The 144,179-nt window shown below is 45.7% G+C and overlaps 1 protein-coding gene and 2 long non-coding RNA genes across 3 annotated transcripts; 1 reads left to right on the top strand and 2 right to left on the bottom strand.

Annotated features, from left to right (window-relative positions):
- Positions 1–27,800: 27,800 nt before the first annotated feature.
- Positions 27,801–34,744, bottom strand: LOC138493331 (uncharacterized). The gene is made up of 4 exons (XR_011276381.1): positions 34,489–34,744; positions 28,777–28,901; positions 28,547–28,686; positions 27,801–28,152 (listed from the first exon to the last, which is right to left on the bottom strand). It is a non-coding gene; the product is annotated as an uncharacterized lncRNA (long non-coding RNA).
- A 76-nt stretch (positions 34,745–34,820) lies between these two features.
- LOC138492343 (uncharacterized) lies at positions 34,821–126,489 on the bottom strand. The gene is made up of 4 exons (XR_011276187.1): positions 126,209–126,489; positions 35,877–35,942; positions 35,647–35,757; positions 34,821–35,473 (listed from the first exon to the last, which is right to left on the bottom strand). It is a non-coding gene; the product is annotated as an uncharacterized lncRNA (long non-coding RNA).
- Positions 126,490–135,444: 8,955 nt separating this feature from the next.
- On the top strand, positions 135,445–139,919 carry LOC138492342 (lysosomal-associated transmembrane protein 5-like). Its single transcript, XM_069619407.1, has one exon. The coding sequence runs from the start codon at positions 135,467–135,469 to the stop codon at positions 136,208–136,210; it is 744 nt and encodes a 247-aa protein (XP_069475508.1). The 5' UTR covers positions 135,445–135,466; the 3' UTR covers positions 136,211–139,919.
- Positions 139,920–144,179: the final 4,260 nt, after the last annotated feature.

The following is a 144,179-nucleotide window of genomic DNA, read 5'->3' as shown; positions in this document are numbered from 1 at the left end:
CGCCCACTGTTCCGCCCACATTGTGCGCTATGTGTGCTTTTGCTGTGCGCGTAGCGCACACTGTGTGTGCCCGCGTGCGCCATGGCAGGATTTGGCGCACGGACAGCGGGAAACACGCGCAGCGTCTTCCTTGAATCGCACGCGTGCACGTGTGCTGGGTTTCTCACGCTTGCGCCACCTTGCGCCTGCTTGCGCTGGGATTTTCGGCACACGTTTGCTCCATGAATCGACCCCTTAACATCTATGTGGGACTACGAGGAGATCGAAGATGGAAAATAAGAACCCTTTCACCTATACCAAAACAATTAAAAAAAATGTCAACAACCTAAGAGACAGAGAAATGTCATTTGTATTTAGGATTCTAATCCATAAATCCTCCTCAAGTATAGATGGACGTAAGGCAGTGTTTTCATTCCACTGCAGACGCAGAGCTGGACAAGATACACACAAATGTTTTAAAGTTTCGTTGTGTAAAGCACTGTGCCTACAAAGCCTTTTGCCCTGCGGGACCTTTCTCTTTTGCCCAGCACATGCATAGTGGGAAAGAGATTTAACTTCAGCCTCAACATTTGGGTACTGAATTCCCAAGACGGATGCTTTCTCAGGTATGGGGCTGGGGTGTTATAATTTCTCAACGGCCAAGTAAAATGATCGTTAAAACGATATTCCAACAACACATCCCTAAGCTGTATCCACACATATCTAAACAGCTTTTGGTTTACTTTGTTAGGGTTCGTGGACAATTTGTGCATTGAAGAATCAATTTTGGAGAGAGTCTCCGTACACCATAGGCCCAAATTCATCAATACCTTACAAGTACCTTTAACCCCCAATTCATTCAGGTGGACAAAGGAGGCATTAGGGGGTCAGATTACACCAGCATACAACTGCAGTTTTCCCACAATCATTCACAGTCTGAATTAGTAATTGCCCCAACTCAAAGAGAATTCCAGCAACTGGGACTGATTCCGGTAGTCGCAACACCCTCTAACCTTTCCCAACATACCCTGTCTTCCCTTGTTTGGGCACCATAAACTAACTTCGGAGCAATTTTCTGTTTGAGCAATTTCAAGACAGGTAAACATGAAAACCTTCCAAACTTGTAATCAAATGGAATCAATTGACTAGTCACTGTCAAAAATGTCGACTCCAGTTCAGCCTCAGGGGCGTTTCTCCCACTTCCATCAAAAATGGACAAGCCGCGATATTTATAGATGTTAACCACCTCTAAAGCATGGCCTCGCAAATCCCAACCACATTTTCTCCATTTACTCTTCACCCTGTTGAGCACCAAAACTTTAGATTTCAAGGTGTTAATTGAGAGGTCAAGCTTACTTAAAAAATCCTCAACCACTTGCAAGCCTATCTGAGTCATATCACAGGTGACTATGTCATTTGCATACGCTAAATATTGTACTGCCAGGTTACCCAATTTAGGCGGGTTTGTCCTAGCATTATTCCAGCAGGCAAGCATGTTGTTTATATAAAAACAAAATAGAAATGGTCCGAGGACACACCCCTGACTGAGTCCTCGATTTGTCTCTATCCAACGGGAGAAGGCACCATGTGAATCCAATCTAATTTTATTTTTTGTTCCTCGATGTAGAGCCTCCAAAATGCTTGGGGGCATCGACTATTAGAAAGACACTTCCAGAGGATGGCCCTATTTACATGGTCTAAAGCTTTACTAATATCCAAGAAAGCCAAGTAAACAGGCCTCCCCTGATCCCTTGCCTGCATAGCCAGAAGCGCCAAAACAAAGCTATTTAGTGGTGTTCCCACCCCCTTCCTGAAACCCGCCTGCTAGGGATACAGGCAATTAGCAGCCGAGCCGACTCTTACAATTCATTTAGGATAATTTTTGGCAAAAATGTTGTTTGAGATATTCAGCAAAGAAATCGGCCTATAATGCATTGGTGACAGTCTGTCACCTGCCATAAAAATTAATACAATCAAGGCCTTACACCAAGTCTCCGAACGTTCCTAGTTACCAAACTATTACCAAAGAGAAATGACAAAAGTTGGACCCAAAGTTTGATTTAAAAGCCGAAATTAGTCAAACCGTCCGGCCCGGGAGGGTTCGATTATTATTTTTGTTAACTAGATTTAATCAACGTTGCAATATCATCCAGGGTCCAGGTAAGGCCCCCCCATCCCCCGCCAGCCAACATGTGCGAATTGAGAACCCTCCAACACCCCCCTTTACATATACTTCTGAGAAATAGGTAACCCATGCATCTTCAGGTATTGTTTGGATTTGGAAATATTGATCTGTCCCCCTTGGCTTAAACAACTGCCAGAATCTCGGGGTATTGTTTCCCAGGATGCAGGCCAACATTTTCTCAGAGTCGTTAATTCCCATAAGAAATGGGTGTCTCTTTAGCCAGTTTTTGTATATTTGTTTAACCCTACGGCCCTCTGTTATCACCCCAGGTGACCCAGTCTTCCTTATGCCCCTAATCTCTAGTCACATCTTCCTTTTCTGCTCCTGGACTAAAGGATCAAAACCATGATTGTGGCCCACCATCCTGGACCCCTTTTCCAGCTGTATGACTGGCAATAAAGCCCCTAAAGCATTAGAGACATAGGGGGCAAACCGTTACGGGAACAGTCTGCATCTGCCTCTAAGCATAAGAAACTCCCAATCTTTCTGTCAAAGGCCAGAGCTATTCTTGGAGACCATTTTACAAGGTCATTCCTTGGGTTAATTTCAACGTTCAGGCCCTTGCCCTCAAACCGTGTTAACTCAAACACTGGAGCTGGCAACACACCATAGCGTGGTCACTCAATCCTGAACTTTGTACGTTCAGGGTACAACCTTTCTGAAACAAATCTGCAGAGAGGAAATAATAGTCAATAGTTGACTTCCATGGACCACTTCGCCAATTAAAGCTTGGTGGGACATCACCCGTGAAGTTTCCATTCACTGGCACCAGGTCCCATGCCAATTTGTGATACCAGCAATCATCCAGACATTCTGCATTTAAGTCACCCAGAACCATAACCGAAGCCCCATCTTCTGGAATTCCCCCCAGCAACAGAAAGGATAGGAAATTCAAAACTTCCTCCAATTTAACAGGCTCAGGATTTAGATATACATGTACCAGCAATTTAGAGCCTGTTAGAGCAGCCCTCGTCTTTTCCCGTTCCTTCAACCAAGATTGCCAACATACACCTTCTTTATAAATCTATTTTTCGAAAATACAAGGCCCAAGGTTCTCTTAATGGCAATCAGTAGTCCTCCAAATGGGTGACCCCTGGTGCCTCGTTCAGCCTCAACATAGACTACATCATAATCCTCTGTAATTGGCACGTCAAACAACATTTCCTGCAAACCAACAATATCAAAAGAGGAAAGGAAATCTGGGTTATTCACAATGTTAACAAAACCCCTAGAGTTTCAGGACACAAAAGACAAATCCTCATTCCAGGCTGCCTGATTGTAATCCAACCATTCTGAATTACTATAATGCAATGCATTTTGCCCAAATTTTACCGAATGCACAAAGACCCGGCCATATCGGGCTGTGTGGCAATTTTACTATCCAATTCCATTTCCCCAACACCGAGTTCATGGGAGACACATTTTGAGATAATAGAAACCCCCACATTTGCAACTTCAAAACCTAGAGAAAGGAAAGATTCATTTTCAACCAAAATAGATTTTCTTACAATTTGTGAACTTAAATGCAATTTGACAATGTCCAAGCAATCACAAACGCAAATTCCACTAGCCCAATATCGCTACTTATAACCAGCCTTAAGTCCCAATTTCAAAAAAAGGGACAGAATGTAATGTCTTTTTAGGGGAATTCTATTAGAACTTTCAAAGAGGCGACTAAGGTATAGACAGAACGCCCTTTCCTCTGACTTTTTCTTTATGATAGGTACCATAGTCTGCCCCTTAACCTGCCTGGCAACTTGAACAGCTGTTGTTTGGAGATGTTTACATTTAGGCATCCCAGACCTCTTTTCTTTGATGGTACGAGGCATGGGCACAGGAATTAAATATAGAGAATCCTCCATATTGCCCATTATTGGTGCCTCCTTTACCACCGTACGCCTTGAGAATATTGAAAACAGTTTCTGGACCCACAATACAGGTCTCAACGCCACCACCCTAGGTTCAGTACTCACCATCGTCCCAGGTTTAACTCCATGGAGGGAGTGAGCAACTGAGTCCCTCATTACACACACCTTACCCCCTCCCAGCCACAATAGTCAGTCAATTTTAGATGGACCAGCATGGTGCACCTCATCTCCTCTACTCACTATGTTCTCATCCTCCACTGGATAGACTGAAATGTTACTTAAATCAAAGGACTGACTACCTTCAACTTGCTCAGCCTCCTTGAAAGCCTTACCCTCTGAGTTTGTTGCCTCTGCCAACCCTGATTCAGGGGCCTCCTCAATCCTGCCCGTTCCCCTCCTACTTTAAAAAAAAGTCCCTTTTCTGATCAAGGTCTTCTTTGACCAGAGCCGTTCCCTTGTCAACCTCCCTCCTTAAATTCCTAAGGAATTTAAGAGATCCTCTATCATTCTGTTTAGGAGGAGGATTACAATGTTTTGATTTGTTTACAACCCCTGGTTTTACTTTGGTTTTAGGACCTCTAGCAGGCGGCGGCTCCTTAAATAAACTACTACATAGGATGGCTTCTGAGTCCTCAGTGCCCATTCCCAAAATTGACACTTGTGGCAAGCGAGCCACTCTGGGGTCTGACACCCGAAATTTCTCACTATCTGGCCCCGGAGGGACCTCCTTTTCCGTGTAGGTCTCAGGCTCATTGTATGACCTCTCAGGAACTGCATAGATCACTGGAGCCTGTGTTGAGGCAATGATATACTGCTAATTCACTTTCCCGACAAGATCTTTTAGGGTTTGCCTTACCTCTCTTAACTCAAAATTCAAGGAGCCATGCCCCCTATACATAGAATCTAATAATCGTGCCAAAATCGGAAATGATAACTCATCAACCACACATGTTGTTTCCCTCCTCACCCATAGGGAAACCACATTGGCAGATCGGCCCTCTTGACGAGGACTTATATTCTCAAGAATCTCCGGTCCAACCACCCCTGAAAACTAACTGCCATGCCCGCACTCCCAGGCAAGAAGTTCCAAGGGCCGGGCAAAGAAGAAGCATCCACTCTATCTATGTTAAATGATTCAGGTTGAAACAACATGATTTCTGTAAGACCCTGGGCTCACGCAGGTGATTCCGGGAGAGCCGACTGGTTGGTTTTAAAGTCCAATCATAGTCTTACTTCCCTAGTTCAAGGGAAATTACAGAGGCCAGCATAGATACTTCTGAAACCAAATCCATCCCTGGTGCGAGGTTCCCCTCGACAATGGAATGAATGTTTTGCTCTATCCTAGATAGAGCTTGGTTCACATTTCCCATAGCCGCAGTCAAGGAATTAGAATATGTGGCTGTTGCTGGATTTTCCAGGCCATTATGTCCCTGCTCCAAATGAACCTGCTGCCCTACACCACCCATGGCAGCAAGATTTACAGGATTCAGAATGGGTGCAAGCGTTGGAGAAGGATGTGCGATCGGTATCACTTTTTCACCTTTTTTCCGTACCCAGTGTAGCAGCCAACTTGTTCCCCTCCAGGATGGGCCCAGGTGCCAACCCTGTACTCCTAAGGGTAGCCACCATTGCCTAAGGAATAGGTATTAGGGTCCTCTTGTCCCAAGCAATCAAATTACAGGGGCAGATACACGCCAGTGGCGGACAAACCACCAATAAGGGGTTCAAAGGCCAATGGCGCGCAGTCATCCCCAAACACACAGTTCCTTCCTCTGACTTTCCGCTCAGCCTTCTTATGAGGGGCTCAAAGGCCAAAGGCCCACAGTCACCCCAAAGCACACAGGTGTAGATGCCACAAAACAATCACCAGAATTTCTTACAGTTTACAAACTCTCAGAGCGTTTAGTATTGTCTGGGGAAGGGTATAAGCACACTTCTGGGACCAGCCCACTTACCTTAAAACACCCCACACTGCCGCTCTCAGGTTTGAACTTTGTGCTATAGCCATGAACTCATGCCAAAGAGAGAACAAGTTAAGCATAAAAACTTCGCATTTATTTAACAATAAGAAGACTAAATAAACAGACAGCAATTTTGGTAAAATGGGAACAATAAAATACAAGTTATAAATCACAGATATTTAGAACACAGTCTCATCTCACGTTCCTTTTATCCAATGTTTTGGACCGCACTCAGTGTAACGACCGGCCTCTCATCGCAGAATATATGATAGTTTATTTGTATAGAGCCTATACACATGTTTCAAAGCACTTCAAGGCAGGGGAGACAGAGGGGGAAAATACAATAACATTCTTACAAGGCCTTGAGAGATACAAAATGGGTAGTAAACTATCGTACTAGGCCTGACGACATTTCTGATAGTGCAAGAGCATTGGCAGTGAATGAGCGAAGGAGGGAGGGGGAGCAAGGAGAGGGAGCATACAATGACTATCATACTAAGCCTGACCACATTTCTGATGGTGCAAGGACATTGACTATAGGTGGGGAAAGGAGGGAGAGTGGGGTTTGGGAGGGGAGCAGGGAGAGGAACAAACAGTGACTATCATACTAGGTCGGACAACATTTCTGATGGTGCACAGACATTGACAATAGGTGGGGGAGGGAGGGAGGTGGGAGCAGGGAGAGGAACAAACAGTGACTATCGTACTAGGCCTGACAACATTTCTGATAGTGCATGGACATAGACAATAGGTGAGGGAAAGGAGGGAGGGGGGGAACAGTGACTGTTACGCTCACCTGGTCTCTGCAGAGTTGTTGGGGCACGGTTGCAGCCCTCCCTGGAGTTAGATCTCCCCCTTCTGGTTTCGTCCCATGCGGATCAGCTATGGGCGGCGACAATTGGTGCCACTGCTCCTGAGTAGATATGGGAAAACGTGAATGCGCTGATAGGTGACTGTGGTATCTCCCAACCCCTTCGACCCAAGGTGTGATTTCTGTTGGCACGTACCGGCCCATAAGGCTCACCTGGTAAATGTGAATGATGAGCTCTCTGTCCTGCTACTTCTGGCAGGGGCGCTTGTTGATGGAATCTAGTTCCTTCACTGATTCCTGAGTAATAGTCCAGTCCGGCTGTAACTAAGTTCCTCTTTCCGCTCTCTCTCAATGTCTTTTGTCTATTCCCCTCTTTCTGCTTTCTTTCAATGTCTCTTGTCTTTTCTCTCTTTCTTTTCCCTCTCAATGTCTTGATGTTATTGCTCTCAATGTTGTTGTTTTTTACTGAATAACGTTCCTCTCTGTTTTCTCCAAAATAGGTAGAAATGCGGCCTAACAACAGCTGTGGAGGTGCGGAACACGGCTGAGTGGAAGATGGATGCAACCTCGATGTCCAGCAGCAGGTGAGTGATGGTTTTAGGGAAGGCGCAAGGTTTTAATGGCAGCGTGCCCTTAACGTAATGTCTGTTAAGTGTCTGACCTTGTCTTGTGCCTTTCTTTTGCAGGTGCTGCGAGTTTGGATGGAGTGCGTCGTGCCTCGGTGCCTAAATGATGCTGTATGCGTTCTGAGATGTTTGCCGGTGAGTCGCGTTGCCAGGAAGAAGATGTCTGCGCTCCGAGATGTTTGCAGGTGAGCCGCGGCGCCGGGAAGAAGATGTCTGCACTCTGAGATGTTTGCAGGTGAGCCGCGGTGCCGGGAAGAAGCGTACAGGTGAGAGCAGGATTCTCCAATGGTAAGTACGGATGAAGATGGCAGGATCTCTCCAGGTAAGATGAATCCCAGGCGACGGTGAGCGTTACACTGCACGGAGGTGCAGAATAACGCAGAGTGTGTGCCTTGGGGTTGGGCTGGCTTTTATAGCTGAGCTCTTAAGGCCACGCCCCCTAGCACAGTCCTGCATGCCACACCCTGACACTCCTAGAAGTTGCACGTGCAGATGCAGACCACACCCGGACTAGTTACACAAATGTGAGTTCTTGAGCATATTCCTGCCCATAATAAAAGAGTTCCTGTTCCATTCCAAGCACTTCTGCCCATAATGAAAATGTCTTGTTCAAGTTCTTCCATGAGCCTGGTGCCAAAGGCACCAGGACTGTGTCCAACCAGGCCCCCCATGCATAAACGTCCCAAAGGGACATGCATGACCCATGATGCCTCCTGCTTCCTCCACTTGATGGTGCGACTCCTGTGATCCTGGGCAAGAGGCCATGACAGCGACAATCGTACTAGGCCTGAAGACATTTCTAATGGTGCATGGACATGGACAGTAGGTGAGGGAAAGGATGGGGGGGGATAAACAGTGACTATCGTACTAGGCCTGACGACATTTCTGATCGTGCAAGGACATTGACAATGGTGGGGAAGGAGTGAGGGGGGGGCAAGGAGAGGAACAAACAGTGATATCGTACTAGGCCTGATGACATTTCTGATAGTACAAGTACATAGATTATGGTGATGGAAGGGGCCAGAGGAGAGAAGGTAAAGGCAAGGAAAGGAAGAAAGACTGAGAGACAGTGAGTAAGGTAAGCAGAAGCAAAGCAGGCAACATTCAGTGTTAAGGACCCATCAAACAGATGGAATGATCACCGCCATGATGCAAGAGCCAAAAACTGAACACATATGATGCAAGAGTCCAGCAGGTGCTTGTCATGATGCAAGTTCGTTGATGGACACAACATGATTCAAAGTCATTGTGATTAAGTGATGATCCAAAATGTCTGGCATGAGAACGACAAGGTTCAGGGTGGGTGAACCAACGTGAGTCAAAAGTCAATTCAAAGTGCTAGCAACAAAACAGAGATTGTACCTCCATAAGTGGCATCAAATTCAGGCTTTGAGCAAGGCGAGTTTAGTTGAGGCAGAAAGGAATTGCAGCTGTGGTATGCAGAGGAAGGGGAATGGACAGAATGATGGCAGTGTTGTTGAGGTGTTAGGACGGACAGAGCCAAAGGGTGGGCTGGTGGGTTAATAAAGCAATTATATATATTTTACGATTGGACAGAAAACAGGCACATTCAGACACGAGAGGGGGGACAGCTAGGTACGATTTTCAAGCAAACAGGCACATTCAGACAGGAGGTGGGCAGCAAGGTACGATTTCCAAGCAAACAGGCACATTCAGACAGGAGAGGGGGGACAGCAAGGTACGATTTTCAAGCAAACAGGCAGAGTCATACAGGAGAGGGGGTCAGCAAGGTACAATTTTCAAGCAATCAGGCAAATTCAGACAGGAGATGGGGGACAGCTAGGATGGCACCCCTCTGGTCAGACACTGCACTCCCTGTACCGTCCTGCTCTGGTCAGCCCTTAAGTGAGAACGTGGCAAGTAAGGAATACTGCTTAGGGCCAAATCAAAGCCCTGGCACCTGCACATGCTTCGTACAAGCCCACATGAGAGTGCCCCTCTATCAACATATGTGCCCATTTTTATAAGGTAGGACTGTCAATCAGAGTGATGCAATCGTCCAGAACCTTCCTTCAGTGCGAAACATGTTTGTGGTGGTGGGAAAACCTGCTCGGTATTGGTCCAAGGCACTCCTACCCCTCCCAACTCGGAACCCAGCTGCAAAATCTCTGGTATGTCTCTTATCAGAAGTGCTCGGGTCAAGCTGTTTTTCTCGTGCGAATGAGTGCGGGTTACAAAGGATGACAGAGCCACTTTTGCAAAAGAAAAATGTTTCAGAGGAAGCTGAAGCATATGCATTACAATTAACCCCTAGTGAGAAAGCTCTACAGGCCCTGCACTCTGCTAGTTAGTATAGTATTACAAGACTGGCCATCTAGGCGCTATAATTGTAGAGTAGAAGAAGGTAGTTTCCTCCTGGTTATCTTGCTTCGGTGCTTCAAGTAATGGTTCTAACAAGGTAGTTATTGCGATACAATTTTCGCTTTTATTTGTGCTGGTTCTAAGTTATTTTTGGCATTCAGTTGGTATGCATGGAGTACATTCACGGGCAATTGTAGGAGCCGCTACGGACCTGCTGAACTATACCCGAACCCCTGAATAGCTCAAAAAGCGCTTTGTTTTTCAGCGCACCGCAAAAAGCTATATATCCGGGTTATAGAGCCCACCCCTGACGCCATCACAACCTTAAGCCGGCCCTTTCAATCAAAATTTATATCAAACATTCTTGAACTTCTTAAAATATATCCATTTTTTTTTTTTTTTTTTTCATTTAGTTTGTACAAACTTTTGAAAAAAGAAAATTCTTACATTATCGTTATCATGCTCTTCCCTAGCAAACTTAGTTTCTAAAATTTTTAGTATGTATTTCTTCTAAACCATTTTACAAGTTCATCGGAGGCGGCTCCCTTTCACTCCACTCCATCAGAGTCTGTCTACGGCCGCTTTGCCCTTTTGGGGATCTCGCCTGCTTCAACCTATTTCTTGTGGCAACATGCGATTTCCTACATTTCTTACTCCATTTCTCGCATCTTGATTTCCATCTGTTGTAGAAACAATGTGAGTGCCAGCGACAATTTTTTATGGGCGCTACAGTGTAAGCGGCACCACCACTTTTCCTCGCTATATGTTGCGACTAAATCTCTTTCAGTAGCCAAATATTTCGTTCTCAGAGCTTTGAGTTCACTGCAATACAAGATCAAGTGTTTCAACGATTCATTCTCTATTTGGCAGAAGCGGCATTTTGAATCCTTGTTCGGCAGTTTCTTTCTGTGCATTTCCACTTCTCTTGTTTCGTACAAATTCAACCTAAATCTTAGGTAAGATCTTCTTAGAATTTTGCATGGAAACATTTCCAGATATTGTAGTGTCTGCACTTTTCCCTTTGCTTCGCCAGGATGATTTGTCATACATTTGTGGGAGTTTCTTTTCTCAATTGTTTTGATCCAGTCGTGTTCCATTACTTTCTTTTTCACAGCGTTTGGATTGGTGGTCAGCTGGTTCTCCTCGGCTCCTAGCTCTTGTAGTATCTTTTTGCATTTCAGTCTCCATTGTTGGAGTATCGGCTTTGGCTGCTCTTTTTGTGCTCTGCCAGTATTTTGAACTGTGGAGCTGAGACCTCAATTGTCTTGCTGTATAGGGTCAGCATGTTCCAAGTGAGTTTTGCATCCAGGGTTGGTAATCCTACTTCATAAAGTACACATGCCGTTGGGTAGCTTGTTGGAATTTGCAAGATCTTTTCCCAAAACGACCCCTCGCACCTTGACCATATTTCGCTTGAGCATCCAAACATGCATTCCGCTCCAAATATAAGGGCTGGAATTACCTTGCTTTTGTAGAAATTTATCACGGGCTTGAAAGAGAATTTCCCATACTTGTTGTGGACTGCCCATGCTTGTGCCGTTAATTGCTTACATTTACTTATCGTTTGAGATACCATTGGATCGTCACGTAAGCTGGAATCAATGTGTACTCCCAGGTATCTACTGCTCTTTACTTTTTGGATTTTTTCTTTCCCCATTGCCCACTGGATTTGATGTTTTCTTGGAGCTGCCCCTTTTAGATTTTCGAAGATCAGGATCTCTAATTTTGTCGTGTTGACTTCTAGGCCCATCTTCGCCGTGTATTCTTTCAGAGCCGATAGCTTGCATTGCAGTCCTATTGGAGTAAGATCTAATATCACAATATCATCTGCGTATAGGAGCCAGCTGACCTTAGTTCCATTCAATGTAGGTGGGGTACTTCTCACTTCTTCAAATGCTTTCCCCACCTCGGATATGTAGAAGTTAAATAATGTTGCGCCTAGGGGGCAGCCTTGCTTTATTCTCCTGGCAGTTAGTATTGCGTTTGAATAGTTGCCTTGTGTGTCTAGCTGAATTTTAACTGTGGTTTCCGAATACAATTCTCTTATTGCCAAGATGAGACTCATGGGGCATCCTCGATCTTTCAGGTTCTGCCAAAGAGTTTCGCGATCTACTCCGTCAAATGCGTGGGCCAGGTCTATAAAGGCTAGGTACACCTTCTGTCCCGATCTGATCGCTTCCATTTTGAGCAAGTTTAGTATTAACAGATTTAGGCTGCACCCTACACCCTTAACAAAGCCTGTCTGTCTGATGTCAATTGAGTTACTTTCCTTCAGCCAGGTGTTCAACTTTTGTAGTAACATGGTAGCAAAGATCTTCCCCACTACGTCCAACAGGGCGATTAGCCGGTAATTCGTTGGTGTTAGCCGACATCCTTTTTTAAAGATCGGTACTATTATACCTTCTTTCCATGTCAGTGGTATTTTAGCTTCTTGCGTGATGTTTCGAAATAGCCTGTCACAGAATGAGGACCATTCCTCAATGTTTTCTTTCAACATCTGGTTTGATAGTCCGTCGGGCCCTGCTGCCCTTGACTCACTGCATTTCTTTATACAGTCGTGTATCTCCTTATGTTCAAAGGTTAAGTCCCATGGTTGGATTTTGGGAAACTCAGGTGATTTGGATGCCATTTTCTTCTCAAATAAGGAGCTGTAATGTGTTTCCCATTGGCTTTCTGTAACCATGTTTTTGGTCATTGCCTTTTGCGGATTGTCCACCTCATTTATTAATGACCAAAAACCTCTGGTATTTTGCTGTCCTAGGGTCTTCAACATGGTTTCAGCATCCTTTTGGTCCAGCACTGCTCTATGGCTTTTCACCCAGTTCCTGTAGTTATTCTTCAGTGATCTCAACTTTCGCTTCTGTTCTTCCTCGTTTACGGTTCCTATCTTTCTACAGTTTTTCCTTAAAGCTCTTTTTTTTCGGGCTATTTCTATATCATACATATGTTTCTTGTAGAACGGTTTCCCCTGGCAATTGACTTTCAGCCTGTAAATTTCCATAAATTCTCTGTATTCAATTAAGTGGTCATTCCGGGCGCTAGGGTGGGGTTTTATGCCATCTGTCAGTGTCTTTATATCTTTGGCTATCATTCTCAGCCGTGTTCTGCCCGGCCCCAATTCAAATGGTTGATTTGGTTGTGCCTGTTTCTTGAGAGTGGGTTGATTCCAGGTGAGAGAGACTAAATTATGATCGCTATGGGTGGTTTTTATCACCTTCATTGATGATATTTCTTCTGCCATTCCCTTGGTTACAAAAAAGTAATCAAGGATTGACTTTTGCTGCCCTCTCTCCCATGTCGCCACTGCTGGAATATCTCCCATTATATTCCCGTTCATCATGTTCAGTGCACGATCCTCCATCTCTTCCAGCCATGTTCTTTTTTTTTTTTACTTCTTTTTTTTTTATTTTTTTATTTTTATATGGTTTATAATAAACCTTTAAAAACAGAAAAGGAAAATAGAACCCATCAGACAAACACAAGCGAGTTACAAAACTTCACACTCGATCAATCCCAACTTCATACATCAAATACGACCACAGGGGCAAGAACTTGGAGCAGTGATTAGACACAAGGCACACTCGTAGTTTCTAAGTTGAATGTTCTTTCATCCTCAAGATGTTCAAGTCGTGATGCCATAGTTTCCAAGAAAAAAGTTAACGCTAAAATTAGTCTTTGATCGGTTGCATCAAACATTAGTTGCCACCAGTCTTTTACACGATAGGTCGCTCTTTCCAACGCGATACTTCCAAATTGTCGAGTTCTATCCTCAGTGAGACCCACACAGAATAGAACAAGATGTTTTAAAGTTTCTTTTGTTTCATTGCACAATCGACAAAGATCAGAATGCAACTCATTTTTTACCCAACAGTTAGTTCTTTCGCGAGTTTTAAAAATATTGAGACGAAACATCATATAAAGTCTTCTTTTCCTTTCATCAGGAAATTGTTTCCAAGGAATGTGTATCTCATTTAACGCTCGTTTTTCACCAGGAGCATCTTGCATAAGGTTATAGGTGCGTCTAAGATCACAGGTCTCACACCAATCACGTCTCCAGAGTTTGTTTTTGACATGATCAGGATTATTATGTAGTGTTTCGAGGTCTGTGTCTAGTTCTGTGAGCACGTTTTTACATCGTTGCACCCATAAATACAGTACAGAGTTTTTATTGGTTTCTCCTGGATTTAACAGAATTTTAAACTGCAAGGTAAGATCTTTAAGAGACATTTTACGAAACAAGGACAATGAATTCCAAATCACTCTTGCATTGATAGATGTTAGACTCAGCTCATATCGTATACATGCAGAGGGAGTGCTTCTAGGTAAACCAAGGACTTTAGTCCAAAAGATGTTTTCGATCGAGTTCCACAAATCGGCTGAACAGCCAAAAGCACATTATGCCCCGTAGATTAAGGCAGGGGTGGCTTTTTGTTTGAAAAAGGATATAACTGGAAGCATGGAATACCGGCCATATTTCTTATGTAACACCATAGCCTGTGTAGCCAGTTGTCGGCTCTTCAGTTTAGTTTGTTCCACCCATGGAGCGTTGTTCAAACTGGAACTAATCCTCATGCCTAGGTATTTGGTATCAGTGATAGAATGAAGTTGTATTTTTCCTATATGCCATTTAAAGGTGGGTTGCGTGGTGATTTTTTGACCACGCAGATCTCTTAATACAAGGATTTCCGATTTTGCAGCATTTATACATAATTTGTTTTTTTCAACATAACGTACCAGTGCTGTTAATTTCCGTTGTAGACCAATTGGAGTTAGGTCTAACAAAATTAAGTCATCTGCATAAAGTAGATGACTCACGTGTGATCCGTTAACTTTTGGTGAAAATGATCCCTCTCCGTTAATTGTTTGGTCAATGTCATGAAGAAAGAAGTTGAAAATGATGGCGGCAAGAGGACATCCTTGTTTTACACCTCTAAAAGTCGGGATTGGTGTTGACAAATTCCCTTGGCAATCAAGACGTATTCTGACATTTGTCTCAGTGTGCAAATCTTTTACTGCAGCAAGAAGGCTAGGAGGACACATTGTTTTTTCAAGTTTTGCCCAAAGTATATCCCTGTCTATACTGTCGAAGGCTTGGGATAGGTCAATTACTGCCAAGTAAATCTTGGTCCCAGTTCTTATTGCCTCCATTTTCAGAGTATTGACAATAAACAGATTCAGGCTGCATCCAACTCCTTTCACAAAGCCACTTTGTCTTTGATCAACAAAATGGTTTTGCTGGGACCATTTTAGAAATTTATTTTTTAACATGGTAGCATAAACCTTACTTAAGACGTCGAGAAGCGCAATCGGGCGATAGTGTGCCGGATTTAGTCTGTCGCCTTTTTTAAACACAGGAACAATTATAGCACTCTTCCATGATGTTGGTGTCTCACGTCTTAACACAATTTTCTATTACAAAAATTCGCCCAAATTTGTGGGTTTTCTTTCAAGGAAAAGTTGGTAAGACCATCAGGCCCAGGGGCACATGAGGTACTTAAGTTGTTAATTGTTTCTAAAATATCTTCTTCTTGAAACTCCAGATCCCAGGGCTCCATTTTTGCCAGTCTAAATTCTGTAGAGAGCCTTTTTTTCCATACAAGTTTTTATAGTAGGTTATCCAGACGCTCTCACTAACCATGTTAGTCTGTACAGCACTCTGAGGGCCAGAAAGATTATTTATTAGACTCCAAAAGTCGCGTGTATTACTACTTCCAAGTTTTTATAACATAAGTTCAGCGTCAGATTGCAGCATGATTTTTTTGTGTTGTTTTATCCAGTTTTTGTAAGCTTGTTTTATGTTTTTGATCTTATTGACAGTTTCATTTGAAGACATTCCACTACACGTGCGTATGTCGCTTCTCATTTTACGCTTACGTTTGGAGATTTCTAAGTCAAAAACGTGCAGGTTCTTAAAACATCTGTTTTTCAGTCCATGTTTTTTTTCCTTATATGTTTCCAATAAATCGGAGTATTCTAGTTTATCTTTGTTTCCTTGATATGCATGGGTTATGCTCCGAGCCTCTTTTTCCGAAAGACGTAACCGAACTCTATTTGATTCCAGTGTTAAATCAAAAGACCATTTATCGGAAAGATTCTGTGAAGAAACCGCAATCGTAATCGTCACAAGGTTATGATCACTTTCTTTCATTTGCTTAACCTGTAGTTCCAAGACATTAATATGCACGCTCTCGGATACAAAAAAATAATCCAAAATGGATTCTTGTGCGTCCCTCATCCACGTGACTTTCGGTGGTATATCCCCGTAGGTATGACCATTCAGCATGTGCATGTTTCTGTTTTCCATTTCTCCTAACCATATTTGGGCCACCTTTTCTAAGACAAAAGTTTTAGGTTTTTTTGATGGCACTGGTAAGCAATTTATGTTTAGGTCGCCACACAGCACTATATTTGCTGCCCCATCTACCTCATAAATATTGTCGATAATATTTGTTATTTGGTCAATGAAAATTGAGGCAGGAGAAACTTTATGTTGCCAATAAAGATTGAGAATATACAGGAAATTCTTATTCTGTTTTCCAGGTTTTCCAAACTGAAGCACAGTTGTCTGAATATAGGTAGTGTGATTACAAGATTCGAATATTCTGTAGCCCGAACTTTTTCAAACCAAGGTCAATAATCCTACAGTTGGTCTGCCAAGTTTTTTCTTAGTTGCAGGATTAAAAGCAATCTCAAAACCTTCTATTACCGGACATGTAGTCAACCAGGTTTCCTGAGCACACATAATATCACTATTTTCTAACCAAATGGATTTTTGCAAGTGCACATGGCCACGAGTATTCCAACTGGCTATCTTAGTTATCGTTTTTTTGCCGATTTGGCATTAGCTTTGTTGTTGAAAATGTATTGCTTTAGAGAGCCAGCTCCAGTCCTTAGAGGAATCAATTGCTCGGGCAATTTTAGGGGCAGTTATAACAGCCGATGTTGGGCTTAAGTTTTGTGCGATGGTAATTTTGATTTGTTCAGTCGGAAACTTCGGTGTTTTGTCGGTTTTTGAGCCACTAGCCTCGAACAATGTTATGTCTTGACTAGATTCAATTTCCTCAATGTAAGCAGATTTAATCACGGCTTGAGTGTTATTGGGAGCAGATCTTGAGTATTCGGTCATTAGCCGTTTACATGGTTCTTTAAAATTCTCATCTCCTTCTTTATTCTGTTGAATTTCATTGATGTCGAAGCCCATAGAAATCAGCACCGAAGCAGCTTCCAATAAGGTGTTGCAGATGATTCGTGAATCAATGTATAGCCGCACAATATCATTCCGCTTCTCATTGAAAAAGTCTACCACTTTTATGTCATTGGTCTCAATCATGCGTAGTGAAGGGACATAATGGAGGAGACGCAAGACGTTCCTACGATTGAGCACAAGGTCGTCATCATTCTCCTCAATTCGTTCGAGAACCAAACAATATTTTGAGTGTGGTTTTTCCTTTACAAATCTCTGATTATGTTTGGGCACATGACTCCCTAAAGATTTTTCTACAGTAGGAGTATGTTCTCGAATCACACAGTCCTTGGTTCCTATTTGCTCATTTGATGTTTTTGCAGAACTAATTACAGACCAATTTGTCTCTTGATCTGGAACCTTTTGTGAACTTTTTCGCGCTTCCGTAAGCTTGGTCCTTCTTTGGCATAAAGTCATGAAGGGCGGAATTGATAAAGCTGGTCGTGAATCTGCAGGTGGCTTCTCAGGTGATATTATAATACAGACCCTTGTATTTTTTTCACAACCAAACGGCATGCGTGCCAAAGCAGGTGCTTTCGGTCCACGCGAGGTTGGTACAATCAGTTCATCCACTATCGCGTCTAGATCTTCATTTGTAACTTCAGTAGCTGCTTCCTCATTATATGTTGATAAGTCGAGCAAATTGACAGAAATGTTAGCAGCCGTCGGCCTAGTACTTCCCTCTATCGGTATTCTCTGCACCATCGGTACTGGTGATTTTTTTTCATCGGTCGCTTGTTGATCAGTAATGATGTCAACTGATAATTGCTCTTTTGGCAATGGGACATTCTGTTCAGCTACAGTTACAGTTTGCACATTCATATAGACAGCTTTAATATTCCGCAGGAATTTTCTTGAGTTAATTGTCATATTTGCAGCTTTGGTTCGTATATTTTTTGGTTTCTTTACTTGTTTTGGTTTTAAGCCCCTTTGAAGGGTGCTCTGCTGTGTAGGACAATTGAAGATGGGAAAGACGACAGGGTTTATAACAGCAGGAATATCATTAACCTTATGAGTTAAGCCATCAGTATTATTTGAGCAAGCTGGAGGTTGCGGATCGATATTGGTTAAGTTGATCGCAGACAAGGAGCTTACAACAGCCTCAGAAAAACTCCTTAGGTCCTTTCCACTCAAAGGCTGCGAGAGACTTTCGTTCCCAGGATTAAGAGCTTCCTTTAGTTGCATCTGAGTTAGGGTTGCCATTGACCCAGATTCCAAGCTTTCTGGAGTACTATGAGTCATACTCTTACTCGAGTTGTTGGTTAGAATTTGCTTTGTATTGGTGTTACATGTTCCACGGGAGTTAGTAGCCTCGACGTCACTAGTACAAATCACGCTTTTACTCAATTCATTACTCAATTCATTAGATAATGTTTGCATTGGTTCTGTCATTACGTGATCCGAGGCTTTTTTAGCGTCAGCATCGATAGTGATGTTTTTGTTGGTTTTCTCTCCGATAATTTGAAGCTGCGTCGCTGAATCGGTAGAAGAATGCCATATGTTGGAATTTTGTGATTTTAAAAGGCCGAGCGCCTGTTTTGCAACTTCTACCAGTAATTTTTTGTCCTCTCTGTTGTTTTATATTTGCTCAGTTAAGACCATTAATGAGTGATCAATTTTATTGTTAGAGTCATAAATCACTTGTTTAAAGAGATTGTTGTCATTTTCAATACTCACCATCTTTGAGTTTAGAAGAGCTACTAAAGTACTCAAATCGTTTATACTATCTTTCAGATGCTCATACATTTTGAGAAAAGGACCAATCGACATAGACACGGTAGAGGTCAATGTAGGTTGTATATCTTGGAGCAGCTTTTTAACAATCGTTTCCGTTAAGGCAGCTGAAGGCGGTCTTTGAATATGAATATTTTTCTGAGAGCGCCTTATTTTAGGAAAATCCCTTTCAATGATTGAAGAATCAGATGAGGAAGCGTCTGATGAGGAGTCGCTACATTGCGACATTTGCGTCTTTGTAAATGGAATGTGAGTACTCTCCTGGGTTTTCTCAGCAGTTTGTTTGTGCGCTGAGATCTGTACAGATCGGTTTTTTTTGGAGCATTTTGCTGCGAACAGGTGGGACCCGGTGAGTCGCTATCTACAAGACGACATTGCTTTGTTTTTGGGCCCGAACTATATGTAGATGCTATTTTGCTGTTACTATCATTTGGCTTCTCCAAATTGATAAACGGATCCGATTCTTGAGTTTTTTTATCCATTCTGGATTGATTTAGTTTGGTGAGGTCTTTTAGTAGTTTATTCACCACATCCAACGAATTTCTCCTAGAAGAGATAACTTCACACGCATTTACATTTGAAGTCTTATGTGTCTCATCAGTCAGATGTTCAGAATGTATTATTTCAGAAGTCACTAAAGCATTTTTTTTTTGTAGTGGGAGCATAATTTGATCTAACACCTGAATAGTAGACTTCTTTGAGGCTTCAAATACATCATCACAACCTGTACTTATTTCTCTACAATCATTGCTTACCACGGGCTCATTTGTGGATTGTGTACTTACAAATAAGGCTAGATCAGACATGGAAAAATCACCCACTGCACATACTCCAAAGGAGCAAGCAGTTTTTAAAGCCAGCTCATTGGAATGCGCTATATACGGGATATTATCAACATTCGAGACAATCGGCAGCAAAGTATTTGTAGTTGTAGAAAAGTCAAACGTGTGTCTCATGTTATCATTCTCCTGAGACACAGGGATTCTACAATGAGATGGAGTTTCTGACACTGAGAAAAAGGGTGAATTTGTCATAACCGGCAGAGTTGTGTCCAGTGAAAACTTGTTTACGATCCGCCAAGCAAGCACCTTTAACATTGCGACCTCGTTACGTGGTACACCACCAAGGAACCCACCATTAACTATGGCGAGTTCGAGAGTACTCGAGCGGTCATCCAAGTTCTTGCCGCCAATACAAGTCAGACTTCGGCTAACAGAACCAAACCCTCCACGTTCCTCAGGGCAGGGCACCAAGCATGAAGCTGACAACGTAGACCGGTGGGTCGAGGGTGAGCCCTGACCCCCTAAGTTTTTACGGGCAGTTTGATTGTTCAAGGGTGAAACAACAGGGTAAGTGCCACAGATGTTAGTACCATCATAGCCAGAGGATTGATGGCACTTAATACAGGAAGCTAGAACATTTGGCCGAGAAATGAAGGGATCTTTCGTGAAAATGCCGGAGGAATCAGTTTGTAAAGTATCAACGTCACTATCATCTCGGACCACACGAGACACACTTACTTGGGAGGGTTGCAGATCTTCAGATTCTTCTCTCGCAGCCCCGGCACAGGCGACCGGCAGAATAGCGAGTCCAGTGGGAACACCAGATCCCTGTCGGCGTTGTGGTCGTAGTCGTGTCGACGGTAGTTTCAAACATCTTGTCTTCGAACGCGTGATAGACTGCAATGTAGAATTTATACAGTCCTCTTTCTCCATAACTCCTAAAGACTCCTAAGACTCTAAGACTCAGCTGACTCCGCGCTCGCTCCGCGAGAGTCAGCGGTCTTTGAAGAGTTCCCACGCAACGCCTCCAGGCAGCACAAACGAGTGTAGAGAGCGGGAGCAGCCTCCAGGCAGCACAGACGAGTACAGAAAGTAAGAGCAGCCTCCAGGCAGCAAACAGGACTCGTTAAACAGAGGTCGATGCAGCCTCTTGCAGCCTCTTGCAGACTCTAAGACTCAGCTGACTCCGCGCTCGCTCCGCGAGTGTCAGCGGTCTTTGAAGAGTTCCCACGCACCGCCTCCAGGCAGCACAAACGAGTGTAGAGAGCGGGAGCAGCCTCCAGGCAGCACAGATGAGTACAGAAAGTAAGAGCAGCCTCCAGGCAGCAAACAGGACTCGTTAAACAGAGGTCGATGCAGCCTCTTGCAGACTCTAAGACTCAGCTGACTCCGCCATTTATTGATGTTTTTGATGTTTTTGTTTCCCAGTTTTTTTTCCGTATAGTTCTAATAATTTTAGATTGAGATCTCCACATATCACCATGTTCAGTTCTCTCTCAGTCGACATCACCTTGTCTACCGCATCCAGCAGGTCGTCCATTAGATTTCCTTGTTTTGGGTCTTGGTGATTCCAGTAGATATTGAATGTGTGTACTATTTTTTTCTGTGTTCCATTTGCTATTTTTGATTCTATTTTTGTATATTGTATGTTGCTTGAATGATTTCTCGTCTCTCGGATTTCAAAACCACTCCTGCGATTCACCAGAATTAACTTGCCTGACATGGGTCTACCCTTTTTCTTGACTATAGCAAGGTTCATGGCCACCTCGAACCCATCAATACACGGGCAAGTCGACAGCCAAGTTTCTTGCAAACACAGGATGTCACATTTTCTTAGCATTTCATTTGAACTGTTTGCAAGATGGGTAAAACCTCTGGTATTCCATGTTGCCCATATTACTTGATTTCGTCCTTCTTGGCGTTAGCTTCTCGATGGATCGTTTAGGGTCTTTGCTAACCATGCCCATTTATATTCTTCTTCCACACTACTTTCACTGTTTCCATTGGAGTCCTGATTGCTTGGGCCTGCTTTTGCTTGTATTTTAGATACTGTGATTTCAATTTTTGCTCCTTTTGTCTCTTCACTTCTCAATGACGAGTCTCTCCATGTTTCTTCAGCCACCAATGGTTTTTCCTCACTCACGTTTTTTTGGGGTGTTTGGATGGGAGGCTGAGGGTTATTAATCTGTAGACTCTCCTTTGTTGCGAGTAGATTGTCTACTTCGTAAATCTGGAAACCCGCTTCCATTATTTGTCTTTCACACCTCATGATCAGTTGAGTTATCTTTATCGATTCTATATGTAGCAATGCGCTTGATCGACCATGTTCGTTTATCAATTCCACGCGACTTAGTTCTGCACTTCTGATTGCCCGAAGAATCGCAATCGATTGAAAAAGATTTAATACAGTGTTTCGGTTTAGCATCTTGTCGCTCTTTTTTGGTTCAATCCTTTCAATCAGTAATCTGAAATGTGTTGTAGACTCCTTCGCACAGTTCTGGCCTTGTCCAGTTTTGTTTTTTGGGCTGTTATCTAGTCTCTTATTCTTTGCACTTGTTTCTTCCATAGTTGTTAAGTTTTTACTCCCTCTTAACATTGGAGATTTACACTCTGATCGATTCAGTCTTGGTTTAGCTTCTCTCTGCATCAGTTTTTTGTTCTTCTCTTGCTCCAATTTATTTTTCATCAGGCTGATTTTCAATTTTTCTTCTATGGTATAGAAGGGTTTAATCTGCACTGTGTCTTCTTCGCTCAGACTTGCTTGGTCATTGTTTTGCTTCTCCGGAGATCTAATTAGGCGGATGACTCTCTTACTTGTCAAATTCTCCTTCTGGCCCTCCTTCTCCGCTACCTTTGGTGTAAGTTCTTATAAGCCCTCAACCCTTTTCGTTGGGGACATCTCTGCGACACTTGCCGTCCCATCTTCATTGTCATCCTGTATGCTGTATACTGACATGTTCATCAGATCATCTTCGTCACACTCTTGGGTCTGTTCATTTGTGGGCTGGTTATTCTTTTGCCCTTTTTCTTTTAAGTTAGTTGTTCCTTGCTTATCACTTATCTCACTGGGTCCTGTTTGTTTTTTAGCTTCCTTGGGCATCTCAGTGTTGTTTATTGTCAGGTTTAAGGCCTTGATGTTTCTGAAAAAATTTGCAGAACTTTGGCCATTTTTGTTCTTTGGTGCGCCCATATTTTTTTTTTTTTTTTTTACATTTCCCTTGTCTGATGTTACAATTTTTTTTGGTATTTTTACTGTTCTTAGGATCAAATATCTCGAACCACTCTTGATCGGGACTCCTGGCTTGGATGTATTCGGCTTCGGTGACGAACCACTTGCCTTGTTGTCCTCACACTCGGCGATGATTATCACGGGGGTTACAGTGTCGGCTGATACGGGGTTCCCCTCTTTTCTTGGTCCCTCGCTCTTGTCTTCAGCTCTAGGGCATCCTTTGGGGGACCCTTGCACTTTGTTCTCTGCGTTATCGGGACTCTTGTCATCTGCCACCAGCTGCGCTTCCTTTGCCTGGATACCAGGCCTTTTTTCTTCTCGCTCTGGCTTCTCAATTTCGGTGTTTTTAGAGATGAGACCTTTGTCGGGTCTTATTTTGTCTGATTTAGCTGTTCTGCTTTTGTTTGATAGCGTTTGTTCCTTTGTTTGCTCTGGCAGGGTTTGGCACTCCTGCTCTACTTGGGCCGCTTTACATGGTTCGGATGATTGTACTTGTGTTTTAGTATACGCATATCTTCTATCTTGTTCTTTATTTAAGGTTATTAGAGCTTGTTTGACAACCTCTGCTAGCAGCCGTTTATCCTCGGCGTTATTTTTAAAGGCATCTTTCAGCAAAGTGGTTGCATGTTCATATCCGCGACATGTCATTTTGTTTTGGAGGGCCATTTCAAGCATGTCGCTTTCCATTTTGATCACTTTTGTATTTAGAAGTGCAATCAATGTGTTCTGATCTTTGCACGTGTCATTAAGTTGCTCATAGAGATTTGTTAGTGGTGTTACAGCTATAGTTGTAGCCGACATCAGAATTGGTCTGAGTTCGTTCACCACTTTTTCAATTGCCGCTTTCGAAGTCAGAATTCCATCTCTTGCTTTCCTCTGAGGTAATTTAATATTTTTGGTTTTTGTCTGGGCCTCGCATCCTGTTTCCGTATCAATCTCCGTGGATCCAGGTGGGGACTCAAGGGTCTCCTGCTCGGGCACTCTAGATTTAATTAGTTCATTGCTACAGCAGGCAGGATCTCTATCTGTCTTTAGCCTTTTATTTTTTAAACGTTTTTGAGAGTGGTAGAATTCAAACTCAGAGCTGGTTGTTTGAGGGATGTTTTTAAGCTGCGCTTCCTTCATTGTCGCTTTCCTCTTCCACGTTTGGTGTCTTGCGTCTTCACAGATTGCTGATGCTGCGTTGTTCTCAGTGCGACCCATTTGGTCTGGCACCCTTCCATCTTGCTGGCTATTTTGCGGTAAGGCCTGGCTGGATACTGCTAATTTGGCATTTAGATGTGCGAGGTCCCTGATTAGCTGATCCGCTATGGCAATTGAGTCTCTTCGCGGATGCTGGTGGAGATTTTTCTCCAATTCAGGGTTAAAGGAGGCTTCAGGGGCTGGGTTCCAGATTTCCTCTTCAGGTTGATCTGGCCCAGGAACTGTAGTTTCCTGTTCATGCATTGTGGAGTCACCCTCTTCAGGTGAGCATGACCCTTCTAGTTCTTCTGTTGGCAATTGTGCTTGATTCCGTCTCCATGCAAACTTGTTTCGTCTCCATGGAGCCCATGCAGTGTTCATGTGGTTTAGCATTTCACCTTTGGACTGTATTTGTGTCCTTGCTGAACAGTCCTCAATTGTTTCCATGTTCTTTTGCGCGTTTGTAAGCGCGTGACAGGGAAGGGCTGTCCCTTTATTAGAATTATCTTGATTGTTTCGAAGCGTGATGTGGCATCTTGACTGGGTGCCTTTTGGTATAATGGATTTTACTTTTCCCATATCTTTTTTAATTAGGTCCTCTACGTTCTTCCATGCTAATATTTTCAGTGTACAAATGTTTCTTTGCTGGCACCCAAGCTTATTGGAGGTTTCTATTACTTCATTGGAATCTAAAGACTCGCCACCTTTCAAGCTGCGGCTTGCCACATCGGTCGGTCTTTGCACGTTTATATTGTCTGGCAGGTCTCCACTACCCCGAGGAGCCTCCTTAGGTCTTAAGTTAGGTCTGAGCCTTTGTTATAACTCCTCGTCCTCAGACTCTTCATCTAACTTATCAGAGACCCCCTCCTCACTACCCTTGGGACCCACCTCCCCATCCACATTACACCACTCCCCTAGCGGCTGCCTCTGTTCAGGCATCAGCACGCTCGGAGTGGGATCATCACCCAGCTTTTTGTTTTTGCCTAGCTTATTCATTGCTCGGATGATCTTTGGGATGGGGTTTGACTCATTGATGGTGGGATTTTGCTCCACAGTTCCTGACTGATTACAGGGGCTGGGCTGCTTTTTTGGGCGCTCAGGGGCTGATAGCCACTCCTCAGCGTCCTCAGCGCCTTGCCCCCTTATCGCTCCACTATTCAGTTCTGTGCGCTCTACTCCACCAGTGAGCGCTCGTTCTCTATGGCTTCCAGGAGGGCTGTCACCCGTGCTCGTCTCACACTCTTGCAGCAGCAGCAACCGCTCCTCCTCCTCAGCATGCTCTATCATATTGAGGGGAGGCGGGGTCTGTGGTATGCTGCTGCTTTTGGGGCTAGAGGCAGTAGAGGAGCAAAGGGATCTGGGGGTAGGCGAGCTTACCGCATTGTCCAAGGATTGTAGCGTTCTTCTCCCAGCCATGATTTCGTCCCGTTCGGCTCGCCTCAGCCGTGCGCGGGTCTGTGGGACACCGGATCTTCTCATCGTAGCGGTGTCACAGCTCCCGCTGCTCCCAGGGGCCCAGGGACCTCGCTCCGCTTTCTGATACAGTGTGTCAGTCTTTGGCTCCAACACCCTGCACCCAGCAAACAGCCAAACAGCCAAACAGCCAAACAGCCAAACAGCCAAACAGCCAAACAGCCAAACAGCCAAACAGCAGAGAAACCGGCGCCCTCTACTCGCGCGGGCTCAACGCCGCAAGGGCGGCTGGGGCGCACTTTTAAGCCTTCACTTCCTGGTGGGCGGGGCGGGCGGATCACCACGGGACGAACTCCGAACTCCATACTCCAAACTCCAAAGAAAGCAGGTGATTCCTGCTACGAATTATCTTTCTGTTGTCGTTAGGTTTATAGTGCACGTTCACTGCACTTACAAAAACGTACTCAGCCAAACAGCAGAGAAACCGGCGCCCTCTACTCGCGCAGGCTCAACGCCGCAAGGGCGGCTGGGGCGCACTTTTAAGCCTTCACTTCCTGGTGGGCGGGGCAGGGCGGATCACCACGGGACGAACTCCGAACTCCATACTCCAAACTCCAAAGAAAGCAGGTGATTCCTGCTACGAATTATCTTTCTGTTGTTGTTAGGTTTATAGTGCACGTTCACTGCACTTACAAAAACGTACTCAGCCAAACAGCAGAGAAACCGGCGCCCTCTACTCGCGCGGGCTCAACGCCGCAAGGGCGGCTGGGGCGCACTTTTAAGCCTTCACTTCCTGGTGGGCGGGGAGGGGCGGATCACCACGGGACAAACTCGAACTCCATACTCCAAACTCCAAACTCCAAAGAAAGCAGGTGATTCCTGCTACGAATTATCTTTCTGTTGTTGTTAGGTTTATAGTGCACTTTCACTGCACTTACAAAAACGTACTCAGCCAAACAGCAGAGAAACCGGCGCCCTCTACTGTAAATGTACTAAAGGTCTTATCAAAATGCACGCCGACTTTACATAAAAATTATATAACATTTATATAAACATTATTCAAGTTCTTATCAAAATGTGTGCCAACTTTATATAAAAGTAGTATAAATATATATAAAGTTTATATACAGTTATTAAGGTTCTTATCAAATGTACTCCAACTTTATATAAAATCTGTTATAAAGTAATTACGTCACCCAATCTGCCTAGCTTTACATTCCATCTCTATTAAATCTATATAAAATCATAATGTCAGCACTATATTTACAAAACCATACCCACTCCTGCGTCATCAACGCGTCACCACCACCTAACACTCGCAGTCTACCTCCTCACAACTCACTCCGACCTCAACAAGACAATAGCGTATATACACACGCTCCTAGCCATATTTTTATATCAACTTTATATTTAAATCATCACTTTACATCAAATCATCTCCACATCCTATCAAAGTACAAAAACGCTTTCTATCACAAAATATACATTTGATATAAAATATATATCAGCTTTGATACCCGTTTTATATTAAATTTATATCAAACCCATATCAAACCATATCAAAAGAGCAGGATTAATACCAGAAGCAGGGGGCTTTCCCACCTGTCAAAATGTAATTGCTTAAAAAAGGGGGCCCCATGTACTACTCTCCCCTGCCCATGAGGTCACTTGGCCTACCATACCTCCACAAAATTGCACACGCCTCCACAAAGTTGCACACGCCACACGCACTGGATGACAGTGGCATTCCAGACCACTTGACCCATATTTCTTGAGAAGCAATATGTGAACTCATACGTGAGACATTATATCAGGCAGAGTCAACCAAATATCAGGTGCAGCATTTGGGCAAGAGAACAAGGAGCTCAGTAAGAAGACTGAGATCCATGCCTCAATCACTGAGCCTTGTGACCATCACACAGCAGGCACTCTTAGCCATTATGGAGCAATCGAGGGAGGACTACAGGTAGTATCGCCAGAATGCCATGCTCGCCTCATCAAACATGGGTGTCACGTGAACCATATATACTGTGGGAATCCTGCAGTGGGTTTGTGTATCGACTTAGTATGGTTCCTGGGGGCCACACACCGTGTGCAGGGCTGAGTGACCACCATGCCAGACCAGCAGTTCTGTTGCAGTAAGTGCAACAGAACTTGCTACAGCAGGCATCATAACCACCATCATATTTGTCTAGGCTGACATTTTGGGCGAGTTCACCACGCCATACAAGGAACCGTGAACACCCACACCACCACCAAGTGACTCATCTGAGACACTGTGTATTTATCTGAAAGACACAGGGAACCCCACACTCTGGGTCAGGGTATTAGTACACTACTAATTGCGGAAAAGAGGAATCCAAAGGATACAATTTTAGAAACAAAAGAATCAAGAAATTTATTTAGACCTGATTCATTATTTAAATATCAGAATTTTAAATCAAGAATTAATCATAGCACTCATAACAATTTTTACATCACAGGAAAGAAATTTAAGAACACATGATTTTACATACAATCCATCTCATTCATACACAGGCATCCAATAGCCATTCGTACATACACAACAATAACACATATAAGTTAAAACTTTATCCTAAAAAAGTCATAACAATCGATTACTTACTGTCTTCATTAAAAAGAAGGAAAATATATAATCAATATATAAGAGACCACAACAAATTGCTCAGGTGGTCATTAGTTTGGGATGGGTCACGTCGGTGTCCAAAATCGACCTCATCACTGGTTTCTCAACCGGTTTCGACGTATTTAACTTTAATTGGGTTACGTCTTCATCAGGAGAACAACAATTACACTCTGAAAAGACAGGGAAACATACATATAAGAGACCCCGTCATAGAGTCACTAAGAGGGGAGCACCCCAATTGTTAACCAATTTTTATTCGTTAAAAATAATTTCAAATGAGAAAAACAAGTTAAAATGAGAAAAACAACCTGCCCCCAACCTTGTGCCGTGGCTCCAAGGGGGGTCTTTTTGCATGCTTGAAAAAGTGCTACCATAATAATTGATGCCCCATAGTGCAAGAGAGAATCCACCAATCATGGCTGACATGCAGACCCATTCAATTCGAAGTTCGAGTTGAAATTACCCGTGCATTAAATTAACGTGACCCAACGCTATAAACCAAAAAATAATTTTTGGAGCAATGTGCTATAACGCAGTTCATAAACCTAGATCTAAAACACTAACCTTCAAAAGTGAAGAGAAAGAGAGGAAAACCAGCTGGAAGTTCCTGCTAGAAAGAACAGGAAAACCTGCTGCACCAATATTCGATGTCCCAAAGCGTCTGGACTGCATCACTGTCATCCGAAATATGGGAAAAGTCCAATCTATAATAATTGAAAGAAATTTATCAGATAGAGTATTTGAATCTCTATCACAATTATCCTAATTAGACCACGGGGCCCAATTACACTTACCCTACAGTAATGAATTGCAGGATAGAGAGAACTTTTTGGAGGGAGAAATCAGTCCTCCAATGTTTCTATTCATGAACCCGATGGCCTTGTGCGTGTCAACCAGGTCACCGCAGCTTTCACGTTCTCTATGTGAGTGAAAGAAATGGAGGAACAGGGGTCACAAAAAATGGTTTTGTAAAGCAACCCTGAGTAACACAAATTACAATAATAATTCAGGTAAGCAGGGTCTAAAAATTTAATCATTGATCACGGGAAAATGCACCCTGATCAAGAGGGCTATAATTGGCCGGGAAAATCAACAATCCATAAAGGCAGCCATGTACAAGTAAAAACTACTACTTGCATCAAGAGCGGCTCGTAAATAAGACCGTACACGCAGATGACTTGCACACGAGAGAATGCTACATACTAGACTAAGAATTAGCGTGTAATGGAAAATCTACTTACTTTTCGGAACGAGCTGTCTTGTTCAGGTATTGCCGTTCGCAGAAAAGCGCCGAGACCGTAACACGGCAGCAACGCTCTGGCAACATGGAAACCATTTCCACGCCATGTTAAATAATAGGCTGCTAAGGTCAGGTGACCGCGATGGGAGGGCCCGCGACCAGGAACCCATCCGCGTAACTATTACTTGTCCGTAAAGCTAAAAAACGAACTATGGATTATGTGCCGGCATACTCGATATGGCGTGCGGCCACTTGCCGAGGAAGCAATCACATGATTATTGTACGTCATGCTGGAAAGCGGGCTGTGGATTTCGTGCCGGCATACTCTGTATGGCACGTGACTGCTTAACATAATGAGCTGACTGCTCATATAAGGTATATGCACACCGAGGTGCGCCGGCGCTTAATCGAAAAGGTCAAAAAAAGCCATCTCTGTAGATTTATTAAACTCTGAAACACCACAACAGTGTCTAAAATGGAAAAATTATAGAGTATGGTGACACTTATACCAACCAAGCATCAACACTCCTTAGAAATATGAGTACCCTGGTTCTAATGTGTTAAGACCATTAGTTAAAGTTTTCAAATTAAAGATCCATAATTTTTCTTTATAAGCCAGTTTTTTTGTCATTTGGGCTATATTGGAAGCAGTGACATTTTCTATGCAGAACCACTCAATTTGTTCTGCAGTGTGGCCCATTTTAACAAAATGGATCACCATAAGGGCATTCAGGTTCCGAGTATTAATTTTAGAGCAATGCTCGTTAATTCGGGTACTTACTTCTCTCGTGGTTTTTCCAATGTACATCATTTTGCAAGGACATTAAAATTGCATAAATGACATTTTTGCTTTAACACGTTGTGAAGGTGCGTAAGTTCCAGGTTTTGTTTTCCATTACAAACAAAGTCATTTTTTCGAAAACTTACAAGCAGTGCATGAAGTGCATGGATGGTGCCCTATCACTGGGTTGAAATTGGTGTCTCGAATCACAGTTGTTTTAGCTGAAGTTCTACTCGCCCGGGGCCATTTTTTGTTTTAAATTTTTGCCTTTCTTAAAAGCAAATAAGGGTTTAGGCAAGATCATGCCTGATACTTTAAGGACCCGTCAATTTCTCAAAATACTGCCTTTGATAGCACTACTGTATTGGCAGTATGTCGAGACACAAACCAATTGTTCTTTTTTGGTGTTATCATTTTTGGGTAGCAGTAACAAATCCCGATTTGCATATCGGGCTCTCTTTCTAGAATGTTTGATAAGCTTTTTTGGATAGCCGCGTTCCAATAATCTATTTTCTAAGATGATAGCATGTTTGGTAAAGTTATCAATATCAGAACAATTCCGGCGTAGCCGTAGGAACATACCAAATGGTAAGTTCCGTAGTAGACTGGAGGGATGTTGGCTCTCAAAACAGAGTGTGGTGTTCCTTTCCGTTATCTTCCTAAATAATTCAGTTCAATCATCTGAGACACTGGCACCACCTGCACAGTGAAATTGGCACCTCTGAGCCCGGGCATAACCATTATGACAATCACTTGTATGCAAGGAACGCAGGTTGCATCATCACATGAGTGTAGCCCCCTTCCCCTGTTGGACAGTCATAGGGCAGCACATGAGGCAACATGCACTGTCCTAGATTGTTTGATGTGCAGCACCTTACACACTCTGGGCTGCATAGGTGGACAGTGCTATGCATAGTACCTTTGGATATGGACTGGATAATGTGGGCGAGTGTTTCATGCGCATTCTAGGCCCTCCTCCCCTCTTTGTCATGCAACCATTTTCAGTGACCCGAATGAGGGCCTGCACGGCTGAGAATAGGCACATGGCAGATGGCCTGAGACCGCATACTGGGAATTGTGGTAATGATGAGAGGGCTATTGCCTGCCCCTCCGTGTGAACGGTTTGCTCTCACAAAGGTCAAAAGTGAGTGACAGGTTGATTGGACAGCCAGGGCACCTTTCCATGCATGTGTTGCTGTTTTGGCCCCCTCATACCCTGAGTCATTGCAACTGTAAATCTGTGCCACCCCACATTCAGAAATAGTTCTGAATTCACCCTTGTCTCATGATAAATTCCTTGGAGGGTGTGGGTTTGCTCTTTGCTTCTGTGTCACCCTGTTCATCCCCAGCATCCTCCAATCATCCCTTCTCATCTGGTGGCAGTGGGCAGCACCTTATGAAGTAATGTCATGTAAGACACAGCCCACCAATATGAGGCTGCCCACCTTGCCAGTTGCGTACATGAGGGTGATAGCTCGGTGGTGCAGGTAATGCCATCTGTGTTTAACATGCCAAAGACATGTTCAAACTCTGCAGAGGGTTTTGCTTTGGCCCAATTGCAACTATGCTGTGCCACAAAGTTAGGGAATATGCACAAGGGGCAGCAGCTAAGGTTTGCATGTGTACACAATACCTGTGGTAGCGAAAGCAATACAACATTTTGGTCATTTTGACAGGCATTCATGATGTGTGACCTGGACATAGTCACCCACCTTTGGTGGTGGAACATTTATCTAGTGGGCATATCCACCTGCTGCTCGTGCTTCACATCAAACATTACAGACTGGTGTTTTGCAAGACCATGGCATCACCATGGGTGGAGCTGGGAAACATGGCACATATGTGCGTGTGAAGCATCTGGACATCCCACACAGTCTGCAGGATGATCCTGTGGGCGTGTTTCCTGATGCAGAACATATGCTTTGGGGGATGAAGCTACATGGGTTCCGACTATGACACAGACCATGTTTGGGATGGATGCCACTATAGACGTTACCCTGTATCCTGTTAAAGGTTGTCATCCGTAGGGAACATGATGTGTTCTAGGCACATGGGAGAAGAAGGCACCCAGCACCTGCGTCAGAATGCCACCGAAAGTGGGTTGACCTATTCCTGTCATGGGCCACCCCATTATCTGCGGATACACTTCCTTCGCGTATGGGCCTACTGGTGGCTCGGTCTTACCGGCGGCGTTCCCCCAGTTTTTTGTCAGTGGTGGATGGATTTGATTTGCAGATTGGCAATCAGACCCACTGTACTTTACATCACTTGGGTTCTGCCCATAATTGGATGAAGGGTGGCAGAATTGTTTCCAGTGTCTTTCCACTTTTCTGGCAGTTTCCGATGGTTTTTGGCCACACTCTAAATAAGGCCCTATATCGGTGTGGTGAGCTGGACAGTGTTTCTTTCATTGCACCCATTCCTTATTCTGATTAAATGGTCGTCGCCCACCCGAGTAACACAGAGTACAGATGCTAGATCTCCAGCACTCCCACTGCCTTGATGAACGAAGATTCTTTCAGAGACACTGTGTACACTCTATAAAAACAAGCATTGAGAAATCCAATATTGTAGGTCTGTTTTTGTAAATGTTAAGGGTAGGCACTGGGATGCCCGCTCATGCCTACCATCTTTGTGGGTATGTATTACCTGAGTCCGGATACAGGAATACTAACTTTTTAGTTTGTCACTTAAGGCGTCTGCTCAAGACTGTGTTAATTTCTTTTATTATAATCATGCCCTATTCATGGCCAGGGGCTATGTCCTATAATCTGCAATGTCAACAAGGAACCACTGGAAGGTTTGGTTAAAAGACAATGGAACACTTTCAGGATGTCTTGTTCACAGACTAGACTGCTGTCGCCTTCAAATTATTCAAGAGTAGAGCATTCAGGGTGAAAGGGCACTTCAAGTAAGCCCCTTCAAATTATACAATCAAAGTACTTGTTTAGCTCAGCATCTTCAGAAGGGCCCTGGACCCCGACTTTATTTTGAAGCAATAATGGAAAAAGCTGCATTTAAAGAGGACATACTTATCTAGAGGTTGTTGGTGTATGCAAGTTACCAGGAGCATACAGAAAAATTATGCATTTCATAGGACAGTGACCAAAACACTCCTCTGTAGCAGTCTTTAGGACTAAACAGGACTCACTTGGGTTTAAACTTCCCCAGAATATACCGTGAAGTTAATCAGGACACACTTTAAGGGCACAAGCCCATAACAAGACAGAACTCTTGGAGGGCATCTCAAAGTTGGTATGGCACCTCCTGACCCCAGATGCCTGTGCAAGTATGATAAACCACATTAAGAAGGTGCTCCCCAATAAATGAAGTGATGGAACTCTGCATACCCGTGCCATTATGTTACTGAGCTTTTATATTTCCCCCATCAACCAATAAATATAGTACAATTAAGGAGTGCATACTAGAACTATTGACAAATGTTTAATTGCAGTAGAAAGAACACACGAATAGAAAAGTATGGAAAATTGTAAAAGCACATAGCTGTCTACTGCACAATGTAACTGAAGGAGGGTAAGCTGCAAGAACTGTCAGAATCAGCAATGATGGTGGGGGATAGCGGGTGGGGGGCGTTGATGGCTGCCAAAGGACCAGCCACCTGTGTCTGGAGGATAGGTGGGTGAGATACAGAGGCAAAGGTTGGTGGCTGCCACTTATCTGGGCGCTAAGATGTGGGTGAGGAGCGGTAGAGAGGGGGAATATGGGGGCATAGCTTATGCCTTTGCAGCTGCAAGAATTAATTTTATTATTAATAAATGTGGTGTGTGTGTTCACCCTCAAACTTTACCTGCACAACTTCAAGGATGGTGATGCTCAGAAGCTCAGGAAGGCCTGCTTTGCTGTCCAATCCATCAAAGTGCACTTGCTTGCACCAATGCTCACACTTCTCCAAAGTAACCAAATGTTTGAACATGATGTGTATCTTATCGCCCAAGCAGTGCTCATAGTTATTAATAATCATTTGCTCATCCTCATCTGAAATGGTTTTCAGTGTGTAATCGGGCAATAGGGTACCTAGACCTTTCCATTTCTCAGCCACAGTGAGGGAGACAGAAAGGTGGGATGGTACCGGGATCAGGGGCTGGGGGGTCAAGGGTGTGGCCAGGTTCAGAAAAAGGCAAGGGCACCAGGGTGGAGGCACCAGGGTGGGGGCAGATGAAACGGTAGCAGTCCAGTGTGGGGCCCGGAGGATAAGGAGGAGAATGTAAGCTTAGGGGCAGGTGAGGAAAAAGCGGGATGCAAGGGTTGTAGAGTGTGACTATAAGGCAGGGGCATAAGGGTGTGGTGGATGGAGAAAATGTAGTACAAGGATTGGGAACACACCTCCAACATCATGCTCCTGCCTGATGCTAGTCAACAAACTGAAGTTCAGAGGTAGGATCAGACACCCACTTGCCCTACACTAGTATGTACAAAGTGTCACTGATTCAATGTACACTACGGAAAGATGTTGCAAACGCCTACTGTCATCTTGAAGAACATCTGTTGCATATTGAGTATGGCAGGTCTTGGGGGTTGGATGGCAAAGGCTCTGGTTTGGTTCCCTCAGGTGCTCTTCTTCCTCTTTCGTAAGCAGGCCAGCACATCCTTCTCGAACTGCTGAGTTTGTTGGGAGGGACTCTGTTAAGAATAATGTTTTACAATAGCATACTATAATATTTTAGCACATTACCCAATAGCAGAACACATCACAGTAAGGTACATATGAAAGGGAGAGAACGAGAGTTGCTTGTAGATCCCTTGGTACCAAAGTGCCCACCCTCCACTCCACCTAGGGTGGTTAGCTCCCCGCCCCTTGCATTTGCTTCCCTTCCCATGTCCTTGGAACAAGAGGGATGGCGTCCTGCCACTTCCTTTAAGTCTCTTCACAAAAATATTTTAGTAAAGGCTAAGTTATTCAGCATGCTAAATATGGCAGAAGCTATTTCATTAAGCTAACTGTCATACGTGTTTCAAAAGATGAGCAATTGAGCCCTTCAAGAATAGAATACACTGTAGATTTTTTATTTGGCCAGTAGTAGTAAGTGCAAATCAAATTTTCTTCATTTAGGGTAAACATGACACTTTTCGTTTTTTAGTGTATATTAGGATCAAATCCTATTCAGCTTATTTCACAAATGCATCAAAGAAAGAATAGCAAATGCACAATCATTAGTGTTTTGCCCCAGTATTCAATGAATGTAAAGGAACAGTGTATTATTTGAACACAAGGCAAATACATATATGGAGTGTGTGGAGTCAAAAACCATGTGTTGGAGAAAAGTCATTATTTCTTTCTGAAACTGGATTAATTTCTTGGCTCCTGGAAAAAAGGGACCTAGTCGTTGGTCAACGTCAAGAAACAGATCGAGTTATGGAGCGGGTTTGTGGGAATGAAGCCCTCAAAAGTAATGTCGTCCCGTGACATTTCGGCGGGAAGCCTTCTTCATGGGCCTCGACTTGGTCTCCCCTGTGTGAGAAACAAAGGAAAAGAAAAAGAGGGGCTCAAATTCTTGTAGAGCTCATCTAAAAAGGAATAGATCTAGTACTAATAATACTAGCATGCAATAAAATATAATTGGAACCATATGGGGGGTACAATGGTGACATTGTCCACTGGCTTGCTGGCACCTTTTTACTGACCTGGACGGAAGTCTGAGATTCGTGTTTTACTTCCAGTCGTAGTTTAACAGGGAACTGGGAGTGATGTATGGCGGACCTCTTAAAGGAGATTCCTGCAGACCGGTAGGTGCACTGAAGTATGGGGCGAAATATAAAAACATATGTATATTTGTAAGTAGAATGGTATAGCCAGAATTGGTAATAATCACAAATGTGATGTTCCTGGCTGGGCAAATGGGCAATAAAAGTACCTGTATGCGAGGTCTTTCCATGTCCTTCACCCTCTTCACTCTGTTGCTTCCCGCTCAATAAATACCCTAATAGTAATAAAAATAATGATGTTAATGTGAGGCACATTGAGATACAATAGAGAATGAGAGCCATAGGCATACAGTAGAGAGAAAGAGAGACGTTGAGACATGCAGTAGAGGGAAAGGGAGAGACGTAGAGACATACAAAAGAGAGAGAGAAATGCACAGAGAGAGAGAAAGAGACATGACCGACACAGAGAGAGGTTGAGATAGAGACCTACACAGCGATACAGTAGAGAGAGAGAGGCATAGGAGTGTAGAGAAGCCCCTCAATGCTCACACCAGAAAGAATACAACCCATTAGGGAAAAAGGCCCAGCACACCTCTTGCAAGGAGAATAAAGTTTTATTTCCACAAACATAGAAATGCATCAGCAAAGGACTCTGTTGCCATGGAACGTTCTGCTGAAATCAGTACGATCAACACTTTATGAAGGCATACAGAGTCCTCAGTGACGTGAATTACATAGTGTGCAAACCCACGTGGCTGGTTGGTCCAGACCCTATACATAAGGGATGCCAGGCCATTGGTCCCAGCCCTGTTGGTCTATCTTCTTCCATGTGGGCTCCTCCTTGCAAGTCATCAGGCATGAAACTGTAGCTAATTGGCAATTATGTGAAACATAGCAATACTGGCTCTATCTCTAACCTGATTTGCACCTGGTACTTCGAGGCCATTGCTTCAAACAAACTATAACCTGATTCCAGACACATGCCCAACCAAGGTTCCCCACCCTTGTTTTAGCTATGTTGTTTTATCCCTCCTGGCACCTCGCAGCACAAATTTCACGACCCATGGTGAAGGCAACTGATCCCTGTTTTCAGGTGTTTTCTGATCGATTGGGGTTTAACAGTATTATCGTTGGTGGTCTGGGGCTGACTGGTATCTTTGAATGCTGGGGGTCCTGGGTTTGAGCCTTTTGGGTGCTATTACTTAGATCTGGGACAGGAAGGGTCAGAGGCTTGTGCCCTCCTTCTCATGGGATCGATGTTCACAGTGAGCTGTCAACCCCCTCATGGCCTTGTAGGGCCCATTCCTTCTGGGATACAAGATGTTGGCCACGTGAGACACTGAGGGGACTGTGAATCTCTGCAGCTCTGGGCTTTCTCACCGCTGCTTGGTCTACAACCTATTCCCACGTGCATACATGTTATTTCTATGTGTGTGGCTTGGGCCTGCGGCATGGCTTCATAACACAACTAGACTTCGATTCCAATATGGCTTCTACTATGTAAGAAGCTGTCTGACCCCAATGTATACATGGGCGAAAGGTGCACCCCTCCTTTCCGCATTATGGCCTTTATCAACACCCCCCTTCCCTGTCCCCTACTGCACATTCACAGGCCTCTGTTTCATCTGAAAGCGCTGGGGGGGAGGGGGACTCTGGAACGATCGTCACTCCTTCCTAACACTAGCATACAGTATAGAGAGAGTGTGAAAAGTGAATACTGTTCTGAAGGAGTAGAGGTATGACTAGTGGTAAAATACCTACTCAGGCACAAATGACTATTTTTTATTTTATTTTTTGGGGGTTTTTACAACGTAACAAAATATACATTACACAAGTGTTTCCTGATGTGCAGTTTTTAACAACGAACTTGATCCCTCTTACACACCCTCCTATAAAACGTATAACCTTTTCACAAAAGCGACTCCCCTCTCCCCCTCCTCCCAACCCCCCAGGAACTTTGCATTATCCACAATAAATCCACTTCAGTCTATGGTTTCTCCTGTGGTCCGCTGGTCATGATCAAATGTAGGTCTCTTACATTACTACGAGTTGCTTAACAATGGCTCTGTCAGGAGTCCTTTCTCATCTTTACCAGGTACACCCTTCTCACCCATGTACCTGGCTCCATCTCGCATGTCTATGTGTGCTATTTATTACATGCCGTACAGTACCCAGCTTTACGTTTGTTCAAGTGCTGGTAATATATTTGTTGACAAAGTCACTCCATAGTGTTTTGTATTGGGTGGATTTCCCATGTAGGGCTGCCGTGATTCTCTCCATTACACAAATGCTGGTGGCCACATTTGTCCATTCCGTCTTACTCTGGCTTTAACTGCTTTCCAGTGCATCACAATGCATGCTCTCGCCGCCAAGAGAAGGGGCACAGCTATCCCCGTCGCTCTAACAAGTTCGTCTTCACTTTTTTCTAAACCAAACAATACAAATAATGGGGTGAGTTCATGATGAATTCCAGCAATATCCCTGATCCACCCAAGGAACTCGTCCCAATACACTCCAATCTGGGGTCATCCCCACCACATATGCCAGTAGTTTGCTCTTTCCCCACATTGTCGCCAGCATAGAGGACTCATTGATTGGGACATTTTAGACAGACTATGGGGATCATATTGCCATCTATGGAGGACCTTGATGGCGTGTAATTTGTACTGACGGGCAATCGATACCAGTGAGGCGCCCTTACACATTTTCGTCCACAGATCAGGTTCTATTTCCATAGTAATATCTTTCTCCCACCTATCCTTGAGTTTGACAGTGGACCCTCTCTCGGCATTTATCAACGTTCTGTACATCATTGAGATCAATACCTTAGTTTCTATGGAAGTGTTAAGGAGTGTTTCAAAGGGAGTGAGGTCTCTCTGTATTTTCTCCTTCCATGGTTCCCTCATTAGTGTACCTTTAAGTTGTAGAAAAGGGAAAACCGGGAGGGGTTCTATGTCCAACGCAGTTTCAAGTTCTGTGATCGTGAGGAAGTTACCCCCCTTCCAGAGTTGTCCCACCCTCTCAAGGCCAGCCTCAAACCAGGATTGGAATCTTCTATGATCAGGGAACTCGTCTCGAATCCATGGTGCCCAGATATGGCTCAATGGCGGTGGCCACGTTGTGATGCCCCGCATGTCTGCGCCCTCCCTCCAGACTTCCCAAATGGTGCCTAGAATAGGATGTTGTCGGATCCTGCGAGTCATTTTGTTCTTGGGTACCCAAAGCCACTTCCGATAAGGTGGCCGGGGCGAAACTATGGTTATCGGGATTCACCCACTGCAGTTGTGTTTGGTTCCTTAAGTGGGGTACTAGGATCCTTAATTGCACATCTATATAGTATTTTTCAAGATCAGGCAGACCCACACCCCCTTTCTCCTTGGGTAGGGTTAGTACCCCATATGCTATTCTCGGTTTCTTCCCTTGCCAAAGGAATTTCAGGATGGCCCTCTTCACTTCTCCGAAAAAGGGTTTTGGTATCTTAATTGGGAGCATCTGGAATGGATATAGAAACCTTGGAAGACACACCATCTTGATTGCGTTTAGCCTCCCCATCCATGAACTCGTATGTTTTTGCCATTTTGTTAGGTCAGCTCTAAACTTGTCAAGCAACGATAGAAAGTTGACTTTGTATAAGGCATCTAATTTTCGTGTGAGATTTATACCTACGTATTACAATGTGGTTTCTCCTATGCGGAGGCCTAGTACTGTGTACCTGTCCATGTCCTGCTGTGAGCGTTCTTTCAAGGGGAACAGGATTGACTTTGATTTGTTAATTTTGAAACTGGAGAGTAATTTGTAATATTCTATCAATTGTATGGTATAGATGTTAATGGGTTTTGTTACGTGTAATAATAGATCGTCGGCATACAAGGCTATTTTATATTCCTTCCCATCAACTTTCATTCCTTCGACTAGTTGGTCAGATCGGATTTCCTGCGCCAGTGGCTCAAGTGATAGGGCGAACAGTATTGCAGACAAAGGGCAACCTTGTCTTGTTCCCCTACCCAGGGCGAACCATCTCAAATAGTCAGAGTTAACTGATACCGATGCATTGGGGAATATATATATTGCCTTCAACCGTCTCCTAAATTTCTCCCCGAATCGTACCTTATTCAAGACCGCTTCCAGAAATCCCCACTCTACCCTGTTGGAGGCTTTTTATGCATCAACCGACATAAGAGAAGGTTCCCCTGCCATTGTCTTTGCTTGATGTATCAGGTGTAATGTTTTGTGTAGCGTGTCTGTCCCCTGCCTACATGGGATAAACCCCACCTGATCTGAATGTATGAGCCAAGGCATATATGTCTCTAATCTGGCCGCCAGGATCCTTGTATATATTTTGGCATCAATATTAAGTAACGATATTGGGCGATACGATCCACAGAGTTTGGCATCTCTCCCTTCCTTGGGGATTACGGTAATCAATGCCTCAGAGAAGGAATCTGGGGCAATTCCCGTCTCCAATATATCGTTGAATAATTCAACTAAGTATGGGAGGAGGGGCGACAGGAAGGTCTTATAGAAGCCTGCCATGTAGCCGTCATTCCCGGGGGTCTTCCCTAATGGCAACCTCTTCACTGCCTTCTCCACCTCTTCAGCTGTAATTGGGGCATCGATCGCGTCTGCTTCTACACGGGTGACTTTCGGCATCTCCACATCGCCCAAGTATCACTCTATCTCAGTGGTATCTCTGGTCGCTTCTGAGTCATATGTGTTCATAAAACCATGCAAATGCTTCTGGGATGCCCTTACCTTGTGTGTCTTGGATAGCCCGTCACCCCTCGTCTATGGCTGTCACTCACCTGTCATCTCTTTGGCCTCGGAGTCTAGCTGCGAGGAGAGCATCTGCTTTATCCCCCTTCTCATAATGCTTTTGTTTAAGGAGTTGGACTTTGCGAACGACTCGTGCCTCCTCAAGGAGATGAAGTTCTTCCCGTTTTTGCCTAACTACTGCGATCTTTTCTGTCCTGTCCTCGGTAGTGGTTCGTGCTGCCCAATCTAGGTGTGTTATCTCCTCCCTTAATTTGTTTTCTATCAGGGCCCTTTCTCTTTTCTTCCTGGCGCCTTAGTATCCCCCGCCATGTAGCTTTCCTTGCGTCCTACACCATTCTCTTCGATGTGTCCCCCGTGTTATTGACCTTAAAATATTCCTTTATCTCGGTTTCCATTTCCATTCGGAAGACAGGGTCTTTCCATAGAGTCTCATTACATCACCACTTTGACCCTTTGCGTGTTAGGGCACTTAAGTTTATTTCAGTAGTGACCATATCGTGGTCTGACCAAGAGATAGGTATGATCATAGAACGGGCCGTTACCTTGACTAATTCTTCTGAGATGTATACATAATCAACTCTAGTGTAAGTGCCGTGGGGTGCAGAGTAGAGGTATAACTTGTTTCATTCAGATGTAATTCCCGCCATATATCTTGTAACCTATATGTCAACATCATCTCCCCTACTGCCATTCGGCCGGCGTCATTTGGTTCGGGGAGTTCAGGGTTAGCTGCCTGTCTATCCATTCTGGTGCTTGCCCAAAGATTGAAGTCTCCCCCGAGTATCACATGCTCCGCGGCTTCCAACATTATTTTGGATACTATTTGCTGCAGGAATCTGGCCTGTCCTGCATCGGGTGTGTACAGTATCAAATAACGTGACCGTTAGGTCACCCATCGTGCCTACTACCATGAGTGCCCTCCCTTTCAGATCCTTCCATACCTTGGAGATCTTCACGTTCAACCGCTTCCTAGTGAGTATTCCTACTCCCGCTTTCTTTAGAGGACCCGACCCCCAATATTCCGTCCCGACCCAAGGTTGTAAGATTCTACGTTCCTCTCCACAGGCGTACTTGGTCTCTTAAAGAAAGAGGACATCTATCCCAGACCTCTGGAATTCCCTGCATACCAGGGACCGTTTTGTGGGGGAGTTTAGCCCCTTGACATTGAGTATAGAGAGACGTTGCATTTCGCTGAAGTAATTGTAACTTCCATTACCTATTCAATATGTGTCGGTCTTGTATGGCAGACCAGAACAGACCTGGTATTCGTGTGTAAGATTCTTGACCACATAGCTTGTACTTACTGAATGCTTTGTTCCTGCCCACCCTCCTACCCTTTCCCACCATACCCCACTGATCCCTTAGCGGCATCCGGTCCAGCTCGGTTGACTACACCTAGCCGGGGTCGGACCACCAGTGAGAACCGGATCTTCACCGGTCTCTTCACAACACATTCAACTAAACATTGAGCCCCCATCATTGCCCCCACTCACCACCCCACCCAGTACCCCTAAGTCATTACATTCCATCATTAACTCAGCTCTAACTTAAACTCCTCACGAATACCTCTTGACACTCATCGGAGTACAGAGCATCATCAGTTCCTTCTGTCCTGCTGTTAACCCACGGTCATGTGAGGTGCTGTTCGCTCCATGGAGTCCCCCTGGAATGTCCATTACCTGCATTTATGATCACCACTTACTTATGTGACCACTGGGCGTTTCCTTCGTAGTTCGAAATCACAGGTGACAGCATGCTTTGTCGATCGCATGGACGATCCAGGCAGAAATTATATGCACAAGTTCATCCGGGGCATTTGTTTTATGAAGCTATCTTCACGAAGGGAATCTGCCTTTGTTACCCATTGTATGGTAGTCAGTTTTCCCTGAAATTGCCCTCTTGTCATTCATGGTGCAAGATGAGTTAAGCAATGTGCTCTTTGTGTGTTCACCAATGTTGATATGAACACTGAGGAGGCACTCATGGCATATGGAATGAGAGAACAAACAAAACGGCTCTCATCAGACTTCACTAATGCCACCCTTCTCATGTGCTGAGACCACACATTGGGCCTCATTAAAAGGCTGGTGCTCCCGTTATGAAGGGGGCCGGTACGGGACCGGCCACCTTCATTCCAGGAGTGCCGATTACGAGCTTCCCATTGCGGCACCCGGATCGCAAGCCTGGTAAAACCAGGCGTGCTTTCCGGGTCCCGCAAGGGGAAGAGGGAGGCAATAACGGGCCAGATGTAATTTGCCCGTTAGTACCTCCCTCCCCATTCCCATTGAGCCCTATGGGGGCTCAAATGGGAATGGGGATGGGTTCCTGCAAGGAGGAATTACCGGGTCCTCCTATGTCGGAGTAACCCGGTAAGTCCCCATTGCAGGAACCCGGTAATGGAGCCCAGAACGGAGGCAACCATAGAGCTAATAGCTCCATGGCTACCTCCATTCTCGTAATGAGGCCCATACTGTATGACTGTGCTGTCAGTTTGTACATTTTCCCAAGTCCACCTGCAGCACCCTATTGAAAACACTGAGGGACTCACAGTACCCCTGTGGGAGGTGACTGTGCTGTGGCCTGATTCTGCGATAGATAAGCGTTGTCAAATATTGTGGGTCTTCATGCAGGGGGATGGGGGAAGAAAGCATTTTTCACACCAATGGGCCTCATCATGAGTTTGGCGGTAGCCCTTAAATGCGGCCTTAACGGTATTAGCGGCTGGAACACCGGTCCACCCAATCATGACCCCGCAAAATTAGCACTGGACCCAAAAGGGACCGACGTTAATACAGCCGGTGTTATCACAGCCAGCGTTATTACAGCCGGTGGTAATACCGCCGTCAACACAGAGCGTTATTACAGACCTATCACAACCCTAATTTCCAGCAGTATTACCGCTTGAAAAGCGGCGATAATACAGCTGGAATTACCCCCAGCCTCCAGCCACAGGTGCATACAATGCACATCAGAGTGCTACATAAGACCCACCCAGGCCCCAAACACACTTTCTAACACAATGCAGCCATTCTCTGCTGGGAGCTTTGACATGCAGTTTCACATGCTGCGCCAGGAGCTACAGATGCTGGACAACCAGGGCAGGGCACAGGGAGCACGCAGAGGGGTGGAATGAGGATGCAGAGGAGGAGAATACCAGCCCCAGCATGGCGTGCACCCATCCCCAGGGTCAGGCTATCACCCTGGGCCCTCAGTGACACCAAGTTAGGAACAGAGTACCGGCTGAATCGGGCGACCATCACTGAGCTGCTGGCCACAATAGAAAATGACATTTGGTACAGGATTGCCATCTGCACAGCCATGCCCCCACTGGTCAAGCTGGTGGCAGTCCTGTAGTTCCTGGGGACGGGCACCTTCCATCACTCTGTGGCTATTCTGCATGACATGGCCTAGTCGACATTCAGTGCAGTCCTGGGCCAAGTGATGGATGCCCTGCTGCGCCATGTCAACCTGCACATACCGCTGCCCACCACCCAGGCCCAGATGACTTACCCAAAGGCACGCTTCTATGCCATTGCACAAGTGCTCAACGTCATTGCAGCCATCGACTACACCCATGTTGCATTGGTTGCGCCCTAGGCCCATGAGGCAGTCTTCTGGAACCGCAAGCACTATTACTCAATGAATGGGCAGATGACCTGTGGGCCTGCCCTAACCATCAGCCACTGCTGTGCCCGCTACCCAGGATCCACCCACGACTCCATGGTGCAATGCAACAGCACACCGCCGGCCTACATGGAGAGACACAGGGGACAACAGACCTGGATAGTCGGTGAGTGCAAACCCTGCTATAAATGCATGTTTAAGCACAAGTAAAAAAGGAGGGTATAGCCACAGGAAGCATTGTATGCCAATAGGAGGCACCGTCAGCACCTCTGCAGCACCTGCATCATTTACGGGGGGCATCCAAGGGCGCATTTACACGAACTCCACACCTGGACCCACTTATGGTGATGGACACGGTTCTACGTGATTTCGCCAAAGTATTTTTCAACGTGGGACTTTTCATCGCCACGTTTTCATCGACCAAAACTCTTTTTTTTTTGTTGTTTTATTTTGGGGGGGGGTCCCCCCCCCCAGACCCCACCCCTTGATTAAATAATCATACCCCAACCCCAACAAAACACCCACCAAAAAATATTTTTTTTAAAACGAGTTTTGGTCGATGAAAATTTTGGCGATGAAATGTCCCATGTTGAAAAATACTTCGACGAAATGCGTGTATACCGATGGACACATACTGCTGCAAACACAACACATCAGACCACAATGACCAGAATGTCAATCTAGAAAAGTGAATGCCCTTCATTTGAATGACAGACGTAACTTGATGGCCGAAGGCCAACCGTCTTATGCACCAAATTATAGAAATACAGACTGCTATGCTTGACCAACAAGCGGCCATTTTAAACGTAGCAAGAATCACCATTTTGCTTGTTAACCATTGCTCATTGCTTTCTGTCTAAACTGCTTTGCAGCTTGCAATTCTTGCGAATTCTGCTTACTCTGCTCAACTGTTAACATTGTTGTCTGAATATGAAAGGGCAAGGTCGCGGGACTAAGGAGTTCGTTGAAACTCCTCATGAGTAGCCCAGAAAGGAATGCCCACGCTCCCTCTCTGTAGCCTTGAGGGAGAGCTGCAGGGCATTTAATCATTTCACAGCTGCCAGCCAGTCTCGTACTGTGTTAGAATAAAGCAGCTAAAGGCTTGAATTATGCTCTTCTTACGGCCCCCCTTCGCAAAACCCTTTAGAGCGTGTCGGCTCCCAGGACACGAATAGTACCTCATAGATAGCAAAGCTTGGAATGTGGCTCTTCCCCCGTGTGCAGCTTGCTTCCAAGAACAGAACCACTGTGTTCTGTTCAACAACTAGAAGATGCCTCCGCACTTTCTAATTGCACATTGTTACTAGAATAGACATCGAAAGTGTCATAATTGTCATACCCGTCGGAAATGTCCATCGTCATCCCGAGTTCAAAGAAACTTAATAAAAGGGGGTGTTAAACATGACATAGCTGATTGTATGATATGCATTTTGTATATATGTAACTGATGTACGTAATCGCTCTCTTGCGTCCCCCGAGGTCTAAAAAATTCACGTCGCAGTGCGTGAGACCACAGTTGGCCAATTGGGACTATTTTTGCTTGCAATAAACCCTAGCATTGGGAATTTGAACCTTGTGTCTGGCACATCTTTTCGTGTATGGTTATTGCCTTGTTTCCATATCGCGAGGGACCCCTAGGGGCCCCTTTCAGGATGGCGCCCGAATAGGGACCCTCCCCCACTTGCCCCATCGTATACGTTGTAACGGAGTAAAGGCGGAAGAACGGCGAGGACAGGACGATCGAGCCGGGATCAAGAGGTGTACGGGGCGCCCTGTAGAAGTGAGGAGAGATTCCTTCGCAGATCTGCACACATCTGATCCCTGATCGACGTACCGGGCCAGAGGGCAAAGGAGGCGAGGGTCCCGAAGCGAGGCAGAGGCCAGAGAAGCGCAGACACGACGTTGGGAGAGGTTGCGTCAGGACAGGCGACTTGTTTTATCAGGTGAGTCATTCCCCGATTCAAACGAAAACCTGATTTTTAGTAGAGTGTTGATTTTGCAAATTCAAACGTCCAGGTAAAGGTTAGCTAACCAAAGGGGAAGGTTAAAAACATGCCTGGAGTACTGTCCACTTTAGCGGGGCTTTTCCGCTGCGGTAGACAGTCCTTGGAAAATGGCCAAAGTGCACTGCCTGGGGGAACGCCGGCTTATGACATGTATGCAAAATATGGTGTGGGTGCGATAATATTTTGTGAAATTTGGCATAGGCAAACTAGAAAGCAACAGGACCATCAGTGGCCAATTAATGGTAGCTTTGAGATTGTGAGGATAGATAACCTAGAAAGGGTGTTGATAAGGAAAAAAGCGCGACCCGCAGCTTTTGAGACTATCAAAGATTGGAGGAGGGAAGCAATGCTCCGAGTAGAGTAGAGAGAAGCATGCGCATAGGCACAAATCGAAGCTTGAGGTAGCAGAAGAAAAGGAGGTGGAGGAGTGGACGGCAAGTCTAAAACGAGAAGGGAGACGTGAGCAAATGAACATAGAAGGAATATACCTGCAGCGGGAACTACACATAGCAGACAAATTAATGGAACATTTGCTAACTAATACGGGTCGAGGCCCAAAACCAGAATCGAAACCAAACACGCCAGTAGTGACTGCGCAGGCCCAACCAGTAGCTCTCATACCCCCCTGCCATAGCCCAAGCACTTCCCCTCACGCAAGCATTAACCCAAGCCCCACCCACAGCTCGAGCCCTCCCACAAGCGCAGACGCACGATTTCCCAGCACCCAGCAAGGCCCTTCACAGATGCCACCTGTGTCACTTGTGCCATCCGCACCTCCCGCTCCAGAGACAGATTCAGCACCATCCGCCCCTCCCGAAGTCGAAATTGAGACCGGGGAGGCGAGAGGCGGGGCTGAAGGAACAGGATTTGGACGGGTAACTCGCAGTGCGATCAGCAAAGAAAGAAAGATTGAATTACAGCGAGAGGCAGAAAGGTACATGGAAGGAAATGATGGGACGGCAGCATTGGCCTCATTGTATGGGTACCGAAGAAGCAACGAGAGACAGCTAGTGTTGGAATGCATGGGGGAAATTTTGGTGGGAGAATGGAAAAAGATACTTGGGAATTTACCGCCACAACGATTGTTAGATGTGAATAAGTTAGCACGCAGGGAGCAAAGAGATGAGGATGTAAGAAAACATGTGTACAAACTCATTGAACTGAAAAATGAAATGGAAGATATATGCTGAAATGTTTGCTACACCTGAATATAGTCAGGAGTGTATTAAGAAAGGTAGGAAGGAGGCGTCGAGGTTGTATATGCAAAAATCGTGGCCGAGAGTTTTTTCAGGTGGTGCAAAGCATTTGCCGGCACCGGGACAAATAGGTGATAAACAAAGATTGCAGGCATGGGTGGGGGAAACAATGCGATGGATGTCGAACAAAAGAACGTCAGTGAAGGAAGTAAGTGAGATATGTAATGGGTACCCATTGGAGATGAGAAAAGAAGCGATGCGAACGATAGTAGGAGTGTTACTGAAGCAGGTCATATCATTGGGATTAAATCAATGTGCGTACTGTAAGGAGGAAGCACACTGGCGAGCGCAATGCCCGCACCTACAGAATAGAGGTGGGTTTGGCCAGAGAAGGCCTCATAGAGGACATCAGGGGTCAAATGACCCAAGCAGAAATAGCATGCAGCAACAACAGAGATATACCAATGGAGGTAATCAAAAGCAATCCTATGGTCAAAACCAAGCGCAACAGAACCAGGCATTGAACCAAAATGTTCCGAACCAAAATCATGGTGGGCAGGGCCAACAGAGAAATGATCAGAGTGGAGGACACCGAGGGGGAAATGGGAATATTTTTGATACACAGCCAAACACATATTATAGCAGCAGCGGTGACTACACGTCGGACGATGTGTTATTTTCGCAATAGGACAGCCCACGGCAGGGGTCGGAACCAGTGTCTATTCCCGTGAATCAGAGAGGACCCTACATAGAAATGAGAGTCGGGAATAAGGAGCACCATTTCCTTGTAGATACAGGGGCACAGAAGTGTTCGATAGACCACCACTTGGTTCCGGAGATCCCACTGTCGGGGCAAAAGAATGTTTCTGTAGGGTTCGCAGGTACGCCAGTAATTAACCCCATGTCCGAAGCTGTCCCAATTACAATAGGACCATTTACGGAACAATGTCCATTTCTTCTGACAGAAAATTGTGGAGAGAACTTGCTAGGATTAAATTTGTTGAGAAACTTGGGGGCAGTTATACATTGTACGGCAGATGGGGTGTTCCTCACGATGTGGCCTCACGATGCACCAGTGACGGAATTTATGTCAAAAGCGTTACCAGAAAAGCTAAGTAGAGTACCAACCTGTCTGTGGGCAATGCATGATAACGATGTAGGATGCTTGAAAATAGAGCCAGCAAAAATAACTTTGAAAGAAGGTGTTACATTCCAACGAATTCCCCAGTATAAAATTTCTGTTGAAGGTGAGAAGGGATTAAAAAGTATTGTTACTGACCTGGTGGGATTGGGGGTGGTTGAAGAAATTGCAGGTAGCACGTGCAACAGCCCGATTCTTCCAGTTTACAAGAAAGGAGGCAATGAAGTACCATATCGTTTCATAATTGATCTGCGTGCATTGAACAAAGTGGTAGACCCACAATTCCCTTTGGTCCCAGACGTCACAACAGTACTGACAATGATACCGGCCACTGCAGAATACTTTAGTGTAGTTGATTTGAAGAACGCGTTCTTTAGCATTCCAGTGGATAAAAGCAGTAGATATCTGTTCGCGTTCACTCTAGGAGGTCGATCATTCACATTCACACGCATTCCACAAGGATACACAGAAAGCCCGAGCATTTACAGCAGAGCGCTAAAAGAGCAGCTAGACATGTTAGAATTATCCGAAGGTTGTGTACTCTTGCAGTACATAGATGACTTATTACTAGCTGCTGACACAAAAGAGATCTGCAAAGAAAGTACTATATTACTATTAACACACCTAGAGACCCATGGTCACAAGGCAAGTTTGAAGAAATTCCAGTATAATCAAAAGAAGGTGTCTCATTTGGGTTACCTACTTTTGAAAGAAGGGAGAAGATTAACACCAGAACGCAAAGAAAGTATTTCTAATATGCCTATTCCAAAAACTCAAAAAGGAGTGAGAGCTGTAATAGGCATGGCCTCTTATTGTCGGCAGTGGATCAGTAATTTTGCGTTGATTGTGAAGCCGATGATAAAGTTAACTAAAAAGGATGCAGTGATGCCTTTACAGTGGTATGAGGAATGTCAGAAAGCGTTTGAGCAATTGAAAGCTGCATTGTGTGCTGTGCCAGTTTTAGGCACTCCTAACTATAAAAAGATCTTTAGACTATTTGTGAGCAAGGGTGAAGGATGTGCATTGGCGGTTTTGACACAGGAACAAGGTGGAAGAAATAGGCTGTGCGGCTATTATTCTTCCGCGCTGGAACCTGCAGCGCGTGCACTACCACGATGCTTGCGATCCGTCGCAGCGGCTGCTGCGTCAGTGAAACAAACGGATGGTAATGGGGCATACTTTAATTCTGATGGTGCCACATGCCATAGACGTTCTATTAAACAGAACACAGACGCAACACCTCACCTCTGCTAGACTAACAAGATCATCTTGTTTGCACCCCACATCCAAATTATGAGGTGTAGCGCATTGAATCCTGCAGAATTAATGCCACTGCCCATAGCAGAAATTGGTGACAACGAATCACCACCCCATGATTGTTTAATGGTCACTGAAGAAGAAACAAAGGGAAGAGTTGACTTGAGCGACATCCCACAGAAAGAGCCAGATGGGGAGTTGTTTTGTGACGGCTCTTGTTTTAAATTACCTGATGGCACATCAACGGCCGCATATGCAATTACTACCCTAGAGAGTGTTGTAGAAAGCAAAAGAATCGGCAACCCTCTGAGAATTTGAACGTGAATATTTATACTGACAGCCAGTACGCCTTTGGCGTGGTTCATAACTTTGTCCGACTCTGGGCTGAGAGGGGTTTCTTGACACCTCATGGGGCCATGATTCAGCATGGGCCTTTGATTGTGCGATTGTTGTCTGCACTCACGTTTCCAAAGCACCTAGCTATAGTGAAATGCGAGGCGCATAAAAAAGTAACATATAAAGTGGGAGAGGGAAACGCATTTTCAGACAGGTTTGCGAAACAAACAGCCACAGATTTGGGAAATAAAATGATGACAGTACAGACTGAGGAAGTACCTTGTATGATAGAGAATGGAGTTGCCACAGTCAAAGAAATGCAGACTGAGGCCACGACCGAAGAGATTCAGGGGTGGGCTGAGGGCTCTGCTGAGTTAGATTTGGAAGGATGTTGGGTGGACAAAGAGACCAAGAACTGGATGTTGCCAAATTGTTATGTAACCGCAGTGGTTACAATGGCGCATAGCCCTACCCACATTTGCGCAAAGAAAATGGTACAGCATTTATCCACAGTATGGAAAAATGAGCACATAAAAAGGAATGGGAATGCAGAAAGGCTAGTGCAGAATTGTATTACGTGCCTGAAACACAATGTAGGGAAGGGAACCGTGACTCCAGTAGGTAGTTTTGGCCCACCCTCTATGCCATTTGAGGTGATCCATTTTGATTTCATAGAAATGGAAAGGTGCCAGAACTACAAATATGTGTTAGTGGTGATTTGTGCATTTAGCAAGTGGGTGGAGGCATATCCTTTAAAAGACTGCACTGCCATGTCAACGGCAAAAGTAATGTTGAAAGAGTATTTCTCCCGTTTCGGGTTGCCCCGTGTGCTGTAGTCAGACAACGGCCCACACTTTGTGGGCGCAGTAGTACTACAGATCTGTGCAGGTCTACAGATAGAGAAACAATTCCACAGTTCCAGGAATCCCAGTTCTGCCGGGCTTGTTGAGAGACATAACGGTATCTTAAAGTCAAAGATAACTAAAATCTGTGCTGGGAGCAAGTTGAGTTGGGTGGATGCATTACCCCTAGCGCTATTGTGCATGTGCACGTCTGTGCAGGCTAAAACTGGGCTCTCCCCCTATGAAATTATAATGGGGAGACCGGCAAATGTATGGTGCGCACCGCAGCCCAAAAGATTATGTGAGGTCGAGCTTCCTGTGTTAAGCACGTACTGTGGCCTTTTAATGTAGAAGTTGCGTTTGATTCACCAGCAGGTGCAGGAGGCGTTACCAGTGCGATACACCGGACCGGGGCACTGCCTGGAGCCTGGAAGCTGGGTCCTGATTAAGAACTTTGAGCGGAAGACAGCATTAGCACCCAGGTGGCGCGGCCCCTACCAAGTACTTTTGGCGACGCAAACGGCCATTCGAGTGGACGGACGGAAGGCATGGATCCATGCGACACATGCCAAAAGATTCCCAGGTCTGCTGACAACTTCAGACGACAAGAGAAAGAAAACGGTCTCGGAAGCAAAAGAAACCCTTGCCAGTCCATTGCCACAGCATCAGCCTGAGCGAGAAGTGAAAGTTGAAACAAAGTCCAAGCGAGAAGTGAAACTCGAAACAGAGCCTGAGGAGGCTGCCAGTAAGGGGAAAGGGCAAAAAGTGCACCAACGTTGCTCAGCAGAAACAACATCACTGCCGAGCGTACCCCTTTGGCGCCCACCAGTTTCTGCAAACGCACCAAAGCCAAAGAAAGAAACTACATCATTGCCATGGCGTTCATCGCTACCCATCATTGTGCCGCAGGCTGACACTGAGCCTGATACTGGAAGTGCAACGGCACTATTCACGGATCATACAATACCAGGAGTGAAACGGTATAATTTGCGGCCTCGACAAGCAAAGTGATCCACAGATCTTTGGTGCTTTTCTTTTGCCTTTGGTTCCACTCACGGACGGAGTAGGAGCCAGGGGCGTAGAGGAGAGAAGTGTGAGAGTTGTACAAGTCGGACAATTCAAGACTCACCGCTCCTGGGTGCGCTAATAAAAAAAAAAGTACATGTGTCAGGAGCCAGAGCAGGACAAGCTGGACGCACATAAGTACTAAGGCCGATAGAGGTCATGTGTCCTAAGCCAGAGCGGGACAAGCTGGATGCACATAGTACTCTATCAATAAAGAACTGTTCAGAAATCGTCTGAGCAGTAGGAGAAAGAACAACTAATCTTGCTCGGAGTGGATAAGTGACCTAGGCTGTGAAAGGGCTGGCAGAATTGAACTGTGACATTTTCGTTGAACTTTTCTGGCATCAAGAACGAGAGACATTTGCGACGAACTTTGCCAGCAAGAAGAAGGACGATGAAGAACAAATCAAGACCAGTTTCAGCCTCCTCCTGCACCCCTGCTGAAAAGATGATAGTTTTAGAGACTGTAAATTTAGGGAAAAAGCATGGTAAAAGGAATAAGGTACTGATTTGGACATTGGTCCTGTGTTTCTTAAGTATGGTAGTACCAACAATAACAGCTATTACACTATAGTTCCTGGAGTCCACGCACCCATTAGAAACACTTTTGCCAAAAGCAGCTACTGAAAGCCCGGTTCATGTAATCACTGGTACTTTATCCCCAATGGAAGAAAGACATAGAGAAGGATATGGCAACAATAGATTGTTGCTCATCATGAACATGACCCATGCGGTTTTAAAGAAAAAAGATTGCTGGGTTTGTGCCCATTTACCACAGCACGGTGGGAAAGGGATAGGCTGGTATGTACAACCGTTACCATTGGTTTATTCATGTGAAGTATCGTTGAGTGCAATGTTCTTTGGGAAATGGAACAAGAGTAATACGGGTCAGCTAGATGAGACCAAGCTCAATGAATTTGAGGAAGTGATCATGAGACCTGTGGGTTGTTCCATATTCCACAAAGCTCGCGTGTTTTCACCAGATCCCATGAGGAAGAATACACGAAGGACAACAAGACTAGATAGAATAGACCGACCCCGCCAGCAGAAGAAACATCAGTAATGACATTTCGAATGAGGGATGAATGGAATAAATAGAACCTGTGTACGTAGGGGACCCTGTTTACATTATATGTGGGGAAAAAGCATATCCATGGTTACCTAGGAACTGGGGAGGTACATGCTACCTAGGTCTACTGTTTCCAGGAGTGTTCCTCTTGGAAACAGCAGAAGTAGCCTGACGAACAAAGGGTAGAACTCAAAGGAGTAGCGAGGTTGGAATGATAGCAATAGATATAGCCAAATCATTTATGCCATTCTTGTCCCAAATAGAAAATTCCTACAATATAAGAAAACTGTCTAGAATATTAAAAAATACAATAGATTCAACAACGGATATTTTATTGAATATGACGTTAGAAGAGAAAGGAATAAGACTAATGGCACTACAAAACAGGATGGCTCTCGATATAATATTAGTTGATCGTGGAGGAGTTTGCAAACTCGTAAAAACTGCATGCTGTGTGTATATGGATGATTAGTCCCCTACGATATTTAAAGCAATCCAGAAATTACATGTCCACACTCTCTACTGAAGAAGGGGGTTGGGGGATAGGATCCTGGTTGTGGGGACTATTGCGGTCCTGGGGATGGAAGTTAATTTCGATACTAATGGTGGTACTTGGTATATTCATAACATGTTGCTGTTGCATACAATGCTTACCAATAGTTTGCACTGAAATAACTGATGGATGTACTAAGGGATGTATGCACATGGTGTCGAGAGGATAACAAACGCATGGCCGAAATAACAGAGACATTGATGAAACAAAAACAGTAAAACAATTCATGGCTATAGACATTAATGATGAAGATGATGCTCATGATAGCATGAAAGGTTCAGATATAGATACCCCAGACTTATCCTCATCGGAGGAGGATACAATGAATGAATGAGACATTTGGCATACGGCCAAAAGGAGGGTTTGTCAATCTGGAAAAGTGAATACCCTTCATTTGAATGACAGACGTAACTTGATGGCCGAAGGCCAACCGTCTTATGCACCGAATTATAGAAATGTAGACTGCTATGCTTGACCAACAAGCGGCCATCTTAAACGTAGCAAGAATCGCCATTTTGCTTGTTAACCATTGCTCATTGCTTTCTGTCTAAACTGCTTTGCAGCTTGCAATTCTTGCGAATTCTGCTTACTCTGCTCAACTGTTAACATTGTTGTCTGAATATGAAAGGGCAAGGTCGCGGGACTGAGGAGTTCATTGAAACTCCTCTTGAGTAGCCCAGAAAGGAATGCCCACGTTCCCTCTCTGTAGCCTTGAGGGAGAGCTGCAGGGCATTTAATCATTTCACAGCTGCCAGCCAGTCTCGTACTGTGGTAGAATATGTTAGAATAAAGCAGCTAAAGGCTTGAATTATGCTCTTCTTATGGCCCCCCTTCGCAAAACCCTTTAGAGCGTGTCGGCTCCCAGGACACGAATAGTACCTCATAGATAGCAAAGCTTGGAATGTGGCTCTTCCCCCGTTTGCAGCTTGCTTCCAAGAACAGAACCACCGTGTTCTGTTCAACAACTAGAAGATACCTCCGCACTTTCTAATTGCACATTGTTACTAGAATAGACATCGAAAGTGTCATAATTGTCATACCCGTCGGAAATGTCCATCGTCATCCTGAGTTCAAAGAAACTTAATAAAGGGGGGTGTTAAACATGACATAGCTGATTGTATGATATGCATTTTGTATATATGTAACTGATGTACGTAATTTGCTCTCTTGCGTCCCCCGAGGTCTAGAAAACTCACATCGTGGGTGTGAGACCACAGTTGGCCAATTAGGACTATTTTTGCTTTCAATAAACCCTAGCATTGGGAATTTGAACCTCGTGTCTGGCGCATCTTTTCGTGTATGGTTATTGCCTTGTTTCCATATCGCGAGGGACCCTTAGGGGCCCCTTTCAAGAATGCAGCTTGAATGTGCTGCAGTGCAAATCCACACCCCATCACCCAACAGCGAGTCCACCCAGAGTCCCACTCCCTCTTCCCTAAAGTACTGTGTGAAATGAATACCAAGGAATAAACATGTACATCAACATCAGAGAGAGTATCCCATTAGTGCAATAAAACATGTATCAACTGTTAAACTAAATTGTTGGTGAAACTAACCCCATTCCCCCTCCCCCACCCACCATAAACTCCCCAACACACAGTCACCCCTCTCCCCACCCAGCACCAACTCCCCAGCACACTGTCCCCACTCCCCCAACCAACTCCCCATCACAGAGTCCCCCCAATCCAGCACCAACTCCTCAGCACACAGTCTCCCCTCCCCCTACCCACCACCAACTTCCCAGCACACAGTCCCTCCTCCCCCCACCCACCACCAACTCCTCAGCACACAGTCCCTCCTACCCCCACCCAACCATTTGTCCATGTGGTGGCCCCTCATGCCGACAGTGCACAGTCCATTCACTGGGTACGTGGCCACTTCCCATGTGCACTGGATTCGGGAGAGCACTGTAGCAGCCGGCGCTATGACCTCCGCCGTGGGGTTCCCTGTTGGGGTGGTGGAGGTAGATGGGATGGAGGCAGGCATTTGGATTTGCTGCCGGAGGAGGTTATTTGTTTCCCTTATTTGTTCTGCAAATGCAGAGAGCCCCTCGCATAGCTCCCTTACCTCTATCTGAACCCCGTGAGGGATGTTGTACATGCCTCCACTACCATCCTCGTGAGAACATTGTCCCTGGCCATGGTCTTCATTGCACCCCTGATGGTACGGCTGATGGCCTTCACGTGCCTATTGTGTTCTCTGGCAAGGCCCACCATTTTTAGCTGATGTGCCTCTATCACGTCCAGTCGTGCCATCACAGCAGCCACAAGACCACTAGGCGGTGTTGGGGTGGGCTGCAATGCCTGGGGTGGCTGTCCTGCCTGGGGGGGGGGGGTTGTACCGACTGTGGGGGCTGCCTGATGAGGAGGAATATGGGGCTGGGTCCTGGTCAGCACCGGGGTGTAGGCGAAACGGTGGTGTGCCTGGCACTGTGGCCTTGGACTGTGTGCCTCCACACGGTCAGGGCTCTCCGGTGGTGTGCTCACTTCCGGCACATGCATGTCTTCAGGTGTGGGGCCGCAGCAGCTTGCTGGTCGTCCCGGTTGCCCCTCCCTCAACCTGGGTAGATTGATATTGTGACATCTTCAACAGACTCCTCCTAGTCAGCACTGGGGAGTTGGCGTGAACCTGGAGGGTTGGGCTATTGGTGTTTTGGCATGGCCCTGGAGGGTTGGGCTATTGGTGTTAGCGTGGCCCTTGGTGGTGGCATGGCACTGCTTCAGTGTGGAGTGGTGAGGTGTGTCTTCTGCCTTGGTGTGCCCTGTTGACCCCTTTGCAGGGTGCTGGTGGCGGTGTGGGTGGGTGCTCGATGGGATGCCCTGCTACCTCATCCTCCCTGGATGCCTCAGATGATGCCTGCATGCCTGTATGGGACATAGCATTTGATCACGTGTTTTGGCTTGCATAGCTGTACATATGGGGGGTTGCACAGGGCGGTTGGACTCATGCACGGGCCCGGCCTGCTTGTATTTTGCAATGGGTTGGTATATATGGGGCCTTATGCGGGAGGGGGGGACACACTTGGGAATGTGGCTTCCCTGTGGTGGCATAGCAGAGGTAAATTGCTGGCATAAGCATTTATTGTCTGGCAAGCATCTGGTATACAAGGCCAGCTGTCAATGGTGCACTGCTGTGCCCACCTCATGGCTGTGTGTTGCATGGCACTTGGATGTGTCCTTTGGATGCCCTCCCCACAGCTCGGGCTCACAGGGGTAGCCTAAGTGCACTGGCACATGTGTGCTGCTGTAGGTGCCTGTGGTGTCTCACACACACTGCACCCAGTCACAATGCCCCGCTCATGGATATTCACACTGGGGGACGTTAACGATAATACCATTGTGACGCTAATTACGCCCAGATAACACCCAACTCATGATGAGGACCAATCACTGTAAAAATTGGGCCTCAGGCGCTTTGTTACATAATATTGTCGCTGGATTTGGCCCGAATGGAAATTCTACCTCAACAATATTGCTCAAACAGTGTAAATCCTGAATAGATCTCCAAGACCCCCCCTTTTGTCTTTTTTACTGGATGCATAGTCGTATTGCATCTGAAGACACTAATATAGCTTGTTGAATCAAGGCAGCAATCATTTCATAGATACCCTCTTCGGCTTCCTTTGACATAGAATACTGTTTTACTTGTAAAATGGCACCTTTTTTCAGTTTTATCTTGACAGATCCTACTCCTTTTAATAATCCGACATCATATGGACGGCTAGTGCACAATGAACTCAGCACCTTTGCCAAATCTTCCTGAAATAATGATGGTACTTTACTCACCAGCATTATTGTTTGGGGAACCTCTCAGTACTCTATTTGCAACTGATAGGTAATACAGATGTTCAACATCACCTTGTCATTTGAATAATGAGCATCAGTTTGTCATCAGTAATATCAGTAAGTCTGTGTGCTGAGTCAAGTGCTATTACTGTGTACCAGGTAACTCCTTTGTCATCAACTCCATGCAATATTACTCTATCCTCTTACTATCGCTGCTTCTAATTCAATTGTAATAATTTGCCCTTCTAGCACGTCCATGTATACCTCCAGTCTAAACAAAAATTCGGTGGGTAATCTCAACAATTTTTCCTGTATTCATGGAAGCCATGCCAATACCACTTGTACCCCATAAAGGAAACCCTCTTTTGGCACCCCTCTTTGTGCTTTCACATTCACATAGTTAATAACTGGTGTGGAACATCTCATGCCCTCTTCAGTGAAAGAAAATGGGCATGTTTAACTTCCTCATCAAGCCTCTTTCCACTATGTAACTGGTGTTTTCCGAGAATATAATAGTGGCTTAGCCATCTCATGTTCTCCTATTGGGGCAATTTATCTGTAAAAGGAACCGTTATCACAGCCCCAGAGAATCCTTGTGCACCCATTGATATTCCTGACATTGGGAACTTTCCCTCTCTAACTCAGGATATTGTCGCCCCAGTGTCAACCAAGAAAGAAAGAGTCTTGTCGCCTATTGTCACCCCCACCCTCTGTTCCTCCTGTGGGTCTGGGGTACCGATAGAATTGGGCACATCAAGTCACTCTGTCGGTTGTCCTATTGTGGATACATGTTCGGTCCTGTTGTCGTAAAGGGGTTCCCTCCTACTGGCACGCCCGCCACTCTAGGTGCCGGCAGTGCTTGCAGCAATATGTTTGCGTTCTTTTCTGCTATTGTATTCTGTGATACTTGTAGTTGTACATGTGCTTGCTGCATCTAAGACTGTACCGCCTGCTGTGGTTGCTGTATTTCTGGCTGCACTTTCTGGGTCTGTATGGCATAGATGGGAGAGAAGTCCAGTTCGCCTGCATTCAAACATTGCGTCTATTTATTTCCCAAATTCTTACTACATGCAATGGTCTAGTTGATTTCCAAGATGGCGTCATGCTCACCATGCATTGGACCCAGCCTGAGGGATCAGATTTAGGAAGCGAAGCTGGTGAGTCTGGCACGTCGCTTCTCCCTTGAATACTGACGCTCCCGCAGCCGCCCGCCCCGTTACTTGAATTGCTTCATCTTCTGGCCTCTTGCTCTTCCTTGTGCTGTGCCCTCTTACTCCTTTTACCCAGCCTTGCACTATTTTCCTTCATACTCTGCCATACCGGCACCCTCCATACCGTACCGCCAGGGTCATAATGAGGCCCATTATCTTACATTACTCAATTCAAACAAATGGCTTCAGGGACTGCCTGGCCAGATGATACCTCATGTATTTATTTATTCTATTGTTTGCATTAATAAAGCACACAAACAGCCCAGAGGCATCATAGCACTGTTACGTAATTGAACAACTTAGTTACAGAGAGCTAGCATGTTGTGTTGCAAATAGAGATACATTACATTACAGATGATCAGAGTGGGCTAAGCGGTGTGCCGGTTCAGGCAAATAGCATTGTTTTGATGGCTTTGCGAAAGGCAAGGTGAGAAAGTTCAGCTCTGAGGGAGGGTGGCAGGGAATTCCATTGTCTTGTGGCAATGAAGGGGGAGCTGGCACTGCCCCTCTGGCTAGTTTCACTTTGGGTACTGTAAGGCGGTTGGCGTAGGGTGTTCTGGTTGGTCTAGAGGGCAAGGATCTGTTTACTCTCTCGAGAGGTAGAGTGGGGCTGTGTGGTTGATGCATTTATAGGTTAGGGAAAGTGTTTTGAAGAGGATACATTCTCTGATGGGTAGCCAGTGGGCTTGTCATCTAGCTGAGGATATGTGTTCCCTTCTGGGGATACCTATAGAAGCACAGAGAGCATTATTTTGGATGGTTTGGAGTTTCTCCTGTTTTTTGCTAATGTATCTGTGAAGGGGGCATTGCAATAGTCTAGTCTAGAGCCGATTATGGCTCTTGCAATGGTGAGGTAGTTTTCGGTGCTAAGGAAGGGTATGGCTGCATTTAGGAGTTTGGTGTAGTAGGCTGCAGAGGACCCAATGGCACTGACATGCCTGGACATGGAGAGGTTGGAGTCGAAGTAGACCCTGAGTGTTTTTACAGCCCGAGACACTGGGATAAGGGTGTTCTCAAGCGTGAAGGATGAGTATTGGTTGTCTAGTTTCTTTAGTGCATCCGTGGGTCCTATCAATAGTATTTCTGTTTTATCTCAGTTCAGGCATAACCAGTTCTCTGCCATCCAGATTTTGATGGTGGAGTAAGCGGAGTTGAGGATTTTAGCGTCTGCCTCGTAGTCACACGATAGAGGGAGAACGATTTGTATATCGTCCGCGTAGTTGGTGTAGGTGATGCTGACTGAGTCCAGTATGTTGAATAGTGGTCTGGTGAAAATGTTATAGAGTGTAGGGGATATGCAGGAGCCCTGTGGTACTCCATAATGGATGATGTCAGGTTTGATACAGGCATGGTCAGAGAAGACTCTCATGGTTCTACCTTGGAGGAATGAGGTGATCCAGGCTGTTGCGTGGGGGAGAAGTTTGCTGAGGCAGAGAGATGATTGCAGGGAATATTGTGGTTGACAAGGTCAAAGGCTGCGGATAGGTCTAGGAGTAAGGCAGGGTTGCCTGTGTCCCTGATGTCGTCCATCTGGTTATTTAGGTCGAGCAGGGCTGTTTCGGTTCCGTGGCCAGGACGGAAGCCAGACTGTCGTAGTCCAAGGAGATTGTTGGATTCAAGGAATTGTTGGACTTGTAGACAGGATGCTTTGTCCAGGATTTTTAATAGGAAGAGGACAGTGGTTATTGGTTTGTAGTTGTTGGGGGAGGTGGGGTCAAGTGATGTTTTTTTAGGAGTGGCGTACATCGGCTTCCTTGAGGCTAGCAGGGACGGATCCAGAGGGGAAGGAGGCATTTGTGAATGTGGTGAGGAATAGTGCAAGATGGCCTTGATGACTTTATTTAGATGAGGGCTTTTGGAATATTGAAAGGATGAGGTTTCAAGGGTCCCTAGATCAACTTTTGTAGATCAGATGATAGCCTTAGTTATGCAGTTCGACTATCGCTTACAGGAAAGACACGCTAAACAGAGAAAAAAAAACATAGCACCACAGGAACCTTTGAAACCCTAAAGACAACTCCCAAAGCTCATCCAGAGTAGGAACCTATGCAGGTAGGGACCACAAGAGGATCCTTATCTTCCGAAAGAATGAACCAAAAGACGAACAAAGGGTTTGTGTATGTACTGTGCCTCTAAAGAACATATGGTCTGAGAGTGTCCAATAGCTCCTCCTAGGCATTCAGTAAATGCCCTTTACCGATCATAGAGGGAACAGCAATTCAGGGAAAACCGGCTGAAAGTCCACATCCCAGAACAGCTAATGGTGGTCCTTAAAGTACCTTTGCAAGTCCAAGATGCTTCTTTTTGGGATATCCCATCATAAGTTGATTGTGGCACAGCAGGGCTATTTCTAGAGGAGCAACAGGCATATTCTAAAGGCATCCTTTGTGTTGCTAAGGCCATGCAAATTCCAGTTGAAGGGGTTGATGGCACTCCTCTGTCCTCAGGACCAATCAAGGAACAAACCGGAAATGATCTCCCTATCTGTTTCCTCACACTCTGAGGAACTGAGTTTTGATATAATCAGGGCAGCCAAATTCTCCATCATATTAGGTTTACCTTGGTTGAGACTCCATAATCTGTATATTAACTGGACAGCAGGATCTATTTTTCTTGGATCATAATATTGTGTCGATCACTGTCTTAGAAAAGCATTTGTGGGTATTGTAAGAAACCTGAGGGTATTCTCCCAGGTAGACCTGCAGAATCCCTTATTCAGGTGGCAGGGGACGGGCTGCCACTCTCAGATCCCAACCATGTGGGTGGACAAGCAAGGGAGGATTACCTGGGTAAAGGAGCCCAGGGTTTCACTTGGGGGAATATCCAAGGTCAGGAGCGGTATTATGCCATTGAAAGGGATGAGGAAGACGAGCTTCTTGAAGCTTTTATAGCAGCGCCAACTCAACTTCCCTTCCACCTCAAGAAACTCCCGTATTCAAATCCAACGACCCCTCCAATCTGGTAGATTCCCTAGGAACCCAAACGCCAGTGCATTTGAAAACCACAACTCCCAGAATCCCTGTTTTCCTGTTTTCGGCCCAAATGCTCCCAATCATTCTTCTCCACTTCACTTTGATTATTCTTTTCCGAACGCCCAGTCTACTTTGAATAAACACTGTTGTTCCCACAAACCCCCGGTCATTCCCGTCTGTCTCACAAACCCCATCAATCTCACCCTTTGGAATTTATCAAACCCCCTGGTACAAGGGTTGTAATTCCATATAGCACCTTTTCCCCATCCAACCACGTCCGGCAATCAGATATACCAACCTCTCCCCTTTCCAACACTAACACTCTTTTACCCCACGAAAGACAACGGACTAACAAAACTGTTTACCTGACATGTCCCAACCCAAGGTTCGGGCAAAGTCAGGCAATTGACCAAAACCTAACACACCTGACGGACCTTTCCTTTCCCCACAGGGATAAAAGGTGGAGCACGAGAGCACAATACGAGCAAGGCATACCGCACGATGAGAGAGATAACTCAGTATGGCAGTTCAAGAGGAGGAGAAAGACGGCGCAAACTGAAAGGGTGACAAGGAGAGAAGTGACCTTGCCCTTTCTGAGCCAGGCCCGTGAAACCTCAGAAGAAGGAATCGTAAAACCGCAAACAATAGCCAGCGTGTGTTGCAGCAGATGTCACTGGTACACAGGGTCCTCCTCCACTGACAACCAAGCCGAGGAGAGATGCCTGGCCCCATGGTACCGGCCTTGACTCCAGAGACAAGAAAAGCCAAACAGTTTATCACAGCCGGTGAGTCGAGGGAAGAGCCGATAAGAAACCAAACAGTGTTGAACGAAAGTAGCAATTGGTTGATTAAAAATAGTACAGAGAACTGTTGAAAGGCAAGGGGAAAGCCAGCATAGAAGAGTCAAGCACCACGTGGGTGTTCACTCAGGAAACTCGGGGCGATTACCCTGTTGTTGAACTACCGTAACAAGGTGGCATTGGGAGAAAGGCGAGAAGGGGGTCAAAGTGGTCATGCAGGGGTCTAGTAAAATGCTCTGTACTGTCGAAAGCCTTTGACTGACAGATGATTGTGAAGTTAAGGGAAGCGAGTCCTGCATCGTAAAGTTGGCAAGAATGAACCTGACCGAGCGATGCCGATAAAAAGGGGGCGGAATCTGAAGTCCCAATGAACAGTGTGTTGACAACAGTGAACCCAGCAGAGGGACGTCCACAGTGAACTGTTCAAAAAGACATTAAGATCCATGAATCAAATATATGTCACAAAGAAGATTGTGTTGAAAGCCATACTGAACCCGGTGGAGGGAGGCTAACAATCGAGAAGGGTCTGGCCCCAGAAGAGGGGGACCCAGGGATGAAGAGCTATCATACAAACACAAACCAAGACGATCGAAGAGGAACTTTTGAATTTTTGTTGACACTTTGTTTAATATTTTGAGAGCTTTTCAGACCATCGGAAGTGAGAAGCTTGAATACTGAAGGGCCTGATACTACTAAACATTTCTATTGGATCTGACCCCGGAAGAGGGGGATCCAGTGGTGAAAAAGTATCGCCCAACGTGCAAGCAGAGAGGAACATGTGTTTATTATTTTGTTGAAGACAGCAGGTCCTCGGAGGCAAGAGACTTTTTGTAGAAAAGAGACTTAACCGCCGAAGGCCCTGATAAGCTGAAAGTAGAACTGTTAGTTTGTGCTGGGAAAGCTCGAGCGTGTGGTGTGCTCCAGACTCCTACCTTTTCCCATGCTGAAAACATGGGGAAGGGAGACCCCACTACAACATCCTGATTTATTATTTGTGAATACTTTCTTTCCTGTGAATCCTATCCCACACTCTTTGTTTGTATTTAGCGTAAGGATTGGCAATACGTTTTTCTTAGTATAGGCCCTTTTATTTGACAGGACGCCACTAGGACTGCCTTTTTATTATTTGATGGTCGTAGCTTGCTCCCATCTTAGATTTAGGCCGAGATTAGAAGTTTTTTCTAACCCGCATATACAGTTTAATAAACACCCTTGAACTGTGATGACTTGTGTCTGTCTTTACTGTTGCCACCATGAGTTCCTTACAGTATTCAATCACCCACTTCTACTAGTCAGAGGTTCACTTCCTCCACAATTTAATCTGCTCTCTACCGGACAGATATAAAGCTTTTTCGGATGAATTTTCGGATCTTGAATTTAAGGATTTACCTCCTCATAGAAGGGATGAATGTGCCATTGAACTAGTTCACGATAAACCTGTTCCTTTTGGCAGAATGTACATTTTGTCTGATCAAGCTCTCAAGGTGTATTTGTATACCAATTTACAGAACGGTCTCATCACTGAATCTAAGTCCCCGGCTGGTGTCTTTTTTTATACCTAACAGGAATTCTTCAGAACTACAACATTGCATTGATTACCGTGGGCTTTGTAAGGTTATGATACCTGATAAATACCCAATGCTCTTGATCCCTGACATATTAGAAGCCGTAAGAGGGGCTTCCATCCTTACCAAGTGGCGCATATTATTTAATTCATATTCGTAGTGACGATGAGGTGAAGACTGCTTTCCGAACCCCCTGCAGACACTACGAATATAGAGTTATGCCATTTGGTCTATCAAGCGCACCAGCAGTGCAGCAGTGTTTCAACATTTTGTTGACCATGTATTCACTGACCATTTGTTACATTCCATTATTGTTTATTTAAACCTACAAGAACCAAAAAATCATGTTGCTTCTGTTCTTCAATGCCTATGGGATAACCATCTATTCGCCAAATTGGAGAACTGTTAATTTCATCTACCTCAAGTGTCTTATCTGGGTTATTATTTTTCAGCTAAGGGTACTGATCTAGATCTTGACAAGGTATCGGCTATACTGGAATGGTCTTCCCCGACTTCCATCTGTGATATACAGAGATTCTTGGGATTAAAACGTTTTTATCAAAAATGCATTCCTAACTTTTCACATTGTATCCTGCCGCTTACTGCTGTCCTGAAGAAAGGGAAAAGATTCATCTGGAATATGGAAGCCTGGGAGGCCTTTACCAGTTTGAAGGCAGCCTTTACCACTGCTCCCATATTGAGATTGCCGGACCAAACCAAGCCCTTTATGATGGAAACTGATGCTTTCAACAGTGCAATCCGAGCAGCATTAAAGCAAAAAGGTGGAGCTGGGACAGACTTTCCTGTGGCTTATTTATCCAAGACGTTATCTCCCTCAGGGAATTACCAGGCCGGGAATCCCTTGCACGCACGTACGTGCCTTTTGTTCCTGGCAGGGGGCGTGGCAGCCCCTTAGCCAATGAGGAGGCTCGAAACGGGGCAATCCCCACTCTTAGCCTCCCCATGGCTGGAGGCTGCCTTCGTCCCCCGCGGGGGACTCGGGTACATATTTTTTTCCTCCACCGTCTTCCCCTACAAACTATCCTCTCCCTGCCCTCCCAACCCCACTTACCTTCTTTTTTCTTCTTTCTTCAGGAGCGAACTCGCTGGTAACACTTCTGTTCCCAGCGCATCCGCTCCCGATGGTCGCCATGCTAAGGGAAAACGGACTACGTTTTCCCTTTCCCGGTTGCCATTTTATTTGACTTTTTGAAAAAAAATGTTCTGTTTCGAAACACAGCAGCGTTTCGGAGCAGAATTCTTTTTTATTACTACCCCGGTATAACATGCTGGGGTACTAATAACTATTAACCCTGTGACAGCGGGTCAATACGGCCCACGGTAATGCCCCCCGGGCCTCGTTAACTATGGGCCCCGGGAGCATTGCCTGGGGCGGTATTGGCCTGCTGTCAAGGGGCTTATTGCCACAATATCCCACGACAACATCCCTATGGACAATTGATCTGACCAGCCTTACCTGTTCAACACTGGCAATAAACCCCAAAAGATTTTATTGTGGATCTACCTCCCTCATCAGGATATACCACCATAATGGCGACAGTGGACTCATTAACCAAATTGGCCAATGTTTGTCTCCGCCTCAAGTCCTTTCCGCTTCCATAATAGCCAAACATTTTCTGCATGCCATTTTATGTCAGCACGGACTACCCACTACCATTATCTCAGACCGCGGGCTGTAATACACCTCCAAATACTGGTCTATTATCTGTAAAACATTGGGTATACAACAAGCATGTTTTCACCCCCAGACTAACGGACAAACTAAGCGCCTTAACCAGTCCGTGGAGTAATACCTCTGCTGCTTTGTTTCAGAATCCCAAGACATTTGTAGAGACTTACTCCCACCGACAGAGTTTGCATATAACAATAGCCTCCATACTTCCATAGGAGTAAGCCCTTTCAATGTACATTTGGATTCCATCCCTCCAGTCTACCCTTGATTACGCCATCTTCCTGCAAGTCACCTTCTGCAGACACCTTGATTTTGGATATTCAAGCAGGACATAAAAGGGCCTTGGCAACTCTCGCTTCGTCTCATTCCAAAACCAAGAAATATGTGGATTTAAAACATTCTAAGGAACCCACATTTGAGGCAGGAGATCGGGTTTGGTTGGCTTCACAATTCTAACCCAAATGTACCATCCAAACTTTCTCCCCGCTTTTTTGGACCCTTTAAGATTCTTTATCGTGTGGGACCAGAAGCCTATTGTCTTCAGTTACCTGTGCCATGGTCTAGAATACACCCTGTTTTCCATGTTTCTCATTTAAAACCTCATGTTCCAGCTCTGCTCTCTTACTCCCTGTTCCCAGCCTAGCACTATTTTGCTTTGTACTCTGCCCGCTTACCTTTACCTTCTACATCTTCTCGCAGTCCTGTTTCGCTCCAGCCGGAGTTTCCTGAAAATTGTCTCCGTAAATCCATCTGACCGCAGTTCTACACGGAAGCAGTTTGTTTGGGTTTTTTTCCCCCAGAGGGTTTCCCCAGGAGGTTGTGAACCCTTTCTCCTGTTTCCTATGTGAGGAGTCAGCATGTCTTGTATGCATTCAAACATTCTTCTTATTGGATGTTGATTTGTACTTTGCCATGAATACATTCAAACAATCTTCTTCTGCTCTTTTCAGCATTAGCAATCTCATATTTATGAAATACTTATCGGTGCTCTGGTCGGAAAGCCCCATGGTGCCCAGCTGCTTTGGGTAGTCTTGCTGGTCTCTTCCAGGGTCTCTGACTCTGCCCGTGCCTTTGTGGAATGGCTGCTTCACCTGCTTTCCGCTATGGAGTCAGCAGAGGTCTCTCCAGCATTCTGTGCTGCTTCGCAGTTACACAATGGCTTCCCTTCTTGGCCTGGGCTGACGAACGCTGCTTCCATGGCCCAACAACCATGTGCTTCTATGCTGCTCCCCGCGTCTCCTCGGCTTTTCCTGCTCATCTGCGGCACCTTTCCTTCTGTCCCGGTAGCATTCTCTGTGTGCCTTGTGTTTGCGAGTCTCCGCCTGGAGTTCCCTGTCATCTCCTGCACTGCTTGTCATTGCGGTCACCATCTTGAAATGTTGCACGCACTGTAGGCTTTGAAAAACAACTAGCCTGCATGTTGTACTTCAATGACCTGTCACTTTGCACAAACCCCTGTCTAATCCTCCTCGTCTCAGTACCTGAGTGATTATGGGAGTTGGAGTCCATAGATGTAATTGGGCTTTTAACTCTCAAATGGTTTTTCTCAGGAATTTAATATGGTTTATTAGAAACAGAAGGTGATATGTGTGAGCTGTGGGTGTTTGGGTTAAAGGTGGAGGACTGAGAATAGGCCATTAGGAACTTGGGTATCAGAGGGTCTTCCTCATGGGGAAGGGGGGGGGATACTGCATCTTGACCAGTGGAACCAAAACATCTCCCGTAGTTGTCTCCCCCCATGTGATCCTCCCTCATAAAACCACCCCAGGGTCAGGATCAGGCAGCGGCTGTTGTCCCTGGCCACATCGGACGAGGTCACCGCCGTGGAATGCGTGACGACTCCATTGGATTCATCTCTTACCCATCCCCTAATATCGCTAGCTCTCTCAGAATCATTTTGAAAACGGGACAGGAAGTCCACATTACCCTTTTCCTTTCCTTTCCTGTATTTCACTGAAAAACTATAGGGCTGTAAATCTAAGAACCAGCGCATGACTCTTGCATTAGTGTCTTTGCGGAGGCTCATCCATGTTAATGGGGCATGATCTGTGACAAGTTTGAATTTCCTACCTGTTAGATAGTATTTGAGGTAGGTTAGGGCCCACTTAATGGATAAGGCCTCTAGTTCAAGCGTCACATTATTTTTCTCTCTTGGGAATAACTTCATACTTGTTTAGAGGATGAGATGCTCTATACCATCATGATCTTGTGAAAGAACTGCACCCAGGCCGAAATGTGAGGCATCTGTTTGTAGAATGAATTCTGGGTTGAAATCTGCCACCTTTAACACACGCTCGCTACACAAAATGTGTTTGAGTTTGTAAAAACACAATTGTTCTTCGTTATGCCATTTAATTTTCTGGGGCTCAGTATTTTTTGCATTTATCAGTAAAATGGGATGTTATAGATGGGAAATTAGGGATAAAACATCTGTGATATCCTTCTAAACCCCAAAAGGCTCTCAGACCTTTCTTCATTTTAGGAGTGGGTGTTTCTATAACCGCTCTGACTTTTTTCCCTATGAAAAACCCAAGGTACTTAACTGCTGATCTAGCTACATGGCATTTCTTTGGATTTGCTGTAAGCTCTGCTTTTCATAAGAGCCCTGGCACCAAATACAAGTGGTGAACCTGCTCCTTTCAAGATGTGGATGATGATATTATCAATGTATGCACCACAGAAACAGGCATTGGGCCGGAGGATTTGATCCATTAACCTTTGAAAGGTAGACGGTAACCCATGCAAGCCAAAAGGCAATACTTTGGGCCTCATCACGAGTTGGGCGCTAATTAGCCCTACTGCCAAACCCCCCAGCGCTATTAGTGCCGGATCACGGGTTTGGTGGAACGGTAAGTCCCCATTCCCCATTGGGCCCATTCGTGAATTGCCCATTCCCCATTGGACCCAATGGGGAATGTTCCGCGCTATTACCGCCGGCACTATTATCACCAGCGGTAATAGCACAGAAAATCGGCAAAATCGCAGTGGATTTGCCCCGAGCTCAGAGCAGTGAGAAAATCCGCCAAGCCCGTGATTTGGCAGACCCTTAAATGTGGCGGTAATAGCGTTACTGCCGCATTTAAGGGTTACCGCCAAACTCGTGATGAGGCCCTTTGAATTGAAAAAGCGGAGTAGAAAAAAAACTGTTTTTTGTTTATCTGCTGGATTTACAGGGACTTGTCAGTACCCATTTGTCAGATCAATCTTGGAGAGGTAAACGGCATACCCCATTCGGTCAATAAGATCATCAATTCTATGCATGGGGTACCTATCAAATTGGAAGACTGTGTTCACCTTCCTGAAATCAATGCAGAACTGTATTATATATAGGATCACAGACTACCACCTGGTCCGGTTTCTTGCAACTTTAGACCAAAATAAGCTTGTTTATGCTGACACATATGTTCACGAAATAAAATGCAGCCAATTCTGGGATCTACAGAAGAGGTCTCGACGATCACGAAGAAGGAAGAAAATAATGAATGGGAGAGCGCCTTTATTAATGAAAAATCCTTCCCTGTTAGCCTACTGAACAAGAAAATCCAGGCGACGTTTGGGTTAGAAGATTGAGGATCAGTGGAGGAATAATGAACTTTTGTCCTGACTGTGGCCGTTTGGAATACATCGGGGGAACCTTATCTGCGATGGGGTTATCTCTCGATTAAGTGGCCAAAACGCAGAGCGTTGACATAACATCATTTGCACATCCTTTGGTAAAAAGATATAGGGATAATGGACATCAAATAATCCCACAGAGATTAGGAGAAGTAGAAAAGACTACCACAGAAATCAGTACAAGGTCCTGTGCACAACAAGGACCTGTAACAGTAGAAAGTTTATTTAGAAATACACTATCTCAGATTGTGAGGAATTAGATAAAATCATTGTGATGTCTCTTTTTACTTCTGTTTACTCTGGCAATAGATGTTCATGAACCAAATGAACATCTGTGGCAATTGTTTTTTGATTAATAGTTAGAATCTTTGGCACAAGAGAAAGGAGGGTATCTTATACTAACCCGTGGTTGATGAAATAATATGTACTTTACAATGTAATGTTTGATGTGATATGTTTTTAAGGAAAAACACTCTCCACACAGGAGGTGTCTATGTAATGAATAAATAAGAAAATATATTTTTGTATGTTAAAAAACACCAGGGTTAGGGTTTGCTAATTTTTTGCGTGAACATAAGTGTTAGCGGGGAAAGGGGTGGGGGGGCGCCAAAGCACTGTTGTATTGAACTGTCAATTAAATATGTTTGAAAGAAGGGATGTTAAGGGGGTTGGGAAGTTGGATCTGTTTAAGGTCTATGTGTTTATTGAAAAGGCAAATAAAAAGTGTTTAAAAAAAAACATAAGTGTTAGCAGATACAAGCTTGTTTTGGTCTAAGGTTGCAAGAAACAGGAGAAGGAGGTGATCTGTGATTCCTATATATAATACTGTTACTACCCTGTTATATCACAGACCCCCCAATAACAAAAAATCAAGGGTTTGGCCTATTGTATACATCAATGCAGAACCTCCATGATTGATCTGGCTTGGCGACTAACGCGATCAGGGATGACCACGGCATTTGAGCGGGCTCAATAATATCAGCCCGTAACATATTTTCTAACTCCTCTTCAATTATACTTTTTCTAGTTTCAGGTAATCAATATGGCTTCAGATGTACTACTTTTCTTGGGGGTGTATGGATGCAATGATATATCCCTTTTACTCTGCCAGGTTCTGCTCTGAAAACAACAGGCAACTGTTTTAATAGGTATATTAGGTTCTCTTTTTGATTCTGAGCTAGGTTGGAAGGAATCAGAGTATTCGGGTTGGATTCATCAGATAACAAGGTGGTTAATATTATGGTACTGTCTTAAATAGGATTTTCTTTCCATTTCTTGATAAGATTGACATGATGAATGTGATTCTTAATTTTCCTGTCTGGCTGTGAGACTCTGTGATTGTAAGTCCCTGTCTGATCTATTATCTCATAGGGACCATGCCACATAGAGAGCATCTTGTTTTCGGAAGAGGAGATTAGAACTAGGACTCTCTGTCCAATTGAAAAAGATCTTGCAACAGCTTTTCTATCATGATAGCCCTTCTGATGTGCCTGGGTTTTGATCATGTCAGTCTGAACTATGGATCTAACTGACACCATGTGCTCTTTTAGTCTCTGAGTAGTCTGGAATAGTGGTAAAGTAGCTTTCTTTTATTCATCCCAGGTTTCACAAAAGATATCTAAGACATCATGGGGTTCTCTCTCATATAAGAGTTCAAAGGGGGAAAATCCCGTTGAGGATATTTGGGGCATTTCTCATGGCAAAAAGGGCCCATGGTGTCATAACATCCCAATTCTTTCCATCAACTTCAACCTGTTTCTTTAAGATGTGCTTTAAAATCTAGTTGAATCATTCTACTAAACGATCAGTTTGTGGGTGGTATACAGAAGTATGCCAAGTTTTAATCTGAAGAATTTCCTTTACCTCTGATATGAGTTTACTCATAAAGGTAGATCCTTGGTCTGTTAAGATCCCTCTTGGGAACCCAACTCTAAAAGATTGGAATTAAGTGCTTGAGAATCTGTTGGGTTGTGTTGTTCCGCAAAGGATTCAGGGTAATGAGTTGCATAGTCTATTTCACCATTATGTACCTGCTTGCCAACTTTGATGATTATAGGGGTCCTACTATATCCATACCTATGGTTTAAAAAGGTATGTCTGTTATGGGTAGGGGCTGTAAGGGAGCTTGAGGGTGCATTTGAATACTGGTCTTCTGACATAGGGAACAAGTGACCACAAAGTCCTTTATATCAGTGTACATTCTGAGACAATAGAATCTGTTTTGGATCTGTGCCTGGGTTTTCGTTCTCTAGATGTCCACCTGTCAGGTGGGAATGGGCGATCTTCAGCACAATTTTCTTATGTTTTTTTTTTTTAGGCACCACAACTTGTGACCTAGGGGTACCATCATGTCCATTGTCCCCCCCTATAAACAGCACAGTATTCAAGAAAAGAAATGGTCCACCCTTCTTCCTTCCCTCCTCTTCGTGTAAGACCTGAAGAAAAGGCTAGGCAAGCAAGGGATCATTCCTTTGGGCAAAGGCTAAACTGGGGATGGCTTCCGTTTCTTCTTCTGTCATAGGAGGTGTAGCTGCCTCAGGTCTTAACTTCCTGGGGTTTAGGGAAGAGAGCCTTCTCGGAAAATAATTTGATAGGCCTCCTTGCCAATATGATTTGATAGGTCTCCTGGCCTCCTTGCATTGGATTTTGCATTTATATCTTTATATCTGTGCTGTAGCCAGGGTCTATGACACCTGCTAATATGTCTACTCCATACCACCAGGCTAAACCCAAATTGGAGGCAAGTCTAATTTCTCACCTTCATATTGGTGACCTATAATCATGTCTGTTCATGTTACATTGACCTTGTGTATCTGCTATATGTTGGTTACCCTGCCCGTGTATGCTGCATCTTATCTCCCTATAATTTCAGTGTAGTGAGTCCCTCTCTTGGTATTCTGGAATCCTCCACCCTTCTATGCGATAAACAGCACATACTTGTGCTTTCTGCTATGTAACTGTAATCCCTACTAGTGCCTCACAACCTAACCAATTCTTTATGGCAGAGGCATGTACATTGACTAATGTCTTGGAACTTGCCTTAGTTTGCCTCGTCTCTCACCCCTGAATTCATGGGGTGGTAGGGATGCCTCAGCTGGTATCGTTTCTCACCTGTACGGTAATGGTGAGAAGTAGAGGCAGGAATTGGTACTTCTGAGTAGGGGCAGTAGGTGATACCTGCATATTCATCTTCCCCTTTACACTGTTCATAAAATATGCAACATTCTTCAGGCTTGTGATTGCTCTCATAACAGTGCCAAAAAGTCCCTCACAACTTATTTCAGCATGCTTGTAAAAGGACACTATGAATGTTCATGAGAGTCTGTGCTAAACGACCCTCTTTTGCACGCTTAGGGAAGAGAGGGACAAAAACCATTGAAAATTATCCAGGGGTGCTTCTACTAGTGTCCGTGACATCAGATTTTGCAGAGACGGGCATACTACTATATCCCATCTTGGAGCTGAGCATGGGGCACAAATTGGCAAATACAAGGTTGGATCCTATCAAAGCTTTCAGATTCCTGAGCCTTAAGGAGGTCAAGGCTGTCTGGGAGTGTGCTTCGTCAGTAGGTGAAAAAGAGGAAGAGGTAGCCAAACACAAGATGGTTCAACAGTCAGTGTGACAGCCGAGAATACCAGGTGGTTTCTATGTAGGATGCCTGGCTCATCGTGGGACATATCCAGTGGCTGGGCAGATTTGTGGATGATGCCAAAAGCCAAACCATTATGGCAAAGCATATTCGGAATCCTGGTCTTCACTAAATAACTCCACAGACAGCACCCTGAAACAATGCATGGCCAAGGTGGCTACAGTAAACCTGCTTGCTGAAATGTTTACAGGGAGGAAATAATTATTCTTTATATCAGTGATGTGTGGTGTCAAGCTAGGAAAGAGGCACAACCAAGTTGCACGGTGCATATACAATCCACAGATGTTCTGGTTGTCATTGACACTGGTGCTTCAGTGAATGTGATACCAGTGTCCAATGTGCAGACTTACATACTTGCCCACCAAAAGGTGAAGATCTTCACGTATGGGGCACTCTGCCACTATCTTTGGAAAGAGTGCCCCATAAGTGATGATCTACAATTCATATCCACACTTTCAAAGTGTTGCTTTTTTTGCAACATAGCTGAAGATGTAGACATAATACGATTTGTATGTGGCATTCATGAAGCAGATCTAAGGTCTCTGTTGCAAGAATACAATTACCTCTTTCAAGGAATAGGGTGTCTTTGAGACCAACAGGTGTGATTACACAGAAGCCATATTGTTTATCCTGGTAAGGCTGTTCAACATCTTCAGACCCCGCAGAGACAGTAACACTGAACACATCTAAAAGCGGGTTTCTAAAATACAAATAGGATTAATTGGATATGTCTTCCAATAATTGAGTTTGTCTGAAGATCTGCAAAAAGTAACAGACATCAAGGCATCATAAATGAAGGTCAGGTGTTGTCTAGGCATGGGACACAATCATGGCCAAACCATTCTGCTGTGACTGCACCATTCTGCCTCCTCATTAAAAAGGACTGTCCCTGGGTGTGGAGTGAAACTGATCAGCAGGCATTTGACAAGACAAAGGTAGCATTGGTGGCAGATTCAATAATGTCATTTTTAAACTCAACTAGGGAAACAGAACATGTATGATGAATTCTATGGTAAATAATGAAATGTATTGTTATGTTGAATAATGTGTAGAAAAAACACAGATACTGAGTAAATGCAAAACCCACTTTCTTATTGCAAAATGAAAACGTGATGCACTTTGTAAAAAGAAATAATGCATACGGTATATAGGTACCTGCAATGTGCTCTATCCTCCACCCCATCTAAGACCTGACACATACCCTTCTCTATGAGGGGGCCTTTTTCAAGTTTATTGTGCTCCACCTGTAGACCATGAAGAGTAGACTAGACCGGAAGATGCTGTGGTACTCTCATGGCTGGGTGTACAGCACCCAGGCTTTCTGCTGCTATAGCCTCATGCTCGGGCAGGGTAGAGGGGAGGATCCAATGACTTTCGGAAAAAGGACTGCCCTCATAGTTGAAGCCGCTACCCCACTGTGGCACTGCTAAAAAAGTAAAAAGTTAGTATGCTTGCACTATGTGCTGTGACAAATCTGGACTATTCATCCCTTCTCCCCAGAGGGGAACCACCCACTTTGACACTAGGGAGTTGATCCCGTTAAGCAAGACCCTCCCTGCGGGTCTGGGAAAGTGGGAACTCACAGGGAGCGACTCTCCTCTAGGGGACAAGGACTCCCATTCCCATCTTTTGTTTATTTTATTTTAATTGGTTTTTTATAACGTGCTTAATACCCGAGTTTGGTTTCTAAGTGCAGATCCGGGATTCGAACCTCTGTTGCTCGGCATGATCTTGCTTCCAATACCAGCACGTTGCCCCTATGGTATCCTCCGTTCCTATGAGGAACTCCCTATCAAGAATACATTGTCTGCATTTATAGGAATTGAAAAGGTTATGTTACTTCTGTTTTGAATTCAACAAATAGTGACATTACATCAAGCTCTTTGGCTTCACGTAATGCTGGATTCCACCTGAGCTCAAGAGTCCAAGAGGAGCTTCACACACCTTTCGCTTGTGGTGGCATACATAAAAAGATGAGGAACCATGAGTGGAAGAGAAAGAATCCTACACAGAGGCGAGCCTCTGGCAGGAAGACGTCCTGGAGGGGCGCTGCAACACTGTACCGCAGAGCCAGCGGTAGCATGGAGAGTGAGCTGATCGCAAAGGGAGATGCCAGAAGACTGGCACCCTGAGAGGCAACATAGCCGAAGGAGAGTACGAGACGGGGACAGTAGAAAGACAGTTTTGCCTGGTGGGGCGACCACACTAAAGACTTCGTGGGCCCGGGGCCTGTTAACCGATGCTGAGACCAGAACACAGTGGATAGAGAGCATCACCGACATCCGAATGAAAAGAGTGACAACTGCTGAGCCAGGCATAGAAAGCGAAGCCAACGCTCCCGAGAAGGTAACGGCAGGGAGAGGGGTGAACGGTTGTGTCCCTGAGTGCTGGAGAAGTAAAAAAGGTTAGGGGAGCCCAGGAAAGCCAAAGGCTGGACATCGTCAGGCACCCAATCGAGACCCTGCTGAATTAAGCATTTCAAAGGGTCAGAGGGCTTTCAGGAGCCTTAGAAAAACAAGTGACATTGATCTGACAGGCTGGGGAAAAAGGGTCACAGAAGGCAGAAAACCCTGAACACTGGATACAGACTGACGCCCACGAGAGGCTCTGTTGAGTTAAACACAGCAGAGGGCGAAAAGGTTTTGGGGAGCCCTAGAAATATAAATAGTAGTGATCAAGACTGGGAAAAGACAGAACCTGGAGGGTCACCTTGCTCAAGCCTAAACCAAGAACAATACCAAAGACAAGGTCAAAAGTGGTGGAATCGCACTTAGAAAATCCTTTTTCCCTTTAAACAAATGGAAAGTATTGGATGTATGTGAAGACGTAATACTTGTCCTTCAGAATCTGAAAAGAGGATAGAGAACTGTATTGTGAATAATTGATGAACTTTGACCATTTGATGGACAGTATTTGAGAGGAACCCAAGTAGTTTGGCCATGTGAAACCCGAGTGGAAAGGCCACTGCTCTGGTCTATTTTCTGGTTACATTTTTCTAAAGTGGTTGGGGCAGAAAGCAAGTAGGTTTTGGACAGAGAACTATTTTCTTTTGGACAGTTTACTAGCACCCTTAGTTTTGTTTATTAGGTAGGGAATTACCCTCATAGCAATAGGATTAGATAGAGATTTTTGTATAACTTGAAGGAAATCCTTTTCCTGGTTCACCACAATGCCCAGTGGCCTGCCTATCAGTGCCCCTGCGCATGTATAAGCGGAAAAAGAACAACAAAAAAAAGAGACTTGTGCGGGTGTTAGATGGTCCCCTAATAGCAATGGGATCACTGTGGATAAAATCTCACTTGCCCTGCCCCAAACCCTACTTAAGCCCTACAGTGCTTACTGGTGCTCCTATTCAGCGTAATATAAAATTCAATTAAGAAGAAAGGGCCTGCTGCACTCCTAGGCTGAGCTGTCCTATGTCCAGTTGCTACAACATTACTGCTGTCTACCTAAATGGACCTGGAGCCCTATGTTCTGCCTCAAGCAAGTATGCCTTACACCCGCAGATAAGAGCCATCTTTGCCTGGAGCGATCCTCTTCACAGAAAAAAGTGTTTTTGCTGAAGGACCAGTGCCCACTTTAACCTGTTTGCAGATCAGAGTCGCATCCTATCTGATTCACTCCCAGGCGGGCGCAAACTGAAAAACAGAGGATTGCTTACGTATTGCATTGGCACCTATGTCAGCCAATATTAACATATGCTGAAGTCCAAAGGGATCAATATGCATGGGCGTAGGACATAGAGGGCATGGGGGGGGGAGACAAAACACCCCCACAATTTTAGGCGGGGGACATAATGCGATTGATCCCCCCCACAATCAGAAGCAAGGCGAGGAGCAGGGGTTTAATTTTAGCAAGGTTACCTGTGTTAACTTAAAATCAGGGCTGGAGCTGGACACTGTATGAGCGGATGTTCGCTCGGCTCTGCTCGTACAGTGTCTCTTGCTCAGAGACAGTCACGCTGGCTGGCTGTATGTGACTGACTCCCTGGTGCACTGGTCTGGATCGCGCACATTATTATTTTCTATCTGCTCGCACTCCTGGGATTTTTCTGCTTGTTAGCATAACAGTTCCCACCTCTTTGATTGGATAACATTCTAGGCATTTTTCTTAATGGGCAGGCTGGAGGTGGCACCTATACCTAAAGCAGTCCGGCATTGATGGCGAAATAAATTATTTTTTATGACGCGCAGACAACTGAGCTCATAGTTTTGAAAGTATTAACCATTACTGTTGAAATTACATTTAAACAACTTTATCCAGCTTCAGTCGACATCTAGATTGACAATGTGTGAAATCCCTAACTTTTATATAATGTTAATGTCCTTTTGATGCTGTATGCTTTAAGAGAGACTTTATACAGACTGATCATAATAATAATTTGCATTTATATAGTGCTACGAACCCCCAGGCTTCTGAGAGCTGCTTATTATTAGCCACAGTGTGTGGTGCTCATGTATCGACCTCGGAAGGATGAAAGGCTGAGTTTGGCCCTGTTGGGATTCAAACCTGCGTCGGCAGGCTCTGCATGGATGTCAAATCCGGGATTCAAACCTGCGTCTGCAGGCTCTGCATGGATGTCAAAGCGAGCGCTCTACTCGCTGTGCTATCTGACCAGCATTTTGCTTAATGGGAAGGCTGGAGGTGACACCTATACCTAAAGCAGTCCAGGCCTTGATGGGCAAATACATAATTTTTTATAGAGCACAGACAACTGAGCTCGTAGTTTTGAAAGTATGAACCATAACAGTTGAAATTGCATTTAAACAACTTTATCATAGTACCTGATCGTTGTGAGGCAAGCTAAGCAACATTATTAACAATTCGTTTTGGGCTCATATTTGATTTCAGTGTACACTCACTGCATTTTGTTAAGTTTTAGCCTGAAGATGCCTCTGCTGGTGAGAGGCCGTCCGTTACCATCACAATGCTTTCCTAGCAGCAGTGGCCAGAAGCGATGGGCTTGCAATTACAGGTGCATATTCCACACTAGTCATTAAAGCTGCATTGCCTGGTTAAAATCATTGTTTATCTGCTCCTGGACGGCCCACATGGGTGCGACAGCCGGGACTGTCAGAAATGTGTTCATTCCCTTCTATCTTAGAGCCCCCTAGCTCTTTTGCTGGACTTTGGGACTTTTTAATTTTAACCTTGAAGTGAGTGAACTCTTTTTCTCACTCACCCATGCGTTATTTGATTTGGATTCTGTATTCTCTTTGTTTTTGGAGCCGGACAAACTCCATAGGCATCACCTTTTGTATTGTGACACACAGCACCTTCAGTGCAGTGTCACAGAGAAGTCCTTTGGATTTCTCTAAAGGTTTAAATACCTTCTCTTGGATAAACTACTATTTCCAAGAGCAGTAAGGTGAAATTGACTTTACTTACCTTTTGTTACTTTGTAGACCCAGCATACACCACCTTATGTGGAGTGCTGGAGGGGTAACTTAGTATCCCCTTTGTCTACTTTCTCATGTAACATTTTTATGTTACCCTTTCTACAATTAATGGCTAGTGGCAGTGGTTTATTTTTCCTACCATTGTGCGCTTTTACCGCAGGCTGAATCCTCAGCTGCAGTATTGCACCCATGGGTGCCCATTTTGTCAAAATGGCCCCGGTATTCTTTTTTCGCCATTTCTTGTTGGAAAGGTCCTTCGTGAGATTTACTCTGCGCGCCAAACCAGGTTTGGTCCCTTTGTTAATTTTGCCTTTGGTGGGATTCGCTGGTGAAGCCTGCCTCTGACTCCAGCGTGTCTGGTAGGGGCAGGAAGCAAGGGAGGTGCCCGAAACTCCCTGTGCTTAGCCTCCTTTGTTACTAGAATGCACCCAAAGGTGATTGACTGGCTGTTATGTGAGTGACAGCTAGGCTGCAAATGAATGGGAGAAACCTGCATAAAAGGCAAGGTCTTTTGCAAAGAAGGCAGAGTCGACCACTGGACGAAGGAACCACGAAGAAGAACTTGGAAGAGAAGCTTGCTGTAACCTCCGGGACCATTGGTTTGCCCGGTGAAGCCCAGCTGCATTGCTGAAGCTCTGAATGCTGATTGACTAGAGAAGCCCTGCATAGGACGACTTCTCCCCTTGGGTTGGTGGGACCAATCAGCCCCAAGACTAACTTAGCTGGAAACCCTCAAACTGCTGACTGTACTTCTTCGCGGATGCTGGAACCGAGTGCCAGGGGACAGAACCTCCAGAAATGAGTTTATAATTTTTAAGTCGGGCCCAAGCTCCAGGATGATCCTACGGACTCCCTCGAAGCAGGACTTCCCAAGCCTGAGCCACCCTAACAGAGTGCCGGACCCCAGAAGCGAAGGAACTCCACAAGGTGTCCAAGAACCGCGGTGGTGCTATTTGCAAGGAGCTGAAACCGCAAAGTGCTGCTGATCTGAATTGCACCCATTGCTGTCACCGTCCTTTGAACCGTAGTGCAGGAGCCCCCAGACGTCCTTCCTCTTGTCCCCACGTCTGAGGCCCAGGAACAACAGGATCTGCAGGAACTACAACAGGAACAGAAGCCAGCTGGAACCTTTTCTTCAGGCTCAAAGCACTGTTTACTAGGGGTACTTGCCTCTTGTTGTGTGTAGCTTGCTAGCTTTCAGTTGAGACTTGCATTTGCTGCCTTTTGCAGCATTGCCCGTCACAAGCCTCCCAGCTTGTGGCCCAACAGTGATATCTTTTGCAACAAACTCTCTTTAACATTGTGCAAGACTTGTGTGCTAATCTTCAAGAAGTGCCTCAGCTCCCCTAGACTTTGCTCAATTGACATTGGCTGTCCTGGCTCCCTAAAGACTCTTCCTACCCTCTGACTTTGTGTTTAACTGTCCCTCCAAAAAGTCATACATTCTTTACTTGTATAGCTGGGAAAGGGTTAACCTACATTGCATTGGGGGATTGAAAAGTGCTTACCTGTGTGAGAAACTTGTTAACCATTGCTTCCCTCCCTAATCCTTTCCTTTTGCCACAAATCTCAGTATTGCTTTAAATGTACACATGATATATCAATGTCCACAGTGTCCTAAACAATTGAAGTCACCTCAGGGTGTAGGAAGTGTCTGTGCACCATCCCAAAAGGGTATCTACTTATGTATTAAAACTGAGAGTCTGCATTTTTGAAGTATATTTAAGTGTTGTATATTTGCTCCCTAATAAAGAAGGCTTATTTTAAAACTGACTGTTAAATTAATAAATAATTATTTTATCAGGGAACCTTGAGTATAAGTGTTATTTGAATACATGTCAATGTGGATTTCTATGTTACAACCCTACAGCTCACTTAGACCCCTCTTGAGATAAACCTGACTGCTCAGTTACACTACCAACTTGAGTAGTATAGGCCTAGACCAAAGGTTGGGTTACCTATTGCCAAGAGGACAAGGCTGGTGTAGTCTCCCACAGGGTTACTACATACAATCTTGCCTAACAGGCGACCGATGTCCTGACACAGGCATGATGCATATTATTAGCAGCACTTTGGCTTTTAGTGCTACGATAAAAATTAAACCATCGGCATCATCCATGCAGATTGTGTTTAATGTTCAGTCCTGATTATGAGCTAGAGAAATTGTAAAGACAATGTAGGTGCAGTAATGTATAGTAGCGCATTTGGTTCTGCGGCTGCTGCCTGGTGGAGCTTTTTGATATATATGCTTGCTGCTCACGTTACAAAGTGTCATGATGATGCTGCACTCATAGCAACTTACTAGCAAGTGCAATGTTAGTAAAATCTGGAGAGCAGAGCTTGCTCCTTTGGCCAATTAAAACAAACCACTACAAGACCAATTTATTTACCCAATATTAGCTGAGTGGGACTCGAGGGGAGAACATAGTCTACAAGTCCACAAAGTGTCCCATGTCCCCCTCAGATTTTATGTGTCTCCCTACGCCCCTGTCAATATGGCACCCACGTCCTGTTCGGGAAGGGGCTGGGAACAAAGGGCACTCCAATCCAGCGAAAGGGGATACATTTGGTCCCTTAAGAAATGACTCCAGAAGATACTTAAGAGCAGCATGGCCCATGATTGGCCAGCAAGTAGGAGTCAATGGGAGGATCTAACAATGAGGGGGCTTGCCGTCCTAAATAAAGGTTGAAGTTCCCTCTTTTTCCCTAAACCGAAGAAGAAATTCAACATGGCCTACAGGTGTAAGGCACTGGATTTAGGCTCCAGTCTCTTTCCCCTCTTTTTCGCTGCACCCAATGAAAAGTGTGCAAAAATGGTGAAGTAGCAGACCTTGCGCCTTCCAAGCTGTAAGAGCCATGTCGGATGCCATTAATTATGGCTCGTCTGCCAGGTGTCCTCAGCAATTCTCGGTTGAGCGATGGGAGAGCAGCTTTGATCACTTGTGGCTCCAAACCGGAGTTAACCATGGACATAGCTACCAGGTTTCCCAGCTCCATATGTGACACCTCAAGCACGCACTGTTTTTCCCCTGTGCACGCTGGGACTTGTAGGTCCATGCTTACAATGGGAAAACGTGAAACTGCAAGTTCCAGCATGAAATTGGAAAATAAACCATGACTTGCTAGAGGTGTACCGAATGGAACTGGGAAACCTGGTAACTATGTCCATGGTTAACTGTGGCGCAGGTTCCGGACGGGAATTGCTGAGGACACCTGGCAGACGAGCCATAACCAAACTGCCGCTCAACAGAGGGAGAGCTGCCCCACATGGGAGGCAGGCACCCAAGTGCGGGGGCTGCACCCCCAGCTGTCCGAGGCTCTGGGCCGGTCCACATTCAAGCTTTACCCTTTGGAGAGTGCCTCTGGAGGACTGACGCTGAACTGGGAGGGGAGCGCAGCTGCCAGCCCAGACGGTCCTGGACCATCTTGAGGAGCACTACTAGCTCGCCTGGGACTCCCACCGGACCCCAAGTCCCACCTGGTACTCAGCTGCTAGGCTTGCGCTCATGCCCATTGGCTCTCACTGGCTCTGGGGTGGGTTGGCTTGCTGCCTTCCTGGGTCCCCAGTCCAGGTACAAAGGAGACGTCTGGAACCTGTGCCACACAGCCGTCCTGAAGGAAGACACTTCCCATTGATTAACAAGCCTCACAAGGGGCTTAGGGAGCCTGGCCAGACACAAATGTTGAGTCAGCCAGGTCGGCCATCACTCAGACCATCTGGTCCGACAGTTCAGGCCACATGGCCAGTTGGGCCCAGCTGAAAAACCAGATGGTCTGGCCACCCCCCAAAGCAGATTACCAGGTGCTTATTGCAGAAGAAGGGTGCTGGAGGAGAGTGGAGCAGTCGGGAGCCCCCACGTCTCTGGCCTGATGCGTTACAGCTTAGCTCTCCTGAGAAGGCTTGGGCCCCATCCAGGGCAAGAGGCAATCGCTGTTGGACAGGGAGGTGCCCAAGGGTGGGGTTCAGCACCCCAGGCTGGGCAATGTTAGAGATTTGAGAGCGCTGCTTGGACACTGCCGCTGGCCCAGAGGGGCATTCCTGCTGCCGTCAGGGGCTGCTTAGGATGCCAGCTCCATCCCGGGGGCCGGGGATGAAGCCGCCTTTCGCACCCAAGGTCCAGCCCCTCTTCCCTGTCTCCCATAATATCCAGGCTGCCTCGAGCCTCCCCAGGCTGATTCCTGCCACTTTACTGCCAGCTGGGGGAAAGTCATCTGGTTTGCTAGGCTGGCCAGAAGGGGAGAAGAGCAACCCCTGCCCACCCGCACCCTGCAGTACATCCAGGGTGGGATGTTCCTGTGCACCCAGTTGCATAGTAGGAAGAATGGAGAACCTTGCGCTGCCGCCACAATTGTGCTTTTGATAAAAGCTTGGCTCAGAGGATGACTTTCAATGTATCGGGGCACTTTAGCTACTCTGCTACCTACGAAACTTCCCTAACCCACAATCAGATCATGATTCAGCACCAGGTGTATTTATTTATTTAAGCTTTTTAACGTGCCGCATGCCCAAAGGGCTCAGGGCGCACAAAAAATACAGACAGGATAAACAAATAAAAGAACAGGATAGTTGAAGGGCTTTGCAAAGAGTATTCAGTAAGGGAGGATGGGGGTTTGATTGATGAGAGGACTCAGTCAAGGGGGAGGTTGAAGAGGTGGGTCTTCAACCTCTTCTTAAACTCGGGGGCCATTTCAATTGTTCTAAGAGCAGTAGGAAGGACATTCCAAGCCATAGGCCTTTGTACATCAAAGCAACAGCCCCCAGCCTTTACCAGCCTAAACCTAGGCTGCAGAAGTCGGAATCGATCCTTTTATCTAAGAGTGCAGGGAGGTACATATGCCTTTAGGCGGTCCCTGAGATATTTTGGAGCAGCATTGCTCACGCACTTATTGGTAAGTGTAAAGATCTTATGTGTAACACAGTATTTCACAGGGAGCCAGTGCAGGGCCTGCCTGGAAGCTGTAATATGGGCACATTTGGATAAGCCAGAGATGGCGCGAACAGTCCCATTCTGGGCAATCTGCAATGCAGATAGATTGGACTGGGAGCATCCGCTCAGGAGGCCACAAGAGGACCGGATACTGGAGACATGCTGATTCATTGTCAATTTGGCATCCAATATGACACAGAGGGTCTTTACCTTCTTGGCCACTTGAATGATAATGTTAGAAATGCTGGGACTATTATACTCCAAAGGAAAGTTTTTAAGTCCAGGGCCAGAGGCCACAATCAGTAATTCTGTCTTTTTGGTGTTGAGAGCCAAGGAATTGGCTGCCATCAAGTCGTGGATGGCAGAATAGATGGTATTAGGGTTCAGTGAGTCCTGTGCATAAAGGCCCGAGAGTTTCATGATGACCTGGGTGTCGTCAGCGTAGTTGGTATAGAGGGCACCCAGGCCGTCTAGAAGTCTCAAACAGGGAATAATATAAACATTAAACAGAGAGGTCGAGATGCAAGACCCCTGCTGGAATAGAGCAGGCATCTCTGGTGGCCACTCTGGCGTTACGTGGGCCAAGAAAAGAAGCAACCCACTGTGACGCCAGGCTCGAACAGCCTACTATAGATTGCAACCTGTCCACCAATAAACCATGATCCACTAGATGAAATGTGGCTGACAGATCAAGAAGCATCAGGAGCGCCGGCTGACCGTGATCAACAATATTCAACAGACTTGATTTAAGATCCAGCATGGCTGTCTCCATGCAGTGTCTTGCTCTAAAGCTTGACTGCCGTGTTCCAAGAATATTGTTCTGTTCAATTAAGCTCTGGAATTATAAATATGCAGCCTTGTCCAGAATCTTAAAAAGAAACGGGACATTGGTTACGGGGTGATAGTTGTCTATGGATATTGGATCAAGATGATCTTTCTTCAAAAGTGGGATGATCCACGCCTCCTTGAGAATGACTGGTACAGATCCCTCAACAAATGAGAAATTGACTGATTTTGTCACCCAAGGACTCAGCACATCCATGCAACCAATAAAGAGTCCAGATTGACAAACATCCACCCAGCATGAGGTAGGTTTCATATTGGTGACAATCTTAGAAATGTCAGTCTCAATGCTCGGTGCAAACTGAAATATGGGTTTATGAGAAGCTAGTGGAGGGTTACATTTAAAAGGGTCAGTCAAGGGATCACTTGCCATATTGCGTACAGTTCTCATATTCTGGATGGAGCTTTGGTGGGCTGCAACTTTATCAGCAAAGAAATTGTGAATTTTCTGACACCTGTCAGAGTTTTCACCCGTCCAGCCATGGTACATGGCTTCCCTTTAAATTCCTTAAGGATAGAAAACAGCTTCTTCGAGCTGGATTTAGCTTGCGTGATCCTAGAGTTATAATGAGAAGGTTTTGCTTGTGTAATAGCATCCTTGAACTGTTTAACCAGTAGTATATAGGCAGCCTGGGATTCGGGCGCAGGATTTCTATGCCAGTCACGTTCTGCTGATCTCTTCTAGTGCTTAAGGTGAAGAATAGTGTCATTGAACCAGCCCTTGTTCAATGTCTCAGTCTTCACGTAATGAATGGGTGCCAAGGAATTAATAGCCCCCTCCAGGGTATCTGTGAGGTGTCGGGCTAACTCATCTGCCTTATTATACTTTTCCAAGGAACCAAGCATACACCTAAGCAAGGGTGACATCTTTGCGGAGGTGATGTTCTTCCAATTTCTGGTTTCGATAACTAGTCGAGGATTAGAAACGTTTCTTGCCGGGGGCACAGGAATATTCACGCAGAATGTAAGCAAATGGTGATCAGACCAAACAGAGGAATTAGCAGCGAAATTGGAGACCGTGAGATGATGCGAGAGAACCCAGTCGAGGGTATGCCCTCCAATATGGGTTGGTCCAGTCACCCACTGTGAGAACCCTGTAGCATCGAGAGCACCCAATAAGGACCGAGTAGCGTTATCTAAAGGTGACTCAGCCCAGTGGTTAAAATCTCCTATCACTACAATGGGTGTGTTTACCTTAGTGATTATATTAAATAGGCTTATCAACTGTTCCTCGAAGAGGGGAAGTACACTTGGAGGTCCATAAATGAGGACTATGGTAATTGACACATTGGGCCTCATTACAAGGTTGCTGGTATGAAATCTTATTTTCCGGTATGCCGGTGCCACCGTGTCCAGCAACCCATGTTGCTGGAAACTCCAGCTGATTCCGTGTTGGTGTGCATGCTGCACCGTTATGCAGGAAAATACCAACAAACCCCCCAAAATGCCAACACTGGCATCATCAGTGCCGGTGCCTCCAATTCCGGCAACACAGTTCCGGAGCCACCGGCACCAGTAACAATGATGACGCAATTACCGTTACGGGAAATACAGTGTTTGCCGTAACAGGAAATCATCCGGCACATGCGACATACCACAATCCTGAGCACAGAAACACAACCATTAACATGGCATCAAGAGTCTGGGTGACCCGGAGGTGTAAGCCACGCTTCAGCGAGGCGGAGCTGAACATGTTGTCGGACTCCATAGTCCAGAATACTGATGAACTTTTCTCAACTGACCAGCGCAGGCAGGCTCAGCTGCGGGAGAAGACCACCTGGGAGGAGGTTGCCCAGAAAGTCACAGCAGTTGGCACAACCCCCTGCACTGTGCGTCACTGCACCAAGAGGTGGGACGGTCTGCGCTTCAGGGTGCGCAACCTCTGGAATTGGGCATCCTCTGGCACAGGGTGCAGCTTCCCCAATCTACCTGCTGCCCTGGGAGGAGATGTGCAGCAGTGTGCTGCACCTCGAGGCAATAGAAGGGGTCAGTGCTGCAGAGGCCTGGAGCCAGGACATCTGACGAGGCTGGTGAATACACATAACCACAAAGTTACATTAACCTCCCTTTCCACCCTGCAATACAACCCTGTCCATCCCTCCCTGAGACCTGCAACCTGGGTACACACACCGACATACACCTTCCCCCAAAACCTCACTCATACCACAAATACCCCTAGAACATACACAGGCACCTTGTACTGCCAACAGAACATGCGTCTGCTGCCACTCAGACACACATCCACCTGCCACAGCAAAATTGGTGTGTGCCCGCCATGCTAACCCTGGCACTAAGTCATGTCAGTGCTTAGTCCCCTCACTACCCACAAATGAACAGCGTCACACACCAAGGAAACATGTGACTCCCTCGTGCCAGCCAGCCCGACCCATGAGCGGAAATTACCATCTATCCCTGTAAGTCCTACAGGCAGCAGGCACATGGCGACCCCATCCATGGCACACCCCTCCCCAACACAACATCACACACTGTGTGGGCCACATCCCTAACACCTTACCCAGCAATTGTCAGTACACCACAACAGTATCTCCGGCACACACCCTACCATGTACGTACATCACACATACACCCGCACAGTATGCAGGACACAAGCATGTGTGCATCATGCCATGTCCCTGACACAGCACTGTCAGAAAAAAACAAAGCATGAATCTATGTCTCATCAATCCACACTCATCACTGACGACCTGCCTTTCTGACTCCCTCAGGCACATCATCTGCCAATGAGGAGGCCCATCCAAGCACCTCAAGGGGCACCAGACATTGACGCCGACGAACACAATGGACCACCACCACCTCCACACAGGACTCTACAGCCTCAACAGGCACAACTGTGACTGCAACCCCCGCTGCACCCATCGAGCTACCTCAGGCCCCACCGGTGCAACCAGTCCAGCCACCGCAGGCCCTGTTAGGCAGAATCCTGTGCAGTGCCCTTAGGGACCACTACACACAATTAAGACTACAGGTGGCAATACAAGTTTTACCTTTGGTGCAAGCCCATACTACTATGCTAAAGTGGTAGCAGTAGCGGAGCAGCCAGGCTTATCTCAAGAATATATGAGCAGTAGCAGAGATTACACAAAGGCACCACAATTACTGTGACTCAAGCAATCAATGACTCAAGTTTCAGGTAAAAAATATAAGTACATTTATTTTTTAACCTTTTGTTGTAAACACGACATTTCTATTAATTTAAAATCACACGTACAATACACTACAACCAACCAATTCACTGTGGTACACTCTAACTCAAGGTAAGTACCTTATGGTTTAACGGACCGGTGTTGTGAAACAAAAGACGTTACCGGGAATACACTTGTGATCACTTTTTGACAGTAATGACAGTTCGGTCTTACTAAAGAAACGCGTATCCGCGGCAAGAAATGTTACCGGGGCAAAAACACACTTAGCACCTGGTTAACCAGAGAGAGTTGGGGGTAAAAATCATAGGCAATACTTTTGTCAAGACAGACAGAATCAGAGAACACTATTTGACAGAATTCAAGAGTCAATAGGCCGGAGCCAGTGTCAAGTGGAACCGTGTTCCTGTTGTCGAGGATCACACAGTCGGACAGTTCACGATTTATCGTAGCCAGGAGTACTTAGTTATTGTCAACAGAGGAAGCAAAAGTTATAATAAGGAGGGAAGACAAGGGCAAGCCTTGGAGATGAAGAAAAGGGGATCACCCTAATTCCTCAAGCAGAACACAGTACCTTATTCAAAGAACAGGCTGGTGCCACAACAGTTGTTCCTGGTAGTTTCCTGCAGACCCACGGTTCCTGGAGCTTCGGGACAAAGGAGGACGTCTGGAGGGGTCTGCACCACACAGGGATGAAGCCAGCAGCAGCGCCTTAAAAACAGCAGAGGCTCTTCAGATGGCTATCCGGACCACTACAGCCGTGTGCAGTGATTTCGACCAAGAAGAGGATACTCTGGCTGTAGAAGGGGAGCTGGTTATCCCCACCAGGCTCAAGGGAAGAAGACTCCGGACTGGATCTTCTCTGGTCGTCAAAGGGTAGATAGCTCAGGACTGCAGCAGGGCTTCACCGGGACGGAGTAGTTGCAGCAGTCGACTTCTTCTCCGCTTCTCTTCGGGTTCCTTGTAGTTCCAGTGGCGACTCTGACTTCTAGCCCAAGAGACCTGCCTTTTTTGCGAAAATCCCCCATTCACACAGCCTGGCTGTCAATCACGCAGCAGGGGGGTTGTCCAGCCCGGACAACCACCTCAGCCAATTATGGCAAAGTGCGACTTGGGTTTCCTAGGATACCCTGTGCAGGGGGTGACTACACCCCTCCCTCACATTCAGCCCACCTAGACACCCAGGTGCCTAGAGGAGGGCTTCTTGGCAGAAGCCACCCAAAAGACAGTGAACAAAGGAGGCAAACCTGGTTTGCCGCGCAAAGTAAAACACAAGAAGGACTTTAACAAAAAGAAATGGTGAATAAACCCGACCGGAGCCAAAAAAAAAGTATTTGGTCAGTATTTTGTCCAGCAAGTTTACGTTCGAGGCTAATATAATAGCCTAAAATAATACCACTTTTATATAGTATAATCATGGTAGAAAGGTTAGGGTAGATACCATTGCCACCAGCCAAGTCTAAATGTTAAAAGAGCGAAACAATGCTCTAGGAGGTACAGATAAAAAGGAATATGGGGTAACCCTTTCCAGTACTCCATCCATGTAAGATGGGGTGTACTGGATCTGTGGTTAAATGCCAACTTTACCCTTTTCTGGGGGACTGTAGTCAGGCTCAGAAATGGAGTCAGTGGGAAGTCTAAAAGACTACCCTGTGTTACTGTACTGAGGGTGCTGTGTAACACACAAAAGAAGGGGGCTACTGAAGTGGTGTACTCCAGAGTCCACAACCACAAAAACAGATGAAATACACATGGCAAAACACAAGTAAGAGTGGGGAAAAGGGGTACACTCTTACCAAGTGGAAAAACAAACTCCAGAAATCCAGCAAAGCTGCTGGGGGACTGACTAGGTAAGGGAAATTAGCCATTGAATGAGCATGCATTGAATTCTCCCTAACAGGCCCCACCGGTGCAACTGGTCTAGCCACCTCAGGCCCCACCGGTGCAACCAGTCCAGCCACCTCAGTCCCCACTGGTGCAACCAATCCAGCCACTTCAGACCCCACAAGCTACACTCACCCTGGCAGCCCCAGTTGCAGCAGTGCCACCACCACCACCACTGCAGCCACATGCCTGTGCACATGCATGCATTGTAGAGGACAAAGCTGATGATGGTGCAGTGGACAAAGGGGATACCACCGACCACAGCATTGATGAGCCCCAGCTATTCAGCCCCATGGTCCAAATTAGCTCGCAACACCCACCCTTCCCCAGTGTGAGGGAAATCGATGAAAGACTCAGCCACATGGAACAATGCCAGGATGCCTTGACAGCCCTGGTGCAGCAGCACTTCCGGGAGGCGCAGCTCATGCGCAAGAGCATCCAGCCCAGTGGACACTGTAATGCCTGTGTACTTGACAGCTGTACACATGGTATCATACAGATGTTCAGTTGGGGTACGGGAGGGGAACAGTGTTATGTTGTCTATAGTAGAGACAATGGCCATGTTCCTCCAGGACGTGCTGGACTGATGGCCCACAGCACTCCCCCACACACCATCCACAAGTACAGCGCATGCTAGTTCGGTGCAGAGCAGCCCAAGGTGGCGTTCTATGCGGCTGGCCCCCTTGGCACACAGCTGCACACCTGACCCAAAAAGGGGTAAAAAAAAAAGCCATGGACACATATGTGCCCTGTCTGTGACTTGTGCACGTCATCATTGCCGAATATGACAGGAGTTGCGTAGAGAGAGTTGGAGAGGGGAAGTGGGGAGGGATAGTATTGCCTGTTCATTCGTTACACATTTGTAAATATTTTCATAGCACAAATTACAGTTGGTGTTGTATAGAAATCATGACTAGACATTGTGTTTTCAGTGTAAGTGAGTGATTTATTTACTGTGCAGTGCCCAGTGCCCAGTGCGCTAGCTGGCCTGTGCCACCTGTCTGTGTCCAGTGATCAGAAGTAATGGTGAATAAGTTCCTCTTGTGCAACACAGCCATCCATGCCATCACAGCGATGTGCAATTGGCAGCTCATCATCACTCACATCCTCTTCCGCCTCTGGTGGGTGAATGTCCATGTCAGGGGCAGTGGGACGTTGAGCCTGATACACAGTGCAACATGGCAAAGGCAAGGACTATCTTTCCCACCTTCACAGGGCTGTGCATAAGTGCACCCCCAGATCTGCTCAGGCAGGGGAACCTCGCCTTTACCAGGCCAAATGTCTGTTCAATTGTACGAGTATGGATATGGGCACAGTTGTATTGCTGCTTATGCTGGTTGTGTGGTTGCCTCATGGGGGTAATCAGCCATGGCATCAGGGGATAACCAGCATTATCTGCAAGGGAGCAACAGAAAGTGTAGAATGTCATACTTCTGGGCATATCATGTTAGTACAGTCCGTATAGTGTTCACTAAACAATGCACTATTGCACATGCAAAATGCTAGTTACGTAACATATGTCCTATTTTGGGTACTAGAAATGCGCATTATGAATATGCATGGTGGGTGTGTGGTGTGCAGTGCCTTTGACATGGCCCATTCAAAGCCACCATGACCTCTGACCCTTTCACTACAACTCACACAAATGAGACCGATGTATTTGTTATTATTGTGGTAAAATGTGATAATACTATTATGTCCAAGAGACTGAATCATAGATATGTATGGCTAATCTTTTCAACTTCCGATCACATGCATATGTGTATGTGCACTTCAAACAGGCAGAGGACCTAATTGGTGTACGGGACAATGGTGGTACGTGGGTGGGGTGTTCGAATGCATAGGTATTATCAGTCTGTGCATCAGGTGGGTTTTGGTGACTGTTTGTGTTTTTGTCACTTCGGTGTGATGCATTCTGGTACATGCAGTGCTTTTGATATTGCTGTACGGATTTGATGTCGTTATGCATGCACATGATAAATTTGTTCAATTGAGACACGCCTGTCACGGCCTTGCACTCAGGCATGCTATTACTGTGTTGCACATTGCATTCCCCCTCTACACTTGCACGTTCAGTACACTCACAAGGCATAGTAGGTTAATCTCCCCTTCCCTTTATTATCTTTAATTGTTGTACTATTATAGCAATTATTGATCCTTGCTCAAATGCATGGTCTACCTTCCCCTTTACACACCCTCTCTGCCCTGTGGGTGCTTTGAAAGTGTTTTGCTAATTGCATAATAAGTGAACAATAAATAAATGAATTAATTAATTGCGCACAGCCACTGCTGATAGGTGTTATACATACCCCTAATTCAACAGTGCAAATGCCCTGGTAGTTACACTCACCCAGCAGCCATATACACTATGGCGTTTTCTGCCCCTCCCCCCCCAATTCAACAGTGCACATGCCCTGGTAGTTACAATCACAGAGCAGCCAGGTACGTTGTCCACTGAGACATGCCATATACCCTGGCGGTGTGGAGTTGCGCAGCACCATGGAGTTGTGGGTTGAACCTGGAAATCTGCCTCAGCAGTGGGTGATGAGGTGGCGGGCATCACACACCATCTGCACATTCAGTGAGTGGTACCTGCCACAACAGCATGCATGGCCACCAGCTCCACATGTGTGCAGTCCAATGCACCCATCACGTTGGGCATGCCTGCAAGGGCATGGAATTACATTTTAGTGGCATTGACCTGGTCAGCTGTCCTGGGTAGGCTGATGTGATCTCCAACGTGACGCAGGCATGCATCGATGACCTGAACAAGACACGCAAAAAACAGGGTTGCGATAGCCCATGCAGTTCACCCACAGTGTGTTAGTATGTGCCCGTGGCTAGGAAGTGTAGCACAGACACTACCTTGAGCAAGGGGGGATAGCTGTACGGATCTATATAAGGCTGACCAGGTCGTCATGGATCAGGTCCACTATGAAAGTGATGGTGGCCCTGTCTAGCTGGTAAAGGGTGTGGATCTTGCTTTGGCTCAGGTTGAAAGTTGTGGCCCTTATGCGTGGTATTGTTGGCTGCCTGCGGGCTGCAACCTGCTGGACACTTTAGTTTTGCTGGGCCATGATGGCCCTCCTTCTCTTAAAGCACCTCTGCTGCATCCTCTGCCTCCTTATCTTCTCAAGTAGTAGGCCTGCATGCAGGGCCTGCAGCTCCAATACTGCTACTGCTAGCATGGTAGTATTGGAAGGGGTGTGGGTTGTGTGGGTGGTCCTTTTGTGCTGTTGCAGTGCTCGTTGGGGCCACCTGTGCTGATTTTGGACCCCTGTAGCATGTTTCTACACACCTGACTCTACTTATCTCCTGGTCCATGATGCTACTGTTTGCAGCACAGTGTTCACGGTGCTACCGGCATGTCCATGCTGATGTTTGCATGTGCCTGGAGCTCGGAATGTGCACTTACTAAAGCCATGCCGGTGTCTCAGGCACGGCAGACGTGTCTCTCCGCAGATTCCAGGCACAGTGTTGCCGGATACAGTGGGTCACTTGTGGTGACAGCGTTAGCGGCATCGCAACTCAGAGTATGCCGGACCGGAAAAAGATGCCGGTAGGGAGCAACAGGCACCGCTATTTCCGGACTAGCATACTTATAATGAGGCCCATTGTCTGAGATTTTCAATTTTACTATAAGACTCTCACAGTCATCCAGTGCCTCATGTGACACTGATGTGTAACTGAGTTTTTTACAGTAGGGCTACCCCGCCTCACCTACCGACTTTGCGGTCAGCCCGAAAAATCTGATAATTATTAGGAGTTGCTAAGGTGACTTCTGAGGGGGTGGTCTCATTAAGCCAGGACTCAGTGACTGCCAGGTGGACGGGACTCGATGTCGTAAGAAGGTTCTTGATCTCTACTCCATGCTGCTTGAGTGAACGAGTATTAAGGAAGCAGGCGGTCACCAGCTGGATTAGGTACAGGGTTTTGCTCTATGAAGGCGGAATGAGGGGTCCTCTCTGCATTATTAGGGTTGGCTTGGTAAACATCGGTATGTGCTGGGCTCAGCATAAGCACGGGTGCAGGGAGGTCAGTAGTAGCTTGACTCGTGACCTCCAAGCACGTGCTGCCTCCTGCATATCAGTTAGGCAATCCATCCAAGTTTGATAAGGTTTTATCGCAGAGTAAGTTGTGAAACCATTCAAAGAGGCAAAGCAGCCAGTATGGTTAGACAATGAGGTCTCGTGTACGTTGTCATATTCAAGTACTTCAAGCCTGACTTTACGATTCCCCTGAATGCTCATGATTAGATCAGTTCGGGACATGCTGAAGTTGGAGCACGTACAAAGACAAGGTCCCAACTATCTTTACTTACAGAAAAGGTTTAGAGGAAAAGCCTTCTGGTCTGACTTGACGGCACAGCACACGTGCACCTCACACAAACTGGCTTTGACGCACCGGCGCTGTTGCGCCTCACAAAGTCTAAAAAGGGGGGTGTGGCTACAGGGCTTGTGGGAGCTGCAATGCACAAAGGGGACAAAAACAAATAAAATCTAATATAAATGAATCAACAATTTGAATGTAAAAAAATGTGACTAAGCACCTAAAATAGATTCTAAAAACGGGTACAATTGAAACAATTTTAGAAGAAGCAGCGCAATCTATCAAGGCTTAACAAATGAATATGCATTGCAATACGAAGGAGAGAGGTGGTGCACTTCTGTCCACACTTTGCCAACCAAAGCTCCACAGTGCTGCATTAATGTTAAGGTTTAGTGGGATTCTGACTTGGAGGCATTCACTTATAATCCCACAGATGGCATCTTTGCCCCATTGGCTCCTCAGGCAAGCACGTACACAAATGGCTGAACCTGTGATTCTTCTTGTCCTGAGCAGGATTACTATTGCAACAACACATCATCATAAGAGCAAAATGAACCTGTTTCACACAGTCTGAAGCCAGCTCACGTTCCCTATTAGTGGGTGTACAATACAACGCTTGGTGAATTCTGTTTCACAATGATAGGAAGAGCCAACATTGGAGGATCAAAAAGGACGTTGCTATGAACGCTTGGCCTCTACAAGCCAGTTATCCCTGTGGAAGCTTTTCTAACAAATCCTGCTTGAAACCCAAAAACGATTGTGAGGCCCCTCTTTCACAGTCTGTATTCATGCTGAAAATTGAGATCAAGCGAGCTTTTGCTCTTCTGCTCCACTGGAGAGGTTTGTGCTCCCTGAACTTAGGACACCTGGGTTATCATTTGACAGATGTACCATCCCAGTCAAACTCCCCACCTACCAATGTCCCCAGAGTGGGCCATATCCAGCAAGTGCCGACTCTTGGAGCACAAAGCCAGAGCTCCCCAGAGCTCAGTTCCCGTATCACTGGATAAGCAAAATAAACAGTAGTGGTATTTCACCAGTGAACCAAGGGCCTCCCATTTATTCTATACCCCTCATAACTCTTCACAATGCCAGACTACGGTATAACTTGACAGGGCTTTCTTTCCATTCTGATTCTGCCAAGCCCCTTCCCTCGTCTGTGGTTTCGCTAGATAGTAGGTAGGGACAGTGGGAATCTTGTGCATCCATTCATGCACGTTACTTATTAGATGATAATTCATTTGGCTATTTTTGTACCACTGGAGTGGCTCATTCCGGGTTAATGGCTGCCCGTTAGCTGACATTTCTATTGGTTTTTTAACAAGCTGAGGGCATAGTCATGCACAACACCAAAGCATACTATAGGCATACCTGGTGCAGTGTACATACTACAGATGAACATATATGTAACAATAAATCACTTGAGACACCTCATAACAATATTTACAATATGTAAGCAATTAAACATTTACATAAGTCTACAATATTGAAGGGCAGGTGCCCGTTGGAGTCACGGTGCAACACAACCATCGGGATAATGAATCAGAGTCTGATTCCGGATCCCTCAACCGAATCAATTTAGGAGTCGGTCTCGAGAGAGCATGGTTTACGGGTACGGTTATCCCTCCATGGCTATGACCTTCATTAACCTTCCAGACTCTGGAGCTCGTCACAAGTCCTACGTCCGGCAGGAGTATCCTGGAGTGCTCTATCTGATTCATTAATGTTGTCAGTCTTCTCTCAATAGCTAGGCCATCTCCGGGTAGTTATCCATCATAAGGACCTCCACCGATCTCTCTGTGCCCGTTTGCTGAAATCTTGATGCCTTGCGGATCACCAATAAGACAGGGTGGCTGAGTTGTCTTGTAAGCGATTTACTATGTTCATCTGCGTCTGTCAAAACCAGTGTAGGGTTTGGTTTTGTGAAAGGAAGCAACCCCAACTTCCTAACAGGGTTTTGTTGATCCAGGAAATACCTCATCTGGAATTGTTTGGCTTCAATTCACCATTACTCTTGGCACACTTAGCTACCAGACCAAGGCCAGCATAGATGGAGATGTTATACCCTTTTTGCCTATCCCCAAACAGACTCCTCCTATACAGGACTTCTCCAACAGGGATAGTTAACAGCAGGACCACACAGAGGTAAGGATCACTATGACTGAGAAAGGTTAAGTGAGTCATAGTTACTCTCAACGCTTACCCGAGCTTGAATTTCTTCACTTTGACATTCGGAGCACTGATTAGAAATCAAATCAACACCCGTCACAGCTTTCAATATGCTTTGTTTTAATTAAACAATTGGATTGCCCTGGTCCACACCAGTTCTAAGTCAGCTGCTAGGCTGCAGAGGCTGTTCAACTTGGAGACCTGCCGTGGATATGGGTACTGCACTGCCCGCCGCAAAGATTTACACCATCTCCCCGAGATTTTCAAGGACCAGCGAGAGCTCACTGGAACCGTGACACTTTTCAAGTCTCAGTCCCCTCTCTCTCTCTCTCGACAGAGATCAGCCCCCTTCTTTCAACAACTTTGCCCCATCCTACCACATAGGACCTTCAAAACCACTGCCCCTCCCCTTTTCCGACACAAACACTTTTGCACACGACACACCAGAGAACGGATTAACACCGCAGCCGTTTACCTGACATGTCCCAATACAAGGGTCAGGCAAAGACAGGCAATTGATCAGAATCACACAGAATATCGAGAGAGAGAGAAAGAGAGAGAGAGAGAGAGAGAGAGAGAGAGAGAGAGAGAGAGAGAGAGAGAGAGAGAGAGAGAGAGAGAGAGAGACAAAAACAAAAAATAACTCTTCTCAGTGCTCCTGCCCCTTTTCCGGGATCATTTGTGTTACTGCCCTGGATGCCACAAGGGCACCCATCTCCATCACTCAGAATTTTGGGATCTGATCCAGATTCCCTTTTGATCGGCTGAGGCAATATCCCATACCTTCTGAACAGCGCTCGCCCATCTCTTAGGGCCGGCTGACATGTTCACCTGCTGTTCAAATGAGAACCTCAGCACTTACAACGGCCGGGTATGGGCCCAATACTCCAGTGCCATTCATTTTCAGGGCTAGTTAATTCGGCAGGTGAGTTGTTGCGTGCTCCTTAGAAGATTTCGACTTCCATGGCTACTGTCCTGCTGTCTATATCAACCAAAATCTTTTATAGTGTCTCAACATCTGCATCGGATGCCTTAACCCAAAGTTTGGTTCATCCTGCAGCACCTGTTCTGCTTACCAAAAGTGGACCATTGGGCACTTGCATTCGATGCACGGCTCCACGATAGCGAGCCAGGCTTCTTAGCCATTTAAAGTTTGAGAATAGGTTGACATCATCCCCCCCAGCATAGTTCACCATCTTTCAAATCCTATCACACACACTCATGCTCCACCTTCTTGACAGAGCAGCCAAGAGGAGCTAGTAGTGCACCCCTGCAACAGGATCTCATCGCAGCCAGCATGCGCTTGCCTTCACCTTCATTGCGCCACAGGGTTTTTTCACCCCTCCAACTCACGCACATGTTAGATTTCTTAGTCCATTTTACAAGATGGGTTGGGCCTGTAACTGACATCACTGCAGAGCCCTGGCACCCTTTGTGGGCCTCCCTGCCCAGCAGTGCAACGCGCTTGGTCCACACTGAGGACTTTCCACCCCAGTCGACAGTCCCACTAGGAGAAGGGGGACGACCCATGTTGCCACCCTAGTGACCCCCGAGAGGGACCGGGTCTGTTGCCAGAGGAGGGCACAGTGCCAGACAATCTCTCTCTCTGCCCTGCAGACACAGCAGAACTACAGCCAGGGTGCTATAACACTCACCTTGGGGGGAACTTGGGCCACAAGGTGTGTTTGAAATGTCGGTGATCAATGTATCCTGAAATTCACACTAATTCTCGCAGCTAGCTGCATTCTTCAATAAGTGACAGGCAACTCTCAGATGTCGGACCTATCTGCCAGTGGAGGAGAGGCTGGTTGAGGCAGCACCCCCAATTCCGCTTGTGCAGTGAGAAGACTTGGTGCCCTGTCTAGCTTCCCCAATTGTGAGTTGGCCAAGACCATCTGTGTTTTAAAAACCTGTTTCCAGGTGCTTAGCACGGGAAGCCATCCGCCGTTTGCAGCAATGCAAGGGGCTACCCACGGCAACAGAGGCCGGCCACTCTGCATCCAACCCAACCAGACGTGGAGCAATCGCTCATCCCAGATCATGATCTCCCGCCCTTCTAGGGTCGGAGAGGAAGGCTAGAGGTTGCAGGAGTCTGGGTGGAACTGCTAGTCTTCAAACCTCAGCTCAGACACGAGGGAAGGTTGCCCGTTGCACTGACAAATCTGGCTATCACTCACCTGTGGTAATGTGCGGCCAGAGCTCACCCAGCGTGCTGGGCCCCGGTCATCCTGGGGAGACATCCTTTGAGGACAACCAGATTTCCCTCCTGGCTGCCCCCACTTAGTACTTCATTTCTGACAGGGTCCCTGTTAACACCCACCCACCGGTGGGGTGGAGTCAGAGCAGACCATTCAGCCGGCACGGCTGCTCGGGGCTGGCTCAGAGAAAGGGCAACTTTGGGTTCTCTCTCTCCTGTGTGTGGCTGGGGCACTACTGGCAAGTTAACCCATTTCTGCGTAACATCCCCGTCCATCTCCTGGATTAGGGACCCTACGGGAAGTGATCCCGGCCCCAGACCCTAGTCCCCCATGCGCCCCAGTCACAGACCTCTCCGCTGGCTGGGCCATAGCATGAGGGGAGCCCCAGGCTGTGGGTGTGCATATGGAATGCAACAGAGGTTGACCCTGTAGCTCTACCACCAGCTGCTCCGCCGTTAAAGGATAGTTCCGGGACTTTTTTTTTTTATTGTCCCTACGGTTCGGCCATGTGTTTTTAAGCATAAATCGGTAGATCGTAGAAAACTTTCCTATGGACCTTACCCGACTTTTCGTCCATTAACGCACTCGAAATCAGCTGCCATTTTCTGATAATCCTATCATTTCCCCCCATCGCCCTGGCTCACCTGCTTTTGCGGCACTAAATCAAATCCCCCGCCCCTGAGCCTGACATCAGCAGACGCGTACCGCCCATTTCCCAACGCCAAAGCACGTTTCGTGTCAACAATCGCTGCGCCTCAGCTAATGACGTGTCGCCATGGAAATGGCAGGGCGCCTCTTTCCTCAATAAGTATAAACACACTTTGAGTATTCTGTGACTCGTTTCTGTGCTCTGGTCAGCTACCTTCGCCGCTTCTAGGCCTTGTGAACACCTGTACCATCTCTGTAAATTATTTTACTTTCTTTACCACACAATGGCTACAATAATGCCGTATATGTGCGAGCCCGAGTACACCGAGGAAGAACTACTGGAAAGGCAAGCACGCGGAAACGATGGGGATTCGGACGGCAGTTGGGAGGACCAGTCAACGGATGAAGAGCCTGGACCATGTCGCATGGACGGCGTCTCCACCTGGTGCACGTGCAATCGGTGCGAGCTAATGCCAACTGAGGAGGAGAACTGCTGCTGCCGTGAAAATTCCGGGTGCTTGGCCTACATTTCGGAAGGCGAGCCAAGTCCGCAATGCATCACCGAGCTGCCAGAGTTCAGGGAAGCCTGCCTCTCACGGACCGTGTTGAGGATGATGATGGTGCTTATGCACGAACTTCGCGGCACTGTTCGTCCGCGTAATCCGAGTAACGAGTAAGTATACTCTGGTTGTGATGTCAGTGATGCCACTACTATTTCATGGTCGTCTCCCACATATAAAATTACATCTACATATCATTCGAATGCATGTAAATCGGTTCCATATTGTGCATTTTCTAGATAGAATTTTTTTCAAAGCAGAATGACATTTTTTACCTGAATCGACAGTGATAAGAAAGTTTTGTCATTTTAATACAGTTTGCATCTTTCATTTTCACAGGTGGTACAGGCTGGTGGCCTATCGTTGCTTCACTTGGTGGCTTCACGGGAGGCTCGGACACCGCGTTCGAAGAGTAATACCTGCCTGTGCGGTACTTGCCATTAGACAACATTTCCCCAGCGACAGTGGACAATACCGCGGATTTTCCCTGGATGTGCTGCAACCGGAACTTTACAATGTGTAATGTTTATTATTTATGTTCAATTGAAATTAAGATCTAAAATAAAACCCAACATATATTTTAACAATGGTTGTTTTGATTTTTTAAATGAATCTAGTGTGTCTCCATTGAATAGTCTTCCTGTGCCTTGTCTTGTCACACCACATGTCTCCGGCCAGCATCCTCCCTCACGCTGGCCGCCCACCTTCAATCCACATAACCGTTGAACCCATATGCAGCAGACATGCATATGTTATTTTGCGGGTTGGCATCAAGCCTCCCGGCCTTGCCTCCTCCCCCAAAAATACTTACCACACCACTTTGTTCAAGCGTTGGCAATAAAAGGCCGTTGGATTTTATTGATACAAAACATGGTTATAGGTAAATAATCAATATGGTTGATAATAATAAATCATCCTTTTGGGCACCGGGTACAGAGATGACCCCCTCTGGCCCGTGCCGCCTTGCCACCACAGGCCAGCCTGCTGCTGACTAACTGCCTAGGCATCCAGGGTCTCCAGGGTGAACTGCACCCATATATTCTCCTGGGAGGCTGAGGTATTTATAAACTCACCCCCCTGCCTTCCATGTACTAGATCCTGCAGCCTGCCTCTTACATGCAGTTAGATGGCCTCTCCTTGGTGAGGCCCTGCGGCAAACGAGTCTTGTCTGCACGACCACCGCCCCAATCCACCCCCCGCCCTATCAAAGGCAGTTCGCACCGGGGTACTTGTGCTGGCAAGTGGAGCTGTCAGGGAGCGATAAAGGCCAAGAGGTGCCAAATACCATGTACACTTCAAAGTGGTCTATAGAGCATGGGTTGTTGTTCCCATGTCTACCTCCAGACCCCGTGTCTCCTGCCAAGCATCCCCCCTCACGCTGGACGCCCCCCTGCAATCCACATAAGTGTGTCTCCATTCACGAGTCTTCCTGTGTCTTGTCTGCACGACCACCGCCCCAATCCACCCCCCGCCCTATCAAAGGCAGTTCGCACCGGGGTACTTGTGCTGGCAAGTGGAGCTGTCAGGGAGCGATAAAGGCCAAGAAGTGCCAAATACCATGTACACTTCAAAGTGGTCTATAGAGCATGGGTTGTTGTTCCCATATCTACCTCCAGACCCCGTGTCTCCTGCCAAGCATCCCCCCTCACGCTGGACGCCCCCCTGCAATCCACATAAGTGTGTCTCCATTCACGAGTCTTCCTGTGTCTTGTCTGCACGACCACCGCCCCAATCCACCCCCCGCCCTATCAAAGGCAGTTCGCACCGGGGTACTTGTGCTGGCAAGTGGAGCTGTCAGGGAGCGATAAAGGCCAAGAGGTGCCAAATACCATGTACACTTCAAAGTGGTCTATAGAGCATGGGTTGTTGTTCCCATGTCTACCTCCAGACCCCGTGTCTCCTGCCAAGCATCCCCCCTCACGCTGGACGCCCCCCTGCAATCCACATAAGTGTGTCTCCATTCACGAGTCTTCCTGTGTCTTGTCTGCACGACCACCGCCCCAATCCACCCCCCGCCCTATCAAAGGCAGTTCGCACCGGGGTACTTGTGCTGGCAAGTGGAGCTGTCAGGGAGCGATAAAGGCCAAGAAGTGCCAAATACCATGTACACTTCAAAGTGGTCTATAGAGCATGGGTTGTTGTTCCCATATCTACCTCCAGACCCTGTGTCTCCTGCCAAGCATCCCCCCTCACGCTGGACGCCCCCCTGCAATCCACATAAGTGTGTCTCCATTCACGAGTCTTCCTGTGTCTTGTCTGCACGACCACCGCCCCAATCCACCCCCGCCCTATCAAAGGCAGTTCGCACCGGGGTACTTGTGCTGGCAAGTGGAGCTGTCAGGGAGCGATAAAGGCCAAGAGGTGCCAAATACCATGTACACTTCAAAGTGGTCCATAGAGCATGGGTTGTTGAATTATTTTTCTATTTTTTTAAAGTTATTCAAATACTTATCCGCATGTGAATAATGTGTATAGTTCCAAGAACCAAAACGAACCTTGCATTGAACCTTTTATGTGTCATTTTATTTTTTAACACATTGGTATTCATAGAGAATTGTTGATCTTTACTTTTCAGAACTTTCCACAATGCCTGCCTGTTCCATTGGCGGTTGCCCTTCGAAGACTCATAGTAAATCTGAAGGTACTATAATGCATGTTTTCCCTAAAACAATAGATCAGATAAGAGAATGGGTCCGATATTGCGGATATCCACCGTCTGAGCTTGAAAGTAGAGTCCTAGAAGTCTTTGCGGACAAGAGGGGTGATCGATAACGCATCTGCAGCAGGCACTTTACCTCTGACATGTACTCCACATCATTGCTAATAAAGAAGAACACACCGCGAGCGAAGCGAAAATTGCTCTCAACCGCTATTCCCACTCTATTCATCCACATCCCTCCACTGGTGAGTCAAGTTTACGTATTTATCTCTCGGCCTTGCGGTAGTGTGTAGCATTAGCTAACAATAATTTCCCCATTTATGTATCCACTCAATATGAAGGCGGAAGATTCTCCATCCGTGTCGTTATTGCAGTCATCAGCCACGTCAAGCGCCTATCGGGTAATCTTACTTAGCTATTCTGCCACTGACTTGTTTTAGGCATGTAAATCAATAGTTTTAATTTATCGTGTGATTATTTTACCTAATGGTACACCCTTGTACTCGTCCTCTAGTCTTTGTTTTCAGTTATAATTATTGTTATCCAAAATAATGCAAGTACTGTCTTTCAGGGAGATGCTGAGGAGTCCAACGCATTGACGACAACCGTTGATATCACTCAGATGCTCGAGGTACGTTTCCGGACAGTTCCATCGATGGAGATCATCAGATCTTGCATTCTAGTAGCGTGATTGTTACACACAATGTTTATTTCGTTTTTAGCCATTGATATGTCCTTCTGTCGTCGCCCTCCTATGTGTCTTCTTTTTTCAATATTGTGTTCATTACTAATGAAAGTCCTATGTTTCAGGGAGTCGATGGAGCATTAGTCCAAGAAGAAGGGGGAGCATGCAGTTACGGGTCGGCGCAACAGCTTGCAGAAGTGTGCACCGCAGTTACATCGTCCCTTGATGTTCTTATGCATTTCGAGGTATGGATACTGACAGTTCGATCAAGCGAAATCATATGACGTGATTACATCCGCTATACTTCCTTCTTTATTAACGCAAGTACTATGTTTCAGGGAGATGACGGAGCTTCTTCTACAAGAACATCACCCCTAGTAGTTGATGCAGATCTCTGGGTGGTGACACTTCCAACGATCGAGCAAATAAATCGAATCATATTTAGATATCCATTATTTATTTTAGACAACTGATCATTTGTGCAGGTCTATTTAGATGAGCCGTTGACGCCTGCACAAAGTGTATGTTCTTTTTAACAAAATAGAAAACCATACTAATGCAATTACTGTGTTTCAGGGAGTTACTGAAGCATCATCTTCAATAATATCATCAATGGAAGTCTATGAGGAGCCCGAGGTATGGATCTTGACAGTTCCATCTAACTAGATCAACAATGCGTGAATAATTGTCGTTTGAATGTTCTACACAAAGCGTTCATTCGTGTTTTGCTATTGAGATGTACGTGGGTATTGGTCCCCAAGTACATTTTGTGTTTTCAATATTATTATACATACTAATGAAAGTTCTATGTTTCAGGGAGTCGATGGAGCGTCAGTGCGTGATGGATGTGCTTATCATGAAAATATAGTTGTTGCAGCGCAAGAGGAAGTGGAGACATGCACACACGAGTCGGAGCAACAGCGTCCCGATGTTGAAGTTCGAGGCAAGAAAGTTTCAAAGAAAAGAAAGCAAAAGAAGGTTAGTGTCCTGGTCACTATATTATGTTGTTTTTCACTGTTAATAGTTCAATACTTTAAGTTGTGTTTAAACTGAACATCCCTTTTCCAATCTGTCCTCTAGTTGCGAGTGGGTGTACGAACTAGATCTACACAGACAGTGAAGCGAACGAGAGATGTTGCTTGTCAAACCTTTTGGCAGGGACTTGAGACTGGAGATGCATCGTGCCAATGGGAAGAATATGAAGTGATTGACAACGGAGCTATACCACATCCAGCCATTGATAGTGAATGTCCTCCTGGTAGTTCGGATGCAGTCGGAGATCAATTCACAGAATCCACACCCGCAAAAACTAAGACCGCGAGAAAGTTGAAGAAATTGTTTTATTCACCCATCGCCGGAGAAGGGACAGATGTTGCAATGGAAGAGAATGAAGTGGACGACAATGAAACACCATCAATATCACTGAACATAGCGGAAGACGATATCAGAGATTCTACCTTTCATGTGAGTGACATGTCCTCAACGTTACAGGCCGAACCAGCTGGGATGCAGAGTGACAGTATAAGGAAAGAGGCCAAATTCATTGTATTCGATAGTTGTTTGATTGATATTATTCGGATGAAATGTGGGCATTCGATTGGTGGGGAAGTATGTGGGGAGCCATTGATTAATGTGACTCGTGCAATTCGAGGCACTAACCTTAAAATACATGCCACCTGTACAAAATATCATCCTTTCTCATGGTCTGCACAACCCATGCTGGGGCAACTGCCAGCAGGCAATCTACTTTGTGCAGCGGCTGCACTTTTTAGTGGTTCAAGTTTTAAAAAGTTAGAGTCTTTCTTTCAGTTTGTGGGAATCCATTTCATTGCGAAAACTCAGTTCTACAAATACCAAACCGATTATCTATTTCCAGCCATTAGCGAAGCTTGGAGAATGGAAAAAATGTCTATTGATAGTACATTCGCGGGCAAACGGTTCAGGCTAGCCGGTGATGGACAGTGCGACAGCCCAGGATTTTCAGCCAAGTACTGCACCTACCACTTTCAGGACATGGAAAGTAAGAAAATTGTGAGTTCGGTGGTCGTGCAGGTGTCACAAAGTACATCCTCAGTGGCCATGGAGAAAGTTGGCTTTGTAGCATCATTGCAAGAACTACAATCGCGGGGAATGGTGATCGACCTGATAGCCACGGACAGACACGTTTCAATTGCCAAGACAATGAGAGAAGAGTACAAAAATATAAATCACCAATTTGACGTTTGGTATCTTGCAAAAACAATCAATAAAAAAATGTCGGCTGCAGGTAAAAAAAAAGATATGCAAGGTATTTCACAGTGGTCCAAGTCAATCAGCAACCATCTTTGGTGGAGCTCAAAAACATGTGGAGGGTCGTTGGAAATTCTACTGGAAAAATGGCGGTCAGTAATGCTACACTGTAGCAACGTTCACCGCTGGACCACAAACCAACATTTCCACAATTGTGAACATGGCCATTTGTCCACAGAGGAGGCATGGAAGAAGAAGTGGTTGATTCCTTCATCACCCACTCACAAAGCCATTGAAAAGATTGTATTTGATAAAACTATAACAAGAGATTTGAGGGGACTCACGGAATTCTGCCACACAGGAGATTTGGAGGTGTTCCACAATATGTGCCTAAAGTACAGGCCAAAACGATTGCATTTTGGCATGGAGGGCATGATAAATCGGTCTCTTCTAGCGGTCTTGGCACATAACCATAATGTTGGCCGTCAACAAAGTAGGACGACCGGAAGTTTAGGGACGCTTCGCTACAATAAGGCCTTCACTAAAAGAAGTAAACAATGGGTGATCAAACCAGTGTTTCAGGATATGCAATATGAGTTTATTGAGAGACTTATTGTTGATGTCCTAGATAGGCACATACATGGAGTTGTGAACGAACCTGTGCAGGGGACAACTGCATTGCCACCCAACATTGCCTCTGTTCCATGTCCACCTAAAGAAGAGCTCATTGAGAAATACACATCACGGTTTAAATGATTGTAATTTGATTGTCTGTTCTCTCGAGTCTCCTCATGTCGCAGGCCCATTGAATATGTGTATCTATGTAATGTGTAAATAAAAGTGATTGCTCAGTGTACATGCAATGTGTCTCTCCACCGTTGCCCCTCCCTTCACCGTGCAGTTGTGCGAACCACCCGGGTGTCACCTGTGACTTTGCTCTGCAGTCTCCTCATGTTGCAGGCCCATTGAATATGTGTAGCTATGTATTGTGTAAATAAAAGTGATTGCTCAATGTACATGCAATGTGTCTATCCAACCTTGTTCATTTGCGCATTAAATTAAACCAAACAGTAATATAAATCATTTTTCAAAAAATATAGAATGTCTCCGTATTTATGGTTCTCTGGGGCTGCAAATGCACGCAGACAAAATGCAAAGATGGAGTGTAAATTTCAAGTCCTGTGAGATGGCCTTACACTGAATGTAGCTAACTAGGAATGTGTGCTCGTTCAAAGTGAAGGTCAGCTGCTTTGATTTTTTGCTCGGGTGCCGGAATGGCCCACGACTCAGTATAAGGTTCTATTGTTATTTGACCTTGACAGGCCGGGACCATCCCGAAAGACTTCTTTTTGGGGGTGTGGTGCAATAACGTAAACGATAATGAATATAATTTCAGAAACTAAAGCCATTTAATGTTCGTTCATTAGAAGAAATAACGTTGGCATAGAAGGAGTGGTATTTTGGGGCTGCCCTACGCACAGACACAATGGAAAATGCAAATATAATGTAAGTAACTCTTTAGATGAGTTTATACCGCAATTTAATTACTATACAGTAGCTTTAAAGACGGGTTAAGTTGTACTTGTTCGTTCTATGTGGCATATTGTTTTGTACCGCGCACTATCTTGAGGAGAACCATCTCCTTTTACGGAAGCACCTCAAAACCTTCCTCTTTGCTTCTGCTTTCTGTCTCCCTCTCCCCTGCTACAACTGGTCCACTGTCTGCGACCTCGGTCCTGGGACCTTCCACTCTCCACCTGCACTGCCTCTCTGTCAACCCCTGCACTGGGGGACTGTCTCAGTATCCTACAGCCCCCCCTTGACGTATAATACCCAGTTGCACTGTCCTAGCTATGAAATAATTTCCCGACCTAATATATAAAATGAATAATTTTAATAAAGATCTGATGGTGAGACTAATTTCATTTTTTATGTTTTTAAAACAGATACATCCTTCATTATTGTATGTGTCACGAGTACCAAACACCGGCGGATGGCTTTTATAACCGCCAGTTGCTTCTCCGCGTGAACAACGTTACCACCCTGACCATTTTATGGGACGATCGCCAAGTACAAGTATGCCCTTACGCAGTACTAACGGCTAGATGCAACATACAGACCGTTGGGGTGGCCTAGTGCCTCGTTGTTGGAACAGCCATGCGATTATCAGTGCGACCGAAGAGCTTATTTTATCGTAAACCAACACCCTGTGTACTGCACACGAACATCGCTTGCCTCAAGACGAACTATTTTGGATCGAGAGCAAAGAAAAATGAAAATCGCAGAATATTCTCTAAACATTTGATGTCAAATAAATGTACTTTACCAAATTTACAATCTTGCGGTTTGATTTAAAAGTACAGTTTCATATTCCGAATTGTGGCGCGCTGTGTTGTGAGCTAATCTGTGTTGGTTTCCGGGTTCTGTGTGTAGTCGCGTAGAAGACGCCTGGGCGCGTTTGCCTACGCAGCACAGTCACGTCACGGATAGAGGCGGGGAATATGAATGTTTTGATAAAGTCTGTTTCAGGGGCGGGGGATTTGATTTAGTGCCGCAAAAGCAGGTGAGCCAGGGCGATGGGGGGAAATGATAGGATTATCAGAAAATGGCGGCTGATTTTGAGTGCGTTAATGGACGAAAAGTCGGGTAAGGTCCATAGGAAAGTTTTCTACGATCTACCGATTTATGCTTAAAAACACATGGCCGAACCGTAGGGCCAATAAAAAAAAAGTCCCGGAACTATCCTTTAATTACACTTCTGCATGTTCACCAATGGAAACCTTGTTATAGCTTTTACCTCCTATAGTCAAGTGTGACTGTTTTCTCAGCGCTCCACCAGGCCATTTGTCAACCCCAGCAAGGTCGATCCAAGGTCCTGACTAAACCATCCAATCAGTAGTGGTGAGGGGCAGTGTTTGCAAAGGGCAGGGACTTAAACAACTTGAGCTTATGACCTGCGCTTACTGGGAATTCCTTGTTGATAGGAAATGATTGCAAACCCCAAGCACTATCACAAACAGGGTTCAGCAGGTTACAGACATTGGTCACTGAAGGGTAGAAATGCTGATCTGTTCAGTTAAGCATGCATTCAGCTCACAGAATCGAGAACGCTATCAATCCTTTCCGTCTCCAGGCCAGGAGAGGTTTGACGTGTTGTGTGAAATCATGCAGCATTCTTCACTCAAGGAAGTGCCCTTGCATCAATTCCTTTAAGTGTCAGCTGTACAACCATACTTCCCCCCAGAACCCAAAAACCTTGGTTTCCCAGAAGCTGCTTGGCGGGTCATGGAAATAACACAGCCGGATCACTAGTCGACATTGTTTATTGGTGGGACTATAACTGATCATCTTCAAACCTCCAACTTTTGTTCTTGATTAATGCAAACATTCTTGCCAAATGCTTTCGCTTTGGTTAGTCTTGTGCCAGTACAAGAATGTAACCTCTAGCGGCACAATATGAATGCCCGGGCCATCCCTGCCAAACCGGTTTATGGATTCACTCCTCAACCGGGCCCCTCAGATCAGTAGAAGAGGCCCAGGTGCATTATGTGCAGGGCCTGGAGCGTGGCTCGGCCCCACTCTGGTTCCTTCCATCATCGCCCCTCTGAAGTCTAGCAGTACGAAGAGGCGTGTCTACGCCCCCAATGGTTCCCTGCATCCGCAGGAAATAAAGAACTAGAGGGGCAGGGCCACATAGATTGTTATATAGGGGCTGGTGTAGGGAAAATAAATAGAAGGGGTCCTGAACAGAGGTGGGAGGCCTCTGAAATTAAGAGGACAGAGACGAAGGACAGGGAGGTAATGCATCATCTATGAGTAGTCAGTGCACTAAACCTGACACCATGCCTGGGCACAATACCACACTCCCAATCACTCTGACAATAAAGGAAATTCTTGAATTAATAGGGGGGTTGTCTGAATGCAGTCTCTAACAATGTACATATGTATTTTCGTACCTTTGGAAGAAAAAAAAAGATAGTTCATTTAGTTTCTAAAAGGAAAATAAATTAGATTCTATCTTTAAATGTCATTGAGAAATGTGGAGTGCTAGTCTCGCGAGTTCGGATCTGGCCATGCTCTCGCGAGTCCTGGCCTGGGCATGGGTGACGGGAGTGTGGAGCAGAAAGGAGAGAGGCGAGGAGCTGGGAGACAGCAGTCACACGGTGGCACTCCTCCTGTAACTGGGGTACAACCCTATAAGGACATTATATTCTGGATATACCAGAAGCTATATGAAGAGACTCAAGGTAGTGTAAGGAACTCATGGTAGCAACAGTAAAGTCAGCCAAAAGTGATCACAGTTCAAGGGTATTTATTAAATTGTATGCAGGTTGGAAAAACGCCTAATCTAAACCTAAATCTAAGATGGGAGCAAGAGTCGACCATCAAATGAAACTAAGGCAGTCCTTGTGGCATTGTGTCAAATAAAAAGGGCCTATACTAAGAAACCTATTGCGAAACCTTACAACTAATATAAAAATGGTGTGGGATGGTTTTCAAGAAAAGAAAGAAGTGTTCACAAATAATATGTCAGAATGTGGTAGCTGGATCTCCCTTCCCCACGTTTTGAGCATGAGGTAAAATGGGATCATGGAGCATAGCACACACTCAAGCTTTCCCAGCACGAGTGGAAAATTCCACTTGCAGCTATCAGGACCGGCGATGGCCAAGTCTTGTTCCTCTTGAAAGTCTCTTGCCTTGGAGGGCCTGATGTATTCAATAACAAAACAAAAGTTCCTTCAACAAAATGAAAGATTGTTTACTGGTTTTTCTTTGGGTGAGGATTTTTCATCCCTGGTTTCCCCTCTTCCGGGCGCTGACCCCTCTTTACTTTCAGCCTCCCTCCTCCGGGTTCACTATGGCTTTTCTTTCGCTCACCAATCTTAATGTATTTTTAAACAGTTCCAGTGGACATCCCTCGGCCGGGTTCACCTTTGTCAACACACATCCCTCGGCCGGGTTCACCTTTGTCAACACACTGTTTTTGGGACTTTGGACTTTGCCCCCTTCTCATCAGCTTCCCTCTTCCGGGTTCACCCTTGCCAAATTCACATTCGTTTCAATGTTTGCAGGATTCACTTCCCTTGCTTTCTCACAGTTCTATGGTCAAAGGCTTTCGACTGTACGGGGATTTTGCTTGACCTCCTGTATGACCACTTTGATCTATCTTGGCAGCTCTCCTACAGCCTTCTGGTAGCTGTAGTTTTCTTTCAAACAGGGATCAACCACAGATCCTCTCAAGTTAGCACCCACGTGGTGCCCGTTCCCTCCACAGCTGGTCTCCCCTCAACACTTTTACAGTTATTTAAACTTAGGTCAACTTGCCACTTTGCGTCTTTCATTCACCACAGCCTGGATCTCATCGGTTCTCCCCTCGACTCGCCAGCTGTTATGAACCGCCTGGCTTTCCTCGTAACTGGAGTCAAGGTCTGTACCACGGTAGGAGGAGTTTCCCTCGCTCCCACTTATGAGCGTCGACACGCTCCGTGTACCGTTGACATCTGTTGCAGCACACTTGGGCTATTGTTCTCTGTCTTACGATTCTCTCTGCGGAGGTTTCGCGGGTCTGCGTCGAAAAGGGCAAGGTTGTGTCTCTCCTTGTCAGCCTCACGATATTCACCACCTTTCTCCTCCTCTTGAACTGCCAGACCTGGATAGCTGTCTCGTCGTGAGATCTGCCTTGCTCGTACTGTGCTCTTTTACTCCACCTTTTATCCCTGTGGGGAAGGCAAAGGGCCGTCCGGTGTGTGTGATTCTGATCAATTGCCTGTCTTTGCCTGACCCTTCTATTGGGACATGTCAGGTAAATGGCTGCGGTGTTAGTCCGTTCTCTGGTGTGTCGTGCAAAGGTGTTTGTGCCGGAAAAGGGGAGGGGCAGTGGTTTTGAAGGTCCTATGTGGTAGGATGGGGAGTAGTTGTTGAAAGAAGGGGGCTTCCGCATTTCACCCGTCAGTGTCCCACTCCCACACCACGAGGACCACCCATCCAGGTGATCCTCCCTCACTGGTCGACCTCCAGGAACTGGATTCAATAGTGATGACCATGTTCTGGCCACCTGGATGACAGATCCCTGGGGACTAGCTAAGGAGACACCTTCAGGTTTCTCACAGTAGCAAAAGGGACAGTTCATTCAACTGTCTTCTGTGTAAACAGGTAAAATCAAACTAAAGTATAGGAGTCTCTGAAATGCCAGTGTTGAATCATCCTTACCAGGTCTAAAGATAATTGGTGAAGAGGACAGGATCAGACCAGCAGCCATGCAGAAAACCACAGAAGAAACATGAAATGAGCAACACCACCCACAGTGTTTCTACATAATCCAGGTAGGCCAGGGATTTTGTGGCCCTAGTGGGAACCACTATTCACTACATATGTGGATGCCTTGAGAGGGGCAGATTACACCCCAGGAAGGAAGAAGGCCATGCTGCTAAACATGATAGGGGTGGAAGAGCAGAGAATATTTGCCACATTGAAGGCTGAACCGGTCGAAAATGAAGATGATGTATATAAGAAAGCTATCAGGAAGATAGTTATTAGATTCTCCTACAGGGAACACACCTTACTACAAAGAATACAATTTTACACCAGGAAGCAGGATATGTCTGAGCTAGTAAATGACTATGTCACAAGACTGCGAGAAATGGAGGCACTGTCTGAGTTTGGGGACAATACAGAAAACATGATATGCAACATGTTGGTACTGCACACAAATAGCAGGAAAGTGCAAGACAATGATATATTGGAAAAAAGAACTTCAGTTAGATAAAGCCACTCAGATCTCCAGATCAGCAGAGGAGACCGCACTCAGATGCAAGGAAATGGCGAGAAGTGTGCAGAGTGGGGAGGTGCACGCCCTTCAATATAGAGGAAACAGAGAAAGGCCCAGGAATTACGCTAGAGAAGAGAGACACAGAGATAACCCATGAAATGCCACCGACATCCTGCAAATGAAAAGGCATGCCCGGCCAGAAACAAAGAATGCACAAACTGTACAAAAATTGGAAATGTTGACATGGTGTCTCACTGGCGGAGAAGGAAAGTGACATCCATAGAAGCAAGAGAAGAAATGGCGGAAGAAGAATCATCAGAAGATTATAGACCCACAATCATTATAGTGAAAAAGTACAAAAACAGAAACCTCACTGCCTGATCAAGGTAGATGGGAATGAAACCAAAGTGATAGTGGATTTGGGGTCAGACTTGGCCATAATACCCATTCGTCTTCGGAACTTCCACTTTGTTTTTTCCTACCATTTCCCTGTAGGTGCGAAACAAGGTTTTTGGAGGTACCACAGTACGCCTGTTAGGATGCATAAAGGAAAATATAGAATTTAAAGGTAGGCAGTCAGTAACAAGAGTGTACTTTTCAGAGGAAGGCCTGGGGCGGGATGACCAGGCAAAGTTGAACATCAAGCTGGATGCCACCAGAGAAGACCGGGTCCACTCCATAAGAGCAGGAGGAGCATCCCTACCCTGAGAGGTGCTCCTTAGGTTGTTCTCAGAAGAACTGGGAAGGATAAAGAACTATGTACATAAGATTTAGCAGAGAGAAGGTGCAGTGCCAGTCAAACTCAAAGTTATACCAGTCCCAGCTATGGCGAGAGCTGCATTACAAAATCAGTTCCTGAAGCTGGTAAAAGAGGGCACGACTGAGAAGGTGGTAGCGTCGGAATGGTTAAGCCTTGTCGTTCTGATAAAAAAAGCAGCAATCCAATGATATTAGAATTATCATAGATCTGCGCAGTCTCAATTTAGAGATTAGTTACCAAGCATCAATGAACTGATTCTGATAATGAAGGAGGCCAAGTAATTCTCGAGGTTGGACATGCATGACGCATATCAGGTTAATCAACACAAAGAGTTGCAGCCTTTATCACACCATTCGGCATGTAGCGCTATTTTTTATTTTCTTTATTTTTTATTTGTTTCTTACAAAACTTTTCACAATTTCCAATTTCCAAATTGCCTTTCCAATTTCATAACATTTGTCATTTTAAAAAGTCTTTAACTTTTTGAGGCAATCACTTAAATTCTAGCAAACTGTCTAAATAATCAACCGTAGCACACATCAGCATATAGTTCCTTCCCGATAATAATGCTGACCACCAATTATCCATGTTGCCATTTAGAGGGGCAATCTTCCCCAAAGCCATTGTTCTTTCAGATTTTAAAGAATGACACTCAGTCACTAAGTGTTGTAAGGATTCCGCTTGTTGATGGCAAAACCGACAGCAGTTGTCAATAGTGCTCTTGTCGTGTTTAAAAATAGCATCTCTTTTGTCGGTCATAGGTTCAGACTTAGCCGCAAGAACTGGTCGAGATGGCATTTTGAGGGAAATTGTCGTAGGTATTTTGGTACCTGATTTATGGCATGGACATCACCAGTATGTGGTAGGCTTGATTTTAACTTTGGTCTATTATTAATGGTGGTAATCTAATCTGTAGTACTCACCTTCTTTTTAACAGCACATGGATTGTCTACTAAGAGTTTGACAGTAGCTCCCACATAGTCAAGGTTCTTCAGAATTTTTATTGACCATTCTTTCAAGAGACTGTAACGCTCACCTGATTCCCACGGAAGCGCTGATCCCGGCTGGGCTGCTATCGTTTCTTCAATTGAGAAGCGTAGAGCTCGGACGACTCTCAGGACTGGGCTTCCCCTTATCGAATGTCTGACTTGGAGGGTAAGTTTTCTGCAGGTGGAAGAAAAAGGGTTAATCACCGTTTGATGGGATTCCTTCTCCCACCAATCGCCAGTTTCTCCCACAGCCTGGCTTTCTACTTGTCTCGGCGAGCTCTCACCTAAGGCGTATAAATGCTGAGCTCTCCATGCTGCGTCTGGTGCAGGGGTGCGTGGATTCCACTTACGTCACTGGATGAGTTCAGTGTTGAGGCTCAAGTCTTTTGCGGCCTTAGTTGTGGCACTGGTGCTGGGATGCCGAAGAGCGATGCCGCCGTTACTGCACGAGCGGATGCCTGTAAGTATACTGTAGTCTTTAGGCTTTAAAAGATGGGCACCTCAATAATGTCCCTTTTCCTTTGTTTCAGGCCTCGGGATGCTGTGGGCGTAGTTTTCCGTTGCCGCTGCACGTGCCGATGCACGTAAGTATAATGATCGTTGGCCGCTTTTAATGGCACCTCTAATAATGTCCTTTTTCTAGTTTTCAGGTGCCGGGATGCTGCGGTTGATGCGGCCGCTTCTGCGCGTGCAAAAACTGGTAAGTTAAGATGAATGCGACTCCCTTCACCCAAACCCCTTTTTAATTATGTCCTTTGCCTTTCAGGTGCAGAGAAGCTGCCGAAGAGAAGGCCGCGGTTAGCTCCGTTGCAATCACGGATGGATCAGGTAAGCGGGCGCGGCTGCGAGCGAGTTGCACTTTTCTAACCTTATGTTTAATCTTTGCAGGTTTTGCTGGTGACTGGATTCCGGGATCTGGTAAGTATTGTTCTGTGTCTTTCTTCATCCGCAGGTTGCGGCGCGGAAGCTGAAGATGACTCTGGACCTGGAATGCAGGAGCCGACTCGGTGAGCGTCCTGCTGCTGCTGCAGAATAACGCGAAGCACGTGTTTTCCATCGGGCGTGGTTTAAATAGCAGAGAAGTGCTTCCAGTGTGTGTTCTTCCACCGGTTCCACCCAGGTAAGAAAAGAGTTCCTGAATGGAGGGAATAGTTCCTCCCAGCCCTGATGGTTGGGGACTTCAACCAGACTGGATTGTTCTGGGTAAATATGCAGCATGGTCTGCCTCAGGTAAGTCCACCCAAGCATTATTACACTGTTTATCAATATGAGCCTGGCGCCTATGGCGCCGGGACTGAAACCCTTCATGAGCCTGGCGCCAAAGGCGCCAGGACACGGTCCAAAGGGCCCCTGTAGGGGTCTGCTGGGTCCGGAGTAGTGGAAGACAGGTCTGCTTCCGAGGCCAGTCCTGGCCCCTCGGGAGTAGCGCCCATGACAGCACCCCCCCTCAAGGCCCCTTCCAAACTTGTCCTCCCCGGGTGTTTTGGTTTATCGGGAAAGGTTTGGTGAAATTTCTGGACTAGACGAAGAGCATGGACGTGGTCATAGGGTTCCCATGACCTTTCCGGAGGTCCGTAGTCTTTCCAGTCGATTAGGTAGAATAGCTTCGATCTGATGATTTTAGAGTCCAAAATGTCTTTTACTTCAAATTCGGGCTCCCCATTCACTTGAATGGGCTCTAGAGGATTGGTCAATCTGGTTCCAGGTTGCATGGGTTTCAAAAGAGATACGTGAAATACAGGATGTATTCTCATATGGGTTGGCAATTCTAATTTAACGGCCACTGGATTAATTATGGCCGTAATTGGATATGGTCCCAGGTATTTGGGGTTGAAGGTGCGAGGCCCTTTAAGCGATAAATGTTTGGTGGACAGCCAGACTTGATCCCCAACCTGGTATTGAGGGGCATTGCTTCGGTGTTGAACTGCTCCTTTTTTGTACCTCTCTTTAGCTTGTTGTAGATGTGCAGTCGCTTCCTTAAAAGCTTGGGTAATAAAGGTGTGCAATTGATCCACGGCGGGTGTTCCAAGATCTTGAGGTGGATCAAGGTTGGAGGTTTGAGGATGAATCCCATACAAGATGTAGAAGGGACTCTTCCCGGTACCCGAATGAACTGAATTGTTGTAAGCATATTCAGCTATCCAAAGGATGTCCTTCCAGTTACTCTCCGACTGTTGTAGCATGCATCGTAAATATTGCTCGAGAGTCTGGTTTGTTCTCTCGGTTTGTCCGTTGGTCTGGGGATGATGGCTGGTCGAAGGTCTTACATCGATTTGAGCTAATCGACAACAGCTACGCCAAAAGTGGGAAATAAACTGGCTCCCCCTATCTGAGATTTGTACTGACGGGAAGCCGTGTAGCGGGACAATGTTTTCAAGAAATACTTTGGCTAGGACTGATGCTGAAGGTAAGTCTTTTAGCGGAATGAAGAGGGCCATTTTAGAAAACAGGTCCACAATAACAAGAATGGTGTTGTACCCGGAACAGGAGGGTAAGTCTGTGATGAAGTCCATGGAAAGGGTATGCCAGGGACACGGTGGGATGTCTAATGGTTGCAGAAGACCAGCCAGCCTCTTCTTCTGACCCTTGTTTTGAGCGCACACACCACAGGACATCACAAATTCCTTTATGTCTTTTCTCCACGAAGGCCACCAGAAGTGTCTCTTCACCTTTTCTGTGGTTTTGGCAATGCCAGGGTGACCCTCAATTAATGAATCATGATAGCAGGACATTACCTGTCTTTGTAAATCGGCGTGTGGTAGGAACAATCGTCCCTGGAATTAAGGCAAGTCATTGCTTACGGTGAGATCTTTTCCTTTTTGTAACAAGTTCAGTAAGTCTGGTGAGGTTACAATTTGTTTAGTTTTTTCTTCAATATCATCAATGGATTGTGAAGAAATCAGACCCACGATCCTTTGTTCAGGAATTATTGGTACAGGTTCTGGATTGGCAACGTTATCTCCCATTCCAATTCGGGAAAGAGCATCCGCTTTGCCGTTCTTGTTGCCGGGGCGATAAGTGATCACAAAGTCAAATTCAGCAAAGAATAGAGCCCAGCGAAGCTGTCTGGAGGATTGAGCCTTGGCAGTTTTCAGATACTGCAGATTTTGATGATCGGTGATCACTGTGACGGTGTGTCTGGCCCCGAGGAGATAATGCTGCCATGCCTTAAAGGCTGATTTAACCGCTAGAAGCTCTTTGTCTGTGATGGTGTACTTGATCTCAGGCGCTGAGAACTTCCGAGACCAGAATGCCACAGGATGCAGTTGGTTAGTCTCTGGATCTCTTTGTGATAGGACTGCTCCCATTGCTAAGCTGGAGGCGTCGGTTTCAACGATGTAAGGGAGGTCCGGGTGTGGGTGTTTCAGTATTGGCGCCGAGGTGAATTTAGCCTTTAGCTCTTGGAAGGCTTGTTCTGCTTCTGCGGACCATTCAAAGCGTTTATTTTTTCTTAAGAGGGCGGTGATGGGTTGTACCACTCGTGAAAACTCTGGAATAAATCTACGGTAAAAATTGGCAAAGCCTAGCATGCTTTGAACGCCTTTCACAGAAGTAGGAGACAGCCATTTGAGGATAGCGGCTACTTTTCTCGAGTCCATGTGGACTCCTTTGGGTGTCAGAATAAATCCCAAAAATTCGACCTCAGTGACATGAAAAACACATTTTCCGAGCTTGGCAAAAAGTTTATGTTGGCGAAGTTTTTCAAGGACCGCCCTAACATGATTTCGATGGTCAGCTTCTGAAGATGAGTACACAAGAATGTCATCTATGTAGACGACAACGCAGACATCAATGAGCTCTCTGAGGACATCATTCATAAAATATTGGAAGGCGGCCGGTGCATTGCATAGTCCAAAGGGCATCACTTGGTATTCAAATAGCCCATACTTAGTGCGAAAGGCCGTCTTCCATTCATCTCCTTCCTTTACCCGTACCAAGTGATAAGCTCCCCGGAGATCAAGCTTAGTATAAATACAGGCGTTTTTTACCTGGTCAAGGAGTTCCGGGATCAGAGGTAAGGGGTACCGGTTTTTTACTGTTATCTGGTTCAGAGCACGATAATCTATACAGGTTCTGAGGTCACCTTCTTTTTTTGGTACGAAGAACAGAGCCGAGGATGCAGGGGACTTCGACGGACAGATAAAGCCATTGGCCAGGTACTGGTCTAAATACTGTCGCAGATGAAGGTTCTCAGGCTCGGTAAGGGCGTAAATCCTACTGCAAGGGGGAGTTGCACCGGGTAGCAAATCTATCTGACAATCGTATGATCTGTGGGGTGGCAAGGTGTTAGCCTGTTCCTTTTGAAAAACATCTTGGAACTCTCGATAGTCTAGAGGTAATTGTGGACCGTCAGCCATTACTGACGCTAGGCCAATGTTGGGTCGTGGATAACAAGTTGGTGTGCACTCTGGGAACTTTATCGTCTTTGCTTGCCAATCAATCTGAGGATTGTGTTTCTCCAACCAAGAAATCCCTAGAATTACTTGGAATTGAGGAGCCTTGATCACGTCGAACACAATTACCTCCTGATGCCCGTCTTGGCCTAGTATCGTCACTTCAGTAGTGGTATGGGTCACTGGTCCGGAGGCGATTTCCGTCCCATCCACCGTGGTAATGACGTCTTTAACCACCTTTGGACAAAGAGTTAAGTTCATCCTGGAAGCCAATTCGCGGTCCACATAATTTCCAACTGCTCCGCTATCAATGTATGCCTTAATTGCATGCAAACGATCCGGTTGCTCTGGGTTTACGAGGACCATTGGCATTATGAAGTGCGAGGTCAAAGAACTGGTTTTTACGCTAGGCAAGCGGACCTCTACACTTGTCGGGCGAGGTCGTTTCCCGGCTCAGGCTTTTCAGAACTCTTATCAGAAGCTCTCACTGTCTTCTTAGGTGGTTTCACTGGGCAATCTCGAAGAAAATGTCCTGAATTTCCACAATAGAGACATAGTTGCATTTGTCGTCTCCTGTCGCGTTTTTTCTGGGTTAGGGGACCCTTTACAACCCCAATTTGCATAGGTTCGACGGCTTCAACTGCTTTGGTATGACTTTGAGGCTTAGGGAACACTCGTGTTTCAAACCTGGATCGATCCGCCTTTCTGTTTTATAGTCTGTGATCCAATTGGACCACCAAATCAATGTACTCTGAACAATCCTGAGGAGGATTCACTACCTGGGCAAGGACGTCTTTGAGTTCGCCACGCAAACCCCTGTGAAAAAGCGTGATTCTTTTGTCCTCAGGCCATCTGGTTTCCACGATTAGCCTATTGAATGATGCAATGTAGGCCAAAAGATCTTGATTGCCCTGTCGTAGGGAAAGGAGTTCGTTGTCCAGGGCCTGCCCCTGGGAATGCCTTGCAAAAAGTCTTTCCATATTTGCCTGGAAGGTCGGGAAATCACGAAGGATCGGGTCATCCTGTGTAACCAGAGGGATCGACCAATCAGCGGCACTGCCGCTAAGATACAAAAGCACAAAGGCTACTTTAGTCTGGTCAGTCGGAAAGGCTGCAGGTCTACAAAGAAAGTGCAATCGGCATTGATTTATAAACACCGCAAACCTTTTAGGGTCACCAGAGAAGCGTTCAGGCGGTGCCAATGGCACATTTCCAGGTAGGTTGATTTGAACAGGATTGGCTGAAGCCGCTGGGATATAGCTCCCTCCTGAATTAGGTAGCGGGGTTTGCCCCTCTTGTGTCTGTAATAACTGTCTGGCGAGATCATCAGTTCGTTCTTTTGATATTATCAATTCCCTCCTAAGGGCATTCGTTTCCTGGCGGGCAGCATGAACTTCAACTCTTAATTCCCCTAATAACTGGGCCAGTTGGTCTGTGTCGGAAGTTTCCATAGCGCCTGGGTAGGAGGTTATTGGTGGGCTTCGCGTTCTGTAACGCTCACCTGATTCCCACGGAGGCGCTGATCCCGGCTGGGCTGCTATCGTTTCTTCAATTGAGAAGCGTAGAGCTTGGACGACTCTCAGGACTGGGCTTCCTCTTATCGAATGTATGACTTGCAGGGTAAGTTTTCTGCGGGTGGAAGAAAAAGGGTTAATCACCGTTTCATGGGATTCCTTCTCCCACCAATCGCCAGTTTCTCCCACAGCCTAGCTTTCTACTTGTCTCGGCGAGCTCTCACCTTAGGCGTATAAATGCTGAGCTCTCCATCCTGCGTCTGGTGCAGGGGTGCGTGGATTCCAGTTACGTCACTGGATAAGTTCAGTGTTGAGGCTCAAGCCTTTTGCGGCCTTAGTTGTGGCGCTGGTGCTGGGATGCCGAAGAGCGATGCCGCCTTTACTGCACGAGCGGATGCCTGTAAGTATACTGTAGTCTTTAGGCTTTAAAAGATGGGCACCTCAATAATGTCCCTTTTCCTTTGTTTCAGGCCGCGGGATGCTGTGGGCATAGTTTTCCGTTGCCGCTGCACGTGCCGATACACGTAAATATAATGTTCGTTGGCCGCTTTTAATGGCACCTCTAATAATGTCCTTTTTCTAGTTTTCAGGTGCCGGGATGCTGCGGTTGATGCGGCCGCTTCTGCGCGTGCAAAAACTGGTAAGTTAAGATGAATGCGACTGCCTTCAGCCGAACCCCTTTTTAATTATGTCCTTTGCCTTTCAGGTGCAGAGAAGCTGCCGAAGAGAAGGCCGCGGTTAGCTCTGTTGCAATCACGGATGGATCAGGTAAGCGGGCGCGGCTGCGAGCGAGTTGCACTTTTCTAACCTTATGTTTATTCTTTGCAGGTTTTGCCGGTGACTGGATTCCGGGATCTGGTAAGTATTGTTCTGTGTCTTTCTTCATCCACAGGTTGCTGCGCGGAAGCTGAAGATGACTCTGGACCTGGAATGCAGGAGCCGACTCGGTGAGCGTCCTGCTGCTGCTGCAGAATAACGCGAAGCACGTGTTTTCCATCGGGCGTGGTTTAAATAGCAGAGAAGTGCTTCCAGTGTGTGTTCTTCCACTGGTTCCACCCAGGTAAGAAAAGAGTTCCTGAATGGAGGGAATAGTTCCTCCCAGCCCTGATGACTGGGGACTTCAACCAGACTGGATTGTTCTGGGTAAATATGCAGCATGGTCTGCCTCAGGTAAGTCCACCCAAGCATTATTACACTGTTTATCAATATGAGCCCGGCGCCTATGGCGCCGGGACTGAAATTCTTCATGAGCCTGAGGCGCCAGGACACGGTCCAAAGGGCCCCTGTAGGGGTCTGCTGGGTCCGGAGTAGTGGAAGACGGGTCTGCTTCCGAGGGCGCTGGGCCAGTCCTGGCCCCTCGGGAGTAGCGCCCATGACAGAGACCTTTAAACGGCTTGTCGCTAGTTTCTTTCAAGATCGCATTTGAAGCAGCAGATCCAGGAGCTATCATTTTTCGGTAGAGAGCAAATGATTTCCAAAGAACGGATGCGGCAAGAGATTCAAGTCCCAGCTCGTACCGTATTGCAGTGATTGAAACATTGTTTGGAAGACACAACACCTTTCTCCAATACCGACCTAACAATTTCCACATATCAGAGTCGATGTTAAATCCAGCCTTGCTGCCAAAAGTGATTGTAGTAACCACCTTTTGGCGATAAAACGAGATGGGCGGTACAAGTATAAATTTGCCAAACTCCCGATGTAATTTCGCCCCTTGTAAGGAGCGGTTGGACATTTTTGATTTCAATTTTGCAGTCCACTCCCATTCTCTTATAGATTTGTTGAATAGTATTCCAAGGTACCACATTTTTTCAGTTCCTTCTAGTTGTTTCCCACTGATGAACCATTTGAAGTTTTTATTTCTCAAACCAGGATGGCATCCAAAAGATAGGATCTTTTATTTTTCTACGTTGACCTTCATGCTATTACTCTTTAAGTAGGCCTCTAGATGTATTAAGGGCCGTTGTAGGCCAATTTGTGTGGAGTCCATCAACACTATCTCATCTGCATAGGTTAAGTAGCTAATCCCAAATCCATGATTTTGGGCGGAAAGGTGTTACAATCCCTAAGTGCCAGCGGGAAATCAGCAATATATAATTTGAAGATCAAGGCGGCCAGTGTGCATCCTTGCCAGACACCTCTCTCTGTCGCGATGGCATCGGTCAAATCTCCATTAGCAGTCAATCTTACTTTGATCGTCGTCTTGGTGTGGAGTTGGATTAACATCTGCAAGATATCACCTAGACATTTCCAATTTGCCAATTTTCGCCACAAGGTCGTCCGATTCACCCTATCGAACACCTGGTGGAGGTCAACAAATGCCAAGAATAGTGTTTTTTAGGGCTTCTAGTTTTAGAAGATTAAGTAGGGTTAGGTTTAACTCTACACCTACTTCACTTGTGAAGCCTGGCTGTCTTTCGTCAAGGATGTTTGCCTCACTTGCCCATTTGGGCAGTTTATTCTGCAAAAATGATGCGTAGATCTTCCCGATGACATCCAACAAGGCAATCGGATGGTAGTTTGGCGGGTCAGTACGATCACCTTTTTTGAATATAGGCACAACCACCGCCAATTGCCATGAAGATGGAATTTGTCTTGCCTCAACTATTAACTTGAATAGTATTTCCATAAAGACAGCCCATTGAGTTTAATTCTTCTTTAATATCAGATTTGTGAGACCATCAGGACCGGGTGCTTTTTAATTTTCCGATTGAATTTTCGCTATCTGATCTATTGTAATCGAAGTCCAAGGATAGAGCTGGATCAATATATTGCTCAACTTCAGGCTCTGTCAGTGCTTTAAAAACCATTTTGAAGTGATTCGCCCATGAAGTAGCATTAACTCAAACTAGCGTATTCGCTACCTGAGTTCTAGAACCAGCATTTATAATTGCCCAAATTTCGCGACTCTTGCGAGTACAAATCAATCTTAGCATTTGTTCCACTTGTTCTTGCTCGCGGTAATGTTTGAAAGCAAACATCCAGTTTTGATATCTCTGTTTTCATTTTCTTTTCTTGAAACAAGACTGCAGAGCAGGACTTTTTCAGCAATTTCAGATCTTCTTGTAATGTTTGTTTCTTCTCTTTGATTCGTTTACTGAATGGATATCTGTATTTTTGATGGTCGATACTAAATCCGCTTTTGGAGGTGATAAATTGGGCTAAAAGAGGGACGTATTCAACAAGAAATTCTCCATCCGAACTGCATTACTCAAAACCATTGTTAGCTTTGAGATCTCAGAATGCCTTATTTTCAACTGATTTAGCCCCTGATGTATCTCCAGTGGTGTTTTGTAAACATGACTCGTTCCTGCTAAAGCAGTTGTCCAGCGTAGATTCACAGCATTATGATCACTGTTCTTCATTTTTAAGACCTTCAAGGAAATGATGTTTGGAAGAAGTTCCATCAAAGTCCATATATAGTCCCGAGTTCTGTGGGAAGTTTCTCGGTGCTATGTTGGGCGAGCCGGGTTATCCCCACTAGTCTGACCATTTAGCATCTGAGAATTTTCACTAAGCATCTCGTCCACCCAGATTTTTCCTCGACCGGCTTTAGGATCTTGATTTAATTTTTTGATGTTGCCGTTTAAGTCAACCCAGGAATAATTCAAGTCTCCACAAATAATTATGACAAAGTTCTGGTGCTCAAGCATGAAGTCGTCTATCAGGGAAGTAACTGATGTTATAAAACTGGTTGATGAGATTTTAGCAGGATTCCAATAGACATTCAGCAGCAGTATAAATGCACTAGGTGTAAATGCTCCATAAGTTATTTGGATTGTAGTTCCTTGTACAAAAGCGTTTGGGTTACAGGACTTTAAAACTGACCCCCCTGGAATATTTTTAATCATTGTTAAAATTCCATAAAATGGGCGGCCAAATGTGTTTTTCAGTGCTGGGTTTAACATCAGGGAATAGACTTCACATACTGGTGCCGACCTTAACCAGGTTTCTTGTAAGCAAATCAGGCTGAATTGATCTTTTTTTAATTCGTTATCCTGAAATAAATGTATAAATCCTCTTGTATTCCATGAAATGTCCCTTGACTTTGGAGAGAGAGCTAATGATAGTTTGACTGATTCTTAGTAGAAGAAATAACATGGGAGATTCTTCCATGAACATTTTCTTTTGTCTTTCGTTCTTCTCTTCCTCTCTCCAAATGTTTTTGCAGGGATCTCCTTCTAATTTCATTAGCTGAGGGGTCACTGGAACTTGAGGTCTTCTCCACACAAGTCTTTGTTGTCTTTTTTTGTGTACTTGAATAATCGCTTATTTCATAGCCGAAAGTTAAAAGCTTGTTTTTAGAGTTTTGCAAGGTATTAGCAACTAATTGAGATTGCATATGCAGCACGACCCAATCAAAGCGGTCTTCGCACAGATATTCAACTATGTTGATGTCGTCGGATTCAATCGTCCTCAGTGCTGGAATGCAATTTAGAAGTTGCATGATATTTCGCCTGTTCAGGTTAACACCAGCTTTATCTTGTAGCACATATTCAAGTTGTAATTTCTTCGTATGAATGGAGTCTTCTCTTGATCCACCTTTTAGTGGATGGGTGTCCAGTTCAGTTTTTTCACCTGAGAAGTGGTATATTTAGGATTTAATTTTGAACCTGGGCCATTGGAACGTTTGACATTAATAGCTTTAGCATCTCTTGATTCCAGAGGTGCTATTCTTTGTTTCTCTGTATTTCTTTCCACAAGATTTCGTTTGGCAATTTTGATCTTTTTCGGTTGGCGGGGGAGTCATTGTTATATTTCTGCGGCGTCTCGTCTAGGCTTTCATGCAAGATACTGATTATTGATTCATTGTTAGAATCGACCGGAGATCCACTTATTTCATGTTCATTTTCTATCGAGTAAGTAGAGAGATTTGCTAGACCTTCTGATGTAAAAGATACTTTTTCGATTGAGTCGTCAGTTGCAATTCTTGGTCGTTTGGTGGAATGACCAATTATATCTTCTGGATTCACCTTTTGCCGGCATTTTTGGTCGCTTCATCAAACAAGGAGTTTGAAGTTGGGCGTTTAAATAGAAATTCTATAGGCGGAGGAGTTTCTAATAAACATTTTTGCGTTGGTAGATTTCATTTTTCGGCCCTTTCCGCTGTTCAGTATAGTACTTTTAGCCACAACTGGTGGTTTTGTTTTACAACTGGGTTTACCTATTAAGTCTTATTTTTTGTCAAAAAAGATACCGAAACTAGCATGTTTTTGGATCAGTTGACTGATTGGTTGATGAAACTGTCGGGATTTGCGCTCCTCTTGTAGCTATACCCATGATGTGAGATGTTGGATGGTTCACTTCTCGGTGTGATATTGAAAAAGGGTTGTCAAGCAGCAATTGTTTGTTGGTCTTAAAAATGTCTGAAACTTGCTGCGGTACTTTTAGGGTATCCGTTGCCGCAGGAGTCGCTGAAGGTCTAGGGGCAGAGTTACCAAAGCTTGTTTTCCCTGTTTTAAATTTTTCGAGTATGTGAGCCGATTTATGTACATCTTTATCTTTCCTTGGAAGAGATAACTCATTTTCTAGAAGATTTTTTTTGTCAAGTTTTCGCTTGTTACGGGACTCATTTGACATTTGCATTTACAATTCATGGAAGCATCATTGGGCGTAACTTTTGATCTATTTTGTTGTATCCATTTTGTGCATTCGAGTACTGCTTCCATGAGATCAGTTGTTTGCGATAACTCATGCCCAGCGATATCACTCAACCGGGATTGCCACTTGGCTGAGTTTTCCGCTTCTTGGTCGAGTCTTTTGTAGGTATGTTCTGACAATGACTTTAGTTTGGAAATGTTGGTGTTAACCACAGCCAACAGGGCGTTTTGATCTTGTATTGATTCATGAAGTGATTCAGATAACTTTGGGAAGGGCTGTTGAATTTGCAGCCATTACATTGTTGTAGATTTTGAGACCTGCTGCCACTGACAGGTGCTGTTTATTTGCTTGCTCGTTTCCAGTATCATTGTGATGTGCCAAATCTGAAGCTTTTTCAGAGCTATCTGAAGTACATTTGATTTGTCGTAATTTTTATGATCCTTAGACTTCGGTTCATCAGCACGGTTCTGCTGCATCAAGATATTTTGAATTGGATTTGTGAGAGTCAGGATTTTGTTTACTAATGGAGTACCAGTTTGCTCTACATGTTCAAATGCTGAGTTCAATCTAGGTGATTGCATTGTTTCTATATTTGAAGTGCAAGGTATTGTTAAAAACTAACAATGTCCTGATAGAGTCAGCATCGTTATTTTTACTCTTTGTAGAGATCCTTGGTTCAGTTCGCGTCTTTTTGATTTTTAAGAAGTCGCTTTATAACCGTTCTGTGAGTCGCGCCTCTCTGGCAGCTGCATCGCCAAAGTGAAAACGCTTTTGCCCGATATCACTGCCTCCTTTGCCAGTGTCTGGTAAGCTTTAGAATTTAGATTTATCAAGCGACTGTGGTTTATTTGTGTTGTCACTTGCGCTCATATCTTTCATGTTGATTGCTTCTTGAGAGGGACTCACGGTCCATGGCAGGCTTATGTTCAGTTTTTCACGTGGCATTACGCTCAGCCGCCGATTATTGGCGAAAGCAATTGTGTCATTTTTGCAGACATTAATCAGCTCGTCTACTTTGTCAAACTTGGTTTAATTCGCGTCAGGTTTCTTTCGGTTCAATGGTTTATCAACCATGTTCATCTTTCCATTATTAATGATTTTTTTTCTTTAGTGCAGCTACTCAGACTGTCTTCAGTTTCGGGAACGCCTTCATTGTTAGTTTGTTTATTTCCATTTGCAATTACTGAGGGCGTACAATTTGTTATGCAGACGTCTGGTGTTTCATGTGACGCTTCATGTAGATGAACAGAAGTAAGTAATTTGTCTGCACATTTGGTTAGTTCCAGTATTTCTCGATCAGTAAACTCACTCGGGTTACCGCATTTGTCGGTAAGTGGATTCTCAGTTTCAGCGATACATTCAATCCCAATATCAGTGTCAATTGAAACACCTGAGCAATTAGATGAAATAACAACGGCTTGGAGTCGAGCATTTTTTGGAGTCGGAATAGAATTCATACTCCCTTCAACATTTGCACGGAGTTGCTCGTTGTTTGTTCCATTCAAAGTGTCAGAAGTTTTATGGAAGACTGGGCACACTACAACAGTGTCGGCAAGTGTATTTTCATTATTATTTGCGCTGGTGTGCCAGGCGCGACTGTGTGTATATGCAGCATAGTTTGAAGACAATTCAACTGCATTAGAATGTTCAAGGGTACACTTGCACTCACCTTGCTCACACGCTGTTGCGTTAATTGTTTCATATGCTGAATCGATTTTACGTTGTTGCAGCAAGAGCTTCTGGCGGGTCAAGGGACTGGCCTCCGACATTTTCACTTGCTTTCTTTTTGCCACAGCAGCAGACGAGGTAAGCGGAGACTGTTGTCTATGGATTTTTTGTTGGGAGCAGCACAGCACGGCGCCCCCTTCACGCCCCTGGCAACACGAAGACACCAAGACTCAGCTCCTGACTCCGCGTCTGCTCCACAGACGTCAGGGGTTTTTAAGGTAATGAGCAGCAAGGACAGACTGCGCAACAGGGTTTTCCACAGCAGACAGCCCCACCAGTAACACGAAGACTCTGCTTCTGCTCCGCAGACATCAGGGTTTTTTAAGGTAATGAGCAGCAAGGACAGACTGCGCAACAGGGTTTCCAACAGCAGACAGCACCACCAGTAACACCAAGACTCAGCTCCTGAATCCGTTATACCAGAATGCCATTCGACCTATCCTCTACCACTACGGTGTTCCAGAGGATGATGGACTTGTCACTGTGCAACATAGGAAATGTGTCGTACTTCCAGGACAATATTCTAATTTATGCTGAGGACAAGGAGATTTATTCATTATGTTGTACTGAGAAATATGCTCAATAAATTGCAGAATGCCAGAGTTAAATTGCGAAATGAGAAGTGCATGATCAAGGCGAAAGAGGTGGAATATTTGGAGTACAAGATTTAGCAAGAAGGCATTATCCCAAGAAAAATGTGCTTCAGGCGATAGTCGAGGCACCAGCGCCAACCAATAAAGAAGGCTTGAGATCATTTTTGGGCCTTGCAGGGTATTATGCAAAATGTGTACTGTGGTTCTCTGAAATGACAGGGAGCATGAGTGAACTGCTAAAGGAAGACGGTGGAGTACGTGTGGAAGACAAGCAGAAGGAGCATATGGAGAAGTAAAAAACGGAGAGGCGGCGAGAGGCAGTCTGAGCAGGTTCCCAGTCTGTCATTTCTATCTTTGCTTGTCTTTTCCTAGAGGTTGTGCTCTTACTACAAAACCCCCCTACAACCCACGGAGAGGCGGAGACGTTCTCCGCATCCACCAAAACTGGGATGTCATGGTCAAGTATGCTGACACAGGACCTTGGTTGGCACTTGATACTCTCCCCCACATTCAATATGCAAGACACAAAAAAGACATTCTCATCATTGTCATCACTAAACTCATTCAGTTCCGAGCTGTCTGGACGTGCTGGTTCCACTTGTGCCACGGCTCAGGTGGGCCTCTGTCCATGGGGCTTTGGCTTCATTTGCCCCCTTCATGCAGAAATGGGTGTCGCTGCACTGCAGAGCTGGAAAATAAGTGGTGTGACCAGAAATTCAAGTGGGAGCGTGGGCAGGACAGGATCGCCGCCCTGGAAGCAAGTTACCAACTGCTGGAGGCGAAACAGGACGAAGAAAACAGGTCGAGGCACAATAACATCGCCTCAGGGGCATTCCAACAACTGGCATAGACCCAGACCTTGGGAGGTATATGTCGGACCTCGTCATATTTGTCATAACTCTCCCAGACGACGCCCCACTTGAACTAGACCGCGTCCACAGAACAGTTTCGAGGCAATCTATCTCTTCTCCACTGGACATCCTGGCAAGGGTCCACTTCTTCAAAGTCAAGGAGGAGATCATGAAAGAAGCTAGATCGATACAACAAATCAACTTTAGAAGATCTACCATCCTGCTCTACCAAGATCTAGCAAACGCCACCCTTCAGAAATGGAAGGTGCTCAAAGTCTTAAAGGAATGGCTGCGGGAAAAGGGTATCGCATACCACCGGGGATTCCCAACATCAGTGAAATTTACCTGGGAGGGTGCCCAGCAGCAAATCCACTCGTTGAGAGAGGCTGAATGTTTTTTGGGAGTCCGTGGGGGAGGTGAACCATCCGAGGCTGAGGAGATCCCTCAGAGACCCTCCAAGAAACAGGCGAGAACGTCATGGACGCGGTTCAGCAGGAGAAGCAGGGTCAGCGCCCCCCACCGGCAAGACCCCCAAGCCGGACTGACCACCTCAATCGCTGTCTGCGCCCCAGAGGCTAAAGAATTACATGCGGGAGTCTTTGGGATCACACCCACACATGTTGTTATCCCTTCATTCTAAAGGTTCTAGTGGTACTGTGGCCCCAGGATAGGTGAAGGCATTGGGTGGAGGGGGACTGAGGATTCGGGAAAGGGGGTTGCCCCTTTGAGAAACACCCACCGTTTGATGCACCCCCCCTCTGCCTGCGTAAGCAGGGATGTCGTCAATCCTCTCGATGCGTTGGGTCTGGTTGGTCAAAGTTGCTCTGTGCTGGAGCACCAGAAGTTGCCCTGTTAGGTGCAATGTGTTCAGTCCTACCATTTGGCAAGTTGTGGGGTGGGGGCGCGGTTAGGGAGGGTGAAGGGGTTAGACCAGAGAGCGGGGATTCGGGTTTTCCTCGCCTACTGCATTTAGCTAAGATTTGCAACACATTGACACTGATAGCCACACTAAACACACAGAGTCAGCGGATTTACCAGAGAGCAGCATGTATGGTCCCCAGCAGGGCAGCGCCCATAGCTGAACTTACCATTGAACTCAATGGGGTTGGATGATGACAGCGAAATCAGGATCCTTACATGGAATGTCCAAGGCCTTAACTACCCAGGGAAGCGCAGGTTTGTCGAGCATAGGCTGAGGCTACTGGAGGGGGATGTGGTTTTTCTTCAGGAGACCCACCTACCGCGCGCCGATGAAAAGCGCATCAAATTTAGGAGATACAAAAAGGGGTTCTTTGCTACTTCTGGGGAGAAAAAGCGAGGTGTAGCAATTTTATTAAGTGATATAGCCCCCCTAACAAACATTACAGTCAAAAGAGACCCTGATGGGAGATTCCCCCTTGTGAATGGACACCTTGCTGAGCATCCGATTACCATAATCACTATTTACTGCCCCAATGCTGCCCAGGACAAGTTTATTACCAACCTGATCCCAACTATTCTGGCCTTCGCAGAAGGGGTTCTTATCATGGGTGGGGACTTTAACCTGGTTCTGGATCCTCTGGTTGACAAAACTCTTCCCCAAACCAGATCTGATTACACACAGGCTCTATCCCAAGCTAGACTGCTGAGGGAAACAGACTCTAGATGCATGGAGGCTACATAACAGCGTGGCGAGGGACTATACTCACTATTCTCATGCACACAGGGGCTTCTCGCGCATAGATCTTTTGCTTATCTCTGGGCCCATCTACCCATGCCTGGACAAAATAGATATACACATCCGGACGATCTCGGACCACGCCCCAGTGTACACGATTCTCAGCTTAACAGGCTACACTCATCCCTCCCAGAGATTCTGGAAGCTGTACAACCCCATTCTTCTCGATGAGAGCATAAAAAGGGAAGCCGGGGAAATGCTCACCAATTACTTGACCGAAAATGCAACACCCAATATAGGCATAGTCATTCTCTGGGACACCATGAAGGCGGTGGTGAGGGGTACTCTCATTAGCGCAGGGGCTGAGTAGAAGTGGATTTCGAAATTAGCGGCAGCCAAGTTAGAGGAGGAGGTCACCTCATTGGAAAAGGAACTGCAATCCCATAGATCACGGAAAATCGAGCGGGCATGGAAGAAAGCTAAAACTGGCCTTGAAATGCACTGGGCTGATCGCACCGCCAAATCTTTAGCTTACACCAAACAATTTTATTATAGCAAAGGTAATAAAGCAAACAGAGTCCTTGCATATAAATTAAAGAGAGTCCACAGCAGGAATAATATTTTTAGACTGACTGGAGCTGATGGTAGAACCCTTTTTACCGATAAGGACAAAATGGAAGAGTTAGTGAACCATCACAGGGCAGTAATGTCCGGTACACACACTCTCCGCAACAGTCTTCCCAGCTACTTTTGCAATCACACTCCCTGTACCACAACCTCCCTCTCGGCACTAGAAACTCTGATTACATTGGAGGAAGTCAATGAAGCCATCAAGTCCCTAAAAAACATTGCACCGAGGCCCGACGGGCTGACTGCAAAATTTTATAAAAACCTATGCCCATATCCTGGCCCCACAATTAACGACCCTGTTTAACTCCTTTTTATCCACAGGCTCAGTCACCAAATCAATGGCGGAGTCGTTAACGATTCTAGTTCATAACCCGGGGAAGGACCCACACCATGCAGCCTCTTACAGACCCATAACCCTTATGAATAACGGCGGGGAAATATTTTCAAACATTCTAGCGTTGAGGCTGAAATCGCATCTCCCAGACCTAATCGTCCGTGACCAGCCAGGGTTTATCCCAATTAAATAAAGCTAATCCCGAAATCCTCCCATACTGCTGGAGAGGGTGCTCATCCACGGATTCTCTGTTCCACCTGATGTGGTCTTGCCCGAAGGCCGAGGCTTACTGGAGGGAGGTGATAGAGCACATAAAAGCAATCACTGGGATGGCGATACCATGGGATCCCGGAATTGTGCTCCTTGGGGAGACAGGGGGAGGGGAATTCCTGTTGATGGGGCAGAGATAGTGGCTCTGCAATCATCTCCTATTAGCTGCAAAGGTGGCAATGGCAAGGCTCTGGAAAAACACGGACGGACCATCTATACCCTTATGGTGGTCAAAGTGTTGGGACATTGTGGTGGCCGAAAAGGTTACGGCCATCCGGACAGGGAACCTGAACTATTTCCTCAACACATGGGCGCCGTTCATGGACTACGCTGAACAAATCCCATGCCTCACCAGAAGACCTCCCCTAATGCGCTGGCTCCAAGGAGGAACTCTTGATTAGCGCGGGAGTGGGGCTCACTGGTTGCTCTGTGTTGTTGTGAAGTGTGATGCTATTGTCAATGTGTTTTTTGCGAATACTCCAATAAAATGTTTGTTTAAAAAAAAAAGAAATGGGTGTCGCTGCTCTGCAAACCCTCGCAAAATGATTTGCGATACTGCACCTTCCACATGTGTGACCTTTAGCTGGGCAGCCACCAACATGAGGCAGGTCATACCCATATTAAGGGCAACTTGGCAGCTTTCTGACAGATATTATTTCTTTGGCAACAAGCTCCTTTTGCCATACTTGTTCACTTGCTATTTTCCCACCATACACACATCGTCATGTTTGACTGTTTTCATGGTGGCATGCATGGCTGACGCCCTCATGTCGGCAAGCTCATGGGAACGGCTCAGTTCTAGGATCCTTGCCAGAGTTATTCCAGCCTCTCACAGTATTTGCTGTTGCATCTTGGCGCAATTGAATCCGTGGATGATTTGCTGGCACACCTCTTCATCTCCATCTCTTAGTGCACAGGACATCGCCGGGTGCCTCAGCCTCCCATGGAAAGCGTCCATGGATTCACCTTCTTTCTGTTTCACCGACCACATAACAAACCTTTCATAATCGATGCTCACCATGGATGTGAAATATTCCATGAGAACCACAGTTGCCGCGGCATGTGAATTGTCCACGGGGAAAAGGTTTTTTTTAAACGTTTATGTATAGCTGGACCTGTGGAATATAGGAACGTGGATTTTTTGCATAGTCATTTGTTTCGCCCACAGCATTAAAGTACATTTCAAGCATTTCTAGACCTAAGCTTGAAACAGATGCAGAAATGTCAAACTCAACTAGCGCGGCTAGAGAGCCCCATTGGCGAGGCATACCACCTCCTACTCGCCCTTGTGCAGCTTTGTCAGCTATTTGGGCTAAAGAATGCAGGGTATGAACTGTAGACAAAAAACAACAAGAAGGGATTGCACCTGGAGTGTACTCCTGTGGAACAGTCAAAGTCTAGTAAGGTGCCCACGCATGTGGTGCAGGCTCCCCAGGGTTTAGGTTTGACACCAGGTACCCTGATCTCCTCTCTATCACCACTGGAGACAGGGTTGCTGCAGCACTTGGCAAACGTTAAGGAACCTTAGGCAGCAACCAACCATCCAAGAGGAACAAAATGTGGGGGAAAAGGCGCACAAGTGATCCTTATGGGAGCCGAAACCTTGAGGGCAGAGGGGCCGCACCTTTGGTAGGGTGGCAAAGGTATCACCATTCCAGAAGAGCACTTGAGCGCAGCGCACATATGCTGTGGTGGAGTCCTGGAGTGGCTGACAGGAATACAAGCTGTGAGCGTGCTTAAGAGGGAGCAACCCGCTCCGAATGGCTCTGGGACCTGCGCACAGCAGGCACAGAGTGAGGGCGGCAGCGCTGCCTGTATACTGTTCACTTGGACTGAATGTTTACACACGTTGGTGGCCAACGGTGCAGCACAGTGGGGATGGGTGGCAACGACTGTTAGACCTCCTTCATCACCATTTTTGGAGACGGCCACCGTGGTCACACAGAGCTCGCCTAGCGGGGACACAAGACACAGTGTTATGTTCTACTGGTTGCCTGCCGCCACACTAAACACACGTTCAGCGTAACGCCCCCATTTTTTCAGCCCTCGTCATGACGAGGTTCCAGCCAAAGTTGAGGGGGTTTACGACTGGGAGAAAAAGAGGGGAGCAGGGCAGAGGAAGTCAAGAGTAGAGGATAGTGTCCGAGAGAGGTATCATCGGCCGAAGGAGAAGTAGAGGTAGTGTGAGTAAGAAGGGAAGAGCAGGACGAAATGAAAGAAGTGTTTTTTTTCTTTTTTTAGGTTTTATTAGTTTTACAATATAGAAAACATTTTACTGCAGTCATTGTCGTGTATAAATATCATCCTCGGATAGTCAAAATTCAAAAAAACACAAGCTCATTCATTCCAAGGTCCATTGTTGTCCAGCTGTCACTCTCCTGGAGGACAAGCTCAAAATCAGTATCCCTCTACCCTCCCTCGATCTCTATAAGATCATGTGTATTATTCACTATTCTTAATTTTCTCAAAAGTTTAACTAATGCTAAAGAAATGGGAGTAATTTTATCCTGTGTAAGCACCTTCCGCCAATCCTCAGCATTCATTGAGTCATATTTCTTGATCTCCTGTCCCAGAGTTTCCCTCAAAGCTGGGCAGAAAAGTGTCATATGTTTCAGTGTTTCTTCAGAATCATCTTTTAGACACAATCTACATATTATATCAGCTCCATTTGTTCTTTCTCTTGGCCGCAGTACCTGTCTCCTTGGGAGCAGATTTAAACGGAATCTCATGAACTGTGATCTAAAATACTGATTTGGGACAGCTGTAGGTATTTTGGGAGTGTATTTAGCTTCATTGCTTCTTGCAGTGGTTTACCAATTATTCTATATGCGTGCCTTTCGTTCTGAGTCGTTATCCAGTCCTGCATGTAGAGCTTCTTTTTGATCTTGATCGGATTTGTCAACAGCGTGTTATCTGATTCTCCCAATCCTACTATGATTATTGACAGGTGACTTTCCATTCTTCAAGAGTCCTCTCAATAATGCCCTATATTGCTTTTTTCTCATTTTTTTTCCATACTTTAAGACCCTTAATAACAGATGCTTGCAATTGGTTGACGTTGAAAAAAGTGGGTGACAATTCCGTACAAATTAAAAATAAGGTTGTTAAAAATCTGTTTGACCAGATACAAAACAATGTTAAAAACCTTTAAAAAATGTGCATTGCGAAAAAATAGGCTTCTAAAAACATGTTTGTCATTCCCAAAAGACCTTAGGTAGAAATAATTAAAAAATGTATGTTGCATACATAATGCAGACCGTTCTGGTTATCTGGTCAATTGTATAAAGCAAGCACTTAAGGTCTTCAGTTTGAATTCTTTGTTCATTTCTTATTGCTGGAATTTCATTCTTTTTGATGACTAAACCGGTTGATGGTTGAGAGGGTAAGCCGGTATTTACTCAGCACCTCCCTGCACGGCCTCGGGAGCAGACGTATTCTCAGCTGGAGGGTCAGCTGTTTTGGGCTCTTTGCCATCTTGTGGTTCAGGGTTTTCTGGGCATCTGCGTCTGTAGTTGAAGTTACGATACCGACGTTGAGTTGGTTGCTGACTGTGGGTCCCTTCCCCCCTGGTTTTCCTTATCTTCTTCATTTATGTCCTCTCAAGATGGTCTTTGACGAGGAGGGCGCCTGCGGAATCGTGGTCTATAACCTTTGTACATATTTTGTCTGACTGGTCTGCCTTGTTCTCCCGCACCCTGGTTATCAGCATCCTGATGTACAAACACGTCTTCCTTGGTGTCATTCCTGTTGATGAAACCGTACCCATTTCGTACATTAAATTTTTTAACTGTCCCCAGAACCTTTGTTGCAATGACCTTCTTCTCCCCCGTAAGGACCGTCGTGGCTAGGCCGGACTTGCTGTCAGCGGCCTCGGGCTGATGCTGGGTGTCGGCCTCGCTAGTCATGCTGATGTCCGTGGTGGTGACTTGACTCCTTCCCCGGGGTTGACGGTAACAGGCCGGCGGTGACTGCTGCGTTCAGGCTCCCTGGCGTCCGATCCTCCCTTGCTTTTTTTAAGACATCAAATCCTCCTTTGGGGGTTTCCTCCATACATTTTTGATAGAAGGAGATAAGATTTCCAAATTTCTACTACAGTATTTAAAGATCGGAGGTCACGGGGATATTATGTTTGGGAGGGCGAAGTGATAGGAGAGACCAAGGGGTGATACACTAGCAACTACATGGATTCATCCCAGACTCAAGGAAGCAAACGGGGCACTGCATTTAACTGTCTTCTATGTAAATATTAGTAAGTGATACTAAAATAAAAGAATCTCTAAAATGGCAGTGTTGAATCACCCTACCAGGCCACAAGAAGAAGCTTTATTTACAGTCACAGAAAAATATTCAGAGAATATTTTGGTGTGTGTGACCTTTACACTGATGAAGCGCAACTCTAATTGCGCTCACCGACCAACATCTAAATTACAAATAGAAGAAACGTGGGCTAGCTGTGACAGTTTAGTCAATCTACAGCATGGAGTTCTAATAATTAAATCTCTGTGATCTAGGAATTTAACACGGCGTTCTAATAACATAAGAACTCTGTGGTGTGTACTTTATTGTAGCTCTACGGCAATGGGGTCGTTATTTCCCTGTGTTATATACCGGTTGTCGGTGACTTTCCCGGCGAAACCCCAGAACTCCTAAGAAACTGTTATAGAAAGCCATTGTGGCAGTGGACTAACCTGGCTAGAGGCAAAGCTAAATCTGTTTTAAAAGTTCAACAATTGGGCTACTTATGCCTCAGAGTGAAAGCAGTATTGGTTTGCCTGACCTAAGCATGCCGGTCACGGTGACGGAACACGCCCCGCCCTTCAGCCTCAGGCACTCCCCGCCCTTCCGTTTAAGTCAGCTGAGTGGCATGTCACGTCGAGCAGTGACGCAGTACCCGGATATGCGACTTGGCATTGGCAACATTCCTACACAGGCCGGGATGAGAGACACTCTGAAGATGGCGGAGTTCCGCTCGAGGGAAATACCCCGTTGCTGCGGCTGCCTGACGGTACGCTCGGTTAGCCTAGGCCTGGCTCTGTACCTCCTGTTTTCTGGCACGATGTTGCTGGTGCTGCAGACGGTGAACCTGGCGCACGGCGAGGACGCATCGCCGGCCGATAAATTGGCGGCCTACCTTGTTGGCCTGCTTCTGATGCTGGTGGCTTTGGGCCTGATCTGCGGCATCCTGCGGAACCTCCCCGGGCTGATGGTCCCTTTCCTTGCCTTACAGACCTTAGATCTGTCGGTCAGCGTCTTGAGCTTCTTGGGTCTGTTCCTGCGCTACCCGTCCTGTGTCGGATTCCTCAACTGGGAGAGGCGCCATCTTTCCTCCTTCATGGATGAGGACGAGAGCGGAGATCCGTCGGAGAAGCACCTTCTCCGTCCCATCGTCTACTTGGCGCTGGCTCACGCCGCCTTGCTGCTGCTAAAGTTTTACCTCCTGCAGTGTGTCTGGCGTTGCTACAAGCACCTAAAGTCTGAACGGAGCACGGAGCGGACCGTGCACATCTCCGCCGTCACCCTGCCCGAGAAAGGGCTGCTGCTGCCCTCCTATGATGAAGCTTTGGCACTACCCACTAAGCAGCCTCCCCCGCCGGCCTACTCCGTGTAGTCACCGCTGCGGGACATCTGCCAGGGCTGCGAAGGGACCATTCATCGGTCTGAATTCTCTTCTAATAAAGGGCTTTTCTGTCTCCAGCTTCTTTCGTACTGACTGCTTTCAATGTATGGTGACTAGGGATGACAACATGGGTTCCTGTCTACTAAGCCAACCACACTGTGACGCAATGCTGTTTCGTGCAGGCCTTTCGTTGAACTTTCCACCCTACTTTACAGGGGCGGAGGGACAACACCTTTCGTTTGTCTACTGGTATTGATCGGAAAGCGGCACTTCCTAGCATATACAGTGGCTGGTCTCTGTTAAATTTATGTTATGATGTGCGATTTAATGTTCCACTTCTGCTCGTATTGCTCCCGGAGTGCTATCCAAAACCACAATGTGATGGGTTATAACTCCCCTCGACAGCTCATGATATGGGCTCAACACCACGGATTATGCGCTACTACCACATCCTTTTACCACCAGTCTTGACACTTCAGGGTTGTTTCTGGCCTCGGGTTGCATAATTTGATTTCCCCAGTTATGCATAGTCCCTACACACGCTAAATCCATATTGCTTCCCCCAACACCACAGTCATATGTTGGTAGGCAGCCAGTGAGTCACAGTATGTCTTGAGACTTCCATTCAGCACACCAGTGATTTGTCCCACCGCCACAGTCTGGTCTATCGGGCAGCTAACACACCGTCTGATTACCAGGGGCTGCTGGACAATCTGCACGCCCCATTTACCCTTGCACGGTTCACTCCAACCTCGCCTGGCTGGCAAGGGCTATGCACCAATCTATCCCATGGCTTTGCAATCAACCATATCAAATTATCATATGCTTTGGTGAATCGATCTTCAAACCATTGGATGAAGTAAGATTTTGGGGATGTTCATGTCGTACTGCTTCTGAAAGTGTTGATGTTCACGTATTGAATTTACACATTTTTGATCAACGCAAAACTTCAAAGCCTCATCTTAGTTTTTCACTTGTATGCAGAAAGTTACAATTAATGGGACGTTCCTTTTTATTGCTTCCAGTTTCAACACACCAAAGCACTGATTTTAGTACATTTCACCCCCCTGGAATTTGACAATCGGTTTCTTTAAAACCCATGGAAAGGATAGAAATGAGTAACCTTCCTTGGAAGAAAATGGAGACGCAGTTTGTGAAAAAATAATTCGTAATCATGTGATTTTCTTGTATAGCTCTCCTTTGTCACTGGACTTGCCAATGGCGTTCTCAGCAACCCATAGTACTCCGAGATGATCACAGCCGAAAGTAATATGATCTTTGCAGCTGTATGTTAAAGTACTTTCTGTTGTTTAGACAACTGCTCATCTTGGCTGTCAAGGTTATTCTTTGCTACACACCGTTTTTGGAAACATTATTGTAAAGTGCCTTACGAACTATTCAGCTTGTGTAATTGTTTGTGGTGGGAGCCATAGGCGATGAGTACATTGGGGAAGTTGGCTCCGTACTCCTTGAACCAATGGGCAGGAGTGTCATTTTGCCCCAGTGGATATTCTGCATGTATTTGTATGGGGAGACTAAAACGGAAAAAAAGATTCTGTGCCATGCGCTTTTTAATCACTGTGTGACAGTGCTTTTCCCCTTCTCTCTTGCTGTGCTGAGGCTTAGTGGAGTGTTAGCATTCAACTTGCTAAATAGGTGTTGCTCACGTCAACCCTCATCAATGGAGGACTTGAGCCTTTATTGTGGGGTTGGAGGGGAAATAAGAGGGGTGAACAGGCAAACGCTGTTTGGTGCAGAAGAAGCAGGGGGGGGAAGGTGGAGATCCAAAAGTAAAATGCTGAGTAAAGACAACTCGGCAGGTTAGGCAACTGTTGCAGAAATGTTTAAACCTGCATGTAATCCCTATGCCCCCCCCCCTTCTTGCTGCAAAATGTGCCAGAAAATAGATTGTTTGGACATGGGGACGGGTACAGCCTGCGACTCTGAGAATGTCTGCTGTCATAGCGAAAAGTTGACACCCATGGCGCAGGCTATGCTTTGGCAACATATTTAAAATGGTGTTTTCCGCAGTATTTCTCGTGGTTCTGATGATCACAGTTGAGAACTAGCAATGCAAGGATCGATGTCTAAAGTGTTTATTAATTGAACCATAGGCACTTGCCCGCTCAGTATTTAGAAGACCAGTGACGTACAGCACAACTTGCTTTGTGCATTACATTGATTTTAAAACGACAGAGGAGTACAATGGTTAAAACGTATCACTGTCCGATGACATTCTGCATATTAAATTCCATACTAAGGACATTTGTGTCCTATTCCTAAAATACAGTGTACCTAGAAATCCTAGAAGCTCCCAAATTGAAGCTCCCAAATGTAAGAAATGCTATCACCCAAAGAGTGTTTAGGGAAAGGCGAGTAGCCAAAGGCCTACTTTGAATGCATTATTTTGTGCCCGTACCAGCAGCTTTTACGAGTACAAGTGTAACTGTTGATTTACGTTGTGTATGTGCATTTGCACCACTAAAGATTCAAGAAAAGTATACACGAGGAAATCGTTTGGTGATAGTGACTTATTGCATTCGACAGATACATTTGGTGATAGTGGCTTATTGCATTTGACAGATACAAGCAGGCCCGTTTCGTTGGTCAAGTTCTTGCCTATTTGCGATACGAAGACGACATGGCCTCCAACCTTTTCAATCATTTGGTATTATTAATTAGGCCATTTAACAGTCTGACAGATTAAAAACCTTTTGGTTTCTCAGTTTGTGTGTGCCCTTAGGAAAGTCCTGTTCTGTGTGCACACCGATCTGTGCCTTTTGCAGGTCATGGGTTTGAAGCATTTTGCATGCAAAATATGTGTTATGGGTCTTGACGGGGAAAGGTCGATTCCAGTTGCGTGGCCACCCAGTTAGTGAAAGGGATGTACTTCACCGCACCCGTCTCTGTTGCAGGTGGAATTTGCAATACTGCCAGTTTTGCTCTGCCCGTAACAGAAAAGAGTAGTTATATTGAAATCTCTTCCCCAAAAAGATGAACATTTTAAAAACGCAGTTGCAATGATGGTTTGCAAGATCACTGCACATGTGCTTTCTTAACCCAGGTGGTTGGGCGACTGACGCCATCCTCGTCCAAGTGCGTGTTCAGGTGTTGATAATACGTACCACACCAAACTGTGCACGCAGGAGCGGACTGCAGGTTTCTTGGTTTCAGCCCCCTTGTTTAACCTCGCAAATTCTGTTTGTTTGTGAACCAGGGATTGGAAAGGGAAATCTGCAGGTGTAGTGCCCTTGCATCTCTGTGTGCCTGCGGCTGTATATGAATCCGCCCCTGTCTACTTGTCTATCGTATTTTTGTTTTAAGGGGAAACGGGTACATAGAATCCAGGGTCCAATTAAATATTTGTTGAGGTACATTCAGTACACTTTCATGCAGTGCTAAACGTTTCCTCTTAAATGTTGACTTGCTGCTGACATAGCCGCGTAAATCATAGTGGTGGTAATTTTCAAAAAATGCATTCGTTTCTGCTGCTTGTCAATATAATCTACAACGTATACATGTCGTCATTATCAAGGTATTGAGACGTGATCTGGGTGTTTTCACATTTTTAATTGCTGCAATTCATTTATTGTAATCACTTGGTGTTTTGTAAAAGTACATTTAGCCATCATGTTGATTAAGTACGTACAACCAAAGAGATTAAGAATGCTTGTTATTGATTAAAATAATTTTTCAAATGCGTAACTTATTTTCTTTCAACATTGCACGTTCACTTTTTTCATCATTCAGGATCATAATTAATGTATACTCTGTCAGACAAAATATCAGCATTTACACAATCAAAGTCTGAAAAGAAAGTGTCGTCGAAAGGTTTAATATCTTGGTCCACCAGTGGAGTGGATCTGGAATTCTTTCCCATGTCGAGCCTGGAAAAGAATACACAGTTCTGCGTATACATTCCTATCTGAATCGGAATATTGTGCACAGTTTGTTGTCTTGGTTCATGATTCCCTGAGTACTTTGAGCATGCAGTAGAGGCAGAGCAATGGCTTGTTCTATTGCCGCATGAAACTGAAAAAAAGCATTAGTGCTCTGCATGTACTGTGGTGGAGCGATGGGACCCTGAAAAGCTCAATTTGCTCTGGAATGCGAACTGGAGTACTTTGATAACTGTGAGGGCACACGCCAGTCAAGGTTTACTTTGAACCGTAAATTCCCAGCGGATTTCCCTGCACTGTACTTGCTCTACTGGCAACCCTTCATAACCTACCCGTTTTTTCTTTTCGTGCATCACTAGTTTAGTAAAACATGGCATGCTTTAAGCCAGTTTTGGGCTATTCTGGGAGGCCTCTGCCAATACCACTCCCCCAAACGCTTCCTTGTCCCTATAGTTACCTCCTTACATTAATAGGCGACAACTGGGTGAACCCAGGGTCGGTGGCATCATGAAAAATGAGGTGCCCTCTGCAAACCCTGCTGGGGGTCCCCACAGTGGGCCCCACCCATGCTACTCTAAGTGTGTGCCACAACACAGACCAGCCTGAGCCCCCACACATGCACGATGTCCATTATGATCATGCTGCTAGAGGTGCGCTCCATGCATTGCGCAAGGAAAGGGATGTAAACCAAATCTACTTGCATCTCACCAAGTATAGAAAGAATTGACCAAGTATAGAAAGAATTGGGGTGGCTGGCCTGGCCTCTGGTGTGCTAATGTAACAGTTGCTGCTAGTGCTTCATTAGTAACCTAAATATGTGCATGCCAGAAGCAGAATTTGGAGTCGGTGCGGTGGGTGCTCTTGTGGGTGCACTGGTATTGTTAATGATTCGAGGACTGGTGGCAGCTGAACATTTTTAATGTAGTCTCTCCCTGAATAAGCGTGAGCAATGGAGCATAGTGAGGGGTGCCAAGTAATGTTGGGAGGGGTTCATCAATGGGCTCTCCCAATTGGTTGAACTGGTGCTTTTTACAGCATAATTTTTGAGAAAAAAGCAGTAAAAAAAAAATACGAGTTACAATTTGGTTCTCTCGGATCACAGTTGCTATAAAAAAAAAACAGAATAGTACACAGCATTTTAATGATGCCCGTGTCCATAAAATGTGCCAGCATTCGATCACTTTGATGTTACAGCCACAGTGTATGCCAGAATGGTCACCGTAAATCACTTTCAGGGACCCGCAGACGCAATTATACTAGCATTCCCAATATAGCATTTTGAATGATGTTGCACAAATTAAATAAACCGGCATTGTCCCTATATATTACTTCCATAATGTAGCCCCTGCTGCCAAATGTGCACATATCGCTTTTGCACAGAGACCCACACAGATTAAAAATCTCTGTGCACACACTCCTAGCAATATATTCCAACCCACTAGCATAGAAACACTTACCTTGTTTTAACTGGCGGTCTTCTCTCGGTCCCCACAAGGGAATGAAAGCCATCTACATCAAGGTGGATGGATGTGTGGGCTTCAGCTTTGTAACCTAGAAACCACTTGGTGGCAGTATGCAGCCCTGAATTTCGGTTGTACCGGCAAAGTGTGCAGCTCTGCACCTGTGCCATATCCAACCCTCCATATCCCCTGACACCCACCTACTCGCAATATCTCCTACCATGCCTGTGGTTAACCACCCCCATTTTAATATAAACTGATACAGCCCTACAGATAAGGGGAATATCAGTCACTTTTACTCCCTAAAATGGGCAAATACAAATAATAGTAAAAAGACGTAGAATCTTGCACCCCTGCTTTTATCCTCAGAGCTCCATGGATGTGTTTGGACCATTAGTGCACGAAGTACCACTTATTTTAACTGCCCGATTGAAAGAAGTAAACCTGTATCCTGAAGTACATAAATAACTAGGTGCAAATAAATATGACATTATTTAAGTTTTTCAGTTAAAACAAGTTCACTCGTGTGTAAAATACTATCATTGGGAATTGCACTTAATATTTTGACTCCCTGAAAATCATTTTACTCCCAAATTAAAAAAATAGGGAGTAAAATACCCCCACTTCCAAATCTTATTTGGAGCACTGGTCTCATAAGTGGGTTCCGTACTTACCAACGATCCACGTGTTTTGCTGTATACTGCTGTTGCACAGTAGCATTATGTTGTGTGTTTGATGTAAAGCTACTCACACGGTTCTGTTGTGAAAAAATAACTTGTTAATTCTTATAAATTCAATCCTTAAGACCCCCAAAGCATCCTCCATAACCCACACACAACAACTGATTCTTTTAACTGAAGATAAACATTCTTCTCCTAATGAACATTCTCCCATGACATAGTAAAGATTCAGGTTCCACCCTGTTGATCCAAGTCACTATACAACACATCTCCTTCCCTTGGTCACGGTATTTCAACAGCTATACACATGCACCCCATTTGAGAAACTATGTACAACCTTATGCAACAAAATAACATTGATCTTCTGGTGGTGGTTGGGCAATTCACACGTCATGAGATATTTGACCACATAAGGGTATTTCAACAACTATATACATGTACATCACATTTGGAACTATATACAATCTAGCGCAATTCTTATATATTCTAAATATGACATGTAATCCTCAGTTTACGTCATTATGATCTACTTTGAACATCTCACATGTTATGGTATCTTTGAGCATCCTGTCTCCACTTTGGCTTCGATACAGCCACCCTTCTGAGGTTCCACACCTGACCTCCTTCCACTCTCACAGCTCCTTTCAACACCTGCCTCACTTGGACAGGACTTGTATATAACAACTCTCCTTTGCTCCCTACAACTCCCTTCTTTATTCTCACCCAATCTCCTACTTCCACTTTCACATCCCTCCTTCCAAGCTTCTTATTTGTTTTTTCACGCTTCCGAATTCGGAGCCCTTCCTAGCCAGGGAGGTACCACCCTTGTATTAGGCTTTCTTCCTCTCATGAGCTCAGACTGACTTACTCCAGTATTGTTATGGGGAGCCAAGCGTAATGCATATAATCTGTCTGTCTCTCCCACACGCCTTCGCCATCCGCACCGCCTCCATTATATGTTCCTTCTCTCAACCATACCATTAGTTTGTGGGTGATACAGTGCAGTTTTCTTATGCTTCACCCCACTCAACCTCAAATACTTCTGGAAATTTTCACCCACAAACTGTTTCCCATTATCCGTCAAAATCGAATCTGGCAATCCCTCTCTTTCAAACACACCCTGCAAGAAGCCAATTATACTCTGGGATGATATATCTGTCACTATACGAAATTCTGTCCATCTCGAAATCCAATCCACCAATACCAAAATAAAACTCCCATATCCTCGTCCCATGTCCACGGGACTCAAAATGTCCAATCCCAATTCACTTTGACAGGGGCATCTACCGTCACCAAAGGCCGTTTCTTTGCCACTGCATTCCTACCTGATGTCTCACACTCAACACATCCTCCAATCATCCTCTCTACATCTCTGTTGAAACCAGGCCACCAATAAACATTTCTTAATAGACCTTTTGCCTTTTGATATTCCTACGTGACCCTCCTGGGCTGTTTCCATCAATCTCATCCTCAGAATCCTCGGCACCACTGCCCTATCATATCTATACAAAAGACCTCCTACATGCAACTCCAGCCTCACCTCCCACAAAGCTCTCTCCTCTCCATTTAACCATCTTTTCTCGGGCCATACCCTTTGTACAACTGCATCACCCTCATGAAAATCTCATCCTCCCTCAAAACTATCCGCCATGCTTCACGAGTAATTACACCTTCGTGATTCATAAACACGGTGTCAGTGATTACTTCACCTTTCCATTCTCCATCTCTCTCCTGTTCATTCACAGTTTATCTCGAAATGTGATCCGCCAAAACATTCTCTCTTCCAGATACCACCTACATGGCGAATGTATGACCCTGCATCCTTGCAACCCAACATGCCACCCTTCTCGGCACCTTTTCCAAACTTTTTTTCTTCAAATATCGCCCTCAAAGGCGTATAATCGCTCCTTATCACAAATTC

This window comes from Ambystoma mexicanum, chromosome 10 (genome assembly GCF_040938575.1).
Source record: "Ambystoma mexicanum isolate Mex_15411 chromosome 10, UKY_AmexF1_1, whole genome shotgun sequence".
NCBI lineage: Eukaryota > Metazoa > Chordata > Amphibia > Caudata > Ambystomatidae > Ambystoma > Ambystoma mexicanum.
This window is presented reverse-complemented; position numbering and strand designations above follow the sequence as displayed.

Coding starts and splice junctions, on each gene's coding strand:
- LOC138492342 (XM_069619407.1), top strand. CDS start 135,467: ATGTCACGTCGAGCAGTGACGCAGTACCCGGATATGCGACTTGGCATT.